General features: G+C 38.6%; 1 protein-coding gene and 1 long non-coding RNA gene across 13 annotated transcripts; both read left to right on the top strand.

Moving 5' to 3' along the window:
• The first annotated feature begins 919 nt into the window (after positions 1-919).
• On the top strand, positions 920-3,568 carry LOC107205431. The gene is made up of 2 exons (XR_001521947.2): positions 920-1,316; positions 2,192-3,568. It is a non-coding gene; the product is annotated as an uncharacterized LOC107205431 (long non-coding RNA).
• A 6,986-nt stretch (positions 3,569-10,554) lies between these two features.
• Positions 10,555-116,359, top strand: UNC79 (unc-79 homolog, NALCN channel complex subunit). Of its 12 annotated transcripts, none has more exons than XM_015631733.3 (52): positions 10,555-10,680; positions 15,905-16,025; positions 21,623-21,927; positions 25,307-25,477; positions 28,336-28,428; positions 29,711-29,766; positions 30,390-30,519; positions 32,041-32,105; positions 33,900-33,988; positions 35,163-35,203; positions 36,435-36,463; positions 37,512-37,741; positions 38,053-38,224; positions 40,396-40,626; positions 42,213-42,403; positions 43,239-43,362; positions 44,626-44,766; positions 46,059-46,283; positions 46,878-47,105; positions 48,468-48,609; positions 49,008-49,087; positions 49,172-49,320; positions 50,359-50,516; positions 50,851-51,032; positions 52,300-52,501; positions 54,118-54,297; positions 55,378-55,443; positions 59,324-59,610; positions 62,930-63,112; positions 63,836-63,998; positions 66,848-66,997; positions 68,333-69,553; positions 71,286-71,393; positions 75,653-75,769; positions 77,780-77,863; positions 79,264-79,366; positions 81,089-81,229; positions 85,138-85,176; positions 86,129-86,241; positions 86,326-86,411; positions 87,218-87,391; positions 89,051-89,119; positions 89,704-89,814; positions 95,215-95,319; positions 99,052-99,129; positions 101,577-101,666; positions 105,107-105,282; positions 106,891-107,077; positions 108,247-108,444; positions 110,647-110,724; positions 114,284-114,325; positions 114,936-116,359. In XM_015631733.3, the coding sequence occupies exons 1-52, from the start codon at positions 10,659-10,661 to the stop codon at positions 115,134-115,136; spliced, it is 8,127 nt and encodes a 2,708-aa protein (XP_015487219.2). In that variant the 5' UTR covers positions 10,555-10,658; the 3' UTR covers positions 115,137-116,359. The 12 variants fall into 12 exon arrangements, 11 of the variants coding, with proteins under 11 accessions (XP_015487219.2, XP_015487212.1, XP_015487215.1 ...); XM_015631726.3 differs by having other exon boundaries at positions 66,845-66,997; positions 114,936-115,136; XM_015631729.3 differs by having other exon boundaries at positions 21,782-21,927; positions 66,845-66,997; positions 114,936-115,136.
• Positions 116,360-131,213: the final 14,854 nt, after the last annotated feature.

Below are 131,213 nucleotides of genomic sequence, written 5' to 3' on the forward strand. Positions count from 1 at the left end.
ATAATAAAATATATTTTTTATATATAGGTAAATATATATATATACAGTATATATATTTAGTAGGGAATCTAATAAATCATCTGTTTACTGCAGTTGAGTAAAAATCTTCATGTCTGCATATAACAGACAATTCATGTGTCAAAAATGTCCATACTGGAAATGGCACAGTCCACAGCTGAGGGGAGGATTATTTACTTCCCTGCCTTTCCAGCTCTGAGTGCACAAGTAATACATTTTAAACAGATATGCACAGGCTGCCAGGTGTCAGATTGCTATGGCTGAAAGCTGACTAGCTATAAACCAGCCCTGGTTTGCAAGATGAGTTGTTTAATTAGCACGGTGCTGGGTCCGGGGAGCTCCTAAGCTTGGGCATAGTGCCACGGCACTGTAGCTCTCCAGTACTGCCTGCATAGGGGTACACATGTCCATCCCTGTGTCGGCCCAGCTACTCGTGTGCTTAAATAATCTCCTACCAGAAATGCTGATAACATTTTTCTGCCTTTGTTACCCTGTCACACATTTTGTTTTGATCCTGAATGCAGGCAGGTGATTTCACATTTCCCTGCTGTGGAAGGCTGCTTTCTCATCAGGAAGCCTCACAGCTCCTTTGTACAGGTGGATTAATGATGGTTTGGGTAGGGAGTGCAGGAAGGAATATTCTCTGTAGTGGGAGCAGGGAAGTATTTTATTCAAGGAACTGATCATTTATGGGTCAGTTTCTTGAATGGAAGTAGTAAGTGAACTGCAAACAGAGAGTGTGTAATTGGAGCGCAAGCAATTTGTGTAGAGAGACATATGCATATGGGAAAAGGACTTTTAACGTTCTTGTAGATGGGAGGACAGACAGCTTTCTCCATTTTACTCATAGCGTCAGCAGCAGAGACAAACTCCTCCCACTCCTGGGCTCAGCAACACAACCCAATGAGGCCGTGGAGGTGGCTACAACATCCCCAGGTGCTCCCCTCCCAGCCGCCAGGCACAAACACACGCTCCTGCTGCTGATGGGCCAGCGACGGCTGCTGGTGCTTCTTGCACCCAGCTTAAAAACGAGGGGACTTGGCTGTCAAACAGTCTCCATTGAAGAGAATTCAGCATTCTATAGGCTTTGAGCCATAGAAAATAACAAAGGACTGAGAAATTCCTGGCAGCAGTAGTCACTCGTTACTCAGGGTATCCCAGCTGTGCTCTCTCCTCACCGGGCTAAAACCATGGGCCCTGTAATGCATTGTGGATCCCGACTCTTCTGCTTCAGGTCTGCCAGCCGGGGCAGTCGCTGGATCCACAGCTCCCCACCTAAGGACAAGGTGGGACTGCTGGTGAGTTCTGTCTTTGAGCCTTCTTTTTTAATTTTTATTTTATTTTTTTTTAACCCCATCTGAGTCCATCTTCTTGGAAGAGCGGTCTCTTGCTGTTCTTTTTAATATAGAAAATATTTGCTTTCTTTATCCCAACTAGAAGCCAGCTCTCCCCAGGAACTCTCTCTACTCCTCAGAGAAGTTTGTCTCCTCCCACTTCCTAGAGGGGAAATCTGTGCCTGAGAGGAAGGGAATGCTGTCATAGCATCCTACAGAGACATGCCACAAAATCCATTTCTGTGGGGTACCTTTTATAATCTTTGATTATAGTCCCCAGAACAAGTATTCTATCATGTGATTATAGAAGACCAACTAAATTTATTTAACTAAATAATTTAACTAAAAATTAAGCAGAAACTCTCTGCCCTATTGTGTCAGCTCCCAGTGTTAGTAAATACCCAAAGTTCTTTCATTTGAATAGTGATAAGCTGTGCTGCTGTAACTATTAAGCAAATAATACTGTTTCTATAAAGATTTTATTTATAAAAAGCTCAATAAATAGGCACAAATGTACTGAATCAGTAGGAAAATAAGACATTTGCCTAATATCTTTTAATGTGCCTTTTACTGTTTTAAATGTGTCTTATATAAGCATGTTGGTGCATGGAATGGACTAAGATACTTTTTCTTTCCAACTGCATTAGATTGCTGGTGCTTTTAGTTCAAACATATAAAATAATCCTCTGTGGATTATTTTTCCTTTGGAATCTGTCACATCTCTGGAATTACAGCTGCAGAAGTTCAATAATACCACATAATTTACTTGGCAAGATACATATTAGTCTAGGAGTGTTTCAATTTGTTTAACTTTATTTAATCTTTTTTCTTTAATTTAGGAAACAATCATTGGATTCTCAGCATTTTCACTGGCACTTCTGGGACCAGCGGGATGGTTCCTGTGCCACCTTTCAAGCTATAAAAAGAAATAGAAAACATCCCTTAAAAATTAAGATCTAAAGGCTACAATTAATGGTAATACTCCAAATTTGGACTCTCTTGAAAATCCCTGTTCCCACACTGTCAGCCATCCCATGGACCAGGTCCCAGAAAGCTTTTACAGATACTGTAGACCTGCACCCAGATATACAATGGTGTAGTGATACAAAATAGTGGCAGGTCTGCTCTGCCACCCCCTGCTGCGTTGGGCCAGCCTGGATCTGTCATCAAGTGCTGCGAGAAGTGGAAGATTGATGAGGAGGACTGTAAACACACTCAAGTGACTTGCAGTTTGGCTGTTGAAAAACACATATATCATACTAATTGTTGTTTGACGTTGTGTTTTAGGCAAGTTGAACATCTGTGGCTAGGAAACATAGGCCTGTGGTAGACTTAGAGGCGCCCTATCAAACATGCTTGAGAATCTTGCCCTCCTGCGGGCAAGATTAAAGCACAGTGGTAAATTATACTTGTGTGAATCCCTGAAATGCAGGAAAAAACAGCAGGTTTGCTGATCCTCCACCATGGACCAAGCTTTGCAGTGCCTGTGTTCCCACTTGTGTGCTTTTCCTGTCTGCTTCTTTGGTGATCCCTGGTCGGTGAGATAAGAAAAATGAGTTTGCTCTTTGCCTTTCATCCATGGTTTTGTCATTGTTTGAGTCCTGTTTGCACCAGCTCATACAGGTACCATCAAAAGTTTAAAGTAAATAAAGAGGAAAAAATACAGAAAAAAAATTTATAGTCATCTCAGACTAAACCTCTGAGAATTTAGGAAAGTTTTCTTGAGAGTTTCTCTTAAATCTTTACATGTGTTCTTTTGGTGTGTTCCTCTTCCACCGGGATGTTTTTCTGCAGGTAATGATTGTCAGGTATTTCAATTTATTTTCAGTTTTTAGATTAAGATTTTTGACCTTTGAGAGATTCTCCAATGAGTGCTATTTGCAATTATTATGATAAATATTTTGAAGTATAGACTGAATTTGAGAAAAGTATGGTAAATAACACTTGTTATGCCATGTTACATGTGTAATAAAATGTCTTCTAATGATTTCATGTCTGTCTTGCAAGAAAATACAGAATGTGAACCTTTTGTGATGCTTGAGGATTAGTTGTGATGCTTAAGTATGAGCAGAATAGAATTTAAAATTCCATTAAGTAATTTGTGGTATCTAATATCAAAGCAGATCCTGAAAGTAGGGCTGTGAATGTGTGAAAGTGTATATTCTTGCTGTACTTCTAAAGTATGATTTTCCAATAAATTGTCTGAGTTCCTTTCAGCCTTGACTTCGTGACTGAAGTTTTCAGAGTGAGAATAGAGACATTCATCCTGAGTGTTTAAAGAAAGTCATACTGGTTTATTTTTTTCCAAGAAATGATAGCTTTTTCATGTAGTTGAACAGTCTGATGTGAAAGCCCAGTTGTGTATGTGGGAAGTTTCCCACAGATTTGAATGAGTGTTGGATATGTGCCTGCATTCCTGGTATCCAGAGAAAAATCAATGCCAGGAACTGAAAGGCACTTGGACAAGCAATCTGAAGCTTTGCTCCTGCACACTGTGAGTGCATCCTTTGGAATCATAAGGCTATTTTGAAGAATCTTTTGTAAAAATCATGCTTGAACATTTCAGTCTGTCTATATCTGCCTGTCCTGTATCTGATTTCATCATCCTTCTCTCACCTAGTAATGCTTACATGAATCAGTAAGATATTTCATTTCAGTTGTTGTACTTGTCCTCTTAAATTATGGCAATGAGTAATAAGATTGCCTGGTTCTAATACATGCTCAGGGGATGAGTAAAGCACTGAGAATTGTGTTGGATGAAATGAGGTAACAGATATATAGGGATGTTTATATTGAAGCAGTGATAATTTTTAGAAACTACTTACCTGAAGAGCTACTTAAAAATCAAGTGTTTTTCACAAATACTTTTTTTTTTTCAGATTTTCAGTCCACTTCAAGCATTTCTTCCTAAAAGTACTAATGATTACATTTTACAGGCATTTAAAAATGCTTCAGTCTTCATGTAACCCTCTTTACTGATTGCAAATGGATCTTTAGCCCTGAGACTGGAAGCTCTGGGGAATGGGGTGCATAGAAAACCAAGATGAAAAGGAGAGAAGCCAGGTAATTGCAGGCACTTTTATTGTTGTTAGTGTGATATGAATGAGCCTATACTCTTCATTAAGTGCAAGGGTGTTTATTTATTAGTCAAAATCAGCCACAGTTCAGCCAGAACTGGCTGATAAATGCAGCCAGTAGTGCCCAGGGCTCTAGCTCCAATAGCTGTTTTTTTCCTCAGGCTTCCTACGGCTCCCCAAGGTGTTTGGTGAAAATGGTTGGTGGGTTTTTTATTTCACAGCAATGACCTTACCTGCAGCCTGGCTGGTATCACCTGGACTCCCTGAGTGATGCTGTGTTCTTTGTTTGGGTATCAGTGGAGTCCCCTGCAAAGAAAGGCAAGAAATTTCCTCCTGTAATCCCACAGATGGGGAGCACAAAACATGAAATGCTTGCCCAGGATAAGGCAGCAGGGTAGCAGGAGGTGGAAACAGAGTTGGAGGATGGTTCCCTGCTATGTTTCTCATGGTATCTCTGCATCAATTTGCACTTCTTGCAGATGGGCCAAAGCTGGTTTTAAGCTGACTATAAGTAGTAGCACAGGTGACACATATAGTCCTAGGGGTAAGTGGCTGAAGCCTGTTCTTCCATAGCAACACAAGTAGCATCCATTCCAGGTGAGGCAGAAAATCTTTTATTGAACTAAACTTTGTAACATTTACATGCTTTGTGATTATGGATATGTGCTGCAGTGTACAATTAAGCTAAAATACTCATAGTTCTGAGTAAGTGAAAGTGTCTTTCAGCCACTCTGTTGTCTCTTCTTAAGAATGGATGCTCTGGATGAACTTACACTTAAATTTAGAGGCCCAGTAGTGTTCAGCTTATGGTCCATAAACACTCTGGGTCTGCAAAAAGTAGTTGGGGAGTATTATGCAATTATCAGTAGGCCTGAATTTGCAATAGATAGGATAATTCGTAAGGATCTGCAGATGAGAAAAATACATTCTCATGTAAAGTGCAGCAGCTTTCCTACAGGCGGCTTTAGGAGTGTCCCAGTTCCATCAATTTAGTTCATTTTCTGTTTCCACCAAGGTTCTGGTCTCTGATAGTCCACCCTTCATTTCATCTTAGGTTACTCCTAGACTCCTGTGTGGAGCAAACCAGCTTGGAGGAGGGACTAGACAGCTCACTGGCTCCTAGGGAGGTGGCCTCCAAATGCAGGAGCAAGGTCAGTCAGCTTTAGTTGTTACTGATTTGGGGTCCTCAGCAGCATTGAGTGCTGCATGCTTTCCTTTGTGGAAAGTCTCATGCCTTCCTTTGCTCTCTGTTTTTGCCCAGCTGAGACATTTTGCAAGTGTTCTTACTTGAGTGTAGAAATACTAAAGCAAAGTGAATATCTGTTTTTCTTGATTTCTCTGTTTATTTCTTTACCTTTGGGCCATGATGCTATGATAGGTTTAGGAAGGCAGTATTTTGACACTTGTCATTCTGATTCCTAAAGCATTACTACCACTACCTTGTGCTTTTATTTTAGCTGTGTAGATAGGTGATATAGTCAATTCTGCCCAAGTCTGATATTAAAGGTAAGAAAAAAACCCAGCTTTTTGTGGGGGAGATATAATTCAGCTGGGGTGGTGCTAATTTCCACTTGGCATGTTAGCTGCCACAAGAACTGTCCCTCTTAGAGCAGTATATCCAATCTCTGATTTTATAATGGTCGTAGTGCTTACCAAATTTGTGCTAATTCTTTATGCAGGTCATCATTTATTTCTCAAACTCCACTGCTATGGCAACAAATTAAGTATTTTGTTCACTTGGAGGCTAATGACATTACTCCAGAAGAGAAATTGAGGACATTTATCAGAGATTTTTACGGTGACAGATGCTGACAAATGTAATAATAAAGCAAACATCCGCAGACTTAGTTGATGTACATATCAGAATAAGAGGAAAATTACAGTTTTGTAAGTACAATCAAATAACCACTATATTTCTTAATGACATTTTGCTTTCCCAAAATCTTAATTATTCTAAATTGGGGAAAGAAAGAACAAATATCAACATCACAATCTGGCTATTCTGTTGGAAACACAGTACTAGCAACAAGACACAGAGCCCTTTACTGCTCCATCTCTCACTTTAAAGCAGCCCAAGCCAGTGATGGCTGAAATGAATTTGTCACATGCCAGATGGCATAACTGATATGGGTCAGTGGCTTCAGCCAAGCTTCTGGTCACATCATGATCACTTCTGCCATTACTGCCAACTTGTCTCTATTCCATTCTAATTCTCTACCCTGTCCAAATGTCTATCCTACCATACTCTACACCTTCCTTCTCAGAATAGTTACTTTCCTGCCCTCCCCCAGGAGTAAGGTCAGGTTGGTATTTTTTCTGTACATAGTTCTGTTTTGTAGTACCACTAAAGGAAGTTTTCCTTGCATTTTTAAATCTCATCACAGACTAAAATTGGATATCTTCACCTCAGAAGAAATTATTTCCCTGGACAAGACTATACAAGCTGCCAGTAATATTGTGCTACTTTTATGCAGACATCATTTTCTGTGAGCAAGAAGAAGTGCTTTCCCTGTTCACTGTCTCTTGGCTCATGCTGGTTGACCCAGGTGTCAGAACCCTTAAGAACTGCTCCAGAAATCATCCTGTGGCAACCAGGATACATGCTGCAACCTATCTGAGTTAAGCCTAACTTTCAGTTTAATCTCAAATAGATTTTTTTTTTCCCCTCAAGTGATTATATATTTTACAATCATTCATGAGGATTAATTCTTATATAGAGAAAAGATTTAGAGATAAATTTAATTTAATATGATATGACTATTGCTGTGAAATACACTCATCTGAGCCTGAGGGACTCCATCTGCTGTCAGGTTCAGACAGGGAAGAGGTTGGTCCCTATGGAGGAGCTGTTCAGGGGCTCCAGTTCCATACCAAGACCCTTTCATTAGTTTAGCCTTTTAAGTATCCAGAAAGCACCTCATGGGTCAAAAATTCCTGAGAGCCAGAGAAACTTGCCTCCTCCTACTTCACTCTGTGTTTGGCTTTTCTTATTGCTATTATGCTTGCCTCCCTCCATGCCACAGCCTTCAATTCAGATAGGTTTGTGGTGATTAAAGCAAAAAAATTGAGGCATTTCAAAATTGTCCCCACCTCTACTGCAGTTTTTAATATCCCTATCACAGAGCAGTTATTGATAATCTCCTGCCAAAAGAGGTGAGGAAGTTTAAAAAAATTGAGACACTGGCTTAAAAGAAATGAAATTGTAAGTTAGCTGGCTTTGTTTTGTGTTTTGATAAAATTTACAAAGCATTTAGGTCTTTGCCTCTCATTCAGGCATTGAAATCCTCATTTGTTTCAAGCACTGTTTATATTGCATTGGAGTCTTTGAATATGTCAAACAAGAGCTAGTTTTTATTTAAAATTCAAATAGAGACCCATGTAATTATATGATTGAGGAAGCTGAGCCTTTAAGGAGAACACCGTGAGAATGTTTTAAGAGTTGGTAACAATGAACATGTCTGGATACAGATGTGCAGATATATATATCCCTGAAAACTGATACATTGATTTATTTTTGTTCATGCATAAATTCACTTCAATTTATGAGCAGTTTGATAAATTTTCTGTACATGATTCAAAGTAGGAGGGCTTAGGATTTGTATTTTTCAAAACGGATTACCTTTCTGAAAGTAGATTTGCTAGAGAAATTGCTTAGAGAAGTTTGTGGGCTTGCAGATATTTGAAACCTGACTGGACATGGCCCTGAGTAATTTGCTCTGTCTGCCCTTGCTTTGAGCAGGGAAGTTAGAACAGACAAACTCCAGAGAGTCTTTCAAACCTCAAAGACTCCATGATTCTGTGAAATTTCCACTCATGAACTCAGAAAGTAGCATTTATTCTTTCATCAGTTGGTAAGTAAATTTTCCACTCCCCATTCATTTAATGTTAAAAATATGTTCTTTCAATAATGATTTGTGTTTTAACATGCTTGCAGCTTTTATGTATTCTCTTATCTCAATGTGTACAGAGGCAAAAACCATATGGGCATAAACCTTGGCTGCTTAAAACAGTTTCCAGTGGAGCACTGTATCCATTTTGTTAAGCGTATTCATGAAGATCTTGCTGAAAAATTATGACTTTGGCTCAGCCAAGAGACTTGAGAAATTAATTTTCAGAGAACCATGTTTCTATATTTGCTCCTTAATGACATTTGTTCACAATTTAAAGTGTGAGTCTCTATACTTGAATTAACAAACTAGGCAACTATTAAATTGTTTGAGTGAACAACAGATTACTTGTGTAGGATTTATTTAGGGCTTAGACATTGTTTAGACAATGCAGAAGGACTCATAAGCAATAACTTGTTTACCATGTACCTGAACTACATGCTGTACCATGTGGGACCTTGTTCAGTAAATGCAGGCATAGCTGCAATTTTCAGGCACTTAAACCAAAAAAAGAAATTTTACATGAGAAATGGAATTAATATTTTCCCAGTCTACTCCTGTTTTATCAACCTGAGTGTTTTTAATAAGCTCACCACTCTGGTATGTGAACACTTGGTATATTTTAAAGATACTTATGGAAGCTCAGTTCCCCTCAGTGCAGCGTTCCCTATTGTTCTGTAATGAGCAATAAAGCAGTTCAGATTGATTTGTTGCATCAACAGACAGAAATTCAAAGATGAAACCTGTCTTCAATATCTTATTTCAATGAAGTCTGAAAGCCATTTGTCTGTATTTTCATCACTTATGCTCTGTGTTGTGAGACATAGGGTTGGGAGAAGCAGGTTTGTAGCATCACATGATCTCTCTGGGAACTTCACTAAATAAAGCTTCTAATAAAAGAAAAAAATGTAGATATTTAATATTTGAATTTAAAAGGGAAACAGTGGTATAAGCTGGCTTTACTCTGTCTTTGGGGCTCACAAGCAGCAGGGAGTGTAGAAAGAACTATGGCCTCCAGTAAGAGCTGTGTTTTGTACCTAATTAAGTGGTGTTGAAGAAACATTGTCCCTGCACTATTTTTAGAAAATTGCTTTCAGAAAAAAAGCTCACCAGTTAAATGCCAGTGAACAGCATCTGCCTCTTCATTGTGGTTCATGGCACCGAACATATATTGTCCCCAAATCAAGGCAGCAGTAATTTGGAGACACTGCCTTGTATGATGAATAACAAAACATACCTATTTTCCTCCACCTCCACAGCGCAGTTCTCTTTGGCTGCCACAGGCCTACTTATATTACACAGGCAAGCATTTTGAGGAGAGTATGTTGCAATGGATTTTCTTTTGTGTGTAAACATTAAGACTCCCATGCTGTAGCTGATGAAGTACTGCTGCTTCCACATAACTTTTTCAGAGGTGCAAGGATCTGAAAAACTGGTAGGGAGAGTTTCAGAAAAGAAACTGATAGCTAATCGTTCATTTCTGAGACCGGGTAAGGTCAAGTCAGGACACCGGAGAAGCTGACAGGACCCACAGCAGTGAAATAATTTCTCTTGGAGCAAATGAGTTTTATTGTTATTACTGTACTCCTACCACAATCGGATAAAGGTCTTTTCATTCCACCTTCCTCCTGCGGCAGTCACCAGGGCTGGCATCTGGTGATGGAGAGGGACACAGCCGGGGCTGCGCACAGCCCCTGTGTCCTCGGGGAAGCCATGGCGGTCCCGAGGCGCTTGGTGCGCTATGGAAACAGGTGGGGAAGGTGGGGCCAGAGGCACCTGCCTGCCCGCCCGCCCGGGCTACACAGCTGGAGCCCAGGGGTCGAGGCGAGAAGTACGCAAGGGAACAAGGGTCCTTGTTCCGTGTCAAGGATCACACGGAGCCCACAGCACAGCTCCTGCCAGTGCCGCCACCGCTCTCCTCGCTCAGTGCGGCTCCCGCGGGGCCGGGCGAGGGCACCGCCAGCCCCTCCGCAGCCCCGGGGGCACCGCCGACGCTTATCAAGATCTTCCGGCTCGACAGCTTTCAGCTCGACGCTGTGACAAGTTTGGCGGGGCCACAGGACCGCCCCGGGGTCCCCTCCCCATCACATCCCATCGCATCCCAAGTCTCATGTCCCCCGTCCCACCTCCCACCCCGTCCCTCCCGAGGATGCTGTTTGCCGCGGCCGCCAGGCGCGCTGCCCCTTTAAGCGCGCTCCCGCCCGGTCCCGCCCGCCCGCCGTTCCCCGGCCCGCAGCCCTGCGGCACCGGCACCGGCAGCGGCACGGCCACCGGCACCGGCTGCTCCATCGCGCCCGGGGGCCGGCGTTCCGCGGCGCCCAGGGGCAGAGCGGGGCGGCAGCATGTCCACCAAGGCGGAGCAGTGTGAGTGGGGTCGGGCGGGCGCCGGGCCGGGGTCTGTCCGAGGGAAGGGGAGCGGGGCCGGGGATGCCGTCCCGCCGATGGCGGTGCCCCACCGCCGCCCGGCGCCCGGCGGGGCGGCGCTGCCCGGGCTCCCGGCGCGGTCTGCGGCGGCCGCGAGCGGGCGGTGCAGGGGGAGGGGGCTGCCGGCGTTCTGGCTCTTTCTGCCGGAGCCGCCGCCGGTGCCGGTGGCCGCAGTCCCCGGAGCCCCTGGCTGTCCGGGCGGCCCGCTCGGGGCGGCGGCGTGTTTGTGCAAAGGCAGCGCCGGGGAGCCGACGGGGGAAATGAGGGATCGGGGGTGAGAGTTAATATTGAGACTGCCGGCTTCGCCCCCCGCCCCACGGCGGGAGCGGTCCAGCCCTGCCCCGTGTGCCGGCGCTGCGCCCGGTTCCAGAGGATGCGGCCACCTGCGAGAGCAGAGGTGACGCACGCGTTGCCACCTTGCAGGTTGTCTTGCAGTGACATGGAGCGACAAGAGTCGTGCTGTCGTTCTTGCCCGGGCCGCTCACCTTTCGGGTGAATGTAGGCTGGGTGTTTGTGTCCTGCCGACAGGCCGCCTGCCACAGTGCCCGATCCCAGTAGGATTGCCCCAGGCGCTGGCATCCCCCTGCCAGCGTGCCTGGTCACTGGTGTTCTAACCACCATGTTGGCTAGATCTGATCAGAGCACCATTAGATGACATGGTGGTTGGGGTACCTGCATCTGGGCCGTGGAAGTGTTCCCCACTGTTGTTGCTCGTAACAACTGGTGTGTCTGCAAGAGCCCTGATGGGATGCTGAGAAGAAAATACTGGGGTAGTCGAGCTTCTCACCCAAGTCAAAGCTACTTTCTTGCCTGATACAGTGTCACAGTTACGAACAGGCAGACTGTGACCAGGAGGTTGGATTGATGTTTGGCTTGATGACGTGATGTGATTTGACACTTCACATGCTGAGACTTGCTCTCTTCTTCCTCCAGGTCACTGAGAAGGATCATTGTGTTTATATATGCGTATGCTGAATTGATCTAACAAAAATTACCTGTATTTTTTTCCTTTAGGGTTTACCGCTTGTTTACAGTGGTGGATGATTTTGCTTTAAAAACATTATGCAGATGTTAATTCATTGCTGTAAAGGTGCAGTTCTAGCCTCATAAATAGAGACACAATGTTCTGACTGCAGAAGCTCTGAACTGTGCAATGTTTGGATCTGTACTGTTCTGTTGTCGCTGCCTTCCCCACCTTCCACCTGAGTTCTGTAGTTGTTTCTTCTCTTGTGTGATACTTATACATTAATTACACTTCCTTCACACTGCCATGTGGAAGAAATTCTGCTACTTTTTGTCCCAGCACTGGCTATGGCATTTTCTTCCTTTTCTATTCTGCCTTCTCTGTTCCTCCATTCCTAATGTTTTTGGTCTGCTCTGTTTGAGCTTCTCTTTCATATTTTATCCTTGGCTGTTTTTTCTTTTCATCCCTTTGTACTTTTCAAGACACTGCATCTAGGCCTACCATACCCCTATTTCTCTCTATTTTAAGATTTACTTAGAGTCCAGATTTCAGATCTTTCTACCTTCTAATGTTCCTTTTCATTATACTCCAGGAAGAGTAGTTGGTTAATGGACATATCCTTTGTGTTCTAACCTGCTGAATATATTTTTTTACCAAGGCTATTTCCCTGCCTAGTTCTTATGGCATTACCAATTGTCTTTGTCTCTACATAACTTCAAGATTCCCTCACCAGCAATTTTTGAGTAATGGACTCTGACAAGGATGTGTTGGTGTGCATACATCACTACCAGTCAAACTTTCAAACCCCAGCTGTTGCTGTTGTTGCTTCTGCCCTCACTGAGTAACAGGCAAGAACCAGAATGTCTTGGGAAGGACTCAAGTTACAAGTCATAATGAATCTCAGTTTACCAAGAACATCAGTGAAACACTACGACTGAGGAATCACACTGATTGGAACAGAAGATGTGCTGGTCTAAGCATGAATCCCACAGCTCATGGGCAGGTTCTATGAACAACAGGTAAAATGGTGTCAGCCTGGGAAGTTGACTGGAGAAGCTTCTCTTTTTTGTGACAACACACATCTTGTATTGCATACCAGATATATCAACAGTGACTTTCACCATTTGACTCTTTGCAGCATGCCTGAGGTGTTCTGTTGTATTCAAAGAAAATGAATTATTTTTCACCTTAAAAAGCAGTATTTGGTGTTTAGTTGTGGTAAGTAATGTCTTGGGAATGCCTGGTGCCTGCTCTGTTCCCCTCCAGGGCAGTGGAGCAACCAAGGCCATCTTTGAGGACTCCTAATGGTTTCACTCTCAGTTCAGTCAATGCTTACATGGGGGTTGAGAAGTTTAGTGAGGTCTGTGTAGATGCTAGAGAGATACCTATCTGTTTTTTGTGGTGACCTTATGACAGTGGCCAAATACTTTCACAAGTATATCACTTTTTGAAATGTGTCTCTGGGTACTCAGAAACTCAGAAAATTTGGTCATTCACACACTTGCTGTAACTTGAAAGCAGGCAAAGTTTTTGTTCTGAGGCTTTCCTTCAGAAGTTTGTGTTCTGGGAGGCTGTGCTGAAATGGACAGAGTTTTGGGAAACAGAACTGAGAGGTGAGGCTGAAACCTATAGCCTAAAGCTAATGTTTATATTTGGGCTTTATAAATCAGTTTTCTCTTTTGATATTTGGCCTGATACAATTGCACAACAATACCAATTAATACAAATAAATGGATTTCCATATTTATTTTTTTAAAAAGTAGTTCAAGTGATTCTAGATACCCTATGCCCTTTATTGAAAGTTAGTAACTGGAGGGAGGCACACAGCTCTCTGAAATACATCTAGATCTGAATTCTGTAATAACCTTTGGTGTTTTGTTAGTCCATTTAATTTACAGATATCTGACAGCAAACCATGGCAGCCACAGTAATCTGTGCACCTTGCTGTGAATTGTTCTTAGTTGGGGACTGTCTTCTTTAGTCTGTGTCCCTTACAAAAACACTTGGTTTCACACTTTGTTTTTTGCCCGACCAGAGAAAGTAACATCACCAAATGCATTTATGAAGTCATTGCTTTCTTAATCTAGAAACTAAACTAGGTTAGTTTTTATGGCAGTTGAAAGAAGTGTCTCTGATGAGACAGCCTGCAAATCTGGGGCTAAAACTGAGATTAGCGGGCAGAAAGAATGAGGTGTGAGATAAGAACGGGAGGACAGTCTTGGACTGCTCAAGTCAGCCTCTGTAATGTGGAGTGAAACACATCCTGCCCAGATGTTCCTATGCCAGTGGTTTGAAGGCTGTACAGGAAGCCACTTCTGGCTGCTCTCATACAGGATAACCTCCTGCAAAGCACAGTTCATGTGCCACAGGCCTATGTGGTGGCCTGAAAGGCTCTGGTCTTGCTCCCGTCTATCCTGAGGTGATCTGAGGCAGTATGATGAAACTTCTGTTTTCAATTGTTTGAAGGGGAGGGAAAAGATCATGATTGGTTTTTAGTTACTCATTAATGTCACCTTAAAATAAATTTGTGAAGTAAGACTTATGCTTGCTGGTTTCACATAGACTCCAGTCCTTCAGTCACATGATGGGCTTTCTCCTTGTGATGAAGCCAGGTAATAGCATGAGGGAGACTTTTGTCTGTAGAAGCTTCACTTGCTGCAGGAATTGGGGAGTGCTGTCCTTACAGCAGGAAATGAGTTGAAGAATTCTCTTGGTTGGCTGCTGCAAGATTGGATTTTTTGCATTCCTGCATTCAAGAAAACAGTATTTTTCATTTGATGATTATTTGAGTGTTCCTTATTTTATGGATAATTGACTTGAAATTGTCAAACCTCATTTATTGTGTGGCTGACCACTCAGGGAATCATTTGTTTTCTGGATGTAAAAGTCCAGTGTTTACTGTTAACTATACTGGCAAAATGGCTCTCAGTATCTCGAGCTGAGCCTCCAACAGTATTTGCAGACGCTTTGCTTTTGCTGTCTGTCCATCAATCTTTTTCTGCCATATGGATACAATGCCACCCCTTTTTATTCAACTTGCCAGTAGCACAGAAAAACATCAGAAAATTCATGAACTGTCTCTCAGGTAGTTAGTACCTTTCTGTTCAGTGGAGGACTTAATGGTATTAATTCCTTAATAAATGCCATTTGACCATGAGAATAAAACAAAGTATTGCTTGTTTAGGGACCATGATTTATCTTCCACACTGATGGAGCCCTATGCGGGAGCAAAGTATATCTTGGTCTAGTGGAAGACTATTATAATCCATATGCTTAGGGGCTGAAAGAATTCAGAAGCATCTCCCCTTTTAACTGCCTGTTACAGTCTTGGTGCACTTTTAACATGATGAAGAGTTCCCAGGCAGCTGTGCTTTCCTGAGGCTGGGTCTGCAGTGCAGCACAGCTGAGCAGCCCTCTGCCCCAGCCAATGCACTCTCTCAGCAGAGCTGATTAATCTGAGTGGAGCAACAGGAGTTGTGTGTGTAGGTGTCTCTACATAAGACTGTCTTGTGCTGTATAGACAATGTAAGGCAAAGCAACTGGGGGGGGGGTAACTTCTTTTTTCCCAACACTGAACAAGGATTCCTATTAGAAAATAAACCCACTGTTACTTGTAATACAACCAAAATTGGCTTCAGTGAAGGTGTACACCTCCTACTGCTCTTTGAAATCCCCTTATCTGCTTTATCACACTTCCTAAGACAAATAAACAGCAGACACTTCACTCTTTTAATATCTTTTTGAATCTTTACTTCATTGCATAAAGTAAATGTATGGCCTGCAGTAAATCACATAAGGTCTCTCTGTCTTAGCTTATATCTCTGCTTTGGCTGTAGAAATACTTATCTGTCTCACATGAACCTCCTGTGATCCAATGACTCATTCATTATAAATGAATCTTGAGATGCTTGGAGACATGGAAGAAGTACAGAGTGGTAATAATATATATTTTTTAATTTGCTAGCACTAAGTTTGCCTAATACAGATGCAGAAATTCACTTCCATGTGTTCTCCCTGGCACTCTTTTACAATTTTTTCAGCCAGAACAGAAGGAACAGAGAGATTTTTCTGTTTGTTGAGTTTAACACTTAAATTAAAAAAAAAAAGAAAGAGAAATGGAAGAAACAGACATGACTCTGTCAAAGTCTGCAAAAAAACTAAATGAAAATTTTTGTGTTTGTTTTTTTGTCTTTTATGTAGTTGCTTCCAAAATCCGTTACCTTCAAGAGTACCACAACCGGGTTCTCCACAACATATACCCTGTGCCCTCTGGAACTGACATTGCAAATACTCTGAAATACTTTTCTCAGACATTATTGAGGTAAGTTTTGACTTATGCTCTTGAAGAAAAAAGAGCTAAAGAATTGGAGGGGATTTTGATTGGCTTTGAATTGGTTGCCAGATTTAATGGGTCAATGGTCAGCCAAAAAGAGTCAGAGCATAATTTAAGAAAAACATGGTATGAACGAATCTCTTCAGTGGCTGTTGCCCAATTTGCCCAGTTAAGCCCCCTTATTGAGTGGCTGATTCTAGAATAAACTTGGTTGATTATGCATTTGCTTGGCCCTTCTAGGACTTAGCTGAACGCACAAACATGCTGAACTTGTGAAGAGAGGAGCTGGTGACCTATAGATTTTTAGTTGTCTATAATCATGACCTTGTCAGTCTTGGTGCCTCAGAATCCCAGAGTGACGAGCCAGATGAGCCAGCAGAACTGGGTTCTTACTGTTGCATAGTTCAGCTGTTCTGGGTTCTGGTTCAGTCCCTGAGAACAACAGGAGTAGACATGGAGTTTGTATCCAGACAGATCTGGATTTGGATGGCAACAGCACATCAGGATTGTCCTGACCTGATGTTTTTGACTTAGTCTAATGTTTAGTAATAATGTATAGTGCTAAATACCACATGAATACATAACACATTATGAATAGGAAATAGTACTTCTTGTCTTCCTAAAAAAAAAAAAAAATCAGAAAAAAATGTGAGACTTTATTAGGAATAATGTACATTCCACAGTGCTGCCTAGTGGATTCATATTTCCAAATTGTTTTTAAAATGGCTTTTTACCATGAAGAGGGGATTTTTATCTGCTGGTTTTGTCTGCCACTAGTTTTCACATCTAGAAAAATGCAGTTCAAATTGCATTTCTATGCATAGCTTCCTGATTTTTACCTGGAAAGACTGTCCCTGCTGTCAGCAGGTAGTTTGGAAATCAAGTTATTTACTTTATTTGAGGAGGAAACATTAACAAAATACAATTTATCCATATGTTTGTAGATATACTCCTATGATATATACAAGTTGAGAAGCAAGAATTTAAACTTGAGAGAGTGAGAACAGTTCATTCTAACATTCAAAGAGCCTGGGATACATCAAAATTTTCTTGACCCTGTTTATAAGGAGAGATACATAGACAGAAATAATTTTAGTGGAACACCTGTTCAAAGCAAACTTGAAACCTCCTGTTTACTTTTGAAAATTTCAAGAACAGAAGTGTTTGTTTCCCTCCTCATTTAGACTGTTGAAGAAACTTAGAAACTTGTACGACTACAGCCTACAACCAGTAGGACTTTTTGTTTGGAGGTTAATAAATTCAATTTTGTCTCATTGTATTGAGCAGTGGGAAAATATGTTCAAAGTGTCACTAAAGATACTTCTGAAATGTTTCTCTGTTCCCACATCAGGCTGTTATGATGGACTATTTGTACAACACACACTTAAATTGCATTAAAGTAAGATTATTTATGACAAGACATTGCTTTTGTTTAAATACTGTGAGCTTTTAAGCTGTTCAAGCAAGAAAGTTGGACTTGATTCTGAACGTTTTCTCTTTTAGCTGTAACTACCAGCTGCTGTAATGAGATATTTTTCTTTTTGGTCAGAAGTTCACTGGGTCAGGATAGATTTAGAATGTGTTGCTTAAAGAAAGCATCTTTACACCACTCTGTGGTCTTCTTTCTAAACAGTATAGCTGACCTGTCCTGTTGATAAATTCTTCACAGTCCAGGAGCAGTGATGTTCCTGGGCTTACTGAAAAAGCTTTGCACTTAGAAGCTATGAGAGCAGATCAGAAATCAGGGCAGCAATTGCACAATCAAGCAACTCCATTTGTTTTATTTCATGTTCAGAACGGGACTGAACCAAAATCCTCTTGTTGATAATGCTGAACCCCATGGAGGCAGAAGTGGTGCTTATATCTGATACACAGATCTACACAAATGGCTTTGTCCTTCATGATCTGGGATCTGATAGGCCTCAGAACTAAAAGGGTATGAAAAATTAATGCTAGGACTTGGACCTAAATTTAAGCGGACTGAGTTCTGATACTCGGCAAGGTCAAATTCAAGTTCAAAACCCCTGTAACTGGGGAGTTTGAACTGTGGGTCCAAGGCTGAGTGCTATGGTTGAACCAGTGTAAGTTTATACACTAGCTGATACTAAGAAAGAAGATGGATAAAAAAGCAAAACAACACACCCTGTATTTAGTGTGGCAGATGGAAAGAAGGAAACTCCCACCCACTGTGTGCAGATCTCTGCAAGATTTACCCTAAAACTAAACAGACTGGTTAAGAACCTTTCTGAAGAGCGTGTTCAAAAATTTCTTTGAATATTTTGCATGCTGAGTCTCCTTTCTGCCTCCTACACTGAGACTCCATTGTACAAGGGTGAACATCAGTTATAGAAGTACATGGTGGAGAATAATCTTTCTAGCTTAACACAGAGCATATGCAATGAATTTGGGCTGTTAGGGACAAACAATTCTTGATGAACATGTGTAGTCATAGAAATAATGAAGGAACAGTCAGAGAAATTCCACATAATGATTGGGTTTTACAGAAGTAGATTTTACTGTTTATTACGCTTTTACCTTTCCATGTTATGGACACACTGACTGTGTTCTTTTCAGTGGGACGTGCCCACTGATTTGAATCACATTCATATGTGGTGTCATTTTGCTGGCTAAAGATGCACAAGAGATTAATTTGCTCCTTTGCTCTGTACGCAGCCTCCATAAATTACAAGCTCAGGGGTGGGGGGAACAGATGTGGAATGATTGAAAAAATAAATTCCTTATTTCTATAACAAACATCACATAAAATCACCATACACAATGCATAGCACATTGATTCATTTAGTTCTTCTTTAATTTTCTCTTTGGGAAAAGCATCTCTTTACATTACAGCATGAATTTGTTTCATGCCCTTCTCATTTTCAGTGATTTCTCCCTCATTTGAGGAATGATCTAAGGCTTAATAAACATCTTGCAGAAAAGCTTTTTCTTTCACATTTTCCTGAAGAAAATTCTCCATATGTATTTCTAAGTAAAATACTTTATGTGAGGCATAGTTGTAAATGCCTTGGTGGCTAATTAATGGTCAAGCTTGTTTTGCTGCCTTGGTGAGATGTAATTTCACTTGTAGGCATTTTAGGACACCTTTCCAAGAAGGCAGTAATTTTGGGATAGATTTGCAGCAAAGATATACACATCTTGAAACAAGCCTTGGTAGGTTTTCCCCTTGTTGCAGAGCAAGTTCAGTATGGAGTAAGTTCAGTGTGGAGTTATGATTTGCAGATACTCCAAATTCTCAATACTTTGTTTGAGTTGAACCAGAAGCAAATTGCAGTCATTGTATCTTGGTCTTAAGGGACTTCCTAGATTTTCAGTTTAGACTCCTCTGCTTATTGCCTTTAAAAAGTAAAAGTCAAGCAAAAGCCTGGACATGAAATTTTGCGGGTTTTTTATTTGTTTTTTAATAAATTTGGTGTGTTTTCAGCTGGAGTTTAGATCTACTCTTATTACTGTTAAACAAAAGGATGCCCTGATCAAGATACAATAGGTGTGCTTTGGCATCTAATCCAGAGATGGGCCTGTAGCTCAGTGTAAAAAGAAGGGATTAATATCCTTCTGGAAACAAGTGCAGTTGGAGTGATGTTTTGGCAAGTAAAAAGATGGGTAATTGGTATTATCTGTTGGTAGACAAGAAAAGAATATAGTGTAGTGCCTTCATATCTCTAAACATAAGCTGAAAAATATGGCAAATGAACATCAAACAAATTAAAAGGAATCAGCACTCTGATAATTTGTTTTTAAAGTCATACTAGATCTTAGGTGATCTTCTGATATAATTTTATAAACACTACTGTGACAGTGATCATGTTTTTATTTACTGGACATTGGGTAACAGAAAACAAAATAATCTGCCAAATATGTGAGGCACAATAAAAAAAAGAAAAAAAAAGTAGTTTTGTAAGACAGACTATGTCTGTCATCTCTGACTGCAAGGGTGATGTAATAGTAGTCAAGTAGCCATGTGATAGTAGCCACTTGGCAAAGAACTGTTTTTGTAAAAGTGTTTTATATATATGGCAAATGAATGACACCTTCTCTTATAAGCACCTTAGCAAGAGTTTGGGTTACTTGTGTAAATTGTTGAATTGACTTGGAGGTAAGATTTGCTGAGGTGATTATATGGTAGGGATTTCTGTACTGTTAAAAGAGAGGAGAGGTTTCCAGAAGTGCTCTCTGTTGATATAATTCTGCTTTACATGAGTCAGTGGAAATCTTATTGCTACTGACTTGTTTTTTATAAGTTTTAACACTGACTGTGGAAACAGAGTTAAACCAACAGCAACTGCTTTTGGAAATTCCAGTGACTGAGAGGTGCAAAAATGTGCTTTATAAAGGAAAAAAAAAAAAGCATTGTGTGTGGGTTAATATATTTAAAAGGTGTATTATATTTTATAGGCACATATGGAGATTATGAACTAACCCTATAATTGCTTGATAACTAAAATATAACCCTGCTTAAGTGACAATTTATTTCTATTTAAAATAGTTGGGTTTATTTTTAAAATAAATTAGATTACCATGTTTACAACCATGTTTGCAACATTTTTAAAACTACATAACAAGCTGGTTGGTTGACGTATAGCCTCTATTTTGATTCCCACTAAATTCTTTTTATTTTTTGAAATTATCTCTCCTTTAGTTTATAGTGGGTTTTGTTGAATAATAACGTAAGTAACAGCAGGAGTGTATGGTAACACACTGTCTGATCTGCAGTTACATAATTGGTCTTGCTTGCTTAGCCCTTAGATTTTTGAAGGTAACTATTTACCCAAGGAGTGTTTGTATTCATAAAGCAAAATGTTTCCTCCCTAAACATGGGCAAAATTAAAAACACACATAAACAACCATTATCATTAGCTCACAAACATATGCTAAAGACCATCTACTATATATTATTTTATGACTTTTCCAAATGTAGTTTAGTTAACATTTTAGAAATATTATATTATTTCTAAATCCATGTGCCTGTTTAAACTTCATTATCTCAAATGATACTGAGTGAGTGGTCATGAAACAGTATCATAAAATACATACAGACATTATTTTAATGCAATAAACATGTGATTTTTAAGGCTATCTTAACAAACACACATGTTTATTCTTTGCTAAAACATGTTTCTGCAAGTGCCACACCTATATTTTGCATGTTTTCAGTCAGTTGGCTCAAAAGATTATAGGGGGGAAAAAATCTCTTAAAATCCTCAGATTCTCAGAGCAAAATACCAGCCTGTTTTGACACAGCTAAACACTTTTAATTCTTAGAATGTTTCTTAACTGTGAAACATGGGTAGGGCACTGAAACATGCATTTTTATATTTTTGCTCCTTATGAACCAGATAACACATGAGATGCAATGAAATTTTCCTAGATGCCAATTTTTAATTCTCTTATCTCGAAGCATGGAAGTAAATGGTTGCTAGATTTTTAGACATGCTGGTTTCGTTAGTGATTGCATCTTATGTGGGATATATCTGGTCTTTTATTATTTGTTTTATAGTGTCATTTCAATGTAATGTGCTGTTCTTTGTGTCTTTGTTGTCTCTTTTTTTTCTTTGTCCCCCCAACAGCATTTTGTCCCGCACAGGGAAGAAGGAGAATCAAGATGCCTCCAATTTGACAGTGCCCATGACCATGTGTCTTTTTCCTGTGCCATTCCCACTCACCCCATCTCTAAGACCACAGGTCAGTTCCATCAACCCTACTGTTACTCGCTCCCTCCTTTACAGCGTCCTGCGAGATGCTCCATCTGAACGTGGCCAGCAAAGTCGTGATGCTCAGTTATCAGACTACCCATCTTTGGACTATCAAGGACTTTACGTGACACTGGTGACACTACTGGATCTAGTTCCCTTGCTACAACATGGGCAACATGGTAAGCAGGCCCTTGAATGATTCCAGTGCTGTGAATCCCATGAGTGATGCATATATCCAGTAGAAGAGATGGGCCTAAACTGACCTGGATCTGGATTTCAAATCTCCTGGGATGCATTTATATCCAAGTGTTCTGTTTGACTTTCTTAAATAAAGGATGCTTTTTTTGCTAAATGTGGATTTGGGTTTGAATTCTGATTGTCTGATTTTTAGTGATGTACTGGTGGTATGTAACTAAAATACAATGGTATAAAAAATTAGACAGATGGGTGTAAAAATACCCAGATTTTTAACTTGAATCTGCTGGGATAACTTCAGACTGTCTTTTTGGGGTGGATCTCTTAAAAATGCACAAAGAGCTTGCAAATGTGTATCTGGCCTATAACAAATACACAGATTGAGTGTTCTGGTGAGGGTCCATCTCTACATAGAATACAGTATGTATCTAATTGGAGAAAAAACCACGGTAATTGTGCTTTGAAATGGCTTTGAAATACTCCTGTGTAAAAAAGATAGCAGCATCTCTGTCTGACTTAGAGAAAAGCAGTATTGTCTTATGTTTTAAGTTAGCTGCAAGTGTTTTTTGTGGCTGTGTTGTGTTTGTATTATTTTCCTCAAGTTCTGCTCTGCATCTGTCTGGCTTGTTAATCTGTTAGCCTTTCCATACTGGGATTCAGTAGCCCAGTATTCTCCCTATGCATTAGCCAATATTAATTTCCACTGTGGTATCACAATGTATTCCTTGTATAGGTCAGTATAGGGAGATGGTTGTCTGTCTGATAACGCTGCTGAACTCGGGAGAAAAGTTGTTTCTGTGAAGTGCTGAATTCCCTTTGAGCTGGCAGTAGTATGTTTGTATCTAAGACTGCTGCACTAGGAGATGGTGTGATCTTGCAAAAAAAGCTGGGCCCATAGCAAGATATAGACTTGTTGACTTAACTTCATTCCTTAGAAATGGTGGAGTTAATTGTCAAAAATGTATTTTCCTAAATAGATATCATGGTGATAATTTACAATCAGTAGAGACCTGTAAAGGACAAATAGCATGGGGCAAACATGCATTTTTTTAATAGCAACACAGTGGCTCTCCTTGTGTGGTTAATCCCATTTTTGTTGCTGTGTCATTGTACATCCTCATAGGCAATCCTGGAACATGGTCCCCACTTGAGTAAGGAAAACACTCAAGGAGTAATTACCAGTGGCTTGGCAGCTGGAAGGGTGTACCAGTGGGAAATCTTACAGGAGTCTGTGCTGGGTCTAGTGTTACTAAATATTTTAATTTTTTTACTTAGGTGATAGAATTTGGATTTACAAGTGTTACAAGATGGTTGCTAGCATGTGCTTTATATGAAAGATATGCAGCTCAAGTAATTGTAGCAAGTTGCATTCTGTTTTGAGGAATCTCCAAAGGAGAAATGTAAAATACTATGCTTAAGAGAGAAATTAAAGGAAATAGAGGCAATACTAGCTTGGAAGCTGTACTGCAGAGAACTCTGTGTGTTAACAGTAGATCAGAGAAGTCACTAACAATAAATATTATTCTAGCACTGTGCAAACATTTTTTTTATGTATGGGGCACCCAAAGAATTATGTTCAATATTCTAACAGCCCTAGCAAAGCCTCAGCTGGAGTAAAATTTTCAGGTTTGTCCATCTAGCTTCAAGAAAAACATGTATTATTTGTCCAGAGTCCAGGAAAAAAACAAGAATTATATGAGGTCTAGAAAATGTGAACAATGAGAGAAAACCATAAAAAAAATTGGTTTATGTAGCTTAGAGAAAAATGGAAGGGAGATGTGATTATCATATGAAAATAAGTAAAGGTTGCTGTGAGGAGAAATAAAATAAACCAATCTATTTGTGGTTATAGTTGATCAGGGTAAGAAGTTATACACTTAAATAGCAGCAATGGATTTTTTTTAATCAAAAACTAATTATATGATAAAGATGATTAAGCATTGGGATGAATTGACAAGAGAGGAGTGAACTGTCTTGCAGGTTTTATGAACATTTTAGATAAGTATGTGCCAGGAATAATTTGGTTGACTCATGCCTGGGGCAAGGGGAGCTCGCTATTTTGTGTGGTTTTGAATGGTTTTGTGTGCGGAGAATTAAAATTTGCGATACAACTTGTTATTTATTTCTTCCTCAGCTTAGTAACTGATTAAAAGAAAGATTTTTTTTTTATCAGAACAATCCATGTTGCTTGGGTAAGTACAGCTGCTGTGCAAGGCAATCCTTGCACAACGAGCTTTGGCCTGATCAGGTTGTAAAAGACTGTGTTTAGCTGGTGAGTGTGTATTGCAAGAGAGAAGCACTCTGTGGCATTGAGGGTCTGGTTACTCTTGCACAGAAGGCTGGCCAGAACCACTGAAATGGAGTGCCAGTTTTAATTTTTGCTGTGTCCCAGGATGTTTAGAGCTACAGATCTCTCTGTGCTTTACAGAGACAGTTTTGAGTCACATCAGTTGTGCAGGTGAGACTGAAGGCCTGTGTGGCATACTTAAGGCTGTAATGCACTTAAGGAATAATTAACAAATGCAGGAGGAAGGCCTTCTGATGTCTTTGGATTATTGTACAGGTTCATACTCAGGATTCATTGAATGCTGCAATCTTCCTCAGAGGGTTATGGGCACCACTTTCTCATTTGGGAGAGAGTATAAAGATTATTCCACAGTGCCCAGATACACAATAAACTATGCTTTCCCTTTGGATCTTAAAATGTTGCACAGTTATTAAGTATCCTTTCCAAAGAGTTACAGTATGATTTATTTAGATAGGTATAGAAAATCTTGATAAATATTCCTATCCTCTTAAGCTCTGGCCACTTTTGGCCTCAATGGTTTCCCTGGAAATCAAGATCTGTAGTTTAATCACATGTGGTTTGAAAAATACAGTGACTCTTCCTGTAGTCAGTATATGTGAGGTACTTTGCAGAACTCTTGAGGGTAATTAAGATAAAATTCTTATATTAATATGACTGATAAAGGCTAGAATGCTTTTTGCAAAACCTGGCCTTCAATACAATGTGCATTTCAAATTCTGATTCTAGTAACATCTCTGCTTAAATTCAAGCCATTCTACATTAATCACTGTATGATTAAAATCAGCATTGATTTTAATTGATTATTTTATAGGCTGTAGCTTTCATATTCCCTCCCCCCAGACTCTTCGGAGTAGTGTTCCCTGTTTCCCTCTAGAAGGGACTTAAAAATTGAGGGTGAACTCACTTGTGTGCAGTGATTATCTTCCCAAACTACTTTGAGAGGAAAGCTGGAATTTAAATATAATTTATTTTTTAGTTTTGTAAACAAGAAAGGATATAGTCATAATTACATTTTCATTGTAATGATTCTGTATTTCTTTCATTTTATTCAACAGATCTTGGGCAATCAATTTTTTACACTACTACATGCTTACTTCCTTTTCTCAGTGATGATATTTTGAGTACTTTACCCTATACAATGATTTCAACATTAGCTACCTTTCCTCCATTTCTGCACAAGGATATCATAGAGTATCTCAGCACATCTTTTCTGCCTATGGCTATATGTAAGTAGAACTCATTCTAGCATTGTTTTCTTGGCATGTAATAGTATCACATTGTACAAGTCAAAATTTAGTCTGTCATGGAATTGTAATGGAACATCAATCTACTTACATAAAAGAATTTCATGTGACTATTTTTCAAAGGGAAATAGCTCTATAATTTTTGTTTATTTATTATGCTGTGTTTTTGTGTGAATTCTTCTTTCATTTAAAGTATGATGTTTATTTAAGAAATCACTGTTTTCAGACTCACAGAACTTTCAGTGCCAGCAGTGGGAGTTTTGCATAGAAAATCAATGGGCAAACTGCTCCTGAAATAATAGCTGCAATAGCAACATGCATATTTTTGCATCTGGACTATATCTGGATGTACAAATATGATTTTTCTCAATGTGACATTGTTGTGGTAAATTTCTGATTTTCTCCCTCTCTGTCTTCTTGGCACTTTCTCTCTAAGTTCTGCACTAAATAGCTGTGCTTGTGGTGCCTCCTGTCCCTAAGAATTAGGTCTGAATCTGATGGTCCCTGCTTTTTTTCCTCTTTTTACGTCCCCTCTGAGAAGGTGTCACATGATTACTTAACTTCATAGTCCTGCACAGTGTGGATCTTGAGGTGTGTTTTGAATGTTGTCTATGTACCTGACAAAAATCTTGATAGGACTTCAGCAGTAATGAGAAATATAACCATTTTCTGCAGAGAGAATTATTTGGGTCAGTATTAGGTCAGTTTTAACCAACAAGCCTTTTACTGTGTGTGACCAAATGCTGGAACAGTTTGCCAGAGCAGTTGCAGATTCTCCATCCTAGCAGATGCTCAAAACACAAATTGCCCTAGGTACCTGCTCTAGTTATCTTCCTTTGAGCAGAGGGATTGGCCCAGATGATCACCAGAGGTCCCTTTTAACATCAAACATTCTGTGATTTTGTGAGAATGTCTCCTCCTTACCTCTATATTCCTGATCTTTGTGGAAAAACATGATCAACTTTTGTAAGAGATCAAGAGTGATGTCATTTAAGCCTGCAGAAGATGCTGAAAGAAGCATAGTCCAGTGTTTTGAGATTAATATCTAATGCAAATTTATCACCTGTATTTTCTAATTTGACCAGTCATTGATCTTGGAAAAGTCCCCCAGCTCTCTTGGACCTTGGTTTTCCCATGTAAAGTATTAATTTTTGTTACATTGTAATGATGTTTTCTCTATTAACTTTGACACATCTAATGACAGTGTGCAAATCAAAATTGCTAAGATATATTTCATATGTATGTGCAATAGGTATTCTTTGGGTTAGGAGCAGAATGTTGCATTAAACAACTTCTTTTCCCACTGCTGTAACCTGTTAAAGAACAGCTGAGCGTGGTGACTTATCCTGTCTGTCCTCAGATCTGTAGAATTATACCTCAGAATAGCTGGTTGAGTCAAATCCTTGGTTTACTTAAATAGATGCTGTTCCCCAACTGCCCTTGACAGGGATTGCATCCTTGCATTTGCATTTGTCATGCTGGCTTTCTTCACTATCAGTTTTGGTGAGATCCCTGTATGAAACCAGTCTGGTGCTTTTCAAATTTACTAATCTAGTACTGTGTCCTACTTTTTTGCTGATGGCTGTGTTTAATTGCCCAGTTAGAGCTGCCAAGTATTTTTCAATTTAAATCCATAAAAATACACCTTTCTGTAATAATTTGGGGCATATATTTGTGTGGATAATATTCAAAAATAAATGAATGAAGTGCAGTGAAGAGAGCCAGAGTAATGTTGGGTCATGTGGAGAACAGGGAGAAATTCTCCATTTTCTCTTCCCTCCTTTGTTTCTATTTGAGTGTTCTTTTAATTAGTCTCCTTGTCTTTCTCTGCTGGGAATTATATGCTTCTTTGGAAGGCAAGTGCAGAACCTTTCCTTCCCTTAGCGTTTAGTTCTCATTCAAACCAAAAGGGAGGATGCAAGAGATTGTCTAAGCAGTTGGAGAGCCAGATGGGAGGGATGAAAACAGCTCACTGAGCTTGGAGCTGCAGTTCCGTGCTTCTATCCCAAATGCTTGGTATTTGGGTCCTGGCAGCCAGGCTTGGGCAAGTGCTGTGAGGGTGGAAAGATACTTGTGACATCTCTGTGTAGGAGCTTGCCTTCAAAGCCATGTTGCCATATAAAAGTTCTGCAGGGTTTTTCCAAATATATACCACTTAATAGTAGCCCACTTCATGGGAGACCGGGAGGAACTGCAGCCACTTTCTGTGTGAGGTAAAAGATACTCAGTGCTGCTGTTCATCATTTTCTCAGCACAGTTCACATAACAATGGGACTGATGTTTCTGGTATGTAGCTGTAACTTGAGCTCTTAGCAGATGCCCCCTGAGAAGAAATCTGTGCCATACCCCAGCAGCTATCACCAACCCCAACCCTTCCTGGGCACGCCTCAACAGCAGGCTTTCCATTTATCTTGGCTGCTTACCCTCCACTTCCTCATTACCCTTCCCACAATCCCAGGCCTGCATGCACTTGGCTGTACAAGTGATGTTGTTTTGACCGGTCTGTGGGTTCTGAAGGAGAGAACTTGAGAAGGCAACTGCTTGATGCAGTTTTAGGGATGAAGTCACGCTGATCTGGGAAATCAGGTGCGTGCTCTGTGGATCAATACCTAGCCATCTTTCTCTTCCATCAGAAAAGGTGTTTCACCCCCCAATACAGTGTTTCTAATTTTTTAGATTTTTTTTTTTTCATTTCTGTTTTTTTTGGTTTGTTTTGTTTTGTTTTCACGACATAGCACCTTAGGAATTTTATCTGCATGAGTTGGAATCAGTTACATGCTATTGTCACCTGATTTTCCTATTACAACAGAAAATTTATTTATTTTTTCCTCTCTTTTAAGTGGGATCTTCAAAACGAGAAGGTGTCCCAGCACATGTCAATCTGTCTGCATCATCAATGCTGATGATTGCAATGCAGTACACATCGAACCCAGGTATGTGTGAACATAGTATCATTCATTCTGAAACCATCAGTCAGGAAGTATTGTCAAATACAATCAGAAGAGTTTTCATTATGGGATAAAACTGTGTCATTATCCAGCACAGGATGAAAAATGATTTACTTTAGTCAAAACTGAGATTTCTGAACATCATGCTGGAAATAATCATTATGTAGATAAGAGATCTCTTTGTGATGAAGAAATGTGATTTGGCCCAGGATTGGAGACTCTGATCTACTCATGTTTGACATGAGAATATAGTGTTGATATATATAATTTGGTGTTGGAGAGAAATACCATTTACCTTGTCTACAGAAATTCATAGTAACTGTCTTATATTATGATTCAAATATCACTGGATTCACAGGTGGTACTATCCTAAAGAAGACAGGTAATGCTGGCTGCAGGCTTAATGGAAATATAATGAAGTTAAATACAATTATGAGTATCTAACAACAGTGATGCAGGCCCTGTTAAACCATTGGGACCACATAACCAAATCAAAACAATATTTAACCCCAGAGAGCTCTTACATTGCATGATTGTCAGCTGTCAACTATCTCCTGTCTTATGTGGATGGGTAGATGGTGTATGTGTGTTTGGAGGAACCCCACAGGGCCTTGTGTGAGGAGTGTCACATAATCCTAACACGCCTCACACGGGTAAATAAAACCAGAACACCATTTTTAAAAGCTGCTTGCAGAAGTCAGGTTTTTTCATGAAATGTTCTGTCTTTGTTTTTTGTGATTTCTGTGTTCAGACCATCAGAGAAAAATGTTGCCCTGTGGTTTTTGGGAAGTCAGACATGTAAAGTAGTTCACTTGGCTCTCATGTTTGTTTGATACAGAGTGGCTCCTATAGCCTTTGGTATATATGGGAATAATATATTGTTACATGTGACTTCTGTTGCTGCCTCAGAATGAATGACAAGATTCCCGTTTACATTGTGACAGAGGGACAAAGTTTTTGTGAATCAGCAGGTATTTTTCAACTACATGTGTTTGAAAATGATTTCCACTGCTGTGCAAAAAGCTGTACCCTCATAGTAGTCATCTTCCTGCATTTCTTGCCAGAAAGACGTTACTAATATTCCGTTTCTTATATTTTGTGATGACTTTCAGAGCATTGATTCTTTAGCAAGCCCTTTAAAAAAAAAATATTTGAATGAGGCATAGAGTTTTGGATGGACAAAGCAAAGCCAATCAGCTGATTACATCACTTCTGTAACCTGAGCTTCCATGTCCGTATTAAGTCTGTACTGTCTTTTCTCTCTCAGTGTATCACTGCCAATTGTTGGAATGCCTCATGAAATATAAGCAAGAAGTATGGAAAGTAAGTTTATGATCATATATACTTCGTGGAAGTGACTGTGCATGGGTAGTAATAAAAACCAGATGGCTTGAAAATTGAACTGACTGTATGCCAAGAAGTTGTAAATGATCTTTATATCTAATCCTCCCTCTGGATTATGGAGAGGAAGGTCCCTCTAATTTTTAGTTTACAGAGGCAGTTCCATGTGTTATAGAACAGAGCTCTGCTTCCCAAGTACTATGTGATTGTGGCTCCAATGAGTGGAAATTTTAATAATGAGCAGGATTCTCAGTTTATGTGAGACCGGACTTTAAAAAGAACTATTTGTGAGTATTGTTGTCTGAATCTGCTCTGAATCTAGTATTTATCTGTATCTCACCTCTTTGCTCCATGTCTTAGACAGAGAATTCATTTTGCTCTGTTAGTGCACTGTGGGGTGTGGGGTTGCTGTTGCATGCTCTGATCAAACTCAGAAGCATCAAAACTGGTCATCTAGCCTGTCTCTAAGAGCATACACAATGAAAGTTTCACAGGGCATGATATGTATTAATCCTGTGTGTTCAGCTATCTTTGAACAGAAGTACAGTAAGAATTGTGGTTTGTTACATTAAAAAAATAAACATTCTGTACCTGTTTTCCCTTAGGATTTACTATATGTCATAGCCTATGGACCATCTCAAGTTAAACCTCCAGCAGTACAAATGTTATTTCACTACTGGCCCAATTTAAAACCCCCTGGGGCAATCAGTGAGTACAGAGGACTGCAGTACACAGGTCAGTGCAGCTGGTTTTGTATAGGCCAAAATAAATAAATGATGAAAAGTCTTAAAGTCACATTTTTACGGTTCTTTGATGTATTTTGACTTTTTTTTTGTTTGATATATTGTACTTTCATAACAATATGCAGTATCTATTTATCTGCATTTTTAAACGCTGTTAGGAAAAATTAAAACTCAGATTGTGGCTTTTAAATATGTTGTCTTACTCACAATATTAACTAAACCTGAACAAGAGAAGAAATAAATATTGTGTTTGTAACAAACAGTATGTGAAACTGCTGCCTGGGCCTCCCAACAGTTCTGGTTTATGTTCCTTTCAATTATTGCTTTGGTTGCTTTTGTTGTGCCAGCTGCTAACACTGCTGCTGTTGCTAAGACTTCTTATCTGGCTGTTACTGTCAAAAAAGTCAAATGATGTCATGCACAGTTAGTATAATGGATAAATTCTCAAGGTTGATTATAGGATGAAAATGGGAGACAAAGTCAGGAATGCAGCTGGAGTAGGTGGATGGTACAAAGTCTGCCAGACTCCCCAGAGATACTGATGGAATAGTGCTGCCACAGGGAAGACTGTCCAGCAACAACTCCTGACCTGCTTTTCCTGCTTGTCTGTCTCAACTTGTTTCAAATAATCTCTGTCATATGGCATATGTTTTGTTCACTTTTAAAATTTCTGGACCAGAATGTGACATTTTAAATTATGAAAATGAAGGGAACAGACCTTAGAAGACCCCTAGACCAGTTCAAGTGCAGCCTGAATGTTCCTGGTAGAAGTTTGACTGATCTGTTTTAAAGCCTTCCATTGAAGAGTTGATAAGTTTTCTTGACTGCTTAGAAATAAAATAAATTCTTTATGTACTGCTCTGCATGCAAGCAGGTCTGTAAGCTAATCATGATAGTATTCTTTTTGAACTGTTACTAGCACTGGATAGACTGGGTTTTTTTCCTTATAAGTAAATTTTTTGCTAATATATCCCAGCATGGGATGAGTATTATCTGCAGTTGTATGGCATTTTGATCTGGGGGCTTCCCATAGAGCATCTGAGTGATGCCATTTGAGCATCCTTTTGTTGCTTACTTCTTGTCATTACACAGCTAAAGCTCCTTCTGTCACTGGACTAGTTTTCTTTTGTCATAGCCATGTTTTGATTTTGCCTGGGAATGTAACTGAATTTACTCAGCTATTCCTGCCATCTTGTCCTGAAGTGGAAGGATAGTTAATTATTTCAAGATGCTGGTGAGATCAAGAAGAGTCAGCAACAGGAATCTCTTTCTTTTTCCATTTTCTTACTGAATCTGCAGTTCATTTAATTGTTTTGTAATTAAGTCAGGAGGCCTGTATGTTTAAGTTTGTTTATTGTAATTATTAAGCTTCCTGAGGAATGTCTATTTGTAGCGTACTCATATTTGTATAGTACTTAGTACAAGAGGATCTTGTTCTCAATTGAGACCTCTAGGCACAAAGAAGATAAATATCTCTGCTCATTTATTAATCAGCCATGTTTTGGTTTTGCAGCCTGGAATCCTATTCATTGCCAGCACATTGAATGCCATAATGCCATTAACAAACCAGCTGTGAAGGTACTGCTGCTGCTTTAGGGGCCATAGCCAGCTGCCTGGGGTGGGGGAAGTTGTGCTTTGGCCCCAGCCATCTGCTGTGGTGGTGTGCAGGTGACCAAAAGCAGGCACTAAGGGAGCAGCAAAGCCTGTTGGGACCAAGGGGGCCACACCTTTCTGAATGTGTTCTTCAGCTGCCTAAAGCAAGATGAGGTTTTTCCTGCAACTTCTGCGGAAAGTCTTGAAATTAAACATGGTGATGTTGTAGAGCACTTTATAAAATTCTAAGCTGGCTCCTGGCTAATCCATGTAAATTTTTTCCTGAACACATGCATGTATATTAACATGTGCACAAATATTATTGCATACAGGAAACATTATTTCAGTTATGTAGGCATATGTTCACCTTGGTATCTTGGTTGAGCTCATACAGTGCTCCTGCTCTGGTTTTGATCCTTTGCTTGGAATGTGTCCTAAAGCAAATGGCAATAAAGCTTTACTTACTTTTTCTGCAGCCCTCTTTGAGGGAGGTAAATTTTATCTTTACTGTTTACATGCATAGTAAAAATGAAAAAGGTTTGACCAGGCTCACAGAACAATTTGATAGAGGCAGGAACACCAAACCAAGTCCAGAGCATACTACAGTCAGGTGTACTGATTAATTAATTTGTATCTAGTTAAATATATAGGTACAACAAATTTTCCTGGCATCAATTTGTATACTAATATAATTTCTTTAGTCAAACAGTTCTTCAGTGAGCCTTTTCCACAGGCTGTGATAGGACATGACAATGACACCTCAAGAGTCCTGCAAGGGACCACCTTCTGTGCACTCCAATCATTCTCAATGATTCCTCTCTCACAAGAAAAATGCTGGAAGGTGTTCCTTCATGTTGTGATTACTAGAATCTCACTAGATTCAGGCTAATAACAAAATAGAGCAAAATATTTAAAAATACAGTTCCAAGCTTTTCAGATTAAATACCTGAATGTTTTTGAGTAATCCGTTAGCCTAATTTTGACAGAACCAGTTTTGATCAGTTATCACTCAGAAAAATGCAGCCTGTTTTGTCCTGAATAAATGATTTTGTTAACAAAGATGTGAAAGATTCAAGGAGGTATTTGTCTTTATAAATAAAGTCTTGCACTCTAATGGAGTAAGAAACATTTTGATCAGAGTGGTTAAGATATGCATACTGCTTCTGAGTGTTTCCTTAGTAGTACAAAACATTTGAACAAATGTGTATGGAACTGGCTGTTAACTGTCACTGTTTTCTGTAATTGACTTATGTGAAAAGATAAAAGCTAATGCAAGACAAAGTCTGGACCTGTGTTGCCAAGGGAACTGTGAGTCTTTGTTCTGTCACTGCACTTGTGTGCTATACTTAAAAGCTGTGATGACTGAAAACTAGATTTTGCTGGAATAGGCATTTTTGAGAGAGAAGAATCTAGACCTTTCCATTACCTTGTCCTAAACAGTGGATCCTCTAAGTGTTATCTCTTTGGGGAAAAAAAAGTAGCAGTGTATAGTGAACATGTGATGTGAGTATATAAAAAAACATACGTGTCTTTCAGAAAGCAATAATATTGGCACTGAAATATGTCCTATTTTTTTACAGGCTCTCACATCCCTATCTTTGTTAGAAGTAGTTTGAGATCTTGTACACCACATGCTGAGTATTTTCTTTCAGAATACTATATGCTCTTAATACATATCAAAGCTGTGTTATATTTTATGTCCTAGCATTAACATGTTGAACTTTTTTAGCAAGCTTCAATGAACAGAGATGTTCATCCTTTTCCTTCTCCATGTTTCAGATGTGCATTGACCCATCCCTGTCTGTGGCTTTGGGTGATAAGCCACCTCCCCTATATCTTTGTGAAGAATGCAGCCAAAGAATTGCAGGGTAGGTAAACCAAGAGCTGGAAAATTATAAATATTTTCAGACTCCAGAGTTCAGAACCCCAGAGTTTAGCTTTTTTGAGCTATGATTAGCATATAATTCATATAGGTAAACCTGTTGAAATATATGGAGCAAGCTGCCACTAAATATGAATAAGGATTACAGATACTTACCCACATGATCAGCATTTGCACCTACCTTAAATAGAGATTTTAATTTGAGATCTCTGAAAGAACAGATACTGTGGGATGCATTGACTATGGTAAGGAAACCTCATTAATGAACCAGCTTGTGCTTATGAAACATTTTTTGTCCTCATCCATTAGTTGTCATTTAAAACAGAACGTTACAGTGAAAGTTCTTTTACAGAGCTTTCACTAATGTTTTGTAACATGTATTTCAGGGTAGTCTGTAAGATATACCATGAAGCAGCAGAGATCAAAGAAATCGATCCAGGATTGGCCAGTATTTGGAAGGAGTATACCCTGAGATAAAAGAGCCTCACTTTGTTTTCATTTTTGGTTGTCTTTTTTACCTTTAAATTACTACTTTGGTTTGCATTAGTATACAAAATCTACTAATACTTAAAGTCAGTGCCAGTCGTTACTTCAAATGAACAAGGTTACCGGTAGTTCAGAACCTAAAGGAGTGGTTTTTTCCTCAGTTTCAGACAACTTTAAATCACACTGGCTGTGGGAAAAGCAATTGCGTCTCATCTTAGGTTTTTAAGTCATCACTGAGTTAAAGCTGCAGGAAGAAGTAATTGAATTTGGTAGGATAGCTTCTAAGGACACTCCCAGAAAACAGTACTGGTACTTTGTTTTCTTTCCTACATTCATCTGTTATTCTTCACTATAATTTCTTAGCTGTCAGACTTTCAGAGCACACTCTCTTTTAATCTGATAAATTTAGATCTTGAAAGTAATTTTTGAAAGCCTTGAACATGGTGACCAACATCATCAAAGTAGTAATTTACAGTAAAACGGCACAACAAAGAGATGTAATATAAACCAGTCTGCAATTTATAAAACTACATTTGAAAAAAAGCAGCTTCAAAATAATGGCTTTCCTACCACATTGATTTGTCTAAATTTCCTCTGTGCAAAAATAAATCTGTGTATACATATGCATATATATATGTATAAAAAGAAAGCTAATTATATATATATTTTTACAGGGATCACAGTGAATGGTTGATTGATGTTCTTCTGCCACAAGGTAAGAGGTCTTTTAAGGGTAGCTACAAACTAATCATAACTGTACAAAGCTATGCTGATAATTTCTCTATACTGTATTACTTCAACTGCTGCATTCTGTTCAATAATGTTTTTTTAAAATTTATTTAATTTCAAAGTAGTTTGTACTTAATGCTGCTTAATGTCCTTAAAGTACTATGAAGAACAGCTAATCCTCTGTCTGAAGTACTGTGCAACTCTATATGTGTGAGGAAACAGAGACAACTGAACAGATTTTCAAGTCTTGAAGCAGTCACAATTGGAGCCAAGTTTTTAAAAAGTATTTGTGTCCCATAGTGCTGTCCAAAAAATGGGGCTAGTTCTTTCAGTAACCTGGGTCTGATTTGAAAGCTCTAAAAGCTGCCAGAAATCTGTAACACGAGACTGCAGAGGACATCACAAAAGGACATAAAATATTTTTCAATGGTCCAGTCATTGATCCAACCATTGTCCTTTGGCTAGTGTGAGAAAACCTGATATTTTGTTATCTACTAGAATGCAGACAAAGCATGTTGACAGACTAATTAACATATTGTCTAAAAACCCTTCCAGAATGAAGACACTGTCTCTCTTTGCTTTGCAAACTGAAAATTCTTAAGCAGTTGAGATTTTTTTTTCTGTCTGCTTTTAGTTAAAATGTTATTCAGATTAAGAATGCTTTATTTACTTAAGGGAAGCACTTCTTTTTAATCAGCCACTTAAACTTACTGAATCATATGTTGCCAGGGCAACAGATCAAATAGCTACTGCTTACAGGTTGAATCTGCAAACATTTCACTCTGAAATTATGGGCCACAGACATAGTGGCTGCTTCTACATTGTTCATCCATATTCAGTACTCTTTTATGCCAAGAGCTTTCATAATCAGTGTAGGCCCACCTGAGCCATGTCTCCTACAGCAAGCCACAGGTGTGTGTACAAGGTGCACTTTTACAGGTCTGTCTGTCAGGCAGAAGTGTAAGCAAAAGGTGGATGGGCTGCAGAGCACACCACCCTTAATGCACCAAGGCTGTTATTGCATTTCAAACAGAAATAGTCATAGGCTTAAGCGTACAGTGTCCTAACTTACACAGGCTTAGGGTTTTCAGTAGTATCTGGAAACACAAGTTTAGCCCAGAGATTTCCTCGCAGGATGTCCATTTTCCCGTGGCTACCGTAGTAAAGCAGAAAGATCATCACTTTGTGTTCATGTTTTGTATGCCTTCCCCTTACAGCTGAAATTTCTGCTATATGTCAGAAGAAGGTAAGATTCAGCCATTTGTGTGATGGGGCATGATTTGATGTTGTGTGTAATGTCATTCCATTACTGTGTAGTGCGTTCTTTGTACCATTCCAAAATTTCACAATTTATCCATGAATGCATTTATTGGTGGATGGAAACAATTCAGCAGCAGCAGGTTTCTTTTTGTTAAAATTGACAATGTTGATTTGAGTTGTAGGTTTTAGTTTAAGTGGAAATTAGTAAAGTAGTCCAATTATGCAGCTGAACTCTGTATTCTATAACTCTGCTTACGAAGAGGATAGAACAAGAGAAGAATTTTAAATCTGACTGTTTATATATCTTCTCATCTGCTTGAAGTCTTGGATTAATCCTAAATTGGGCAAAAATCATACTGTAAAATGTGTATTTTTAAAAATACATGGACTGAAAAGCTTCAGTGCTTGGCTCTAAAAAGATTGCTGACAAAAAGAATCTGCTTGCAGTACATACCAGCTGATGTGTTTTAATAGGACTTTAATAGCAAGGAATACAGTGTATAACATACTCTGGTTCTCGTGGTAAAGAAAGGTTTTCTGTTGGGCTGGATTACTAGGTGGCAGAAATTTCAGGTGCTTATTTCAAAGGCTTGCACAATTTGCTATGATAAGGCAGATCCTTACATAGCATTAAGTGTGGCACCATTTTTTGCACTCCTAAGGATCTACCTGTTGCTATCTGTAACTTAAAAAAGACCTTCTGAAGCATAAGCAGGTGTTAAGAGAACTACTATAAAATTTAGAGATTGCTCTGAGTTGGGAGGTTGAGGTTGATGACTTAAATGTCAGGTTGGTGTTTTAGAAGAGGAGCAACTCCGACATTTAAGTCCAGGCTCAGCATTTAGTCCTGAGCTTATCTTTCTGGAAGGTCAGTGATGTTTGGCATCAGGAGGTTGCACACAGCGTGCTTGCACAGAGTGATTTTGGAAATTGCCGACACTTGAGCCAGCTCCCTAGTGTGGACTCTCATCCCTGTTGTCGGTTGCACTGCCTGATACCTGTGGCCTGATAAACCAGAATTTTTTATTTTCCAGAACTGCAGCTCCCACGTCAGAAGAGCAGTGGTGACGTGTTTCTCTGCGGGCTGCTGCGGCCGCCACGGCAACAGGCCCGTGCGCTACTGCAAGAGGTGCCACTCCAACCACCACAGCAGCGAGGTGGGGGCGGCCGCAGAAACACACCTGTACCAGACCTCGCCTCCCCCCATCAACACCCGCGAGTGCGGGGCAGAGGAGCTCGTGTGCACCGTGGAAGCTGTGATCAGGTAATACGGCAGCTCGCGAGCCGGCCACGCGTGAAGCGGGATCGGGCTTTCATGGAAATATTGCCTGCGGATCTTGTGCAGGTGGATTTCAGTTTCATCAGGATGATTTGAGAGCAGACACTGAACTTCTGCTGCTGAATGGCTCAGGTGTGAGTGTCGGCCTGATGAGGAAGTCAGCCTGGGATCCTAGGATTTGATGTTTTGTTTCAGGAAAGTGGTGACATCATATGGCTTTATTTAGTTACTCTTGATTAGATACCTGTATCCACTGCAAGAGAGGTGCATTCACTGACCACAAACTTGTTTTATAGCTTGCTGAAGGAAGCAGAGTTTCATGCAGAGCAGAGGGAACATGAACTCAACAAAAGGAGACAGATGGGCCTCTCCTCTTCCCATCACTCCCTGGACAACACAGACTTTGATAATAAAGATGATGACAAGCATGACCAACGCCTCCTGAGCCAGTTTGGAATATGGTTCTTGGTAAGAAGTTCTTGCTTTTATCTCTCTTCTTCATTTGCCTCTACTTTCTGAGCTCAGTTTTACCTCTTTTTATTTTTTTCACCCTTCTTCTTGGCTTTAGTTGGAGACTTACTCTGATTTGTATGCAAAAATTTGTCCTGTGAAGCTGTCAGACTTGGAGATTTCATAACTAGTTTGGGTGGAGCTGCTGCCTGGCTCTGAGTCTGCTACAAAGTATATAAGAGAATTATTCACTCTCAGTGTTTTAATTGAATTCTTATATCAGCCTCTGTTCACAAGTGCCCCCTGGTGAGTGCCATTATTTTTACTTTAAAAGGCAGGCCCCTAAAAATTTCACCTTCCTGCTTTCAACATCACTTTCTGGAAAGCTGTACCCCCACAGTAGCTACCAGAGATCATTCCAAAACAGCAGGACTGCTGCTGGCTAGTTCCTCAGCAGGCCACACTGCAGCCTGATAGATCCTCAGAAACTGCATTCTGTAATTCTCCTTAAGGAGAATTCTCTTTCTTAGGCTCTCTATTCAGTCACCCAGTGAAAGGTGGGCAAATAGCCGAACCCCTCATCCATTATCTAAACAGAGACATGATTTCTGGATGGTAGGGTGGTAGGTTGTGGAATTCCATAGTGCTGAAAAAGCTGCTCTGCAGTTTCAAGGGACCACGTGAATAAACTTTATATTCTGACATCTTGTGGGTTTTGTTGTTAAATGTTGTTCTAGAATTAAAAACATCTATTACTTTATTTTTTTTTTACTGCACCACGTGCATCTATTCTGCATCAAATAATGTTTTATGAAGACTGAAGGTCTATTTCTAGAAGTAGAATTGAGGTGCAAACGGAACAGGTTATGTTTCTCTGTACATGCCTCATCCCTGACATTCAAAATGTACCTGTCTGTGGCAGGGAGGAAGAACTCAGTCTCCATTCTATTCTTGGAACATCTCTTGATCTCTCTCTGTAGTGGGTATTGACAGAGATGACCACACAGGTTGTGAGAAATCTTGGGTTGCTGTTTTCCTTTATAAAATGACTATCTTCCATGAAGAAACTGGATGGGGCCAAGAGTTCCTACTAAGAGGGCTGCTAATAGTGCCTTTGAGCTAATGCTCAACTGAGCCAAGCACAAGGAAGCAAACATCTTAACTCCAACCTGCAATAAGGTAGAAGACTGTACTTTGAATTGGCAGGAGGGTTAATAGGTGCCTCATCTCAAGAAAAATAACGGAGGAAAAACATTGGTTAAATGGATTCTGGTTTCTCTGGGAAGGAGAGCTGCCATGTGTTTCTCCAGATAGGATTTGAACATTTCTCTGTTGTTCACTTGCTGCGAGGCTCTGGTCACCAGTTTCAGGTTTCCAAGTGCTGAGAGTGCAGCTTTCACTAGGAATTGACAACCAATAGCTGATAGGTTAAAGGAGCTTCTCAATTCTCCTGTCATCCATTCTTTGCCTTCAGTGCAGCAGCCTGACTTGACCTCTGTCCCCAGAGCATACCAAGAGCTCAAACATCAGGTAATTAAGGGCTTAGCAGTGTGCTGGCCTGTGAACTGGGGTAGAAACTAAGTCTCAGGTTTGTGACAGCTTTACAGTGCAGGTATTATTTTAGAGAGTGTGGAGAAGGGGAGAAGAGTGTTAATCATTATGTGGGAATTTCTGAGGACTTAAAACTCATATTCATGCCCCAAATGAGGAAAAAAAAAATCAAGACTGGAATAGTTTTGTAAAGTAAAGATCACTTACTACATTAGGTGGGCATTTTCTTTCAGAATTTTTCCTGATCTTGATTTGACTTGTCTTTTTATCTGGTATATTTTATATATGTGTGTGTATGTATATAATTTATTTTACTAGGTATTACAGTACCTTCTGAAATTAAAAGTAATTTTAAAGTTCAAACCAAGAAATCTGTCAAAGCACTTTATATTGATTTTTTCCGTGTTGAAAGTAAACAAAAAAATGCAGTGCCTGGGTTTTTGTACCTTTTATTGTTATTTTCTGGTTATGAAATATTTTGTCAATTGTCTTGTACCAACCTCTACGTAAAACTGATCATCTCATTTGTCTCCTATGTAATCTGCATCCTCATAACTCTGAGAATATGCAAAATATAGTAGACAAGAAGTTCCCACCTTTAATTCTAGAAATGAAAGTTTGTGTTTCTTCTCTTCCAGGTGAGCCTTTGCACTCCTAGTGAGAATACACCCACAGAAAGTTTAGCAAGGCTGGTTAGCATGGTGTTCCAGTGGTTTCACTCTACAGCTTACATGATGGATGATGAAGTTGGTAGCCTGGTTGAAAAGCTGAAGCCCCAGTTTGTTACTAAGTGGTTGAAGACAGTTTGTGATGTCCGGTTTGATGTCATGGTTATGTGTCTCCTTCCTAAGCCAATGGAGTTTGCCAGGGTAAGGACGATTTATCTGAAGGCTCCCTTATTTGCTACAGAGATTAAGTCTTAAGTAAAATTACCTTTTCTTCCCCAGCTCTGACAAGACAAAGAAATCTCAGTGGTAGAGGGAGCAGTGGAGTTTGGGAATTTTTCCTCTTCATAGCACTTTTAGTTTTACTGTGTTAGAAAGTAGGCATTATTTACACTAATGTGAAGGCAGGTTGGAAGAATATTATAGGTATTGAAACATCCTGTACACTTCTGATAGCTGCACATTTGCATTATGCTGCTGAAGTGCCCAAACCTGTCTTTGCTAAAAGGATCAATTAAGATCCCAGTCTGACATGGTTTGCTTGTTGCTGATGGAGAGAGAGATTTACCTGGAAGGTTATTCAGGGTGCCTAAGTGCAGCCATTGATGCAACCTCTTCTGGAAAAAGTCATTCTTTCTGTCCATTAATTATGAGGCAGAACTCACCATTTAGTCATGTTTTTGTAAGACTCTCTTTTTCTGAGCCTCTCATGTAAAATGTCCAGAGGACATGTTGGGCTTCTTTCCTAAAATTAAGTGGCTAGACTCGAAGGGCTATAAAGACCTCGTGTGATGTATTACATCAGACATGAACATCATCCATGGGTTTTTCATGACTTAATGTATGGGATTTGCTGTACATGTGCAGACCAGCACAGATGTGTGTTTTACTCTGAACTGTTGCTGTAAGGTACACCTGGCTGTGGGAAGGTCAGAGGTCAGCTGAAGCAATTTGAGAGGTGGATGGATGCTTCGAGTGTTAGAAACTGAACAAAAGAGGCCATGGCTTTGAGGTTAAGGGGAAAAGGAGGGACTGAACCTCATACTGTAATTTCTTACAGATTTTTTAATTGGATCCAACCCCTCTTTTGAGTTTTGTTACCTCCTACTGCAATACGTAAGACTAGACCAAAAACTTGCCAGATTTGCAAGGCTTCACTGGAACATGAAGACAAATAGCCGTGAAATTGGCTGTGATGAATGAAGGAAAAATAGTTTGCTGGCCGAGATTACCAGTAATTGCTGCCAAAACAGCAGGCATCTCTAGGGCCATTAGTCAGGAACAGCAGATGTGAGCTGAGGTCAGTTAGAGTAATTAATCTCTGTATGCCAATTACTTATGTACTTAGAAGCATATTTTTTTGCTTCCAACACTTAGAACCTTTCTTCAAAAAAACCCTAAACAAGCACCCATGAAAGAACACCTTGTACAGACCCAAGTTTTTCAAAATAAAGACCCAGCACTGTAGCAAATTGCCCAGAGCAAAAAATTGATGCAAGTTTCACCAAGTAAATCTGTGCTTTTTTGAGAATTGTAAATAATAATAATACACTCAATCATGGCCTGGAAGTGAGCAAACTTCGTTTAAGTCTTGGACAATGCTTTTGTGTACTGTCAGACAAATGAAAGAGGAAAAACCAGTGCAACTCTATGGCTGAATTCTAAATTCCGCCTTGCAGGTATTAGTGATCACCTCCATAAATTTCCCAGCTGAGCAAATTTGTGATACTGAGCAAGTTACAGGGACTAGAAATCCTGTTCATCAGTATAATTTTTGGAAATACCCACAGGTTGGTGGATACTGGGACAAATCATGTAGTGCTGTAACCCAATTAAAAGAAGGGCTGAATCGAATCCTTTGCTTGATTCCATACAACGTGATAAACCAGTCAGTGTGGGAGTGTATCATGCCAGAATGGTTGGAAGCTATAAGGACGGAAGTGCCCGATAACCAACTGAAAGAGTTTCGGGAAGTGCTGAGGTATGTAGGCATGTGTTGGAATCATTCTGGTTTTGCATATGTTTTTTGAGGATTTTAGTATTGTAAGATGGTGACAGCTAATTAAAACACCTATGTGGGCAATAGAGAGCTGTGAATGAATGCTTTGGATTTTTTTTTTTTATATCTTATGTTTAGAATAAAGGATTTAAGCTTTGGGAAAGCTTTCTTTTATTGCTCCTGGTATCTTTGTATCAAGAGCCAGCTGCATGGATGCTTTTTTGGTGTGAGCAAGGCACATTTTTAGTGTGCTTCCTGCAGCATGTTGGAAGGACCATCTTTCTCCTCCTGTCCAGTTGATGTGAAATGGTGGGGATTAGTAGAAGTGGCATTGATGTATTTGTTTAGCTAATATCTTTCCCTATTGAGCAAAGGAAACACCAGAATAGGAATGGTGACGGGGTCATAATTTTATGTGTGATTTATGACTTTGATGGTAAAACTTCACATTACCTTTTAACTGATGACAGGGCTCTGAAACTGTAAGTTCATATTTGTAGATATTGGTGAAAATTTTTTTAGTGCAAGCATGGAATAATGGACTAGTGAGTTGAGAAATTTTCCAGTTTGCATTGGATGTTGGAAAAGGTATTGCTATCAAGTGAAACTGGACATATGTGATGTCAGTTCTTAAGGTGTATCACCAAATTCAGAGATGGCCTTGTGTAGTCAGGACAGGTGTTATCAGCAGCCTAGCTCAGCTCCCATGGAAGGTAAGGCTGCAAGTAAGATGAGCTTTCTGCCAGTTTTCTGTTCTATCTCACACAGTGTATGCCATGCTAACTCAGTGATGCTACATTTTTGTTTTATTTTTCAGCAAAATGTTTGACACTGAGCTTTGTCCTCTCCCTTTCTCCTTGGAGGAGATGTTTGGCTTTATTAGCTGCCGATTCACAGGGTATCCATCATCTGTGCAAGAGCAGGCGTTGCTCTGGCTGCATGTAAGTGTCCTTGCTTGACAAGACATACTGAAACAGCTGATAATTTTGAAAAACAATCTGCTTTTCCAAAGTGGATGCACCCCTTCTGCCCTTTGCTTAGCTCCAATATGAGGATGGTTTGTAGACAGATCCTGAGTGTTGCTAACCCATCACGAGCAATAACCTAGCTGACAAAGTGGAGGTCAGTCAAAGGTTGAACTCGGTAATCTTGGGGATCTTTTCTAACCTAAACAATTTTGTGATTCTTTAAAAATGGAAGCCAGGGAATTTCTTTAACCTTTGTCAGTTGAGTCTTTAGGGCCACTCAGTTGGCTGACTTTTTTGCAGCATTGCTTTTTCGTCTCCACAGAAATTGGTCTGTCTGTAGATTCCAAAATTAATTCCAGACTCCAGAAACAGCTGTAGTTGTTCCTGCATATGAAGAGCTGGATTAGACTAGCTCTGTACCCACCAAGCTTTCTGCTACTCTGGCCCTTTTTGTTCTATATTTGCCCATAAAGCTGGCATTCACCCAATGTTCATATTAAAAGCTACAGGGATAATCATGTCAGCTGAGGGCAATGAATTCAAAAAGGATATAAAATTTTCCACAGCACCTCAGAATAATACCTCTACTTTTCATTATTGCTTCTTTTCTGCTGAGGGTTATTTTAATTAAGCCTCTGCAAAGACCGATTTACCTGACTGTAATTTCAGTTTTCAGGTATACAGAGTTTTCAAATAGAGCATGACTTTTTTAGATTTTTCTTGAATTAATAAAACTTCATGACAAGTACAAATGAGCTTCTATTTATCTGAGTGATGATGGCATAATAGATTGTGAATGTTCTTTAAGTGATGTGCAATTAAGAATCCTGTCACTATGTTGACACCTGTAGGCTACTATTCTGACCAGATTCCTAGAATAAAAAAAGGAATTCAGTTTTAATGAATAATAAATAAATAATTATTCATTAAAGTATTGGTAATACTTCTGCTTTACAGAAATGTTTTTGTGGAATAACCTCACATCCCTGTGTGTTTGTGCATAAAACTGATCCTGAGGTGCACAACGTGGATGCCAACAGCTATTTTGAAAGTGCCTGTTTTATTCTGCCCTGATTCTAACAGAAATGTAAGCTTGCACGTCACCTCATTGAATCCCAAAATTCAATGCACAGAACTTGCTGAACTGAGGATTGTGTTACAAAAATGCATATAAAGTAGCTGGTGTTTGTGATCCAACTTGAAACTCATGCTTTCTTATTTATTGTATTTCCTCAGGTGTTGTCTGAACTTGACATTGTTGTTCCTCTTCAGTTACTAATCAGCATGTTTTCTGATGGAGTTAATTCTGTAAAAGAATTAGCAAATCAAAGAAAATCAAGAGTCAGTGAACTGGCAGGAAATCTTGCAGCTCGGAGGGTAACTTTTATTTATCTGGCTTATTTTTTTTTGCTTATAACAGTCTTTCTAATAGAGTCCTCATAAAAAATTAAAAATCAACTTTCAATATGTCAACATTTGATTGAAAACACTGTACATTTTGAAAATGAAAGAACATTGGAATGACTTCAGTTAATATCACTCTATCATATAAAAATGTAAAGGTTTTACAGGTAGGAATGTGGTATCTTTTCCAACCCTTTTTATTCTTTGCATCTTCTATTAATAACTGTTAGGAACAAATTGTTATGGACAGCTGGTCATCCAGAACAACTTTTGTATTCTGGTATGAATTTGGTGAGCCCAGGTATGTTTTAAAAGGATGAGAGAGCAGAATTTATTTCTGGTACCCTGCATATTTGTCTCAAATGCAAAAGATGCAGAATTTGATCTAAATTTGTCTTATGGTCTAGAAGAAAGGTCAAAGGCTTATGGTCTAGAAGAAAGCATGTACAAATCCGTAGGGACTACTCATATTGGTCTGATGTGACTTAACTTCAGGAATAAGGTTGCTTGAAAGACCTGATTCTTTAGATTTAAGGAACTGCAGCATCTAAGCAGTTGATGAATCCTTACATGTGTTCTGCTGGTCTTCTGATGTAGGTCTGCAGAGAGCACTGCCACACCTAGCCTTTGATTACTTCTAAACTAAGCAGAAGAAATTGGCAAATTTGCTCTCTGGTCTTTCAGACCATAGCTGGCCTGAAAACAGACCTCATGTGTCATCTAAGTGTGTCTCTCCCTGCAATGTCTAGAAGCTCTCAGGGTGTTTTAGATGACCTGCTGTGGTGTGGGAATAAATCAGTGCAGACATACATAGCTTATTGCCATTGTGTCTAGTTCATTTCCAGCTACCTGTACATCCTTAGTTAACATAGTTCTCTTGAGGTGGGCTCCTTTATTAACCTCCTGCTATAAAAGTCAGTGTCCATGCACTGTAGAGCAGATTGTTGTAACCTGATGGCTGCTTTACTGCCTGTACCAACTTTCAGTTTGGTTTTTGATGTTGAAATTTTCCTTAGTAGGAATAACATAATGAATGTCAACCACATAGCTTAAGAGAATACATCTGGTCAGAATATGGTTCCTGTCCTCCCATTGTATCTTGTTGTTCAATGGTGTTAAGGGACACCTGTATATTTTGCAAAAAAGCTACAGAAGGGAGTGGCAAGCCTGTCAGAGTTCTTGCTTTTTTTGGCATTTTCATATAGAATGAGATTGCTTAAATGTCTGACAGTCATTTGGACATGTTGATTTTTTTATGTTTTCAGGTAAGCGTTGCTTCTGACCCTGGGCGCAGAGTTCAGCACAACATGCTGAGTCCTTTCCCAAGCCCCTTCCAGAGCCCATTTCGGAGTCCAATACGTAGTAGTCCTTTTCACAGCCCTTTCAAGAATTTTGGACATCCTAGTGGGAAAGCAATTGATTTTGAGTGTGAAGATGAGGAAATGAATCTTAATTGCTTCATTCTGATGTTTGATCTAATCCTGAAGCAGGTACTTGCAGAAGAAATACATCCATGTGAAAGAACACCGAAGTTCTGTAGTCACTTTTTGCTCTTCTGTGTTGATTCTCTTTCTGCTAAGGGCCTGGCATGAAGTGTAAGGCATTTAAATCCCAGTACAGCTGTCATCTGTCTTTATCTCTGTAGAAATTATAGGTTCATGTTCAAAGAAGTTAGACACCTCCACATTCAGGTTAGATACTAACCTGACACTAGCGAAAGGAACTTTTCTTTGGAGTTTTGTTTATTTTTACAGCCTAGAGGCAGAGATTTGTTGATAAGCTTAGGTTAGATACATAATTTTTGGATATCTAAGTTTCTACATTGTGAATCCAAGGACAAGTGTTTTGTATGGCAGTCTCCAGGTAAAATTAATGGATTCTGTGCTAGAAATTGTTTATTTACTCTAGCTGTTTGAACTTGGGCCTCAACACCAGTAGGAACTTAAAAATCTGAGTTACAGTTTATCTCAGATTCTTTCCAGTATTGTAATATAAAACTAGCAGAAATTTAGGAAGAGGCAGACAGATGGGACTTCTGCCTTTTAAATGAATAATGAATCCTTACTATTTTCACTTTCTTTCAGATGGAACTCCAGGATGATGGTGTCACTTTGGGCTTAGAGAACAGCATCTCAAAAGATATAATATCCATCATAAACAATGTGTTTCAGGCACCCTGGGGTGGTTCTCACACCTGTCAGAAAGATGAAAAAGCAGTTGAATGTGGTCTGTGCCAGTCCAGCATTCTGTGTTACCAGCTGGGTTTTGAGCTGCTGGAACAGCTTGCTCCAAAGGAAGAAATCAGGCTTGTGGTAAGTAGAGCAGGAAAGGGTCTGCATTATTGGTGTGCTGAAACTCCTTCACTATTCTCATTTCATTGTGATCAAGGGAGCAAAGCTGCACTGACTTTTGTCATGAAGGATTCAGGAGGTTAAAGCAAAATGCCATTGTGCTGTAAGATTTCCTAAGTTTGAATGGATTCGAAGAACCCAGGAAAGATGGCAATATTCATCCACCATGAATTCTTCCCCCATGAACACTGAAGTGCTGTTTCACTTTGGAAATGCATCACTCCAGTCCTACTGTGTCTCAAATAAAATGTGAAGTGTTAGTCCTTACCTTTTGTTAAAAGCAAAGAGTGGATACTTCAAAATGATTAATGATTTTGAGTGAATCAGTCAAGTGAGCAAGCCTTAGCTGGAGCTTGACTGTTTGAAATGCTGAGCACTGTGGGAATTTATTTCAGGTTGAATATCAGACCCAGATACGTACTCTCCAGTCACGAGTCTTCATTAAAGTTCTCTGTAGCTTTGCAGAAGAATTGGAGCATTTCCTGTGGTGGTGGTGGCCTGATGAATTTATTTTAAGCTGGATGTCTTTATATGTAACTGCTCCCTCTGGTAGTTGAGAAGAAGGCATCATTCCATTTACTCTGGCGCTCATTTGCTGTGGCATGTTAGTAGCAGATTTTTATTAATCTATTTTTTTTCTTCAGTGGAGGGGTGCCTTTTTATGTGTCAAATTTTCAGAATTTCATTTGATGTATACGCTAGAAGTAGATATTTTGCACATGGTGTTCAATAACTTGTGCCTGAAAAATCATCTCATGCCCCTCCAGTACAGATTCTCATCTTAACTGAGAATTAGTGCACTCTTTTGGGTGCTGGGACACTTCCAGAATTCACCCTGAAATTTACAACATAAATGTCATAATGGGAACCTTTAATCCTGAGCTCCTTGTCACAGGCAGAAGTAGCTCCAGCCTGGGGTTTACAATTTTCACTGAGAAGGTGGTTGAGGTATGTCCTGCCCCATAGCTTGTAACTCCACAGTACTGCAGGAAACATCCTGCCCCTGTTTCTTACTCCTTCCAGGCAAGGATGACAAACTTGGTTAAGTATTGGCCCATTGATTGAATCTACCTCAGCTCCAATATGGATATACAGTTTCTGTTGAATCAGTGTCTGAAACACACTCTTTTTGTCAGTATGATTTTGCTGATGCAAAATATTAGATATGCAAGTAATTTGAGTGTACAAATGTACGTGGAACTAAACAAAGTCTGCCTCATTTGAGCTCAGTTTGTCACATTAAATGTAGCTTAGACAGCAGGATATGGCCTCATATATGTAGGTAACATCAAGAAATGTATTTAACTTATTATATTCTTAAAGGAGCCCACAGATAACCTCGAGGATAGTCTTCTGTATACTAGACCTGAGTTTATTATAGGAACTGAAGGAGAAGAGGAAGACAAATCAGCACCAAAGCACGGAGAAAACCCAGGAAATCACACAGAGACCACAGAAAATGCTGGTAGGTAGAGGCTGAAAAGGTTATTGCAGTAAGGCTTTAAAATAAATGCTTATGCTCATATACAAGTTTCTGAAGCAGTCTTTCAAGTCCAACAGTGCACAGTCACATTTTTTTAATCATGCATTTAATTCTTTCAGTGTATTAATTGAATAGCCTGTGAATAAGTTGATGGCAAGTGTGACTGTCTCCCAAAAGTGTTAAAAGAAGTCTTGGCTTTTTGAACATAGAAAGTAGCAAAAATATTAGAAGCTACATTCCATGCTATGCTAACTTTACTGACTGCAGGGTTAACGTGCCTAGAATTAATTTATCTCTTATCACCTTAACATTCTTTGGTTTCATTTTGAATTCATAGATACAGTAATTTTAATATTGTTGGTATCTTACATTTTTAACAGCAATAAAGAATGACACAGAAAGGAAGTTTTGTTATCAGCAACTTCCAGTTACCTTGAAGCTCATATACACTATATTGCAGGTAACACTGATTATTTGTTAGTTTAGTTTGTATTGTTGGTGAAGTGGTGTCATTTTGTTGAGAGAGGAACATCTGTTTACACAGGAAATGTCAAGGTTTGAAGAACCAGACATTCTTTTTAACATGCTGAATTGTCTGAAGATCCTGTGTCTTCATGGGGAATGCCTGTATATAGCAAGAAAAGATCATCCACAATTTCTTGCCTATATTCAAGATCACATGTTGATTGCAAGGTAGGTTTTTATTGCACATTTTGTCTTCATACTTTGTTGGTTCTCCAGGTATACATTTGCTATTAGTGTCAAAGAATTTGCAAGTTTACTAAGGAAAACTAACAAGAGTGGTAGAAAAGTGTGGAAAGATTAAGAAACCTGTATAGAAGTTATTGCACTGGCTAATTAAGATGTTAATTAAATCAAGGTAACCCTGCATTGTGCATTATGGCTACTCCATTGTGAATCACCTCTTTTGCAATGAGTCAGAGTCTCTCATATTCAGTAATACCATTACCTGAGACTGATGTATCTTCCTGTACTCTACAAAATAAAATGAAGGATGTTGTGGAGGCACGCACACAGTTTATAGGGCCTTAGCATTAAAGCTGAGAGAACAATAGTATTTTACCTCATTTTTATGAGAGACGGGAAGTTTGTTTACTTAGAGTGAATTGGATTGAAATCTGTGCATTTTAAGATTCTCTATAGAGAAGGGGACTTCTGCAGAAAACTAGCTGAGTAAACATCAGCATATGATCTTCTGAAATAGTGTTTGTCAGCACTTAACAGCTGCTCTGTATCAATTTCACCAAGCATCTCCCAAGACTTATGGTTTTAGTATCCTAGAGAATCTGTCCTGAATCTAAATACCAGCAGATTTTGAATGTCCAACTTCTTAGTTATTCATGGATGCACATGATCTGTGGTGCTAAGACAGTTCTTGTGTCTTCTGTGGTGTAGCTGGTCATGCTGAAACTCCTAATTTTTAGCACAGATTCTGTTCCGTGGCAGGTGCCCTGAATTAGGCAAACTCTTTCAAAATTAAATATTTCAAAGTGGGGAATATTTGAACCTGGATTTTCAAGAAAAAATGCTGTAGTTGAAGATTTGCAAGTAACTGTTTTCCTACAGTTTTTACTACAATCCACTCCATCGTATTCATGTAAATGCCCAGCATGGCTCAAAAAGAATTTCATGGAAAGTTCTTTACATTTAGAAGAAAGGATATTAAGGGAGTGTCTTTATAAGCAAGCTTGCTCTCTTTTGTCTTGCTAGCTTATGGGGAGTTGTGAAGTCTGAGTTCTCTCAGCTTTCTTCCCTGGCAGTCCCACTTCTTCTTCATGCACTTTCGCTTCCTCATGGAGCTGACATTTTCTGGACAATCATAAACAGCAATTTTAACAGTAAGGACTGGAAGATGAGATTTGAAGCAGGTAGGCCTGAGAAATGTACTCTTTTTTTCTCTTTGTTTCTTTTCTGAAGAAGTAGAGGTTTCTCTGCTGTAACTGAGGAGACATATAATAGATGATGATATTTTTTTCTGCTTTTGAGAGTTTTGAAGATATTTCGGTGCTAAACTATGGCACAACCATGTGCAGTAAAATAGAGGAGAAGATGAGACATTTTGGATAATAAAAATCAAAATTACAACTCTTTCTAGCTATTTTTCATTGTTACTTTCTCAGCTGTGCATATTTCTAGGAAATGTGTATTACTTAGTACATAAACCATTGCCTAAATGAGTATGTTGTTGTCTCGCTGCTGCAGTTGAGAAAGTGGCTGTGTTGTGCAGATTTTTGGATATCCACTCTGTGACAAAAAACCACCTACTGAAGTACTCTTTGGCTCATGCATTCTGCTGTTTCCTGACTGCTGTGGAAGATGTCAACCCAGCAGTGGCTACAAGAGCTGGACTGTTACTTGACACCATAAAGAGGCCAGCTTTACAGGTGGGTGCACTACATGGGGAAAAATACATTCCAGTGGGAAACTGGATTTTCACCTAGATTTCAGATGTGCAGCATCACAGTCACTGCTAATACCTCTTTAGGCAAGAGTTATTGGTCTTGGTGCTTACATATGCACAGAATAGCCAAGGGAAATGATACTGCCCTACCCCCAACTTTGAATCACAGAACCATATACATTGGAAAAATTAGTTTTTAAGATCAAGTCCAACCATAAATACTTTAATGACTGCAGTGGATTAGTATTCTGTTTGAACTGCTGTTGTAGAAAACTGTAAATGTTTCTTTGATTATTTGAAAATAATTTGATATTTTTCAATTAAAAAAATGCATTTCTAAGTATTAAGAGACCCTGCTGAGTTCACAGTGAGAAAATACATTTGAGCAAAACCAAACATGCTTTTGATCTTTTAAAGATTTACTTAGCCATGTAAAGGTGAGCCTGCCAATCACACGATTAAGCAGATATGTAAGCAAGAAAAGATAAAAAAAGATTAAAATATTTTAAAAAATAGATCTCATAGAACAATTCAGTGCTAGTTCCCTGGAGAATAGAATGAATATGTATTTTAAATAGTTCCAGGTTACTGCCTAAAAAAGCTCTTAATATTTGCTAGTTCAATTCAATTTTGTACTCTTTCAAAATAGTTTTGAGAACTTGATTTCAATGACACTGTTACTGTACTTGGGTTCAATGAGACCAGTACCCTGGACCTTCATATTCAATATTGGGGCTTTCTTCTCAAACTTAAATCTTGGCACTACAGAGAAGATTCTGGTGCAGATAATCTACAGAAGAATTTTGAGGCAAGGTGCCTCTAATACACTTCAAAATGTAATCTTTCTTCCCCGTTTAGCCTTGGTGATTCACTCTTGCAATTAATGTCTTGATTCAGTTACCTAAATGTAACATTTTTCTCAGCTGGAGAGTGTGAGCTAAGTACTTTGATATTGTTTACCAAATATGCAGTAGAATAGAACTTTGCCTGTACCTTTGTATTACTCAAAATCTTAGAAAATTCTACATTCAAAATATGATGTTTAGTTATCTCTTTACTTACCTTACTTTCCCTCTGATATCAGTAGCATTAGTTCTGATTTAGAGGACTTGGTAGGAAAAAGGAGCTAAACATTGATCCTGCACTAACTGACAGGAGAAGTTATGAGCTTTGACATCCCTTCAATTTAAAATATCCTTAAAAGATCTCATATCTCAATTATGTGTTGTTTTCTTTGTTTCCCTCTATAGGGTCTCTGCCTCTGCCTTGATTTCCAGTTTGACACAGTTGTCAAGGACAGGCCCACAATTCTTAGTAAGCTTTTGCTACTTCATTTTCTAAAAGCAGATATCCCAGCTTTGAGCTGGGAGTTCTTTGTGAATCGCTTTGAGACCCTGTCTTTGGAGGCACAGCTTCATCTGGACTGCAACAAAGAATTTCCTTTCCCAACAAGTAAGCAGAATTCAAATAAAACTGATCACTTTTTATTGGCTTCTGAAATTCTAGCTGCCTGCGAGAGTCTGAGAGAGTTGCAGGTCTCACGTGTATAAATTCTCTGAAATTGAGTAACCTTTCAAGCCAAAATAAAATAAATTGAAGTAAATGTTTTTTATTTCCTGAATACAGATTAGGCTGTATTCTGTTGCACGTTTGGGTGTCATGTTTAGCTCTCACTAGGATGTGATTGCCAGCCTTGGTTGAATTGGGATCTGGTTCTATGATCACCTGCAACCCACATTAACCCACTTGTTGCACTCTAGAAGTTCTGAAGTAGTGACATTTGCTATTCTCCAAGTCCCACATCATTCTCAGTGCTGTCCTGTGATGGTCTGTACAAAGTCAGCCCTGGGACTTGTTTAACCCACAAAAAAGCCCCAATGTATGGGGCACAGCATAAGAGATACATGGACTCCTAGAGCCAGTGCTCAGTTAACTATTTTTGCAGTGACACGTGTTTTAGAATGTTTGTTCCTACTTGGTTTCTTGACGAGAAACCAAATCTCCTTCATTTCACTAGAGAGGTACTAAAAATTAATTCATGCATCATTTTTTAGAATGCTGAATAGTTGAAAACTTCCTAACCCAAGTGGTGGCCTATGAGTCAGATCTATTTCCATCTGATTTTCCTGGAGGAGCTGGGAACAGCTGTTTGAACAGTGCATGTTCCCTCAGCAGCCTAATGCTTCCTTCTACGTTTGCATGGAGCCCAGTGCCTAAAAAAGTCTAGGTGCTATGACTGCTCCACTGGAGAGGGGTGGAACTGCAAAGGTATTTTCTTTTCTTCATATGTGAGTAGCTTGACCCAATGCTGGGAACTGCTACTGTGGCCTGAGGAGGGAGTCATGTCCTTAGTTTTTAACGCCTCTGGCTGGAAATACAGGGCAATATCTTTAAACAGGAATATTTTTGAGTGATTTAAAATAAGCAGAAGATAATTTTCAGATTTATTTTTAAGCTTTCTCTTTGGCATTTCAAGGAGATGGGTGATGCAAAGAATGGGCTCACTGACTTCAGTCACTCAGATGATTAAACTCAAAGGGTTCCAGTGCACTGTAGGAATGAGTATGGAAAAGTATTGGTGATCACATTAAGACATGCAGTGATACTGCTGATAACACCACTGTAACTCCATAATCAACACTCACAGGTGTTTTGAGTTCAGAATCAGGATGGTAGGTGCAGGCAGAACAGGAGGTTAGTAAGGGAAAACTAGAGGCCCTGGTTAGGTATGAGTGCACTAAATGTGATCCATACTTGTGAGATTTCTGCCCTTTTAAATAGGAGCACCTCATATTCTCTTAGCCTGAAATTCAGTTTTTGGTTTCAAGAATCTCTTTTTGGCCAAATAAGAGCATAAAATTTTTTAACACAGTTATGCCTTTTTGGGTTTTATGGTTTTCAGAATGAGAGCATGCAAATGAGTGCCTTGCAGATGGACCCCATGGGCCCATTTGAAACTTTCTTGGCTTGAGTGGGACCCGGGGCCCAGTTGCATTTGGCACTTGGCAGCAGTAGGAGCTCCCCATGCTGTGGAATGAATCCTAACTTGGTCCATTGCATTTGCAAAGCTATCACTGCTGTCCGGACAAATGTGGCCAACCTCAGTGATGCGGCAATGTGGAAGATCAAGAGGGCTCGTTTCGCACGTAACCGTCAGAAGAGCGTGCGCTCCCTGAGGGACAGTGTGAAGGGACCCGCCGAGTCCAAGAGAGCGCTCTCCCTTCCAGAAACCTTAACCACCAAAATTCGTTGAGTATCAATTTCTGTTTCTGTGACACACCTGTATCTTCTCCCCTGGGATCATATCCCGTTGATGGGTGCACACTGTAGTTGTCAATATTTATCCAATTGGGATGGCAAATTCAAGTGTCTGACTTCTTTAGGTATTACTCAGATAATGACAAGTTAGTGAGTTTAACAAAGAATGTGTCTAGATGTGTCTGTGTAAAATGCCAGAATAAAATGCTCCCAAACTAGTTTGTCTTTTCTCGATCTTAATTTTTATTTGTGGCTAATATGCAGTAGTTTTGTCTTAGATACAGATTTTACAGAAAAATTCCTCTATTACTAATATATTTATTAATTATAATTATTAATCAGTGCATGCAGCATATGCTAGACATCTTAAAAACAGCTGTTAATGTCTCAAATAAGTTTTTGAATATATTCAGAATTCTGTTGTTAGGGAAACAATGTCTATGCAACACATGCTTCCTGCTGGCTTCTACAGGAGGACCTAGGTGCTGGAAAACCATAGGATTGTATGAAGTGCCATGCAGATACCTTTCCAAGCAAAAATAAAGCTTGGTTGTTCTCATTCAGAGAACTTTGCAAACGCAGATTAGTCTTTATATTCATTGGATATAAACTGGACCTCTCATTGCTCTTACCCATATAATAGGAACTGATGAAACTTTCAAAGCTGTGCTAGTGAACTGTTAACTTAAAAGGTAATTTTCTTTTCAAAGCTATCTTTGTCTCTTCTGGACATTCCAACACTGCAATATATATTCTTTCCAACACATTCCTGCAGAATATTTTGGGATTCTTAGGTAATCCTTCATGACCAATTACTGATGCTGCACAGGTCAGCTGCCTGTGTGCTGACTCTTGTACCGACAAAATTAAATGATGGAGAAAATTAGGGTTATTGAACAAGTTGTACAAAATCTGTAGGGCACACAAGTGACGTGTTCCAAGCAGTTACAGTCACTGCCTGACAACAGTGCATGAGTAAATGAACATAAATGTGCTAGCACTGAATATATGTTAAGTGTAAGATGTCAGTGCTGCCTTACTAAACAGAGTTGCTCTTGTTTTTTTTAAAGCTGTGAGTTTGACCAGACATGAGCAGTCTGCACCAACACTTGGAGGAACACCAGAGCAAACACCAGGTAGGTGTTAAAAAGGAGGTGTGTTTTGATGGAACAGGAAGAGGAAGGCTCTAACTCTTGACTTGCTGAATCATGAGATAAACTTACACAAGATGGAAGTTGTCTAAATGGCAGAGTGAATCACATCTCAGCATGGTTCCAAAAAGTGTAAATTGAAGCTTTGCTTTCAGACTGTACTGAAAGCTGCCTTATAAGTAAGACTTTGGAGTTGAGAGATGGTTGTTCAGAGTCAGTCAGCTGCCAGCAGTGCCTCACCCTCCTGTGTTTGATTGCCCACAAGTAAATATTTTCTGGCCTGGCCCCATGGGTCACCTGTTTTGAGTTTGATTTTTGAGTCGGATCTTTGAGTCCTTCAAGTTTTAAAGACAGCAGATGGAATCTTTTTGCCTGTCAGTACTGTATATTACCTGTCTCCTCTGCAGGCTTATAGATATCTCAAGTCCCTTATTTTGTATTTACTGGTATTTTCTGAGGATGTCACCCTCCTGTCAGGCTTCTGTAGAATAGCAGCACAGCAGGATTCAAGTAATCTCTCAATAATGTGGCTACTGACAGTAGCCACATTATTGCTCTGAGTGCTGTGTAGATTGGTGACTTGGAAGTGAAAAGATGTCAGATTCAGATCTTTTCATGTTCTGTCTTCAGATTTGGAATACTTCCAACAGATGCAAATTCCTAATCAAAATATATCAACTTATTCAATGATTAGCTGAAAGGAAGATACTTGTCACTGTGAGAGCTGACTAAGCTGTGAAATGAAATAGGGGAGTTTCTGAATTTGCAGGATATAGCCCTGCTGTGCAAGCCCAGTGGGAGCTGGAAATCAACCAGTTCCTTACAGAACATATGTGTGGGTTGTCACAGGATCACAGAGGGAAAAAGCAACATAATGATGGAATAAGCAGGTATATCATTTGATGATTGTTCTTCATTTAATGGCACCAACCACCTGCTAAATACTGGGCTTAAAGGAATTTGTTGCAGAAGAAGTGTCAATCTCACAGTAGGCATTGTTACCCATTGTGGTTTTATTAGATGCATTTTGGTATTTCTACACTTTACTTTCCAGGCTTAGGTGTTTCATCACCTAAGGTTAAAACAAAGTTTCCACTAAAAATGTGTATATAAAATGCTTAATGTATCTAGTAACTACTAATCTCAAGAAAATTCTGACAATATGATTCAGAATATGACAGATGATTTGGGAACTAGAAGACTAATTACTGTCCCTTTTTTCTCCTGCCCAATATTTATGATTTCTTCCTAAAAGCTTAAATGTTTGTAAAAACATTTTTTTGAGGTTTGTTTCAAACTGCGTTGGGGTACTGAGGATATCTGATTCTGCTAAGGAACTGATTGGCTCCTAAACAGAGACCGTACATCTGTTGTAGAAAAACATGTATTTTATACATAGCCCTTGAATGAACCAATTTTCATGCTCATCTGTTCTTTCTAGATCTAAAACAGTCATCCTTGCACAGTCCAAATGAAAGCTGAATTCAGTGTGCATTCTGTATGGATTAAACACCAGGATCATGTATTTGTTCCTATGTTCTCTACTGTATCCTGGGCAGTCGTTGAGAGAGTTTCATTGATAGGGATCATAGCTGGGATGATGAAGCATGATTTGGTTCTGATCTAATGCTTTATGTTACATTGTGATATACCTTTAAGTAATTTGAAGGTAAAGGGGTCTGATATAAGGGGCACATGAATAAAGAAAGGAATCTGCAGGTAAGGCTAGATGGAATTCAGGCATGGAGGCTGTGTATTACCTGGCTATCTGTATGTTTGGTGATATGAGAAGGTTTTGATGAGGGTTGGGGATATGTGTGTGTATCTATGTACCTTGTATAGGCACATACAAATGCACATGAATTTTAAGGGATTAAAGTTACTTTAGCCACTGTAAAGACAGAGCTGTCTTGGTTTTGTATTCCTAGCTTGTATTTAAACAGCCTCATATAATAACAGGATACCCTGTATATTGTGTTGATGAAATGAACATTTAGTTCAGGTTTGATATAACCTAAGACTCATTCCAGACAGCAGAAATTTTTCAGATTCTGAAAATCTATTGATTAAACAGGATTGTACAGCTTTTGTAGATTTAAACAAGTAGTTCTTCATTGCTGTGTTTTTTGAGGTTCCTACATCAGAAATAAAAACACTATAACTGACATTCCATAGACTTGATCCATAGTAGAGCTATGACAAACAAATCAGAGTGAAGTTCTGTTCACTCTATCCTGCTGTATAGCTTTCCCTGAGGGTAATGTATGAGAAATGAGATCTTTAATGCATCAGAAGGTGTAATTATATTTCTGGAAAAGTAAAATATTGGGAAAAGTCCTGGGAAGTATCTGTTAGCTGGTGTTAGAGTTATGAAACACGTTCAAAATTGAACATTTTATCACTGAGCTTCTAAATTATATTGTTCAGCGAGTAAAAATAAAATGGTTTAATCTTTTTAGATTAATTACTCTTTCTATTTGGAGAACCAGCATTTATTTAGAGCCCAATGATCTTTTCATTCATTTCATCTTATCTCCTTCTTTACTTTACTGAAAATCTCACACAATATTATAGAGATGAAAATAAATAGGGCTGAATAATACAGTCAGATATAGTCCTTAGGAAAATCGTGTCTTTAATGATATAATTCCATAGAAAATTTTAACCTGGGTTTAATATTATATAAGAATATAAGATTATTTCTCAGTTTATGTCCATGAAGCTAAGATTACTTTCTGTGTACATTATTGAAGTACTTCTGGAAATGGTTTTTGCTTTATTTCTGATTCTAAGTATTACAGAATTCACTGTTTTCTATTTGTATCTGCAAATCTTGGTCCTGCAAAAGCTTTGGTAGAGAATTTCCATTTTGAAGGAAGGTTTTTAAGTAGAAAAATCCCAGTGAAAACTGTCTGGAACAAAAAAAATATGGTATAACATAAACTTCATTATTTCTTCTAACCCAAATACCAGTAAAGAAAAGTTATTCTTAATAGAAGTGGATCTGAAAATTCCTGCTCCCTCCATAGTTTCAATTTTCACCTGTCACAGAAATGACAAACATCTCCCATGCTTTGCAAAACAGCCAAACAAACCTTTGTTCACCCACCAGTATAAATGCAACATACTTTAAATTTTTTTTAAAAAAATTACAGACATTGCAGTTCTTCTTGTGAAGAACCTAAGACAGATGCAGTTGTACCAGCAAAGGAGTCCTTTGTCAGAATAGCACATCACATTGAGAATATGGGTAAATTATTAGAATATTAGAATATTAAAATAACACTATTTATTTACAAGTTATTTGTAGTAATACAAGTTATTTAAGAGAAATACAGGCTTGTACTAATAGGGGAAGTCTTCATTCTTTGTATAATCATTATTTGGTACAATTTTTAGCATTTCCTACCCTTGCCACTTTGTGCATTTTCCACTGGCAAAGACTGATGTCTGTTAATGTTTACTAAGGAAAGACTGACAACCATACCTGATGATAACTTGGTGGGATTTGATGGACGTGGAAGAATAATAATGTTCAATTTGGGGGAAATGAACTGGGATGGGCAATAAGGTGCTCCACTAAATATAGGAAAGCTGAGAAATGGAGTTGAGTGTACAGGGTATCAGAGTTTTTTTGTAGAAGAAACAGTAGGTGTTTCTGCACTGTTGGACCTGAGGCAACAGAGGAGCAATGTCCTCAGAAATGCATGCCTGTCTCCTGCAATTTCACTGTATGTATTTGGGCAGACATGGAGGAGTGAACTCTGGAAAAATAATCTGGTGTGTTCTGTACCCTTTTTCTAGGATTTACAGAGTTTACACAGTAATCTCCACTGTCTGATACCAATGTCTCTTGTGCCCATAGGACAACCTTCCCCAGAGAATGATAATACAATAAAAGACCTGCTGCCAGAGGATGCTGGGATTGACCATCAGACTGTCCACCAGCTCATTACAGTGCTCATGAAGTTCATGGCAAAGGATGAGAGCAGTGCAGAGTCAGACATCAGCAGTGCTAAAGCTTTCAACACAGTCAAGCGCCATCTGTACGTCCTGCTTGGCTACGATCAGCAGGAAGGGTGCTTCATGATTGCACCCCAAAAAATGCGTGTTTCGACCTGCTTTAATGCCTTTATTGCTGGAATAGCACAAGTAAGTGAAGCCACTTACTAGTTTTTACTGCTATTTATTATTGCCTGTTGTTGAAATAATGGTAGCACAGTCTTCTTTGTAGCAAAATAATAGCTGAATGAGGTAATCCTACTTAAAACTTAAACGCTTTTCCAGCTTGTGAAAGAGTCTAAAGTTGCTGCATCACTGGCAAAGAGACTATAGTTTTGTGTGCATGGAGGCATACAGATACTACCACTGTATGAAAAATTAGAGACTGCTTCTAACCTCTGCCTTCTACACTAGCTTTTAAATGCCTTACTTTCCTCATGAGCATTTCCTCCTTTCTTCTGGGATTCATACATTCGTGTTTTGCTTCCCTATGTGAATAGTCTGTGAACTCTTCAACATTCTTCACTTTGTAGGAGGCTCATTTTTCTTTCTGACAGTGGACCAGGACTTTCTGTTCTCCCTTTCCTAGGGAGTACTATTGCCATAATGAACGTTTGCCTATATTGCTATGATAAATGACCAATCACATCCTTGCCTTGTGCCTCCTTTCTCCATCTTGTAAAGAGGACCATAATTTTCTACCTCACAAGGCTCTTCTAAGGCTCAATTAATTCCCACTGATAGAGTAGTGGGCTGAAAAATGTTCTGTACTTGCAGTGGAGCATCATGATCGCTTCAACACTTTTTCCTTATCACAGTCTCTCATAAAGGATTACCTTAGAGGAAGAAGAGGGCTGTAATTTCAGATGTCTGCTGTAACCTTCAAACATGGCTCAAAGCTATCCTTGTCTCTTCTGGACCTGCAGTTCTTACTGATATTTTTAGGTTCATGCATTGGAGTCAGTGATTTTTCAAAGTTAAATGTGATGTTGATAGTTGGATAAACTGTCACAGCTGGGGAGATGTCAGGTATCTGTATTTCAGGAGGCAAAAGAGATGGTTTTAATGCAAACTGGGTAGCTGCAGATGCTTTGGGTTCCATTGTCCCAGAGCACTATGGCTCAGTGTTAATCATCTTTCATTTGTGCAGTTTTAAATTAAAGAGTGTAAAAGGAGATTGAGACCTGTTGCTCTTGTATTGAGAGTCTGGCAGTGGCAGTTCGGATCACAGGGCATCATCTTCCACGTTTGTGTTTCCAAGCATTTTGCGAGTTTGGAAGCCCAAACTTCAGTGATTATAATTGGACTGATTTTAAGAAGTACTCCTTACTGCAGCTGTAAATATCAGCCCTTGCCTTTCTCTTCCACCTTTAAAATGTCTCGTGTGAGCCAAATTCACCATTTGTGTTTAAAAACTTTATAACCGAATTCTGGTTCCTCTGATGTCAAAAGGAGAGTAGGCCAGGATTTTTCACTGTGCAGCAGACATCAACTTTAATTTGTATTTTTGGAAAATTCTTTTCTTAGCTGTAGGGCTGCCTTTTGATTGGAATCACCTTTGTTGCTAGAGAAATGCCATGTGCAACCCGAAGATGGATTTACAGAGTGAAAACTTAGTACTGAGCTCTGAAGACATCTATTTCAGTTGCTCTTCTTTCCCAAGCCATAAATACTTGCCGTCAGCTCCACAAAAGTTGGGATTAGGTTGTCTTGCTGGTTCTTTAATTTTTATTCCAATCTTGGTTCGAGTGGACAGTTAAATTTAAAAAAAAATATCAAATGTCTCAGTATTTTTCAGGGTAAACTCCGAGAGTTTAGGACTCCCGAAGGCCCGGGTTTCTCTGCAGTGGCCGTGCTTGCCCGCGCGGTGGCGCTGCTGCCGCAGCGCGTTGGCCTGGCGCGGGCTCCGCTCCGCCCCTCCCGCGGCCTTCATTCCCTTCTTCCTTCATTTCCTCATTCCCTCATTCCTTCATTTCTTTATTCCCTCATTCCCTCATGCCTTCTTTGCTCAGCGCCAGGCATGGTCACGTTACAGGATTAGGCAGCGCTCTGTCTGCTTTGTATGGATGAGCTGTTCCTGACCGTGCTGTGTAACTGTTGCTCCCTGAGGGAACACGGCATCACGGGCTGGGGCCGAATGTGGTGATTATAAATCATATATTTGATTGGCTCACCCTACATGGATAGACGTGCGATTCCTGTTTAACTCTACACATGCAACACAATTGTATTGAGTATTTGAGACAGCTGCACATCAAACTGGAGAATTTTACAGGGAAAATCTAGTCAGCTTGTTGACCACGAGTTTAGTGTTTGTAAATTAGTCTCATCTGCTTGTTCTGATTAAAAAAAAACAAACCCCAAACCAAAAGAAGTATAGACTGTTTAGATGTAGAGAGCTGCTGATAAAGTTCAGTAAGTCCACTGAAACTGCAGGGATGTGTTAGATTTCAGGGGTTGTGCTGGAGTTGCCTTGGCCTGCTGTTACGCCTTCCCGGGTGTAGGGCAGCGTCAGACATGAGGCCTTTGTGGAGCCTTGTCATGATCTACTTTAGCTGTTGATCTCAGCATGTGTGATTTTAGAAATAGCTCAGGCTGGAAGTCTGATAAAAAGGTTGTGAAAAATGGCATTGCAGTTTCAAGTGAAAGCACGGTTGTGCCAGGGTAATGGAATGTATGGCTTCACTGCACTTTTGAATCACTCCTAGGATTCAAACCACTGGCCCCAAATAGCATGATGTTCTTCAAAGGTCATGATAGAGGTAAGGCATGTGACTAACAGTAATCGCAGCAATCTGTCTGCAGCAACACCACCACTTAAGGTTGATGAGCAATTTATTTAGAGCAAGATATTTTTCATTTGCTTTACTCTTGGATCCTGTAGGATTTGTGTGCTTAAACTTCCTGCATAATATAGTAGACACCTTTGGTGGAGAGTGGGAACCTAGTGTCATTACCTGATTCCAGAACCTGGGGCTTAAAAAACTCTAATGCCTAATGTTGCAAGCCTATTGAGAACAAAAATGAAAACTGCCATTTTTGTTAAAATGTTAATACAATGTTAATACAAAGCCCCCAAACAACCAAACTACTCAACCTCCAAAATTCACAAGTGCATCCTGTCAAACATGGGGTGTACATGATATGGTTTTGTGTATTGAGGCATGATCAACTTGTACTATAATACAAGGCTATTTCGGCATAATATATTTTATGACTTGCCAGTGTATCTTAAAATTTAAACTGTGCTGGATGAAAGGCTTTCAGAACACATTTTCTTTGTTTCATTCTGCCTATCTGGCTAAAATGAGAAGGTGGCAAGCTGGCAGAAAGCTTTTAAATGGTAGTGAGATTTCCTTAAAACCACTGATTTCTTTTCCCTTACCTAATACCTCAACTGTAATCATTATTTTGTTTTTTAACGTCAGTGGATTTGGTTTTGGTGAGGTAACTCCTGTGTTCTTTTCAGGTGATGGACTATAACATTAACCTGGGAAAACACCTTCTTCCCTTGGTGGTGCAGGTGTTGAAATATTGCACTTGTCCTCAGCTAAGGCATTACTTTCAGCAGCCTCCTCGCTGCTCTCTCTGGTCCCTCAAACCTCACATTCGGCAGATGTGGTTAAAGGCTTTGCTTGTTATTCTCTATAAGGTGAGTGGTCTTAACAAGACACCGTCCACAGAAAAATTTTCAATTTGAAATTTGTTACAGGGAACACCTAAATGTATGGCAAGTGAATGGAGCTGTAAAAGACAATTTTCTTTCTTATACTTATTCGCTGTGTTTAATTTCAGTGTCTGAAATAGTTGGGATTTAGTTTGTGTTACTGACTTGCTCTGTGCTTCTGCAGTCTTTGTCTTTCAAGTGTTTACCTGAGGAAGGAAAATATGGATATTAGAATAGGAAAATGATGTGTGAAATTCCAGTGAGGAGTATTTTGAGTAACTTAGAATTAGTTTTAAAAAAGCAGTAATAACTTTAAAGGGGGGAGTGTGTCAGTTTAGCAGTTTGTATTCTTCAGATAAGTGATGCTTTTTAGGAAATGCTGTTAAAGTGTAAGGTATTTATGGAGCAAATTGAGCTGAAAATACTTTTGATGTGCTTAACAAATTTCTAGCAGGTCTGCAGGGTGTACAAGGAAGTGCAGACATTAATGTTACTAATATGGACTTATAATGTTTTATTAAAATGATTTTGTGTACAAAGATGACAACAGTCCTGCTTCTCATGATATATTTAGAAGTGTATAACCAAGGGAAGGCAAAGGGCATCCAGCTGACAATATCATTGTAATTTTTCTGATTTGCTGCCTAAATGCTTATCCAAGGAGAAAAGTTAGTTTTTAAGCTGAAGTTTTTCTCTTTTGCTGAACAGTACCCCTACAGAGACTGTGAAATCAGCAAGATTGTACTTCACCTAATCCACATCACAGTCAATACCCTCAACGCTCAGTATCACAGCTGCAAGCCTCATGCAACTGCTGGCCCTTTGTATAGTGACAACAGTAACATAAGCCGATACAGTGAAAAGGAGAAAGGTATTTTCAACACTCTAATTTGTATGAGAGTCATTGGTTTAATTCATTAAGTCTTGCAGATGTTGTAAAAATGGGTAAATATGGTCTGAACTTTAGAACATAATACTTGGAATTGAGTCTGAAGTGTTACTTACCTGACTGACAAGTATAGGCAAGTATGGTAAGAGATATTCTCAGCTGCTCTGTAGGTTGAGCATAACACAGTGGTCTCACATCCTTTATGGGAGTGTATCGTAGACTTAATGTTTCAGTCACCATGTCTGGATAGTCCTTGGCCTTTTCTATGGCAGTGCTAGCTGATCCTGCCAACACACAAAGTGTGCAACCAGCCTGACACCACATTCTGATTTTACTTTGTAATAAAGTGAAATAGTAGCACATATTGATGCTGAAAAGAGAAGGCTATGAATTCAGTCTATAGTTTGCTTTTCTCTTTAAAGGAGCAGAAGTTGACAAGGTTAATGCAAATGTATAGGTGGATGTCTAAAGGCAAAAGAAAGTTCAATACTTTGTGTTTGATTGTGAGCTCTGTATGTGCTTGCTAGGTGTTGCAGAAGTACTGTGATGGTGTGAACTGGTGTAAACTTGGGACTTCAGATGCCATGTTGTCACTGAGTGTAATTCCTTAGGTTTGTGAAGTTAGTACATAATAAGTGTTAATGATTAACAGGTTCTTTTGATATTCTGTAGCCTTCCTTCAGTTATTTTGCCTTTTAGCTGCTTATTTGTTGTTTACATCTTCCTTCTCAAATAGTCTTTGTAGTATGCAGCAAACTCTTCTGAAGAAAAATCTGAGAAATGCCCTCGTTTTCCTGTCAGTACCTTTTCCTCTTCTGTTGCTTGTTGCTTGGAAAAGATTTCCAGCAAAACAAGAGAACAGTATTTAGTTTACCTGAACACCCTATTACCCTGCTCTAGCAAATTAAAGCAATCTTAATGTAGATTTAAAGTACATATTGCATAACCTCACTCAGTTGGACATTTTGTATTGCTAGTGGAAGGCTAAGAGGGTTAAGACAACTGTGGCCTTACTGTGAATTTGTCTTTGTTTTGAGACAAGTTGACTTAATTCATAATGACTTACTTTTACAATGCATTTCTAAAATGCATTAATTTTCTGGATTGATTCTGAGAGGTTTTAAAGACAAACGGAGGTGCCCAAGTACCCAGCATGTCCAGTACTGGTTCCCTGGGTGGCCTTGTGTCGCATTTCAGCATTGTTCCTTATGTTTACAGTAAGGAGAATAATATTTACTTGCTTTCCAAAGCTGTTGTGAAGGACTTTGGGCTGCACAGAGGTAGACCATAAATGGGCAAATGTTACTCTGTAAATACTGTCTTAACCATAGGGCTTGTTTTCTTTCTTTGTGGAAGGGCTGCAGAAAAAGGAGGATGTAGAAAAGTTTTCTTTCACCTCCAAAAAGCAGCCAATGTATTTCCATAGGGACTTGGAAAGTTGAAGCCTTTCCCACCTTTTCTAAAGAGACTTTAGAAAATCAGTTTAATCAGTGGCCAGGTAGTGTCTATGTGTTGCTGTCATCATCAGAGGTGGTGTTTAGATAGTGAACAGATGAGGATTTGGTTGTCAGGCAGCAACAATTCTTATGCTAAAGATGGATTTCCCCACTACTGAACTTTTTTCCAAATTTTTGTGCCAAACTTTGTTGTGGGGATCATGAGTGTTTCGGGGACCAAGTGTACAGAGTGCTGTAGTATTGATGCTAAATATTGTGACAAGAAACATTTTTTGCTAAGGGGAAGAAGAGCTTGCACATAGGACATGACATTAAAAGTGATCTTCTAACTTATTAAAACCAGTTCCTGTAGAAATTCTTGCTATCAACTTTGATTAATTTTTCTGTATTCATCATTTCAATTATGTATCTTGGCCCTGATGCCTTTAGGGGGAAGTTTCATAGTTTGACATGTACTAGCAGCTTCCCAGCAATTTCAAAGCAAAAGATATTTATGTCTCATTTAAGTCTTCAGTTTTTGTCCATTCTAGCCCTTTGACTTACTTGCCCCTTCACTCCCAGACACCAAATGCGTTTCCTCTCCATATTTGCTTGCTAGAATAAACAAGGCAAACTTTGTTTTTCTTTTGAGTGCTCTGTTTTCCTTTTTGTTGTAGTAGTGTTTCTTATTTCCTTGGAGATGAATCACTGGACATAGAATTACAGAATGGTTCCACATGATAGATATGGAATTTTTTTTTTTTTTTTTATAACCATTTCATATAGATGATATGGCTTTTTTTTTACTGATAAATGGATTTGGGTCTTTCATTCTTTGCTATTTTCATCTGGATGATCTCAAATAAGGGCATAATGTTTTGCTATTACTACTTAGATCAATAATTTCATAATTCATACTCTTAGGTCTTATTCTATTACTATTACCATTATCAGATTCCCAAGATGATCCATTTCTTCCTTTTTCACTTTCTTATTTTGCTGGTTTATTACTTACCTTGCAGTTCTTTCACTAATTTCCATCTTCTTCAATTTACCATTTCTCACTGAGAACTACAGAGGTTCCTTACTCAAGTCAGTGTCCCGATCTAGTGTATTTCTTCCATCTAAAGAATCTGTATTATTATCAGTAAAGAAGATCAACTTAGAATGGTAAAAGCTTTGTTATGCTTTTGTTGCACTGGAACCCATTTTTCATTTGTCTCTGACCTTAACTCAAGATGTAACAAGAATGACAAACCTGGGATACAAATTTTCTTACAAACTTTGTTTTTTAATTCAAGTTTCATTGACACTAGCTGAGGTTTTGTTACATAGCTTTCCATTCAAGAAATTGCACTATCTTAAGAATAATAACATTTTTTCTTTTTCCAGCAGAGGAAGACAGTGTTTTTGATGAATCTGATATTCATGATACACCAACTGGACCTTGCAATAAAGAGTCTCAAACTTTCTTTGCAAGACTGAAAAGAATTGGTGGCAGCAAAATGGTGAAATATCAACCAGTTGAGATGAATGCTCAGAGAAGTATGAATTATTTTTTTGGTGTAAACTCATGCAGAAATACAATTTCCTACTCTTAGTTTCAAGCTACCAACTTTCTTTGTACAGTTTGTTGCACTGCCTAATTTTAATATAACTACTCTGACTCTGAAGAACACGCATTTCCAATTTCTTTCAGGAATCTCAAAGTAGGCACTTCAGAGTAAAAATACCTAAAATCAGCAGTTGTTTCTAGAAACATTAAACTCTTTTGAATTAAAAAACAATTAAGATGATTTTTTTGAATTTTCTTCAACCATCCAGCTGAAGACTTTTTACTTAAATTATTTTTCCCAGAAACTGATTTTGTTGATAAGGTGGGACTCTATACTAGGCAAATTTGTTGTTGCTGCTGCAAATATTATGGTTTTCCATTGGCAAAAACGGGGTTTTCAAAAAGTAGGAACTATTTTGATTTCAAATTTAGGTGTCTGGAATCAACAGCCTCAAAAAAGTTGAAGAGATTTTCACTACCATCCACCTGCCTGGTTTTTTTTCCCTTTTAGGTGTTTGCAGAGGGAGGGGAAGTGATTCTGACTAGAGCAAACACTTGAACTTCTATCACTGTTTTTTTCTGCACAGTGATTTGTATGTGGAGAATTTTGAAATATGGAGATACTAATGATTAGGAATATTCTGGTTTATGTGAAAATATGTAAATAATAATAATAATAATAACAACAACAATGGTGATAATCTTTGAAAATGTTCTCAGTGAGTGTGTTCACATAACAAAGAATCAGTGCAGTGGCAGTGCCAGAAGGTGCAGCTGTGCTCACTGCCATTCTCCCCAGGATGAGGAGGGAAGACTGAGTGTTGTGATAGGTGCTGGACCCTACTGGGTTCCAGGATCACCAGGAAAAATTCTCTGATCTCAGGTTTGTGCTGCAATATCCTCACTGCCAATACTACCCTTGCTTCTTGAATCAGAAGCATCCATTTTAAGCCTGTTCTGCTGCAGTAAATAACAGATGTTCTACATGCAGACATCCCAAGTATCTGTGGAAATTACATGCCTATGCCACCTCCTTTCAGTGCACAAGGTTAAACAGTCTATCTTCATCGTACATCTGTCCAGGATGAATAGACTTTGGGCAGCATTTAGGTAAACTCTACTATCCAAAATAGCAGGTTTTTGTTACTATTTATTGTAAAAATCCATGTAATTTGAGGTTAAATCTGAGGTTAAAATGTAGGCAATTTTGACTAATACTGGGCTTGTATTTAAAATGTCAGTCATGTTGAATTGTGATACAAAGATGAAGGTATCTGCTGAAAGTCTCCAACTGAGGTAGTATTAGCTTTTTCTGTTTTGATCAGGTGAAATAGAGCTGGCTGAATATAGAGAGACGGGGGCCTTACAAGACAGTATTCTCCGCTGTGTGAGAGAAGAAAGCATTCAGAAAAAAAAACTGCGCTCTCTAAAACAAAAATCTCTTGATATAGGGAACGCAGACTCCCTGTTGTTCTCATTAGACGAACATCGCAGGAAGTCCTGCATAGACCGGTGTGACTTAGAAAAGCCTCCTGTCCCTGCTGCTTACACCATGCACAGGCAGAGCGATTATGGACGGTCTCGGCAGAATTCTTCTACTAAAGCTGAAAATATAGACGCACAAGAAAGCCTTCCCCATACAGAGAGTTTCCAGGAAACAAAAAGACCTGTCATCCCAGAGGTTAGGCTAAATTGCATGGAAACCTATGAAGTGAAAGTGGACTCCCCAGTTAAAACTGCTGGTCCCAAGGAAGATTTAGATCTGATAGATTTGTCCTCTGATTCAACGTCGGGTCCTGAAAAATATTCAGTGCTCTCCACTTCAGACAGTGACTCTTTAGTCTTTGAACCACTTCCTCCCCTTAGAATAGTGGAGAGTGATGAAGAAGAAGAAACAGCAAACCCTTCGAATGACGAGGTCTCTGGCAAAACTGCTGTTTCATCTCCAATTCCTATCAATGTGTCTGCACTCAGCCTCAGCACAACTCCGCTGGTACAGTTCAGCATTGAAGATTGCTCCAAGGACTTTAGTTCTAAGGATACAAGCAACAGTGCTTCAGCAGGAATAGAGGAGGTAATTTCCACTTCTCCCAAAGATCAAAAGGAGTCTTCAGAGCTAGTTAAGCCAGAAGAATTTCAGGACGTGTCCTCTGGAAACTCACTAACGCTGAAACAGAAAAGAGACCTGCTGCAGAAATCATCTGCCCTTCCAGAAATGTCCCTTGATGATAACTCTGAGCTTGGTGTGGAGGAAATTAAACCCAGTGGAACAATTCCAAGCCCAAATGTAAAGACAGTCCTTATCAAAGTCCCCGAAGATTCTGAAAGGCAAACAGAAGGGGATAAACTTGATACCAATACAGAGTCTGACACCGAGCAAAACACAGAGCAGAAACAAGAAGGGGAGACTGAAGAGTCAGAATTTAAGATTCAGATTGTTCCTCGCCAGAGGAAGCAGAGGAAGATTGCTGTGAGTGCTATTCAGAGAGAATACCTGGACATTTCTTTTAACATCCTTGACAAGCTGGGAGAGCAGAAGGAGGCAGGTGAGCTTACTCACCTGATCAAAAGGCTTATTTTTATGTGAAGGTTTTAGTAGCAGATCTGTGTAAGGAGATGTATGTATATATGGTGAGATGTGGGTATTTATAGCATCTGAAGTGCTAGCTGAGTGCTTTCAGGTGCTTGTTTCTCACAAGGAATGTGCTAACCATTCAGGTACGATGAATGTGTGAAGGGCCCATTTGAAAAGGAAGTGGAATTCTGTTACAAAAACACTCATTCTGATATCCAAGTTAGGAAATGAAACTCCCTGTCCTCTTTATGCTGGGAGTCAGAAAAATGGTCATATTTCTGTGCCTTTTATCCTGCTAATCTAGTCCAGGATACACTGATTCTCTTTTGGTGTAGTGATTTTTGGCCCTTATTTCTTTTCCCAGCATAAGGCAGTGGAAAGCAGAATGAATCACAAAGTGCAAGGCTGAGCAGGCTGTAGACTTCAGAAGTGAGAGCATTTGGAATTAGCCACAGTTTGCATATAGACATAGACATAAACATATATTTTGTTTTTATACACTAAAACCTGTTTGTATCCTTCTTTGAACTGGGTGTCCACAAAATTTTCATGGTCTGTGTTTTTTAAAGATCTAAAATTCAAAGGTGGGTAATCCACTGTGTACCCTATTTTTTTTTTTAAATGCAAAGATTTTTCACTAAGTTTTTTCAGGTAGAGAGAAAGGGAGTTTTAGCTTTTCCTCAGATTCCAATTGGATCTATCAAACCGTTTGAAAATGCTGTTGCCTTTTTAATTTCTTGACTGTTTTTTTCTCCCTAGGATTTTTCAGTTATTAGAATTTTACCAGGTTTTTAAACATGTTAATGAAAAAGGACAGAATCTGTCAGGCCTCAGTTCTTTGTTGCCATTAAAGTGAGGGGGAATATTTATGCATTCCTGACTGTACTTTTTTACTTAATTACTTCAAAGGGAACCACAGTACAAATTCTTCTTAGGAAATTCCACTTTTACAAGGTGAAATTGTTCCATGTAATGCTAGTTACACTGTTCCCTTTATGTTTCAGGCCTGTCATCCCATTTATGGTTCTAATAAGCTGAAGAACTACTGGAGCTTTATAAAAATTAAAGAGAGCTGAGTGCTTTTGAACCTTTCATGTAGAGAAGCGTGGTCTTGAAAGAATTGTTCAATTAGACTCGTTGCTTTTTTTGACCATTAACAAGGGCCAGTTTTCATGCAGTGATGAACACTGTTACCCTCGAAACTGCTTGGAAGGGCCGTCCCAGTTCTGAAACACCACGTGGAACCTTTTTAATGTAGAGTTTTAAACTGTGAATCTTCAGGATCAAATACTAGATCAGCAGCCTCTTGAATAAAAACTGCTGATATGTTGGAGTTAAGGCTTTTAAAAGATGCTAAGCTGTCACTTAAACTAGTTTTACATCAGTGGTCTCTCTTATTTCCATGTTGGTGGTTCCAATAATCACTTGAGTGGAATCATCATCAAATTCTATGTGCATTTATTAATCGTGAGTTCTAAAGCCCATAGGCAGAATTCTCCTTTAAAAAGTGATTTTAAGAAATAGATCCCTGTGCCCCTATAAAAATTCTTATGACAAACACACTGAATCCTGTTAAAACTACTGGGAATGCCAGATGGTGAATGGATGACTGAAATTATGTGACAGGGCATCTGGGGAGAAGGAAGGAAAAAAACTTTGTTGATTTTAAATGTTGAGAATTTAAGCATGATTTTCACATGCAGATCCTGCTGCCAAAGGACTTTCAACACTGGAAATGCCAAGAGAGTCATCATCTGCACCAACCCTTGAAGCAGGTGTTCCAGAGACAAGTAGTCACTCTTCCATATCAAGTAAGTTTACCTCTGGTTTGAGGATTAAAATCAAAGTTACTGTATTTGTGCATCAGATATGCATCATGTATAGTAAATTCCTTCCTCTGAGTTCCCTTGATTCTTTGAAGTATAGCTGTTTTGGATATCATTAGAACTGTTGAATCTCTGATGGTCAGCAGCATTTTAATAGCTAGTAGCTAAAGATTTTCTCTTGGGACATGGCAAGTTTGACAAATGTGGTTTTCTTGAATTAAAGTAGGTAGCAGCTGAAAGCAGTAATTCCACTAAAGCTGAATGTTTATTTTCCTCTGTGAGAAAGCATTGTCAACTGTCAGTGCACAGAAGAAGATGAGAGTCCACAGGACTGTTACTATGGCCTTTGGTACATTTTTTGCTGTACCTTAGGGAAAAAATCTCTTGCAATTTTTATAAAATCCCTTGAATGCCACTTCCTCAGCTGCTTGCTGAAATGTGGTATCTCTTTATCTGGGACTCCCATAACCATTTCAGTTGAAAGTGGACTGTGTTGCGGAAAGCAGACATGACACATGGCTTAACAGAGCACATGATGATAAGAAGGTGGAGGTACCTTAGAACACTTAGCAAAAGTCAGAATGGTGTGTCCATCTAGGTACCACATCTGTAGGCCAGTGGGACAGAACTGTGGCTAGTGAAATAGGGAGGGGAAATAACTTACTTTGATACCAATGAACTGCTAGGTCAGCTTAACTGTCTTACTGAACTTCAATTTCAGATTGCTATAGCAATGTTAAATTTTACTTTCTGAAATTCATCATCTGCTAATTTTTTTGGAAAGAATGTCTGGCTTATTGAAGGAAGAATGTTATTTTAGACATGCTAATTGAGTACCTCCCCAGTTTTCCCACAAGCATCTCAGGTCATGTGCATCTTATAGAGTACATTTGTTGGCCACCTAATATACAGATGTCACTTATTAAAGCAGCTCAAGAGGTGCCAGTTAAGACCTATCTCTCTTGCTTTTAGCCTAGTGCTAGTGGCTCCTGTAAATTCCAACATATGAAGCTGGGAATGGTACCTATATGATGTTGAGCTTCCATTCCTATGTAAATATTTTTTTTCTCTTTCTGGAAACTTGCCTCAGTTTCCAACTGCAAAAAGCGATATTAGCTCTTCCATTGTGTCTCTTGTACATTTAGACTGAAATGTTTTTAATCTTCTACTATGTATCTTTAATGTGCTTTGCATAGTAGGCCCTGATCTGGCCTGTGAGCACAAGACACTTCTGTAACACTAATAGTTAATATTACTTGTTCAGCCAGTGCCTGGCCACATGAAGCAAACATCTTTGACTGCGACGGGAAGATTTTGCCTTTGGACTTCTCTTTTTGAGTAGAGAATTCTACACAAACAGAAGGATTGGCCAGATCAGTAGATAACAAATGAAAAGTGTTGCCAGCCACTGCATGAAGGTTATTGACCTTTTAATGTGCTTGTTAGGTTTCTTGTAGAAAACCTGATAGAGGAAAACTTCCTCCCTGTCATGGTCTAACCCCCGCCAGCACCCAAGCCCTGGACAGCAGGATAGGGGAGAGAACAGGAAGGATAAAACCTGGAAAACTCATGTGCTGAGAAAATTGACAGTTTTGTAGGGAAAGCAAAACCTGTGCATGCAAACAGAGCAAAACAAGGAATTAATTCACTGCCTCCCATGGGCAGGCAGGTGTTCAGCCATCTCCAGGAGAGCAGAGCCCCATCACAGGTAATGGTGACTTGGGAAGATGAAATCCATCACTCCAAGTGTGTCCCTCCTTTCCTCCTTCTTTCACCCACTTTATATACTGAGCATGATGCAATATGGTCTGGAATATCCCTTCAGTCAGTTTGGGTTACTTGTCCTGGCTGTCTCCTCCCAGCCTTCCATGCACCCCCAGTCTCCTCACCAGTGTGGCAGCATGGAAAGCAGAAAAGGCCTTGGCTCTGTGTTAGCCCTGCTCAGCAATAACAAAACCACCTCTTTAATATCAACCTTTTCTTCAGCACAAATCCAAAACACAGCCCTGTACCAGCCACTGTGTCGAAAAATACCCCAGCTGGAACCAGCACATCTTCCTTTGCCACTAGTCAGTCACAGGCATGAAAACTCACATGCTGGTCCACAGCAGTCATCCTGGATCCAACACTGTTCAAAGGTTGGCTTCTGATATTTTTTGGCTTTTAGATTTTTTTTTGTTAGCTCTCTGGTGGTTTGGATTTTGCTGTTTTTTGTTTTTTCCCCCTTTAACTTACCATTATTTGAAATCATTGCTGTCGTTGAGAAAGGTAGATAATCCTGGAAATCCAAACCTTCTCAACAGTAGCCTGATTATGTGATATATTCATGAAATTTTTTAAATTACAATCACAAAAAGCTGCTAAGAAATTTCAAAGGGATCCTCTTCTCTATTTTGACAGTCATCTGCACTCCAAGCAGTCTTGTCAGTTATAACATTAATTGCTGTTCTTTTATCAGGAAATTCTATGCTTGATAAAATGATAAAACATCTATTTAAAATCATTGCCCTGGAAACGATGGAAATTCTATTTTTCCCTTAATTTGCTGTGAAAGGAAGATGCAATATAACTTTTAAAAGTGAAACATAGAATGGTCTCTTGGTCTGGTTCAATTCTACAAGTTCAGTTATTCCAGGACTGCTTTGAAGAAATGCTGTACTTGGGCCAAAAATTGGAGTTTAAATGCACTTCAAAAGGATGTAACTGGAAAGGATGTAATGAGGAAAAACTAAAATACTTTTCATTTTCACTGAAGTTTTGGTTTTGGTTGTTATTGCTCAAGGCCTGTATTTGTTTTGTTTTGTTTTTGAGGGAGTACTCTGCTTACTCTGAATTTTAAACTGTCTGATAGAAAATTAGTAGAGCAAGTTTAGGAGAAGGCACTCAACCCTTCAGAGCTTTCTGAAGGTTGCAGTTTATCCCTTATCTTTTCTTCCTTATCATAGTTAGTAATGTGAAATGCTGTGTTTAATTTCACAGCTTAGATGGTTAGAGTTTGGAATTTTAGAGTGGAACTACCTAATAGTGTTCCTTTTAATGAAGCTGAATGTAGTTGTAAAGGAAAATGATCATTCAGAGAAGATTTTACTTTGTTGCCCTTGCTCTAAGGGCCTGTTGAGGGAAAGACTAAAGCTGTACTTAAGGCAGTATTTTAAAAGCTTTACTGGATACTTTTGTCAGCAGTTTCACAGACCTTGTTCAAGCAGGGCCTTAAAACTCTGTTTTCATACAGTGAACAACAATTTTAGTTTCAATGATGGAAGTATATTGCTCAGGCTCAATTGTCCAAGTGAATGCATTATGCTCGTTCAATTTGATTTTTTTTATGAATGGAGAAAAAAGTGAGAAAGTCAGGAGTAGTGTATGATCTTTCTTCCCCTGTTTAATTAGAGAAAGTGTGTAGAATCATTAAGTTGGAAATTAGCTTTAATATCCTTGAGTCCAACCTAACACTGTCTAGCACTGACACTAAGTCATGTTCCTAAGCATCACACTGATATAAACCAAAAGTCTTAAGTTTTAGGTCTCCCTTATGGTTTTACTTTGAGCATTACCCAGTGATACAAACCTCATAAATCAATCTTCTTAATGAAGTAAACTGTTGGATGAATAAAAATTGAATGTTTGTTGCTTGATAGCTCTCTGTAAGAAAACTGGCACTGAAGTTACAGAAGGGTCTCATCTTCAAAGGCTGCTGAGTTCCCACTTCAGAGAATGTGCAGGTGTTCTGCCTGAGGGATGGGTGTGTAGGAGGCAGGTTCGGGTTGTGCCACCCGTGAAGGATGCTGGTGATACATAGTGTCAGTGAATTTGTTTTCCTCGGTTCAGCATGGACACAGCAGTCCTCCATGCTTTGCTGGGAGGAGACTGAGCTTCCTTCCTTGGTACCTTGTATGTGAGATTCAAGTATACATTTATTGCCTCTCAGCATGGGAGTTTTGGGGTAGTATCTTAACGCTTCACAGATACCAAATCTTTTGATGAGCTTTCATAGTGTTTGGAGTTAAAGAGGCACTGACAGTTGACACAGTGAATCCAAGTCTCCTCTGACTGGTGGCACTGGGGCCAGAATTGTACCCTGTGTAGTTGTATGAAAGGTGCATATTGACTTGAGCAAGATCCTTAGAGCAAGCCATCATTGTCATTTCAGTATTTATATCATGTTAGCTTTTAAGATCAGGAAATGAGAGTAGTTCTAAATGTTGTCTGAGCTCCTGAAATCCTTTTGCATTTCTGACTTGCAGCTCAGTTCAGACAAATGAAAAGAGGCTCTTTGGGAGCTCTGACAATGAACCAGCTAATGAAGAGGCAGCTGGAACACCAGTCTAGTGCTCCCCACAATATCAGCACTTGGGATACTGGTGAGCTGCATTTATTGTTCTTTATTTCTATTTCCTAAACCAATTACTGTGTAACAATCAACTTAGAAAAAAAAAAAAAAAAAAGGGAGTTTTTCTATTCTACCATTGCAGACAAGTGATCAGTATCAAGTCTAAAGTGAATCATGATAGAGAGTACAAGATTATCACTTAGTAAGAGTTGGAATAGTTATATATTTGGGAGGTAGACCCTCTGGTACAGTGTTGTCCCTTTAATTGTGCATATTACTCAGATTATTTCCTGGTCTCATTGAAAGAAATGGAAGTATCACTGTTGAATTCATTAGGTATAAGATTTTGTCCCTGGTGCATGGAATTATTTATTTCTATGTGTGTTTACAATGGTGGTGGTACACCAAAGAGTTGTGCCTTATACCAGCCAGTTTTGCTTCTCTTTAAAGAAGTTTTTACCAACTCATGCTGAACACCTGAAGTTTCTGTTTACTCACTGCTTTTCTCCTTTAAAGATGAATGCAAAGCAATGAAAACTGAATTAAGCACATAATTTACTCACTACTCATTTTATTTGTCTTTTTTTTTTCTTCTGTAAAACACTTTCAGTTATACCAAATTCATAGCAGATGTCACTAAATAATAAATTAATTTTGGTTTATCAAAAATGCTAGGTATTTTAGTGCCCATTTTGATATTAGTGGCATTACAAAATTGTGCTTCTCAGGAATTTATCAGCAGATTCAGATGCATCTAGAGAAAGGAATGCTTAAAATATTATATGGAACTTAGCATGCTGAATGAATGTCCTTCCATCAGCCCTGGACAGCTGAGTTGAAATTTTTGGTTAATTTAGTCTCCAGCATCAAGTTCCATTGAACTATGTTGTGTAGCTGAAGGGTGGCTGAAGATAGGGTGCATAGTTCAGGATTATCTTTTCTATTCTAGTCTGCTAAATAGCATGCTCAGCATGAGACCCTTAAATCATAAAGATAAGAATTTGCCAGTGCTAACAATGGGGGTTTTGTCCTATGAGCAGGTAAGTTTATTTATTGAAGAGCCTTAGCTGGATCACCTAGTCTCTCAGGCAGGGTTTTAGAGATTTAAAAGTTACTGCCTTTGTTGTGCAAGGAATACTTAGCCTGTATTCAAAATGAACAGGTCAATACTCAGAACGCTTCAGCATCTCTGTCTAGTTAATCCTGTTCCAAATCTAGTAGCTTTCTTCACATCCATGACTTTTCCCTCCAAAATTCAATTCAGATAAAGGCCTTCAAGCATGGAGAGGAAAAATGAAATGTTTTTTTTCTGGAAACCTTTGTCCCACCACTACATTCAGAATAAAATTTTTATTTGGACAGTTTTTTGTTTTGTTTTTTTCAGACAAATACTCAGTGTGACTGTTTGTCATTTCAATGTCATACCACAATTTTAAGACTCATTATACTCATGTATACCAACTAGGAAGTAGTCTCATCCCACATAAATATATGATGTGTTTGGTCCACACATACTTTATTAATTTATTTTTTTATTACCTGGGTAGGTGTCATGTGTCTCTTCCATTCTTATTTCAAACCACTCTTTTCCCAAGCTTGCTGTCTGTAAAATAAAATCATTTTGTGCCTGGCTTCTGTCACTACAAACTATATCTTGTAGTGTTTTGGTATTTCTAGACACCTGTTTCTTTCTCTTTTTGTAGCTCATATATTCCGGATCTTGTAGAATCCTTATGCTAGCACTTCCTTTCCTGTTTAATGACTCTTGTCTAAAATGCCTTCTTTATTATTAGGTTATCTGTGTCCTTTTTCCTGTATGGACTTCTTTAATATTTCTTTCCCTTTCCTTTTTATGCTTAAAAAATTAACTATTTTCTTTGGTTTGTTTGGGCTGTTTGTTTGTTTTTTGTTTTGTTTGTTTTTTATCTCTAACTGTTTTATTTGTCTTTCTCTTAACTGTTTAAGACTTGTGATGCTGTTGACTGGTGACAGGTGCTGGATTTTTTGGTTCTGGAGACTGAAGTTCTTTCTCTATCCACAGAGCAGATACAGCATGGAAAGAGGCTGTGCAATGTCCCTGTTTGCCTAAATCCAGATTTGGAGGGACCACCACTGAGAATCAGAGGTTAGTTCAGTGTCTGTTTGACCTAGTCCTCTGCCAAGACTGTCAGGAAGATTCCATGGTTAATACAAAATGATTCTGAATTTTGTGTTCTATTCAGCTATTAAAGCCTTCAACTGTCCTGCAGAAAGTATGCAGAGAGTGACTGAATCTCATTTCTGTATAAACTCTCCTCCCTCCCAGCTGAAATACATCCAGAGTCCCTTACAGCCCTGCGATGGGACAGTGACCTACTTTCTTTGCCTAAATCACTTTTTTTCCCTACTGTTTACTGCACAAGAGAAGACATTTTTGAGTAGTTATGTCTTATTCCAACATTGTAGTATGCCTTATGACTGCTTTTAGCATTTGTGTGCTGCAATGGGACTTAGATCTAGAGAATATGACAGTAAAACTTCCAAAGTCATGGCAGAGAGATCTTTATGCATCTGAGAGGGGAAGAAAAACCTGGCTACAAAATCTATACCTATCCCTGCATTCTATATGTTCTACATTACTGGAGTATTCTAGCCTTCCTGAAGTGTCTGCTCATATCCAATAAAACCTTAGGGAGCAATTATAAAGTTCTGAACTAGGGATGTAAAATAAATGTTTCCCTCCATGCTTTGTAAAATGGTTGTTTAAAACCTACCTTATTCTCATTTAACTCCACTTATTTTGAGTTCAAAAATTTGGGAGCTTCTTAGCTTATTTTGCTCAAGAGATGATGTTAAATTTGCTTTTCCTGCAGTAACCAGGATTATGTCATAATAAATTCCATCTAAACCTTACATGGAGAAGCTTCCCCCTATTTCCATAGTTAAATATTACCAGAGCAGGCTAATGTTAACATTAAATCTGAATCTGCAGATTGAAGCAACCAGAAAGAAAATTGGCAATGGATTACTTAAACTGTAATTCAGGAAAGCAGAACTTGGAGAAGTCAAGAGTTTGGGTCTTCCATAATACATAACTTTTCCCAATAATATAAGCATTTATCAGAAATTAGGTGCACAAAAAGTGCCAAGGGTGAAGGGAGCCCCATATATTGGCACTATGGGAAGTTAATTCCCAGTATGTATGTGGGAATGCTGCAAATCTTCTGATGTCCAGTCTCATAGCAACTGTAGAATCATCTTCTTTACTTAATAGATACAATTGCACCCAATTTCCTGGAATTTTGGGTTTGTTATCTTTTTTCCCCAAGGATTTATCTATTTTTAATTGATACTTCTAGGTAATTGGAATAATCTGTCAGAAGCAAAGAATGTGCTTATATGTCTTTTTATAGACACAATTTATTTCTTATTTCTAGGCACAGTAAAGCCATTATGGCTATTCTTTAGAAGTCTGCTCATCAAGCATTTTGGATTTCTGTTTGATGATTCTTTCCTTTTTAAAATTATTTTCCTATTTGCCTTAAGGTGCTACAAAATCTAGTTTGCTATCAGCACCCAGTATAGTCAGTATGTTTGTACCTGCACCAGAAGAATTTGCTGATGACCAGCCCATTCTGATGACTGACAAGTAAGTGGATTTTTTTTTCTCCTTTAAAAGAACTAGTTGAACTTCAAATATGTCAAGTAAAGTATAGATATACTTGATGCAAATACAGATTCCATTCTATCATTTATCTCTATGCTAATTTTTTTTTTTACCCCAAGGGAAAGATTTTCTAAACACTGCTAGCAAGATGTGTTTTCAGTTCAGTAGGACCTGAAATGATGACTCATTGTGTGTGCACAGAGGGCAGGGGAAGCACTTTCCATCTTACTTTAAATCAAGGGTTCCTTGTGATCTGTCAGAAACCTCTTTTGTCTTAGGGGAAAAAAAAAAGTTCCATTTAAAAATTCCTTTGGGTTTCTGTTGAAATCAGTAGCTGTCGATGTGTCATCATGTGTCATCTACATAGCTTTTTTAATGCTGATTCTCACTGAATCCTCAAAGCTTTTGCAAATCTCTATTGTTTGGTTAAAATGCCTGTAAAGGGAATGTTAGACAGAAGTGTAGTCATTTAGAAGAGAAGTGAAGCAGTCAGCAGGGAGCCATGCATTGATTTGTTCAAAACTTGGGAAGAGAAACCGCAAGTTCCTGTGTGTGCTCAGTCCAGTAGACAGACAGACGTACAAGGATGATCACTGGAGAAAGACAGGGCCATTGTGCAGGCTGTGATTGCTAGTGGATCTTACAGTGTGACAAAGTGAAGCATCCCAAAGTTAATCTGGTCTGTGGCACTTCCCTTGGCCATTTCACCAAAGCTCAAGCACTACCTATTAACATACAGACCAGCTGAGCTTGACTTCCATGACTTCGTTGGCATATTTTTTTATGTTCAGTAAAAAAGGCAAGAAAGCTGCCTGTTCAATTCCATTAAGTTAAAATCTCACAATCTGTTGGAATCATTAGCAACTCATTGATCAAATTAAGCCAGCCTTCCTACTGGGTTGAAATAAGCCAATTTCCCACATTGGTTTGCCTTTTTCATAGGTTGTGAAAGCCTGTCTCATCTCTCCCAAATCTGACATCCCCTTTATAATTAGACATTCTGGAGCCCTTTCAGACCTTCATCAGTTGTCTTTGACCATTTCAGAAAGGATAAGTGACTCAGCAGCAAATCTGCCCTGGGAAAGGAGACTTTTCTGAAATCAAAGGTTCTGTGCCCCTGAGAGGTCTTTTCATTTATTTCTTAATAGCTGTAACTACTGTGGGAACCAATCAGATCATTGTTTTCTAATTGTATAATTTGTTATTCATAATTCATGAGTGACGGGAAGGGCAATGTGAAATTGTTCCATCTCTTAAAGATCATCTGTGAGTGTCATTGTTTGTATCTTTGGTGCCTGGGACTTAGCCCAAGCTGCACAAATTGGCTGTGCTCACTTTGCTGAGGGCCAGTTTTCACTGCTGCAGATTTCTCTTGGATAGGGCAAACCAATGCAGTTCAATACAGTGAGCGAGCTGGAGTACAGTTACCAATAAAGGACTCAAAACAAGGCCTGCCCTGTGGCCCTTTTTCATTTGTCACTTAAGAAACAGACAGTGTAGCTAGAAAGAAATTTTATTAATGTTTGAAAACTACGGACTGTTACTAATTATAGAAAGATCACAGTTACATTATCCTTCTAAATAAATGTGGAATAGAATCTACTAAATAAAAATACTTTTAGAAGACATAATTATACACAGATCTATGTATAGTAATGGTTTGTTTGAAATTTGTTAACATCAGGATTAAAAACTTCCTTGCAGGTGCCATGACTGTGGGGCTATTCTTGAAGAATATGATGAAGAAACACTAGGCCTGGCCATTGTTGTGCTCTCAACTTTCATTCACCTCAGTCCAGACTTGGCTGCTCCTCTGCTGTTGGACATCATGCAGTCTGTAGGAAGGTAAATTCAGGACTTTCCTCTCTCCAATGAGATGGAAAGGATTTTGTGCCTGGAATTGAGTTTACATAAACTTCAGTATACAAATGTGTATATTTTAAAACTCTTACGTGAATAACATCTGGTTCCGTCTTGTTACTCATCATTTTATAAATTTCTTATGTAACTTCTTCCACTGTCAGTTCAATTTTTGGCAGCTCCTTTGATGTTCTCCCCTTTTACCCTGCAAAGGGAAATTCCAGCTCAAGAATCTCCTCAGCTTGTCCCACTGTAAGCAGTGAGGTAAAGAATAAAATCAGATCTTCTACAGCACCCTTATTTATTTACAACCTGGTGCAGCAGTTGGTATGCTTCTTAATCTTGGTCCTTGAAAGAAAAGAAAATTCTACTGCTAGTTTTTATTCCTCTTCCTAGTTGCTCCTTAAACTGTTTTGGATTTTTTATCCTGCCTCCAAGTGATTTTTATACCCCATTTGTGAGAATTTATGCTCTTTTCTGCTTTCAAGACAGGACTTTTTAAAAAAGCCTTCTCTTTTCTAATAACCTCCCTTACCTTATTTTCTTCTGCTCTCTTGAAGTCTTTCTTAATAACTAGAGTACCTTGGTCCTGTGTTTCCAAAGTAATGCTCATAAACATCTCTGTTCTTCTTACAAAAATTGAATTCTCTTGGCTGCCCCTTGTTGCTGCTTTGACAGAATTTTTCACTTTTATGGAGTTCCTGCTTTAGGAGTTATGCAGAAATGTGGTTAGCTTTACTGAACTTTGCTCCTGGAGGGTTGTTGACTCCTAGGTATTATCATTCATTAGCATACCTGAAGCTCTTCAGGCTTTTCAACCATATTTGGTATGCTAGGTGAAAATTTGTATTGCCTTATAAGGGCTTCCAAACCAGGTGCTGTGTGAAATTGTCTCTGAGAAAGTCTTGAACATTTGCTGCCATTGTTTTTCTCTTTTTACTTTTACCCAGTGTGTAAGGGATAATTAAGGTGTACCACTACCATGGAATTATGTGTGGTTGTTGTCTTGGCCACTTCCACAATCTCTTGCCTCAGAGGTGGGATGGATGTGATGGGGTGTTCCAGAATAAATTTCTGAGCAGCACTAGACATGCAGAAATGTTACACAGCTCTCCTCCTACACGTTCTTTCTGGTGACTGAAGTTCAAAGTGCTCGACTTCTGCAGGGGCATGGCTCTCCACAGCCCTGCTTCTCCACTACCTCCCAATTCCATTTAAACACAGCAGCTCTTCAAGTCCCCCATTTCCATTAATTGCATGTCTGCAGTTCCCTGCTGTTGCTGCTAATTAACTCTGATGGAGGAAAAAAATTCTGATCTAGACGGATGCTGCCATAAATACCACAGTACTACAGCCACAGAGAGTAAATAATTTGGAAAATGAATTATCAAGGGATGAGGCATAAGTGGGCTACCTTTTTCTGTGTTTTGAGGGGAAAATGCTGCATCTTTAGAGTGAGATAGCTGATTGTTTTAGAGCAGCAGATGACAGTGCAACATGGAATATTCCTGGTAAATAAATGTCCTGCCTTGTTCCTGCTGGTTACAATTTCTGACAAATTCTAGGTCCAATAAGAGGCTCCCCAGAAAGGAATTACTTTGAAAATATGCAAAATAAGTTGTATATATAAGCAGAGAGGCATTCAGGTGCCTCATGTGTATATGTGTTGCTCTTTCATCAAGTAGTGCCATATACATCTCCAAATATTCATCTACCAGCAGAAGTGAAAATGAATTAGATTTTTTGCATTTTTATTCTTACAAATAGAGCTGCTACTTTCATGCATAGAAGAGGAAATAAGGAGTTAGGAAGTCCAAGGTCTTTCAGAATACCTAAAAAACACAGAAAAATTTTCAAAACTTATTTGGGTACCCACAGGCACAGATAGCCATCTCGTGGGATTTTCAGAAGGGAAAAAATTTCTGCGTTCAAATTATTGACAATTAAAGGTTGAAGTGTTTCTAAGACTCTGACATTCATTTAAGTTTATGCTCTGATTCCTGAATCAAGATTTTTCACTTGGTGATTCTTATTTAACTGTTTTTCAGTGAGATTTAGCTTTCCAAGCATTAAAGCTGTGTTTGAAAGTTATATTTAGACTTGAGATAGTGAGGAGCTGTGATAAGCTTTACTTCTGTTCTTAACGTGTACAGATTTGAACACATCCATTTTCTGTTCTGCTTTGTGTTCTGCAAAGTGGAGGTAATGATGAGAGTTCATGGAATTTGTGCAATAAAATATTTAGAGTAGTAATGATAAATATATACAGACTGTACATTTCAGAAAGTTTCAGATGTTCCCAAGTGTTTACTGCAGTTCATGTCAGGTCAAGTTTTTCCAAAGTTAGAAACCTAGTGCTTTGTTTGTTATAAAACCCATGCTTGCATTATCACATTCAAAAGGAGAGAAAAACATTAGACTGTTCAGAAAATTAGACATTTTTGAAAAAATATTTTACATTGTTGTGTTTCTGTACTTCAGCAGATTTTTGAAAATAGGTATCATGTCCATTGGGCGTGTAATTGGTCTCATTGCATTCTGCAGAAATCCTTGTGTGCTTTAGTGTAAGCTGATGCTAAAGTTATTCCAGGACAAAAACCTTGATTGTGGTAGCTTCAGACTTTTCTCACCCAGAATTAGCTTTACACACCAGAAATAATATGTTGCATTTCAGTGTGGATTCCTCTTAACATTACTGGAGTAAGGAACTCAAATGTGTTTTTCTAATTTATGCTAGAACAACTGAAGATAATGAAATCTTTAATCCCTTGCACCAACAAGTTTGAGATTATTGCATTGTTGGAAGTATGCTGTGTCCCCAGCTTGTCAAGAATAATTCATGAAAATCACCATCATTTTGGTTTATGCTGTTGCATTTGACTGAGGTGCCTTAGGGTCCTTTTTGGATTTTATTGTGTTGATTAGAAAGGAAACTCTCTTCAGAACAAGGATGAGCAACAGCTAAGTCCAGGATAAAAGGATCATGAATAAAAAAAAACCCATTGAAGATTAGATATAAAATAATGTAGCTCTATAAATTTTCCCTTAGACTTATCAACTTATATTATCTAAAATACTGATTTGCAGCACATTAAGGTAAATATTTTATGGTATTTTGTATATAAGGGATGCTTCTAGTGTCCTTTTTTGTATTGGCTTTGAGTGTACAGCTTTTTAGTGACTTTTGGTATTAAAGGTGTTTTGCTTTGATATTGTAAGCCCTGATTCTGTTCATTTATGTGTCCGGCATATTGAGGTGCATGATTTTACTTTAAGATTGTGTTCAGTATTTTCACCACCAAATGCCAATATTTGGCTTTAAAGTCTATATTTAAGTACTAAAGTAAGTGACCTGATTTTTGAAAATACAGTAGTTCTCATCTGACTTTGGAAGAGATAGGTAATTAGTGTTTTTGAAAATTAGACTAATTATTTAGGTGCTAATATCTGGAACTAGAAGCCTCAATTTCGGTGGCCAAGCATTGAATTTTTGCTTAGTTTGTGTTGCTATATTAATCAGAAACAATTCAGTCAGTAGGCAGCTTCTGGCAAACTTTTTTTGTCTAAAAAAAAAGATACCCCTGATGTGCTGTAGGGCAAAAAAAAATTACTTCATTATCTTTGTGCTACAAGAGGGAGGCAAGATTTATTTTTGGAGAAATTGAGCATTAGTGAGACTGCGAGACTGAGTGGAGTTTATGTTATGCAAACATGATTTTTCTGAATTTAGGTGCTGTGCTCTTCAGAAGATCTTTATGGTAGCATTTAAAATATTCTCTAAAGTTTATGTGCATTATTTATTTAAAATGGTATTTTATTGGGTTACTTAAAAATGAGACACACACATACAAAAAATCAAATGAGCTTCAATTTCTTTTTTATTTTTATTCCAGGTTGGCATCAAGTACCAGTTTTTCTAATCAAGCAGAAAGGTACTGTAGCAAAGGATACCTTGACAAAAGTGAAACAATCAATCTAAAGCATCATTTTTCCTGATCCTGAAATCAACTAAATTTAACTTTTATTTTTTATTTTTTTTTAATTTGTGAGTAAAAGGAAGATTATGCCTTTTCCACTTGTTTCAAATATCCTTTGTTTTCTGGAGATGAACAGGAGCCCATATTCATATGTGTTAAAGCTGGAAAAAATCAGATTCAGATGCTGTTTGGTCTTCACAATTTCAGTGCAGCTTTTTCTAACTGGTTCTCTATTCAGTATTTGTCTTGATAAACTATCTCCATATATTCAGTCAAGTGAATCATCCTTGGCCATGGAGAATCCCTGGTAGTGATGCCTCATTATGTAAATCAGATGCTGAATAGGATAAATTCATTTTGTGAAGCTGTAAAGCATATTAAGATGTGCAATTTATGAGTAAATAGATAATAATTAGGCTTTTAAAATTAAACGATTCATTTATGAATGATTAGGGAGTACTTCATCTTTTGAAAGAAACTGCAAGAGGCAAATGAATATTATAATATTTTTGTTTACCTGTTGTTCATATGTTTTGTGAAAAGCCAGAAAACTTAATCTGTATCACTGAAATACACAAGGTGAGAGCAAGATTATATTTTAAATTCAGATGACTCACAAATAAAACTATGGGGAGAATCAGGAAAAATAAAGCTATTTATTGAGACAAATACTTCAAGTATGTGTATGTAATTTTTTTATCTATTCATAGTTGAGCTCAAGTCATAAAATCAACATGCTGTTCTTTTTTTCAGGATCAGGATACTTCTGTTTTTGAGTGTCTCACTCATAACTGAACACTTCCATAATTAAAAAGAATAGCATCATCTTTATTTTCTCCATGTAGTCAGCTATGACAAGTGTTTAATCTGCAATGCAATTTTTTTCTTCTTCTCTTTTCATTTTCAGCATGATGATCCCTGGAAATGCTGCAGGTGTGGCCAAGCAGTTCCTCCGTTGTGTGTTCCATCAGCTGGCTCCAAATGGCATCTTCCCTCAGCTCTTCCAGAGCATTATTAAAGGTAATGTGCAATACCTGAGTGCATTTCTGACCCTCAGTTTCCTCTGTATGAACAGCCAGTGCAAAAATGTCATTCAAATTTCAGATGGAAGCTTTTTGCGGACCTTAGCCACGTCTCTGATGGACTTCAGTGAGCTGAGTTCCATTGCTGCTCTGAGCCAGCTGTTGGAGGTATGTTGACAATTGGCTATGTTAGTGATGCTCATTTTATTAGCATTATCAGGGTCATTTCTCCTCATTCAGGTTCAAACTTGCTTCATCAAAAACACTGTGAATTTTTATTTTGTCCTCCCTGGCTGTCCTCACCACTGGTAGTATGTCTCATTCCTTCCCCAAGCACTGTTTTTTGTTTTCAGGAACATTTCTACTCATACATCTCAGTTCTCCCTCTTCATTTTATCTGATGACAGTTTCTCTTAAGTATTCCAAAAATCTATTGCCTACCTTTGACTGACTATGCATCTGGCTTATTTCTACTGTACCATTTGTCTTCCTGCTAGAACTAGTCACTTGCAGGTATCCTGCTCTTCCAAGAACATGGCAATTGCCTCATACAAGATGTTGGCATCACTTCAAAACTCTCATGTCTATTCAGGCCTCACCCTAGGACACAAGCCACAAATCATACATGGCCAAGGGAGCATTAATGAATATATCTTCTTTAAAACTGTCCAAAGGAAAACATGAAAAATCTGGTGCTGAATATTTTGTGTTTTGCTTTTTCTACTGTCCTGTTAGTCTAAGCATGTGTTTGGATCCTGCTTATAACATTTTGGCTCAAAATCTTATGGTCAGTACTTTAGGAAGTACTAACTTTCACATACACAGCTCAAATTCCCAACACAACACTATCATTAACATAGCAGAAAAAGTATGCAGTATTTTGTCTCAACAAATTAACCTCAGAACTTCAAAATACAGTGTCAGGGACCATTTCTGCGTGTGTATGATTTCACAGGTCTCATTTCATTTCCCAGGGTTTAAACAACAAAAAAAATTTGCCAGCAGGGGGTGCGATGCTACGCTGTTTGGAAAACATTGCTACCTTCATGGAAGCCTTGCCGATGGATTCCCCCAGCAACCTCTGGACCACAATTAGTAATCAGTTTCAGACCTTCCTTACTAAACTCCCATGTGTTTTGCCTCTTAAGGTATGATGTGTGGATATCTGAAACAAGCTATATTGTCATTGGTCAGGATGTACTGAAGCTGTGCAAAAACTCTGGATAACCAATCAGAGTGGGTTGTTGTGAATGTTTCCTAAAGATTCAGCTAATGTTTCCAGAGGACTGGATTTATTGTATCTCTGATCCATCCCTTTAATTATGTGTTCTGTGGGTAACAACAACTCCGACCAGGGTACTTTTCTCTTCTTGGCATTTTTCCTATGCCTTTTCTATGCCTTGTGAGATTAGAATACTGCATAATATATAACTCTTAAGAGAGTCAGTATTTAGACAATGAAAATCTATCTGCTTTTCACTGGTAAACCTAAAAAAAACTCTTAAGAAGAGCAGCACTACCTAATTAATTTGCTAAAATACACAATAGTCAGACAGGCAGAGAGAACTGAGACTATTGGGACTTGGGCCTAGCCTGTTTGGCTGACCAAGTTGTAGTTCTGATTGTAATAGAATATTGTTGCAGAAACTGAATCCAGAAGCTGAATTCAGAAGAAACTGAATCTCTGATTTCTGAATGCTCAGAGGACATACAGCAGGATCTTATTCCTGGTGTGTATATTTCAGCAAACATAGTAAAAACTTCTGAGTCTTTCCAGTAAACTCCAGTAAATTAAATGGAATTCTGATACACTTACTCTATTTTCTGTGGTGGGAGTGAACTCAGTGGTAACTTCTTCTATAGAAAGCAGGGTTGTTCCATACGGGCTGAGGGATCCAAAATCTAAATCTCTGACTGATAACATTGTCTTTTAAATTGGTTGTCACCACCTGGCTACTTGAATGATACTAAATTCCTTGGCAATATTATGCAATAGTCAGATCTTGAAACATCTTTAGATGTTGGTAAATTGTGGCACTATGCTTCAGCACTTACTGAGCCAAACAGGCAATAACCATTCCCTCTGTGTACTAGCCACCCCAAACTCCTGCATCTTATGTAACTGAAATACATAAAAATAAATCAATTGGATCTTAGTATATAGTATATAGTATGCAGTTCCAACTGCATATCCATCATTCACGGAACTTTTTGGTGGAGTGTTTACTCTTATTTCCCTTCTATTCATGGGTGGTATTATTAGTGATACAAATGAAGCAATTTCTTGCTCCTGAATTTTCAATCTCCTGTTCTTTTCTTTAGGATCATAGGGGACACTTCAATATTTTAGATGTTTACAGCAGGGGTGAGCCAAGACAATGGATTGATCCTCAAAAGTCCATTCAGTGCTGTAACCCATGTGATTTACTTGAAATAAAGGTTACATCATAAGCAACAACTTAAGGAATCTGAAACAGCTGCTGCCAGGACATATTTCAATGTACAGGTCTTGATGTCTTGAGATACGAGGGAAAATATCATAGTCCAGGACAAGCACAGAAATACAAAATAAGGTAGATGGTGTACGTCCATGCTGTGGTATGTTACCACTGAAGGGGTATGACTGGGATATTATTGTGCACAAGAATAAGCCAGTTTAGAGAAAGTAATTAAAAATCAATCATCAGGGATAATTTTTCAGACTTCACTTGTAAGTTAGTCATAGTTGCTATCACTATAAGCAAGATATGTACACAGAAGGGTACTAACTTCTTTTCTTTTTCTTTTCTACCTTCAAATATGTTCAGTGTTCTTTAGACTCTAGTCTAAGGATCATGATTTGCTTGTTGAAGATCCCTACCACTAGTGCCACCAGGGTAAGTTCCAAGGAGACAAAATTCTATTGCCTCAGATTTAGGCAGCCTGTGCAATTGTATGAATGTGTTCATGTCCCCTGGCTAGGAAAGTATTATATGTAAGCATAAAATTGTGCAGTCCAATACTGTTTGGAGAATGATAAGAGCTTTGGAATCTAGGTTACAGTAAAGTGGGGGCAGAATTACATTCTTGTGTGGGTGTGAATGTATGTCTTCTTAAAGATTTGATGTTCTCTTTTTCCCTCCTCTGTTTTTTTCTTTAAAAAAAAAAAGTGTAATGAGCTTCTTTAGATGTTTTTCAGTACAATTCCACTGAAGTCAGTGAGGTTTTCCTGCATAAACAATACAGAATATTTTATAAACACTGTGTCACAAGTGAAACTATTTTCTAACTTTTTGTTTCTAATTTCTGACAGAAGCATGAAGGCATATGATACAGCTGTTTGACTAAAACAGTGTGAATCCCAGGCAGATAGCCTCTGAGCTAAAAATAATGCTGTTCCATTCAGGAGCCTCAGAGTTGGAATGCTTCTTTGCTTTTTTGGGCAACGAGTTATTGATTTCTGTAACACATGTCATTGCAGAGTCTTCTGGAACCTTTTTCAAAACTACTAAGTTTTGTAATTCAGAATGCTGTCTTCACTCTGGCTTACCTGGTGGAACTATGTGGTTTGTGCTACCGAGCCTTCACAAAGGTAACAACGACACTCTATTTTCCTTTAGACACAAGTGAAAAGCAGGACAAAGTCATGCTTCCCACAAGTAGTTTGGAAGTAAAGATGGAATCAGCATCAAGTTTCAGGCATGTCAACAGTTTTAAGGTAGTTTGGTTAATCAAGTAGTGATCATGGTTCAGTGCCTTTTAGTAATGCTGAGTTTTACATTCAAAGACACAGATGATGGGAACCTGCTGCAAATGTTGCTCAGAAGAGTGTTTTGATGTGATCTTGGGACATGGGCATTTTTTTCTTATGTTGAGAAGATACCTGGTATTCACACATCACATAAAAAGTCTGTACAGTCCTATCTTTCCTAGTGCACAAGTTCAGCCACATAACTTGTGAGTAAAAACTTAAATATTCCTGGTAGTGCCTTTAGAGAGCACAACTGTGAGAGGAGGCAGTAGACAACTACCTAAAATGGAAGAGTCCAAGTTAGGAGCTTTCCATCTTAGATTCTCTTCATTCTGTATTGGGTATTTTCCTTTGGCATGCATGGCTGTTGCTGTGTAAAAAGGAGTACAGTATATGTATATGTACACTTCCAGAAAGTTTTAAAGTTTCCTGAATGAAAGCTATGGTGTACAAATAACAGTTTTTACTCGGGTTTATTTTTGTAGCTATCAGTGAGAAGTTTAACAAACAAAAAAGCAGATGATCCTAAGGTAATATATACTCCATTAGGTAGATTGTCAAGGCAGTGAGCAAAAGTGTTGCCTTCTCCACTAAGCACACAGTTTTCCATCCTTGATACATTTGTCAGAACAGTAAATAATCCTCAGGAAACACTCAGTCATAAGTAGCTACATGATTTTTTGTTTTGATAATGTACAACTGGAACATGCATTGTTTGAGTCTTCTTAAGACTTCACTGTAGAAACAGTGAAGAAGAAATGATAGAAGCAATAACACTCTCACAGAGAAACTGCACCACAAGAAAATAAGAAACATTTTTACAAAATGTAATGGTTTGAAGCATTAAGTAGAAATTAGCAGTATGTTTAATGACAGCAAGCAAATTCTAGCTTTTTTTCTCATTTGAAAGAGAAGAGTTTATGCAATGGAATAATCCTGAATACTGAAGAGGTTGCCTAGCTTTTGAAATTATTTTGAGTTATATCCGTAGTTAAGGGTTTGGGCAAGGCAAAGTGAGTAAAATATTAACTTGAAGTCTAATAGTGATTTTTTTCATTGAAACAGAAAAGCCGCATTTAAAACTGAAGCAAAGATACCCCTATTGCATTTGTGGTCTTATCAGAGTGTTTCATATATCTGCTAAAGCAAATGGTGAACTACAGGAGATTTTTCACTTTCCTCAGGCTCTGCAGTTGCAGAAAAATGTAATTAATACCATGGTATTAGAAAACCCATACATGTTTCTTGCATGCTTCCTGGGTGATTGTTCTGTTAATATAGTGAGTACTTAATTGCACACAGGAAGCTTGGATTACAGTGCTTGGTAAAATCCTCTTGATTTAGTTTAATGCAAACTGATGACCCAGAAATGGAAGCATTAGTGAATGTTCTCCATTGTATAGCCACAAAATATTTAATTTAGTGGAACTCCACACTACATTATCTTTGTAATTTCTGAAAGGTTACCATAGTTTTGCTTTAGAAGTGTCAAATTAATGACTGCTATTAGAAAAAAAACCCACCAAATCAGTTATGATGTCTGTGTTTCTCTACAGTGGAAATCACTGTAGGTAAATAAGAGTGTTGTGGTAGAGGACCACATAGAAGTGAATTTTAGGAGGAATATATTTGTGAGCATTGAAACTATTCAAATGTAATTGCTTGATTTGCAACTTTAAGTGTGCTGACTAGAACAAAACACCAACTTTCTGCTTTCAGCTAAGCTGTGGAGGATTCTTGTCTTCTCAGAGAGTAAGCTACTTTGTAGAAATCAGTGTTGTACAACCACTCCAAATCTTTTTTTATTCCAACATTTTCCTAATAACCTGTGGCAGGAATATCTGAGTTTCTCTTGTCTTGGAGCCTGAAGTCTCACGTCAGTCTGATATTTTCTTGTCTGAGTTTCTGTTCCAGGTCAGCAATTTGTTTTTTGCAGTGCCTTTGGAACTCTCAGATGAGAGTACTATCTTTTCTGTGAATTGTAATCTTCTTATATTTAGTTTTCCTTTCAAGTGTCTTAAGGTCTTAAATGGACACTTTCTGGCTTTCTTATCTCTTACAGCTGCAGAAGCTTGAACCTAAATGTAGCCTTTTGCTAGTGTTCTGTTGTGCCTTACTAAGTAAATGCAGAATGCCACATGATTTTCCTATTGGATTTTTAAAATAATATTAAGAGGCAAATCTTCAGTATTTTTAATTACTGTAGTAGCAGCAGTGATAAAAGAAAGATTTTTGCTTTATACTGGCTTACTTAGAAGATAGCAATCTCCATTAAAGATCCAAATTTACTCTTATTACTAAGTTTTGACCCTGAGGTAGTGCTAGAATTTCACTAGTTTCTTGTTCTACATATTGACATGTGGTTAGTCACAATTTGAAGGTTGCAAAGCCATTTTCTATAGGAATGTATGGACATTTGAGAGAGTTTATTTGGCTGAACCATGGCTGAAGTAGTGTATTCTTGACACTTCTGGTACCAGATTTATACATGTGGCTCCCCTGGATGTTATTCTCAAGGAGCAATGAATTTGTGTCAGAATATAAAGTTTATACATATTTATCAGCAGGATGATAGGAATAAGTAGACTTGGATAGAAAGGATACTCTGGGCCATTGACTTATGTCATCACTCCTGATTTACAGTGCAGGAAGCAAGAGGTCAGATGTCAAAAAACCATTCTGCCTGATTTTGCTCAATCTCTCTTCATCACATGTGCTTAACAAACGTGAAAAGTTTAGACTGAGACAGGAGACTTCTTTGAGGAAGAGGCAGTTAGCTATTGTATTATCCCTAAAGCCAAGAAATTTGGATTCATTAAGCCTATGCTTCCTTTCCAGTGTTCTGACAAAGCAGTTTATTATGGCCCAGTTATATCCTGTATAGCATAGATTTTGGTATGTAAAATAGCTGAATGCTTTTGAAAGAATTATGTCTTCCTTCTTTTTCAGTATGTGTAGGCTATTGGATTTGAGTTAACTTCTGTCCACTCTTTGGGGGGATGTAATTGTCAACTGACTTGAGTGTGGCACTGTGTAGTGTCTGTGTCTCAAGTCTGGGTAGGCATATGATGGTGGGAAGGGACACTCTTCCTGAGGAATTGTAACAAGTTCAGGTAATGATAGCAAGAATGATCAAACAGTTGTAGTTTCACATACAGAGCAACTAAGTCAGAGCTCTTCATCCTGAAAGAGCAGCAACTGATGTGAATGTGAGAGCGGTCTGCAAGGTCACAAGTGGTCCAGACAGGGATGGATAATTTCATTCCTTTCCAGTGCAAAGAACGTACTAAGTTTATAGGAACTAGTCAAAGCAAGTAAAGGGAAGTGATTCTTCAACAGTGTGACTCTTTGCCAAGTACCCTTTGTGCTAAAGGTTGGCATGAGTCCCAGAGGTCAATGGACAGTTATATGGAAGAGAGAGTTTTGAATTATACAGAAACCACACAGAGCTCAGAAGTTCCCTGAGCTGAAAATAGATGGTGAAATTATACATGCTTGCCTTGTTCTTATTCTTCCTTTTTCTTCTGCTTATGGCCTTGTTGGAGATAACTTACTGAAGACATTTGTTCCCATCTGACCTCTCCTGGATATTCTTATATTGTATATTTTTTATCAGAGCACTACTCATGCATGTGGAATATGTGACTTTTGAAAATTTTTCCCTCAAGTAATGGTTTCATAATACATTTGATTCTAGAGTGTTAGTTTCCTGCAAGTTTAGCTGCCTAGACTGCAGCAATATAGTCAGACAAGGACAAGGACTGTAGTTCGGGACCCATTCTGTCATCTAAATGTGTTATCTGTCTGCACACTCTGTGTAATTGAAGAGGAAACTATGAGCTTGAAGTATGGTCTCTTGATTCACAGACTGGCATCACAACTTCCATGAAATACATACCATTCTGTTGTTTTGGCAGCTTCTCTCAAATCAAGGCCTGATATTTAAAATCTGTTTTCATTCAGAAATCTGTGGGTGCTGTGGAAGATGTGCACTGTTGCTGCAAGCTTTGTTTGACAGCATGCCACGCAGGTGGCGTGGGGACATCAGTACATCAGTTCTCTGAAGAGGAACACTGGTGACTGCTTGCTCTGCTGCAACAAAAACTCACTCTGATTTTCAGTGTCTCCTATGTGCAGCTGGAGGTGGCCTTCAAATTGTCTCTCACTAATTAGCCTCATAAAACTTCTCTGAGGAAGAGACGAATGATACCATTTTACAGATTTTATGGAGAAACTGGGGCCCTGACTCAGTAGAAATTCTCATGTTTAACTTAAGTGAGCAGGCAAGTGCATGGGATTTACAGGATGGAGGATACTAGGTTTTAGGTTTTAAGCAAACTTTGGATATGCTCTCATTTTTAGACAATGTATTTCATCTCTAATGGTTGTCTGAAATAGAGCACAGTGCTCCTTCTTATCAAAATTCTTGAGTTGCTGTGGTCAGTAGCAGGTTATAGATTTGTTTCATGTTTTTATCTTATCGTCTAAAGTTGGAGAATGTCAAAGTAAGATGTATAACAAGCCCATCTTATCTCTTGTACCTCCTTGCTGACTCAGCCCTACAACTCTATTCTTGGACTTCTGTGTTCTAATCTCCACTGGCTGATTTCCCCCTATGTTTTAAAGTGTTTCTGTTGTAGCAGCCGTAGCCAAGACGGTTTTTATGTGGAAGTGGAAAAGTACTGCCAGTCTAATGAGTGGAAATAGATGGTCTGAGCAGCTGTAGTGGAGGCACTCTTTTTTTAAAGGGGAATAACAGAAAAAGAGTATGGTGAAATGTAGACTGTTTTTGGCAGGGTCAGTGAAAGAATAATGCTAAATACTATACCAGTTTTGTTCTTCTGTGTAATTTCTTACTGCTTTCTTCTTTTTTTATGGGACTACTTAATGAAAGTTATGTTTGCATACTTAGGCTTTTTAACTATTTTATAAAATCTATCTGTATTTCATGTGTTTCAAATATTAAATCTTGGATATAATGTCTGATAAAACATTAAAGAAAAATCACCTTCATTGATGTCTGTTCAATTAAGTCTGTAGAATTATATAAATTATATAATGATGATTGTATATTGAAATTGATTATATAGTGATGTTGGCTTTTTTTTTTAAGACAGCAGAAACCAGTACATTCTTGTAACTTTGTTATTCTCAAACTTAGATAAAAAGTATCTTTATGGTTTACTAGTGGCTGTCAGTAAATTTCAGGACATTCATAATTCTGGGGTTTTTTTGTTCCAGGAAAGGGACAAATTCTACTTGACACGCTGTGTTATATTGGAGTTGCTGCAAGCACTCAAGTTAAAGTCACCCTTACCAGACATGAATCTGCTGCTGTTGGTGCAGGTACAGGAAATTCTGATGTAATTTTCATACTGACCCTGTCTTGGCCTAGGTTTGGGAGCTGGGCAGAGGCTGAAGATCTAAGTCCAACATGATTACAGAAAGTACCAGCAATGTCTGGGGAAGCAAGAACTTTTGAAATCCAAATCCAGTTGCATTTACATGCATTGGTGCATACATTTAGGCTCCTATATTAAAATTTAAGAAACTACATTTGGAATCCAAATTTCACATAATGATAATGACTTGTGCATCACTGCTTATGTATTGAAGATCACAGAATATATCTTGAGTGGGAGGAGACCCATAAGGGTTGAGTCCATTGAGTTTTATATCATGTCCTGTTGGGGCAGCTGCCCTTGTGCTGCCTTGTGTTCATTTCCTAGCCTCAAATCCTGTTTTGTGTGGGAAAGGCTGTTAGTTGATTGTGGGTCACAACTCAGTTTCTGGCAGTGAGCTTATCTCCAGTTCCTGAAGGCCATTTTCTTTTGACCTGTAGTTTTCCAGTAAAGAATATATTGACAATATTTCTGCTGCTTTCATTCTCTGGAGTCAAGCTAGTCAAACTACCATTGGAAAATATGAGGAAATAAGATACAGACTTGTGAAAACTCCTGCCTCCAAGAAGGCAAGTGTGGCAGTTTGGCATCACAAGCCTGTCCCATGAAAACAATTTGCTGAAATCCATCAAATGTAATCACAGGTAGTGAGCTCTCATTGTTTACAGTGAGATAATGATAAGTTAGGAATTTAAGTTTAGAAACTTAAAATTATAGGGGCCCAGCATAACAGGACTTCATAAGGTCCAGGTGAGGTGTTTATTACATAGATCCCTCATAATGCTCCCAGCATCACAGCTTCATTCACTCTTTCCCTTCCCACTATGGGTCAAATCTTCATGTAGCATACTATGGACCCATTTTCTTTTGAGTACTGGTACATTACTCATAGTAAGTAAGTAAGTGATTGCCAATTGACAGAAAAATAATACTAACAAATGAAATTATATAGCAGTTAGGATAACTCTGAAAACCATTATTATGCCATCAGTGTTAGGGGAAGAAGTTGGGAAGAAAAGAATAACACATGAGGTTTTTTTTCTTTTGATGGTTAAAGGTTGTTTTTTAAAATCCATTTAAGTTAAAAAACACAAGTCTGTCTTTTTTTTTTAATTGTTATTAAACCCAAACTTATTTTTTTCAGTCCCTGTCAATTAACAGCCACCAACCTCTTTCTGTCTTACAGCTGCAATGATGCACCTTGATACCATGTACATTAGTTTTTGTTGACTTGAACTGACTTCTCCTGTATTACAGAAAAAAGCAGTTATTCTGCATTACTCCTATTGTTCGGTCCTACCCCAAAGCATGACAATCCCCTTGTCTAGTCCATCCTGAATTTGTCATTTGTGAATGCAAGCAGGCCATGTCAATTTTGGCAGTGGAGTTTGACTGATTAATGCTTGTCCTTCATATTGAGTCAATTGCTTGAGAGACCCAGTTAGCAAAACTGTTTTTTCCAGTACCTTTATTTCATAAAGATAAAATGGTAATTGCCTGGGCTTTCATCCTAGCACTGTTCCCATATGCTGTATTCACTTTGGGATGTATTCTTACCTTACACAACAGCATCTAATGTGGATATAAATGTCTTTTATGATGTCTCTCTTTCAGAGGCTGATGAAGTGATTCATATTTCCTGCTATCCAAAACAGCCAGCTTCTGTTTTTATGCAGTCAGTGGTGAAGAATAGGGGTTGTATTCAGACCATCTGCCATAGATGCCTACTGGAGGCATGATGACTGCTTCTCCCATTGACTGTGCAAATTGGCAGCTCTCAGTAGTATGTGGTCTGAATCACTCAGCAGCCTCTGGAAGTGCAATACCATAGTAACCACTAAGCCCATCTTCAGCACCACTGTAATTTAAGAAATCTACCAGTAAAAATGCATATGTTTCTTATTTTTTAAATTTTCTCTGGTGCCACTAATAGAATGAAGGGAATGGTTCACCTCTTTACCACACAAAGCCACTACAATATTAATTCAAATTGTATGCTTTTGAATGAATAAAGCCACAGCAGAGTTAACCCAGCACCAAACAGAAATGGTTTTAATTTCCAGCAGTCATGGCTCCATGGACATGTTAGCCTATATGCAAGACTCTATATAGACAGTGCACACAGAATACAGATTCTGTCAAAATGTTCCAGATAACAAAAGAGCTAGGAGCACTTTAGTTTAATGATAGATCATTCGTGGGCTGACTAACAAAGGAGTTCCTAGAAAGATACATTGGACACCCACGTTTTCCCAGATTACATAGTGCCATCAGTGTCACTGGTGACAAGGCTAAGATGAGAGTTAACTTTATCCCACTTTACAAAGAGTGAGAATTTTTAACCAGATCACTCCAATCTTTGCATAGGTGTCCTGGATGATAAAGGTTACAAAAAGACTGTCTCCTTGATTTGTCCTAGCAAATGAAAACTATCATGTACATGCTGCTGTTCCATGGGTTTCCATAGGAACTGCTTCTTCCCACAGCATTTTGTTTCCCAGTACTTTTCTCTTGCTCACATTTCATCAGCATATATCTTCAGGATTTCCATTGACTTCAAATAATATATGATATGTATTATATATGTCTCTTTAGAATTTGCTTGTTCAGTCTCTAAGATTCAGTGTACCTGACCTTGTTGTAAAGCTTGTGCAAGTGTAAGATTGAATTCTAGGGCTGTAAAGAATATTTTGAAATACTTTAATGCAGAGCAGTCAGTCACTGAGAATGCTGCTGACATATATGCATTAGACAACTATAAAATATAGTAGTCAATATCTGTCTCAGTTCGTGAAAGTACCATGGTATCAATTAATTTTTAATAAGAGGGAAGATTAGGCTTAGACCTTAGTTGACAGTTATTTTCTATCTGCTCTTTCTTAGAAAGTTACATTGCATCACTATGGACAAAAAGTGTTCAAGTGCAGATATAATGTTAGGACAAGAAGTTGTAGGAACAAGTAAATCATTTGCAGGGTGTCCAATGCATTATTGAAGTTTATAATGATTAAATAACAGCATTAGCAAGTTTAATGTATGAATGATGTAGACATTGGAGATTTTAGGTCAAGGGATTTGGAAACAAAAAGAAATAAGAAAAAAGGTAACATAAAAGCATAAGAAAAGCAATGAGAGATTAACAGCATGACACTGACCATCTCTCAGAAACAGCTTGTTTATATAGTATTGTGCAGAGGTTATACCACACCCTACTAGTACATTGTCAACTTTAAAACTCTTCATATAATTCATCATTGTAGAACTTCAGTGAACATGTTATAATATCACAATGAAGAATATGGCATCCTGCCTTATCTTTCTCTAATGGTTCACTTTGTAATCAAAGAGGAACATTTGATAAATGGAAGAAATAGCAAATATATTTTTTTTCATAAATAAAGTCTGATTTGTTACACAATATTCTTCAAATTGCTTCTGCACAGCATATGTGTTAATTAAGCACATTTAAGTCAGATTTTTTTCAATAAAATTATCTCATTTATAATGGTGAGTTAAGTAGGTTGTTTATAAAGAAAGAGATCTCTAAAGGCAAATTACCATGAAGAAAAGCTAGAAGAGGTCTGAACTGATTTTAATGAAATAATGAATAAATTATTAGTGTCTTCAGGTTCCTCAAAAAATAATTAAAAATAACTTGTCTTTAATTTCTTCTTAGTTTGTTTGTGCAGATGCTGGAACAAAACTAGCTGAGTCAACAATCCTACATAAACAGATGATTGCCTCAATGCCTGGAGTAAGTACTGAACCAAACTCCACTTCTTAGTTCTGTTGTTCTGATTTTTAAAAAAATATGTCTTATTCAGCTTGCTTTGCTTCAGTTTAATGCTCTTTCCTTTACATTTCTCCTCTGATTTGCAAGGTGTATTACAGGCAGAGGTTGAGATGCTTCATCCTTTTTATTAATGGTGGAATAGTTCTGAATTTGATGTTTCTTCCCTTGCTTTCACTGATAACCTTTAGTCATGTAACTGACTTCAGTGGAGCCTGTGCTCAAAAAGACAAGTCAAAGATCTGCAGGTCTCAGTGGGCAATAGATCAGCTGAATGCATCAAAAAATGGTAGCAGGATGGAAAGCTACAAGTCATTGCCTCCATTCTCACAAAAGATTATCTGATTAAAGAAGGGAGATAATGGTGTTTTTCTAATAATGTCTAAGTCATTCATCTATATCCTGCTGTTGAGTGTAGCTAAATTACAAGCACCGCTAATTGCTTGAGCACTGAATATGCACCTGGTGAATATGGGAGGAAGGAGTACAATGGGAGATCTTGACCTGTTCCATGACATATGTAACTGAGTACCTAAGCAGATGGAAGAGGGTTAGCCAAGGTTTGCTTCACAAGCTGAGTGAGGAAAACTTGTTTCCCTATGTGTGTGTCAGCTTTAGGGATGACTTAATAGGATCTTTCCCATGTACCTTCTGAAGTGCGTGATTTTTCAAATGCCAATCTTTAATAATACCTTTCCTCCCATTAGGATATTTTAATTTATACTTGCTTTGAATAGATAGACTAACACTGGTGTTACAAGGTGATAGGAACATGATCATTTCAGAAGAAATCACAGAAAATTAGACTGCCTATTGCTTGCATAAAACAGAACAGGTGGTTGGAGAGAAGTCTTGTGCAACTGAGCATTTATTTTCAGAGACTGGAGTGTAGTCTCTTTCATAATTCTATTAGTCAATATTCTAGAGCCCAGGTCAAAGCCTTAGTGCACACAAACTGGGTGGAGGATATACTGACAGGGTTCCCAATGACCATATTTTACTGGTTTTTATTCTGTCACGGGAACTGACAGGAACAACATTTGAAAAGCCAGAAGGTGGCATAGTAAGGTAACAGACAAAAATGAGGAGTGCCCAGGTCAGTTTAAATATAGAATGCTAGTAGTTTTTGTCAAATTTTAGCCACTAAAACTCAGCTGTGGCTTAATAATATTTCATTTTTATACTCAGATAGGATAATCAGCTTGTATGCTTCGAAGTTCAGGTAATCAAAAAGAGGTCAAAGAACAGTAGTTTTCTTCTGTAGACTTAACTGCAGTGTTCTGCCCTGAGCCTATGACTTGGGATAAAGTAGATTTTGGTGACTTCAAAAAGATATCTAATTTAATAATTTTGAGGTCATTTAGCCTCAAAAGTTAAGCATTTCTTTTATTGGCCCCTAAGAATGAGGCATCCATAGTTCCTGTTGAATTCAGCTAGCATTATCTTCACCTTAGACTATTAACATATAAACAGAGGTTTATGTGATACCTAGTGGGTCGGTAGTATCACCTTCAGAAAGCTTCCCTGCAGGGTTCTCTGATCTATTCAAAGCCTTTATTTGATCTGACAGCTTTGTTCCATTGACTGCTTTATGCACCTCGGGCACATCTTGTGCTAGCTGAGGGCCAGAATCACACTTGTCACTGTTTTAGGAAAAGGATTATGAAAATTTGTAGTGCACAAATACAGCAAGCACCACATTGAGTACTTTTGTTTTCCCTTTGAGGTTGTTTTTGCTCTGGCACAGGTGGTTTCTCATTAAGCTTATACCTTTATGATCTAACTGGAGTACTGCATAGCTTAAGTGCCATTAAGATGGTATATTTTGAATGCTTTTTCTTCAGAAATATACAAGAAATATTAATTAGTTTTTGCAAAAAGGAAAAAGCATAATACATTTCAGTGATGTTCATTTTAGTGATGCTTACACATAAAATACCTGAAGTTATTTAAACTGTTTTTCCATTGTGATTAATATGAAATAAGGGCATCTGTGCCTGTGACTGAATTTTGTTTTCTTTGATTGTAACTGATGATTCCAATTGCAGAAATGCTCAACTGCTTGAAAAAAAGAGTTGTTAAATTCTCACTGAGTTTTTAAGACTTTGATTGTGGACCACTATAAATTTCAGGTTGACATGACAAGAACATTCTTGAAAGTTTCATCAGTTAATCTCTTATTGTTGTCATAGATAAGAGTATTTTATGATGCATGAAGAACTTACAGCAGCTGGACTATCTTCTTATATTATAATCAGATAAGAGGACATAATACAGTGAGAGGAAGAACATCAAAGAATACCTATTCCTAATTATTCCAACTAAAAAGTAAAATAAATAATTTGAGACAGACCAATTGTATTCTGGTGAAGCAAAACTGGGTACTTAAACTTATTTCTTTTATGTTTTAGTGTGGAACAGCAGCAATGGAATGCATGAGGCAGTATGTTGGGGAAGTGCTGGATTTCATTGCAGATATGCATACCTTAACCAAATTGAAGGTTGGTTCTGGCATACATTGATCTAAAGTGTATGAGTTTTTTTGACAAAAATATGTTTTCTGTAAGAAACCTGCCTGGGAGACACAGTAGGAAGTATTTGAGAATGACTGTCAGGTTTTTTTCTTTCTCTTTTAAAAAAATATTAGTACTGTTATAGATTAGAGACTTCTGTGGCATCAGTAAAAAGTAGCTTATGTGGTGTTGAAATGGAGGCTGATTCAAATATCATGAGCACACAATAAAAATGCAGGCATGATTTTTCTGAAATGTTGATGATAAGCAAATGTCATACCAAAGTCACTGTGAGAAGCAGTTGTGTTTAATGTAACCCAGGGAAGCTGTTATAAACTCCTTTCCTATACAACTAAGTACACTCTTGTGGAGGAATCCTGTGTCTCTTATAGACACAAATAGAGTCTTAAATTTATTGGAAGTTCAGAGGTAATTAAAATGCAGTAACTGATCTAAAAAAATGGGGTGTCCTTTTTCTAATGGATACTGTTGTTTTCATTGTCAGGTTATATTCTGTTGAGGTGGAGAAAAACCAAATAGGTCTTACTGCTATAGTCCAAACTGCATTTTGATTTCTTTATATTGATTGGATGACAAATTGTTAAGAGGAGTGACAGTAAAACACTTCTGTTAACATAAAATATTTTATTTAGGAATGCATTTCATAAAAAGATCCTCATAATCATTAGCTAACCAAAACCTAGAATTCCTGTTTCATGGAGGAAATTCACGTTCCCATTAAATTTCATACAGAATGGAAATTCTATAAGATGTTTTGAAAAATAAGTAGCCTAAGCAACATGGCTGCTCTAAAGTTTATTTATGAAGCAATGAGATGAGAAATTTTACCCTACTAGTTTCTCACACACTCACTTGGTCACTGTCCCTCTGGCCCCTCAACCCCACCTTGTGCCCCAGAGGGGACACCTTATTGCATGTTAATAATACTTACCACAAAGGAAGAAGAATCCTAGCTGAACTGAAACTTGTGTCTTGAAACTCACTGTGACTGTATTTTACTGGACAAAATATTCCTTTTCTTAAATTCTTACCCTGTTGGTCATGAATTCCTTTGAATTAAAAAAAAAAAGTAGTCTAAGGGAAGCAGCCTGTTATGCTGGAGTAGAAATTTACTTCAAAGCACAAAGTATTTTGTCTTTTGAGGTTGAATTGGATTGCCTTGCCTTCCCCCTCTGTCCTCTTAAGTTATTCACCCATTTCTGTAAAAGCTCAGAACTACTTTCAGAATACGTAGGCAGATTAATCATAAATGAGGCAAGAGATACATCTGGTTTGATAGTTCCACAGGAAAAAAAATGGGCTTACCTGAAACCAGGAATGGGGAAAATTGGTTTATAAATACTTGCAAGTACCCTCTCTCCTGTGAAAAATGTTTCTGTAGAAAACTTTCTGTCATTTGCCCAGCTCTGTTGAGCTGTAGTCTGATTTTTTACAGTGCTGAAGTCTGATGTTTGCTTTTTACCCTCAGGGGGACTATTTTTTTAAAAAAAAATAATTATATGGATATAGATAGTACCTGAACTAAAACTTTTACCCATTTTTTCACTTTCATGTTTTGAAATTGGAGAAGAAGCTTCCCAAATCAGTCATCTGTCCATTTAAAACTATGTCAGAAATTTCATGTTTTGATTTAGCCATGTAATACAGGAATCTCAGGACAAAATTAGCATTATAGGAGAGTAAAATATGACCACAATTTTATGTATTACAAAGAATAAGTTTTTCTGTTTTATAAAATTAAAAGGCAGTTTTTATTTAAGCAGATAAAACTTTTACTCAACATGTTTGAGAAAATATGTGTAAGCATTTCTATGTACAAATAGTCAGAACTTCAAACAAATTCACAACATCTAGATGCAAATTCTTGCGAGATCATTTAATGTATTTACTTATGTTGCTTGGGTTTTGTTAACAGAGGTGTTACTCTCTAAAACATGACTCCTATGATCATCTGGTTGTACAATTTCTTACAAGTGTGTATTATCAAAAGCATCTGGGGTTACAGCTAAAAAAGAATGCCATATGATTAATACGACCAATAACAATCCCAACAGCAGAAGGTGGTTTTCAAATTTGGAATTTTCTACTCTCTGTAGGAATTCAGAGAACAGACATAGTTAAAGTTGTTTATTTGTAACATTTATATCCAATGTCATCTTTTGCATATCCAAGAATAATTTATTTGAAGGAGGCTAATTATTTTCAGTCCTGTGTATTAAGAACTACTTCAGTATAAAAAAGGTATAAATGTTAATTCTCAAGATAATCGCATTTCAGTGTACTGTTTCTGTTCAGTTTATTATGGTTTCTTTTTCCCTTCGAGATAACATCTTAATTGGTAAAGCTTGGCAGGAGTTTATTTATGATGATGATGATGATAATAATAATAATGATTTTTTTTATTATTAACATTATTATTTATTTAGAAAATTCCACCATTTTTAAAGGTTCATAATGTATCTGCCTGTATAACTGTCTACCCTTTTTACCTGTCTGTGTAACAAAGTCATTAAATATTCATGCTGGTACATAGGGGCTTCTCTCTTGAAAGAGACTTTAAGTGTAATTTGAGAGTGTAAGTTTCTGGGGTCAGATACTTATCTGTTACAAAAATATTATTGGTTCACTGATTTTTATCCTGTTACAATAATTGAATAACTGATGACCTGATTTTCTTGTGCAAAGCATATGGCTCTCCTTTTAAGCAAGCAACTGCAGTCAGCACGTGTTCTGTTATAGTCTAGTACCAGAAGGTAATGCAAAGTTAGCTTAATAGAAATACAGAAGTATCTCAAGAAGCAGCAATGAAACATCCCTTAAAGCTGGCAAAGCAGGATAAATTATCTTTACAGGCATAAATATTTGAGTGTTTCTTCATGAGAGGTTTGTCCCTTTTTATTGCCAGAGCTTAAAGGCATCTGTAACTGAATAGTGCAATATAGCTGACTAGTGCAATATAGTCATATTGCCGGTGAATTAGTGAGAACTTCTTTCTGAACATGTAAATGCAATATTGCACATGGAAGGCATTTCCTGCCCAGATGTTGTCTTGTTAAATGGTTAGATTAATTTTTACCTAAACTCTATGGATGTGCAAGCATTAGTTTGAATTTATCAGCTGTTGAGTTTGCTGATAGAAAAGCTGCCTATACATTTTACCCAATTTATATTTTGTCTGGCCTCTTGGAATTGTGGCCCTCTGTGGAAAGATCTGCATCATGTAGGTGTTACTATTAGAGGGATTAGAGAATTTTTAAAAATCTATTTCTGAGCTTTGTTTTGTAGATACAGTTAGAGATCCTGAGAAGGAATTGAAGGGGAGTGAAACAGAATATGCTGTTTTTAGGAAGAACTTAGTTCAAGCAAAATACTCTTTATGGGTAGGAAATGAGATCTTTGCCTTGCAGAGTCACATGAAGACTTGTTCTCAACCACTGCATGAAGACACATTTGGTGGGCATCTGAAAGTTGGTTTAGCTCAGATTGCTGCTATGGAAATCACCCGGGGAAACCACAGGGACAACAAAGCTGTGATCCGGTATCTGCCTTGGCTTTACCATCCTCCTTCGGCAATGCAACAAGGGTGAGAAGCTTTTCCACAAAAAGGAATATAAAAATGAGTTAGAAATCTTTGCAAAATTACGTTCCTATTGCTGGATTCCATAGATAAGACCCACAGTAGGAAGTGGTGGCACTTTGAAACAGTTGCTGAGCAGCTCCCTGATCCTTGACTGAGGAGTTTGTCAATGTAATATATAAAGTACAGGCCAAGGGATAGTTGAGGTAACTCCAGGGGCTTGACTGGAGTAACACTGGAAATTAACTTTATTCTTGGTCTAGGTACAGACAGTGAAAAGCACACAGGCACTTGGTCAGTCCTAGAATTACGGAAAATATTCTCTGAATTATAGACAATACACCAGAAAATGGCCTTTGAAATTATGGAGTACAAATGAGTGAGAACTCTTAAGTGCAGGACTACTGATGTATGATAGACTACTAACTTCACCTGGCTGAAGTTAAATGAGAGAAATCCTGCTCAAGACATATTTTCTGTCCCTTTTCACTGTGAGAAATCCTGATGTACAGTATTTTATTTTCTAAAAAATGGGGACTACTGTCCCTTGTGTTACAGTGACAACAACTTGCTTTGAGTGTAGGCAATTGGACTGTGTTTCTATAAACCTGTATTCCTGTCCCATCTTTGCCCCAGACTACCTCTCCAGGATTCTGGGATTGTTTAGGATCCAGTCCTTTAGATACATCTGCTTGTGCATTTATGTGGAGCATTTGAAAATAATGGAGTGCTCATCTCCTTGCACTTGAGTTTCTTACATGTAGAAAAAAGGAACATATGTAATGAATTACTTTAAGATCCTATAGGGACTTGAGGAACAGCATTGTATCAGTTTTTATTAAAAAATAAAAATTAATGGAATGCCTCTTGGGCAATATGAGTCTTTGACAATGACATCAATTTGGAAACTAAAACCAGCAGGGAGAATGGCCTAGGAAATAGTGATTTATTGATGGGAAAACAATTATTTTTTTCCTGTACCTATGAATTCAAATGAGTATTTAGTCAGAGCTTGGAAGCAGCAAAGGGATGGACAAAATGTCACCAGTAAAGGGCTCTTCCTTTTAAGATTATATAAGCACACTGTTTTGCAATTAGACACTGCACTAGATGGTGAACAAATACTTAAGTGTCACGAAAAAGCATAGTCCCTGCCCTCAAAAATATAATCCAATTGTTCAAGAAGATTTCTGAACACAGAAATTAACTCCACTTTACCAGTGGAGAAGTGGAACACAATGGAGGTAAGGCAGCTGTGTGGTGTCCAAGAGAGCTGAAAGGAGCATTTCCACTTGGACAATCCTTCCCATATGATGATATCTGTGAAAAAAAAATTAAAAAAAATCACTCTATATGAAAGCAATGAATCTGTGAATGCTTTAATCTTTTATAGAGACTGTTTCTTATACCCACCAAATATGTTCTATTTGACTTGTATATGGTATGTCAAGACCACCAAGTTCTGTGTGGTTGGAAACTTCCCACAAGCTGTACCAGTGATATGGGTCTCCAGCACACTGAGACTGCATCTGTCAAATGTGTATAAGGAGACTCCATATTTTGGGGAAAGCCAGAAAACTTAGTATCATTGTAAAATCTGCTCTTTCTTGACAGGCCTAAGGAGTTCATAGAATGTGTCTCACACATTCGTTTGCTGTCCTGGCTACTTCTGGGGTCTCTGACACACAATGTTGTCTGTCCAAATTCTCCATCATCTTGCATGCCTATTCCACTGGATGCAGGTTCACAAATTGCTGACCACCTTATTGTTATTCTGATTGGGTTTCCAGAGCAATCAAAGGTAAGGGATTGGGTGTTTAAGTAGAGATGTGTTATGCATTTGCCTTACTGCAAACATTTATTTTTAGTAAGATAAAAGAAGGGGTAAAAGCTTAATAAAATCCAGAGCCTGGGGAAATAAATCTCTGTACAGTGTTTCTTACCTGCCTAGAAAACTGGTGAAATTAGTACACTTAAGTTTGAGGTTTGCTATTTCAAAGTGTCTGAACACAGGAATGAGAAAAGAAAAACTGAATTCCAAATTGAAGCTTTAGCAATGCCATCGCTGTAGCAAATCTCTCAGATAGTTATCTATTCATGTTGTATATTTGCATTATATAGCATGTAAATAATTTTATGATCAAAATAATTACGAACAGTGATGATTCAAGCACAACTTTTTTTCTTCAGGTGCTCAGGACAAGAAGAGGTATTACAGATTATAAGACAGTAGTTCAACACAACTATAGCAGCAGTCTTTGACACCAACCAGTGTTATTAGTGAGAGAAGCATAATGATCACACATTTATCTTATACATAAAATCCTCCTTTATTTCCCTCCACCCAGCCAAGACACTGGTGCTTCCCATTCATTTCTTTGGCCTTTTTTTGCTCTTTCAAATACCTCTTTCCAGTTGCCAAGCAACCATTGCAATGTTTGGTACTGCCACAGAGCAGGAATCCCTCTTGCACTTGCCAACTGAGAAAACATCTCTGCCCAGAAGCATCTTTCTTGTAATGAAGTAGTTAATGTCCAGCAGTCCTGGAGGCTCAGACACTGTGATATATAACAAGGATTAGCAAGGAGCCATGCCTGAGTACGCAAAATGAATTCTCTTTCCTTGACTGTTTCCTTGTGACTATGAGCAGTCCCAGCAAAGCAGAAATGGATAACTGAATAGAACAGAACAGATGTAAAATCATGTATTTTATCTGATAACTGTCCTTTCAGGTTCTGAAGTGGAGTCATATGTGCCAGAGCCTTCAGACCTTCCACAGATTGCAGTGGAGATTTTTTAAACATGGAAAAGATGTTACAAAGTGTACTTACTAGCTCCTAATGGGAGGGAAACATGGGAAAGTGAGGGGCAAAACTGCACAATGGGACACATGACAGGGGATGAAAGCCTCTGCACTGTATCCCAACACTTATTTAAATAAACATGTTCTTCTATTTTCTGTTTATATAGACATCTGTTCTGCACATGTGTTCCCTGTTCCATGCATTTATATTTGCTCAGCTCTGGACAGTGTATTGTGAACAAACAGCAGTAGCTCCGACAGTCCAGAATCAGAACGAATTTAGCTTTACAGCAATCCTCACAGCCCTGGAGTTCTGGAGCCGAGTGACACCGAGCATCCTGCAGCTAATGGCACATAACAAAGTGGTAAGTCAGGTGCTGCAGACAGATTTAGCACAGATTAGACTCAGAGGAGGCTTGGCTCTGTTTCAGTGGAATACAACAGACTATGAATAACATCATAAAGTGACTTTGATGCTTTTGAGAAATTAAAGGGATAGCTAATTAGTAGGGATTTAACCTCACAGTGGGCCTGAAACAGGATCTAGCCAGAATCTGCCTGAAACAGCTTCAGGAGCTTGAGTTGCTGCCTGTTGAGCTCCTTGCATCATGTCTCATTTTATACATATTCCTGCTCTTAACTGTGGTCTGTTGTTTGATCTCACTCTGTCTTACAGCAGAAATTAACTGATCTACGATAATTCTGTGAATATACATTTGATTATTTTTTACCATGTGATGGTGAAAAACTACACAACTGCTGACAGTTGGCCACTCATAATTCATGGGTTACTCATCAAAAATAAGCTACATAAATATCTCTTAAAACATTTTTGAATAAGGAATGACTGGAAGGAGGCATCTCTAGAGATGAGATTTAAAATTGTGTCCAGAAATCATCCCTACCATTTGCTTGGAAATAACCTTTAAATGTTTGTTTATCCTAAATACTCCCATTGCAGCAACTTTGTACAATAAGAACCCAGAGGGATTCCAGAAGCCCTCTCAGAGCTGCTCCTTTGCTTACCCTTGACTAATGATTCTCTGTACTTGCAGGCTTAGGGTTAAGAACTTGTTTCTGATGGGCAAGGTCTGTTGTTTTTCTACATCCCAGTTAGTCAGGACAGGTCAGAAGTTTTAACTGGGATGTTCACCAGTAGTTCTGGCTCTGGAGAGCCTGATGTTAGCTTTGAGTGGGAAACATCTTTATACATGGCCCATTCCTCTTAAGTTAGGTCTTAAGGTTTGGGTTTTTAAGGTTTGCTGCTACTAAGATTTTCATTCTTGATTTGTTTGGGTTGTCTTTTTTCTTTTTTAAATGTAGGCCTGCTATGTGTATGGAAATTGTTTTATATAATTCCCCTTTCCCCACGTGAAACATCTTCCATCCCGGGCAGGTATGGACCTTGCCCTATTAATTGTAATTGCATGGGCTGCTGTTGAATTTCTCAGCCAGTTACTATTTCCTGTGTCATGTCCAGATTAGGAAAGGACCATCTAAAGCTGTCTCTAGAAGATATTTAACCTCTGACACCTGGTGGGGTCTCTGTGGTTCACAAACCATTGCTGGGAATAGTAATTCAGGAAGCTCCTTTTGAAGGAACAGGAAGTGTGCATTTCCAACCAGCCACTTGTTCAGTCGGACACAAAAGCCTCTTGTCAAGCCCTAGGACAGGAATATGACTGGGAAGTCCCAAATTCCAATCCTTTTTCTGAAAGTATATCATTATGTAGCTTTAGAGCCACAGTTAGTAAGATCTCTGCCTGAGCTCTTACTCTGTGAAATGTAGATAATAATACTTTCCTGTCTCACAGGGGTGTTGTCAGGTTAGTTAGTTAGTGTTTGTGAAGCACTTTGAGGATGAAAAGCACAACATAAAAGCTAACTTTATTATTATCAAGGGAAATTTACATGTAGTTTAGACAGGCAGTATAAATAATCATTGCTGGCTTGGGTGTTTGTCTTGTACCTGTGAATTTACACAATATAAAACATAAAAAGCTGTCTACTACCAAGTAACTGATATTTGCATCTGTCATAAATTATGATACAAAATGGAAGAATTATGGACTAGCTGTCAGTTCAAAACAATAAGTTGTCTTTTGATGGGGGATAAAAAGATGGGTTTTGTGAGAATGTTAATGCTCAAAGATTCAATAAATAAAAATACCAATTTCTGACACACAGATTGATGAGAATTACATAGCGGAGACATAAAAAATGATTTATGATGTCTGAAAAGAACAAAGCCAAAGACAACTTGTTTTGATCTGTGGTAAGAATTAAAATATATCAAGGGTTGAAATTCTTAACAGATAGATGATACCACATTGGGGTTAAACTAAATAAAGAAAAACATCCCTGTCGTGGTTTTAAACCCCATGACAATCCCATATGTGCTCATGTAATTAATCTAGTGTGTCAGTGGTTAATAAATCCACACCTTGTGGTTCAGTATAGCTGCCTAGCAAATTCAGGAAGATCCTTCTTACAGACTGTTGGCTTATCTTAGGACATTGTTATGCTGGATATAAATTTGGGTTTACACTTGATTTTTCTTTTCCAAGATGGTGGAAATGGTGTGCCTGCATGTGATCAGTTTAATGGAGGCTTTACAAGAATGCAATTCTACTATCTTTGTAAAGGTAGGCATACTATACCATGAGTATTTATTAAATGATATTGCCTGATTATTCTGATTTCTAAATATATTGTCCTCTGCTTCACCTCCCATTCAAAAAAAGGAAAGTGGAAGAAACTGAAGTTGAATGTTAATGCTGCAAGATACCCTAGCAGAGCATACTAAAAAATAAAATCTGTGGTAAGAAGACCAGACCACAATCTCAAATTTAAGTTCTCATTTTTTTTTTAAGTGAACATCTAATCTACTTCCTCTTTCCATTGCCACTAATGTCAGTAATGATCTTAATCCTCTAATAGACACAAATAATGTCACTGACTTTGAGAACCTCTAGCTATTGCCTGAATTTTCAGCCATTCCGTATCTTTTAATCATAGGTTTTTTGCAGATGTCCTCTGTGTTTTGAGCCTCACATCCTTTTAGGTGGATAACAAAAACGTTTTGCCACAGTGGTTTTCTTGTATGTGTATGAGTTGTTTCTTTGCAAATCCATAGTTTTCCATGGGTTATCACAGTGTTTGCAGAAGGGTTGAGGTAATCTCAGAAGCATAAATCAATTTTACTATCCTTTTTTATGTTTTCCTAGTGCAAGAGAGTTTCCATGTAAGTAGCTGAGGTTAATACAGCTCTTCTGTTGCCATAAAGGAAATTTCTGACTAGTGTTTTACTCCAGTCTTTTATGATCAAGCAAGAATTGAAAATAAAGTATCTAAAATTGAAGGTCTTTATGTCAACTGACACAAAAGCATTCACACTCCTTGTGAAAATACAAATTTGTAATGGCTTGATTCAGTACAGAAATTCTGTCACTAAGGGATGTTAAAGTGATTATGGCTATGTCTGAAAGACATATGGGCTTCTCTTTGAGCCAGTCCGAGATGTTCAGAATTTGACAAAGATGAAGAGTGGCTTTAAAGCTGTGAAAAGAGAGGCCTTTAGGGCTAAATCCCTGTCACAAATCAAATTAATGCTTTCAAGGGGTTATGTTTGAGAGTATATATCAATATAATGCTAAGTCAGGTTAAAAGGACATTGTTGTTACTATAAAATCAAGCTTATAAAACAGTAGAACTCTGAGTTAAGGTGCTAAGCTTTCATGTTCAGTGTATGGGAGATGGAAGAGAAGAATTTGGGTGACCAAATCCCATTTACTCAGCCCTAAAGTGAAATTCTGCATGAACAATATACATGCATAGAACTACTATAGGATTCATAGTTCCAGATTACTTTTTTTTTCCTAAACTGATTATGTATTTTTGATGATGAAAATATTTATTGTAGATCTGAAAAATAAGTGCCATTATTTAGGGACTTACTGTATGTTTGAAGTCCTTCAAAGATGCAGCAGTGCAAGGCTTATTCACACAGGAACCAGTGAGTGGCTTCTCTAATTAAAAAAATCAAATTTGAGATGGTCTTTTCTCCAGTGACTGTGAAATGAAGTGAAAGTGTTCAACTTTTCTCCTGCTTTTCTATGTCAAAGGAGCTGGGAAAGTGGTCCTACCAGGTTAGGCATTGGTGTTGGAGACCAGTACCTTGCTGGTCACATCTTTGACCATCAAATGTATCTGAGGAACTTGGGAGTCTACAGTAAATACAGGAACAACTCAAGGCCTTTTTCAGACACCTAAGGATTTTAAGCAGCTCCAGCAGCTGCTGTGTAGCTTTTTAGAGAGCTGGGCAGGCAGCAGATTTGGAGAGCCAGAACAGCACTGTGACCACCCTGTTCTACAGCCTGGTTTCTCTTAAAAAAAATTAAACTGGAATCAATATAGTTAAGTAGTAAATATAAACTCAAAAAATTTGATAGTGTCTGACAGCACTCTGTTCTTCCAGCTGTTCTTTCTAACTAGTGTTTTGTATTCTTCCTTTGTGAAGAAAAGGCTGGCTGAAGATTAGTTAACAAAACTCAAGTGCTTCCATAAAAATGTCTTGTATGACTTATCTATCTGGCAGCTGTAGCACTAGAGGGTTTGCTTGCTTGTGCCTGCAGCAGAATGTTTCATTTCCCTAAATATGTTCAGACTCTACAAGATGGAATTGGTGCTGGAAGACAAAGATCTGTATCTGACCTTAGACTTGTCCAGAAGAGATATTGATAAAAGCTAGTTTCCATGAGTACCATTTACAGTCAGTATTTTTGGACATGATTCATCTTGATCTATTTTAGATACTTGCTTTGGGACAAGATGAACTGGATGTGAAGTGCTTGATTCTCTCAGCTGACTGTAAAAGTCGTCCAGTGAATTGGTTCAGATGCAGAGGGGTACCCTAAGTTTTCCACTTGGATTCCCTTCTTGCCTGATGTATTTCTGACACCAGTCCTGCCACCACTGGCTAATTCCATAGGAACTCCATCAGTGCCAGACAAAATTGTCAGTGATGCTTTGTTGATGGCAGTAGGGTGTGGAATGTTAGAGCTGTTCCCTCCTCACCAAAAACACCCACTGGGATTGAGGTCACTACATCTTATTAAGCACTTCATTAGTGTGAGTGGGAGCCCATGGAAGGATGTACAGAGCTCAGGTCTGCTGCATCTGGCTGTGTTCCAGCTGCTTTGGCATTCATCTGTCTGTAAATGCTGAGCTTGGAATATGCTTCTTCATGTGGTAGACTAAGTAATGAGTCCTGACAGAATTGCATAGGACTCTCCAGCAAAAGAGCACTGAAATTCAAACAATTATCATTCTTTGCACAAGGGAAACAGCACTTTATCTAATGTTGTCAGTAGTGATTAGGTATAACTTGCAGCTCCCAGCAGCATAATTGGCAAATTGCAAATTCTAATGCCATTTGGAGGAACATTTTATAACAGTAACTTCAGTGGTTAAATTAATATTGAAAAACATGAATACTTTTGCTAGAAATTCCACTCTGGCTTTCATAACGTTGTCATGTTACACTTCCTCAGAAGTGAAAAAAGGTAAAAAAAAAGAAAAAAATAAGTAAAAAAAAGAAGAGCAGGAATCTGAAGTATCTATCACTGCAATGCAATCACAGCTGAAAAATTTGCAGCTCCCCCCACCTTGTCATTCTGGATAGCTTTTACCTGTGCTCCCCAGCCTACAGAATATCTCATACTCTGCAGTGAAGCACTGATGTGACTAGTGGCTTAAAAATGTTGGTTACCTTTTAAATATATGACATTATTAAGAACTACTGCTGTATGTTTTTTTTCATTTCTTAATGTATACTTCGTCATGCAAAATGTTTACTCTGTTTCCAGTACTGCTCACCTGCACATACAGAAACACCCTTAAAAGGAAAGTAAGAAGTGACTTCCTGTAGTAAGTTTAATTCTATATTTTCATCATTGCCTTAAACAGGATATCAGTAATTGCTACTACTGGTGATTGATCAAGCTACAGACAAAGGCAACTGGCTTCTTTACATCTGGGAGTTATCTTCTCCAAGTACTTAAAATAACCACATTTTCAGATTTGTGGTTCAGACCATGCCAATTCAAATGGCTAAATGCATTAGATGTATCTTTCTCTGTCTCACAGTAACTGTAGCATGTTTATAGTCACTTGTATAATAACAAAATGCACCTCTTCTTGCAGCTTATACCAATGTGGTTGCCAATGATACAGTCAAACCTAAAGGTAAGTTGTTCCTAGTACCTTATCCTTTTATTGTTATTATTATACATTTCTGTAAATTCTGGAAATAAGATGCAATCTCCAAATTCTCTGAAAATGGATAATTGTAGTATATGCAGTTGAGATGAAGCTCTGAAATGTGAGTATAGATAGAGCATTATTTACTGAGATACTTGCCCTCTAGTCGGTACTGCTCCCCTTTTCCCTTCTGGAACACTTTCCTCTACCAAGGTTCTGTGTTGTGGTCTTTTTATTTACTGAGATCAGTTGTTCCCTGAGCTGTGGTTTTCTTAATGCCAACAGCTTGAGATTTCCCTGACAAATTAGAATTGTGATTCATGGCTCAGGAGACAGATTTGGTTCTAAAGAAGATATTGTGGACCTATTTGCTTGGGTAAAACTGTGCCATCTGGCCCTCTTTGTAAGGGAGAGCAAGGTGGGTGTGTAGTTTGTGAGTCAAGAGATTTTTGGTGAAGAGAAGAAAAGTTTTGGAGCTGGTCGCAGAATGGAGTTTTGTCTGTAAGCACATTTGCCTTCCACAGGAACCTTCCCATTTCTATATTAATGTATGTATTTAATCTAAGAAACTGAATGTTTTGCATCATTTCAACAGCATTTATCTGCTGGACTTCAGCTGCGCCTCCAAGCCATCCAGAGCAATGTCAACCATCGCAGCCTGAGGATGCTACAGGGGTCAGGACAAATGAACAATAGCTCATCTGTGCTCCGCAAGTGGCTACAGTGTACACAGTTTAAAATGGCTCAAGTAGAAATTCAGTCATCAGAAGCTGCATCTCAGTTTTATCCTTTATGATTAATGTAATTTGTTCCAAAATACTTGGTTTTTTTTAGCCTAGCAATAACAGGATTAGAGCTGTAAAAGACCTTTTGTATAAATCCGTATACAGAGTATATACTGTATCTACACTTTCTAGTCTAGGACAGATTGTGAAAAAGCTAATAATGAGTGAAGCTAAGAGCCTGCTCCTGCCAGTTTATAATTGCAGTTACTCAGGATCAACAGGTTCTAAGTCTGCGTTCATGAACATGGATTGGACTCAAATCTATCATATTGTACATACCTCTCTAATCATTGAAATAACTTGTTCTTAAATGTTCCTTTACATTATTTTTGAAGCTAAAATAAAAATCACTTTTCTTTAACTTCTATTTTTTTTAAAAATAGAATTGTGGGTATTCACAAACATGGAAGTGCTATGTTGCTATTTTTTGACAATTACAAAAGAAAATAGGGTTTTTAGGAACCTTTATATAAGTTTTTAGGGGGGATGTCTTTTTTTTTTTTTTTAGATTCACAGCTGGCAATGCAATAAAATCTGTCACTATAAAATCGTGATGTTCTAATGAGGCTTTTTGTCTTCATCTTCTGGGAAAACAGCAGCTTGTAAGGAGAGTTGTTATGAAGTGCACTTAGAAATTAGGTTGTTAAACTGTGCCAATTAATTTGTGGTTTTTTTCAGTACAGTTTCCAAAACTGCCAGGTCTGATTTATTAATTTTTGAAATATTGCTTTTACTTCATTGATTCTCTGCTGCTCTTCTTTGTAGGTTTCATAGAAGCCTCTTTAATTTTGTGACTACTGTATTGTATTCTTCTGTCGATACTTGTATACAGTGCAATTAAAAAGATATCCCAAATCTATTCTTATTGAGGTCTACAGAATTTATGTTGCAAACTTCAAGAGGAGCATGATTGGACTTGAACTTTTGCATAATGATATTTACAAATCCCAGTATTTGCATACTGTTGCATACATGATGTTTAATAACAGATACATTTTAATACCATTAGGAGACTCAGCCAAAGCCCATTGGAATCTAAGGAGAATCAATTAACTCAGTGGATTTTACATAAAATCTTGAAAGCATAATGATTTACCACCTCTTGTAATAAATACTTAAATCTGTGCAATCCCAGTTGTATTTTCATTATTTATTCTGTAATGCACTGATTAGAAAAATAACAAACATTAGGTTGTATATTGGAATGGTACTAAATTCATAGTCTTTATTTCCACTCTCAGAATCTGCCTGAGTACATTTTGGGTTTTGTGAAGGGTCAGTCTTCCCTCACTGCATTTACTAAAATAAGAATGGAAGTGTTTGCAGATATGCCATTGAAGTACCATTATGCTTTACCAAAACAACAAAAAATAAAACCAACCAATGAAACAAAATAAAAACAAGTGCTGGCTTGCTTGAAATTTGTCCCTCTGTGTGTTTTCAGTAGAGAGAAATTGATTTGGCTAATTGAAAACTGAAAGCAACCTAAAATTATCTACATAGAGGCTGGGGATGAAAAAACAATAGGGATAAAAGGGAATGAGAGAGACCCTCCCACTGAGTCAAGATTCAGAGTGGATCCCCTTGCCAAAGTGAGCCCCAGACATGATCAACAGTTTTTGGGCCTAAAGGTTTTAACAGCACTTATTCGATAGCCTAATTTAAACAATTTAACAAAGTATTCTATAAACACACCAACTCACTTAGAAGCCTATCTTGCTTACACACCTAGCATACTTAAGAGTCCAAGAGAGAATATTCACAGTACACTTAGTACAGCACACTCACACTCCCATGCACACACACCTAGAGAGTAGGTACAAAGTCCCTGTGAAAAATTCCCCTCCAGGTCAGTGAAGTACTCACATCGGGTGCCTTTGCATCTTCTCAACAGGTGATGGTGAAAGTGAGCTTCCAGGAGTGGGAGTAGCAGCCCAGGCTCCGTCAGCAGCACCTGCTCAGAGTGAGGTGGCCCATGAGCCTTTCTGAGATCATAGCATGGCCTGAGGAGGAGCAGCGAGGGGGATGCACCAGCACACCATGCTCTTAAGCTTGGAGTAGGTTTTTCTCAAATATTAACTGTCTTTCTTGCATCCTTCTTTCATCCAGGATCTTATCTCTTGGGACTCTTAGCTCTCTTATCTCATGTTTATTCCCCATACTGTGTGCATTAATATACAGGTACTTCAGAGGGGTGCCCAGCATGATTTCCTGAAGGGATTTTGGGATTTTCTCCATAATGATTCCCTGTAGGCACTTCCTTGCTCATCTGCACAATGCTGGTGGTAGAGCTGTGTTTGTTGATTTCGGGATCCGTTCCTTTCACCCCCCATCACTCCCTCGTGGGGGTGCAAGGAAAGTGTAGGCAGTTGGAACTTTGACTTCGGGCAAAAAAGAGCTGTGGTCTGTGTTTTCAGTGGGACTCGCTCCTTCCATCCCTCAACTGTGTCATCTTCAATCTTGTGCCTGCAACACAAAGCAAAGGTGATACCTTTGCCAAGTGACCACATTAATAGGGGGCCCACGTGTAGGGGCTGGGGCCACTCTACTGAAATGGAAGTGGTGTTGGGCCCCTGAAAGTGGGACTTGTAGGAAAGAGATTTTTGTATTACGATATGCTGTGATCTGGTGAATCTGAAAGATAGCTGAAAGGCAAGGAGAGGGAGGGAATTGGAGGCCCTCAGGTGTGAGGTGGGTGAGCTCAGATCACCCAGTGCATTGAGATCACATCAGATGCAGTGGGAATTGCGGGAACCTAAAGGATGAAGAGAGTTTATTTGCAGGAGAGGAGCAGAGCCTGAGAAAGCTTGCTGTTAAAACTCACTTCTGGAAAGGAGAATCTGTGATCAGGCATCTCAGTTGGATAATGCATGGAAGCAGCATGGTAAAAGCTCTTCCCCTGCCTAGCAAAATCTGCTTCAAAGCATCTATGTTCAGACTGGCAAAACACAAAAAAGAATGCAAATACAGTGGTGGGGAGTTGTTAAAATTAAACACAAGCCAAAGACAGACTGGCTGAATCCAGGTCTTTAAACAGTTTAACACTGTGGGAATTGAGATTTGGTTTCTGCTCTGGGTTTGGAGATAAGAGTTGGTCACAGAAGCTACTCCCATGTTTCAACATAGGATTTAATATTTATTTGTCACTGATTATAAATAACATGGTTCTTATGGAGCTGGTGCGCCTAGGCAAATCAGGACTGCGAGTTATTAAGAAGCTGCTTTAGCAGAGAGGATATAGCCTGGAAGATGGTATGACCAATTATCAGGGGTGTTTGACTAATAACAACAAATAACATGGGTCTTGACCAGATATGTGTGGTTTAAGACTTCAGGAAAATCTTTGAAGTGCACTCTAGGGATCTTCAGAGGTACAGAAATCTGCATTAGTAGTTTTTTAAAGCACCGTAAAATATATCTTTACCGTGCCTGAGGTCAATATACAACTCAAATGAGTCACTCACATTATCTCTCTGAAATAGCCCAGAGCAACAATTCTTTATATTCTGTAGGAAGATTAGGAAGTAAATAACATTTGGTGTTCCCTGAAAATGCTACCAAACAGCAGCAGCGAATCTTTCTGCTCCACAGCATGGCTGTGTCTCTGGGTGATTGTCAGCTGGAGCAGAATCCATCCTCCGTGGGATCATAGAGAGCTGCCATTTAGGAACAGTGTTTAGTCTTCTGTTGGAATAAGCTGCTTAAATCAATGCTTGTTACTAGGCCTGACCTAGTAAAAGAATTAATTTAGCGTGTGCTGAACTGTGAAATTCCCAACAAGAAGGGGCACTTTGGATGAAGCGATGGTTAAACCCCCACTACGGCTGGGTTACGTAACCCGTGTCCTGAGCACGAGGTTAATGTCTGCATGGCATCTCGAGGGGCTTTCCTCTCCTCTGGAGAAAACCACAGCCTGAGCTACATGCAGGTCACACAAACAAAGGCTTTTACAGCACATCAGTTGCCACCTACACACATGCCTTATCTTATACGTAATGGTTCTGCAACATGTCATTAGAGCTGTGGCAGTTCAAAGGCCCTAAAAGCACAGTTGGTTTTCTGGCTTTGTTTTCCATGCTATGACAGCAGTCAATGTGCTCTAGGACTGACAAACGTTCTGAGACAGAAGATGTCTCTGAACTCTGTCCTGAAAAGCCTCCTTTCAGGCTAGATGAAGATTACCAGAGCCCAGGACTGTTTGTCTTTGCTAGTGTGTCCTGGAAAAGAGCTCTGCAGCCAAGAATCTTGTGCTATTTCCCCAGCTGCATGCAGCTCCAGGAGAGTTCTAGCCACAGTTTTCCTTGTTGCCTCTTAATGTGACTCTTGGACAAATCTGAAGTCAATTTTTTTCAACAGGATCTGAATCTTGATTGCACAAGAGCTGCTTAGTCGATGTGGGTCTTCAGCTGACCATTCTTCCTGAAGTCAGGAAGAGGCAACAGTGCTACAATTTGTTGGACTTGATGCAAATTTGAAAAGGGCTCTCCATTTGTCACTTCGTTTCTGACTCTGAATTATTCTATCTATCACTTCTGCCTCTCCCTGCTGAGCACAATTTCAGCTGCAGTCTGAGCATCAAGGGGCAGCGGTGTGAATAGCCATCAAAAGGGAAGATGTCCTGATGCTCCTCAGCTGCAAAGTGATCAGGAAGAGAACCTGAATTCACCCTTGGCATTGGCCTTCCCAGGGTTTGCTGATGGTGACTCAGTGGCCACCACTGGGAATGCCTCAGGTCAAAGAGCAGAAGGCCACATGACAGAGTCCTGGCCTGCCTGGTGACCCACAGTGCCTTAGTCCTGCAGCTGTGAACTGGGGGGTTCCAGCTATCACTGTGTGTGGTTTGTGAATTGTAAATGTGTACAAGGAGCAGGAGATTGTGAAGAGCTGGCAGAGCTTGGGAAGAGTGGTTCATTTCTCATCCATACTTACAGAGCGTTAACATGGAAAAGTGGAACCCATGACTCAGTCACTGGAAGTCTACATTGTGAATTATTTTACAGTATTTTTCTGGATTTGATAGATACCAGAGAGCTTTCAGCCAGCTGGTGAGCAGCCTTCAGTGCACTGCCCCAGGTAACCTGCTCTGACACTCCATTTAACCAGCTCCCCATCAAACCTGACAAGCCATGACTGTGTTGGATAGATACCATGTAATGCAAGGTCAGTTTTCTCAAGGTATAATTCAGCAGCTGGACAACATAACAGTTATGGCTGTTCTGCAACTTTAAATCCTTTCAGAAACGCACAGTAGCATGCCTGTGAAATTTGACACACAGAATAAAAATTTTATAGGTAATAGATATTTTAGACAGTTTAGCTTTCTGGCAGCTCCACTACTTTTGGATGGAGTCAAACTGATTGGAGTGAAGTACTTTACAAAAGGTTTGCTACACCTGTGAATCTTCGCCGTGCAGGAAAGTGTCAGTAACACAGAATATAAAGGACCATCACTAAAATAAATAAATTATTTATTAAAACTGTTACCTAATTTGCTCTTCTAAAGAAATCCTGTGTACAGGGTGTTGATTTGTGATATCCAAAGTAAAGACAAAGTGCAGTTGTACCTCTCTACAGCTACAATAGAGGCACAATGTGTTCCTAATAGGGGTCACACCCCTATGTATAGCTTAGAAGGAGCAAGGACTGATATGGTGAAGTGACCACAGCAATATGTGTCTCAAGTGCTTGTGGTGCACAGGGAGGTGTTACATTAAACTGCTAAACTGGTGCAGCCACGATTTGATCTTCCTCCAGATACATTTATTCAACACCAGATGTTGCCATCACTGTGCAGCCAAGCCAACAATGGAAGTTTTCTTCTGAGTCACGTGTATGTGTGGCGCATTTGTTCCCCCGTTCTTGCCTCTTGGTGTACTCTGACACACATAGCTCAGAGCTCAGCATTTTCCTAAATCATCTTAGTGCTCCAGGAACTGCAGCTTGACTTTTTCTCAGGATATCCTATTAACTGTACCTGACTAAAGCATTTTCCAAGCCTTTCAATAATAAAATCACGCTACTGGCATTTCCTTCCCTGTGATCACCACCATGAAGGCACTGATCTTGTTCAAATATCAGATGTTTCTAAGAGTGTGCCACTGAATAACAGTAACCCAGACATGTTTCCAAGCTTTCCTAGGAAGAATGTTAGAGGACCAAGTTATTTTACCAACTAATTTTCCTAGGCCAGCCTTTAAATTTAAAATAGTTTATTTTCTTTTCCTTGCACCAGACCCTCTATCAGTCCCAACATGTATGCCTGGATCCAAGTCAGAATTTTCTCAGCCCATCTCTAATGATTATTTAAGATCCATTAAGGGTTGTCAGGGTAATAAGGGCTGTACAAGCCAGGAAGAAGATGTGCTTCCTACTGATTATATGAAATTCAACCTATGCATCCCCAGCATTTACAGAGAAAAATTTCCACATAGAGACTGCCTTCTTTGGAACCTTTTCTGCAGTAATATTTATCTGTTTCATTATAACTACTTTTGTATTTTTTAACATTTCTGTCAAAATTAATTGCAGCTGATTCACCTAATGTGTACTAATTTGCAAATTAATTCTATTAACCGAATTAGGCTTAACTGATCTGTGTTGTCCAATTATTCATCTGACTCACCCATCCACAGACAGGAGGAGTAGCCTCAATGAGTTATTGTTCTGTTCCTTTTGAATCACAAACCAGCTGCTAGTTTTCCCCAGCTGTGAGGCTGAGATCAAACATTAGGGCTGCTGAAGATGCTTCACTCCAAATGAGAGGATTAGATGCAGGGAATTTAATGCTGCCTCAAGTGTGACAAGGCAGTGCAGAATGACATGGCTTGGAAACCACAGCAGCATTTTTCAAGGCTCTGTTTGGTCCCAGCTTGAGAGTGTTTTCCTGTGTACTGTGACATCTGTCCTGGGCTTCACAGTGAGTGTTACAGTGCTACTCAGAACATGTAAAGGAGAGCAGGACAAACAACCAGGCCCCCTTATGGAGGCTTATATGATGGAGCAGCCTCAAGTATGACATAATGATACTCCCTCAATTCAAAACAATTCAAAACAAGACAGGGTTTGGTGAGATTTTGGTCTCCCTTATCTCTTCTTGAATGCATAGAGCATGCCCTGTAGGGACCTGAAGACTTAAGGAGGAGAAGGAGGAGCTGTTCCTGCCCTGTTCCAGGTGTGGGTAGGAAAGATCACACTAAGATGCTTTGGGATGTGTAGGTCGACTCGTGCCAGTCTGAGGTTTCTCTAACCAGCTTTTCCAGCAGAGAAACCTGGATCTTAAATTTTAGCCAGAAGTTAGTTTTCAGGTAAGTGATAGCATCTTGGGATATTTAAAATGCAGCTCTAGTAAAAGGTAGTTCCAGAGCTTAGGAAATGGACCTTTGATGTTGGGACCTTTACATCCCTTGCAACTAGTTTTACTCTTTGCCATGGGACAGCTATTTTGGCAGTTACCTTGAGCAGAGGGAAACAGCAGGCACCTCAAATACATCTGTGTAGTTTGAGTTGAGGTTAGAGCTAAATTTAAGAGGCTAAGAGGCTTTTTTCTTTATTCCAGTGCAAAAGGAACAGCTGATCTGAGTCACATACAATGTGAAGGATCCTGCCATCATCAAATGAAAACCCTAAATATGATTTATCTTAGTTTCTCTAAGCCAACAGCATCTTACCTGAGCTGTCACATGCTTCTGAAGTGGATCAAAATCTTATATGCCCTCCTAAATCGACCCTTAGTAATCTCAGTAAAATATTAATTTTCAATGCTACTGTCATATGAAAAGCTGAAAGTACCAGTGAAGTGTATTGATTTTTAAAAGTGAAAATTTAGTCTTAAGGGAGTCTGGCTAGCTCAGAGGGTTGTGTAATGCACTGATGAACCTGACAGCCATTGCTGTCTCCAGAAGAGAACGGTGGCTCATGGCTGTAGAATGTTGCTCACTTTTGGCACACTCTCAGGGAGTACAAGCCTTGACCTGTTAAAGTTTTCTGGGCATTCATCTCAAAGGGACCAGGCACTTGAAAATCATTACGATTTTGGGCTAAATGCTTAAATCTTTCGTTTGTTATAGACGGTGTTCTGTTGCTGAAAATCTGTCCTTAAGATCCTTAATAGGGATTGATAAGAACTGCATAAAGGAAAATATATTTTCATCATTGAGAGGATTGATTTACAATTTTTGAGATAGAAAATGTATTTTGAATTCAATGATTGCTTCTCTTCCTTACTATGTTTAAGCAGCATAGACACAGCTCAGAAAAACTGCAGGAGTGATCCCTGAAGTGTCTTTGAAAATACCATCTTTTTCTGCTCTGAATACTGCAGAAGCTTCTCAGAACAACTTTTTAATTAAAGCAACAAAATGTTCTACTCACCACAGAACTGAAGTGGCCTCCTCTTTGCCTTCTAAATAGGAATTATGATTTCAGCTCCTTCATCACCACTTCTACTAAGCAAGAATCAAAAGCAATCAAGTCTGAAGGACCATAGGAATCTCAGATTAATACAATCAGCCTGACAGTAGGGAGACTTCTTCTTTTTTTGGTATAAAAATAGCAAATAATAATGCAAAGTAGGTATTTTTTATTTTATTTTACTTTTTTTATTGCCACTTGCTTCACACCATTAAATGCTTTGGAAGAAAGATGCAGTAACTGCAGCTATTATGGTTAAACTTTAAATGAATGTACTTGTCAGAATATAAATGAAATCCTGTATCACTTTGCTCATTTTGTTTTGTTTTCCCCATCCTAAATGAAATTACAGAGAATTAAATTTTTGAAGCATGACCGTTGCACAGAGAATTATTCAGCTAAGAGCTGGCCACCTGCAAGAGGTCCTCTTCTCCCTCCCCTTAAGCTTGTTATTTATTGTCTCTGTTACTAATTAGGTTTCCTGGCTTAAACTTAGTTTGCAGATGATGGATTTTAAAGATTACTGTAAGGGACAGGACATCAAGGTCAATATTTGAAATTGGCAGAGAAGTAACCTTCAGAGGGCTCATGCTCTGTGATAGCCCAGGACAGAGAGAGACTGTGTGCTGAGTGGACAGTCTTGTTAGTGGCTTTTGTTGTTTTTTTGAAGTTTTTGAGGGGTTTTCTGGGGGTTTTTGGTGGTTTTTTTCCTCCCTTAAATCACAGCATGCAGCAAATAGCACTTCTGGTAGTGACACCATAGTTCTGAAAGTTAAAAGCCTTACTCATTAAAAGCAGCACCTGGTATGTGAAGGGCTTCCCTAGGCATCTGGGAAATGCTTCCAGGGTGGAAAAACAATATATTTTCTTGCAATCTAAGGGTAAACTGACAAGGAGCACAAGGGAGAGGGAAGGACTATAAGCATTTTAGATAAACATTGACTGCTTTATTGCTGACTGAGAATTTAGAAAGGAGCTGAACGGAGAAGAGTCATAATTGGATCCATGGCTAATTCTGCATCACTGAAGTGCAGTAGCAGCTAATCTTTCATATGTGTAAAATGGAAAATTCCACTTCAGTCCAGTTCTGGTGGTAGAACTACTTTAAGTAGCTATTTTCTTCTCCATTAGACCTAATGACTTCACTCCAGTCTCTTGCAATGTCAGGCACTGCTTGGAGCAAATAGGGCGATTGCAGTCTGGTCCTCCACTGGTTTCATGGTTCAGGGCACCCTCTCAGGAGCAGAGTTTGACCATTTGGCCTATGGGGGCTAGGAATCATAAGAGGAATATTCTCCAAGAGTGAGCCCAGGCTGAAAGAGCAACAATTATTTTAGACTACTTGTACTTTGGTGAAGTCTCTGTTTCCGAGAGATCTGAGCTGTTTGTTCAAACAGACTGGACAGTTTTCTTCCCTGACTGATGTGGGAGTGCAAAAATTTTTATTCTTTGACTTCTACTTTACTTTTTCTTTTGACTTGGCAAGCTAAGGGGCTCTAACTTCTGATCAGTCCAGAACTGCTCAGGCAGCTGGACTAGATGATCAGTGTAGGTCCTCCAACAGAAGTAATGTGTTTTATTGTATTGGATTCTATTCTATTTTATTCTACTCTATTCTAGATCCAGGGTGCCATGTCCAGGGCTGGGAACCTGTAATAATTGTTGCTGGAGGCTCTTTTTTCAGCATCAGCTGCCATCACAAAGATACACAAACTCTTGGCTAGATTTTCAAAGGCTTCTGTAAGACTTCTTCCTATGAAATGCAGGTGGTGGGGCTATAGCCTTAAGAATTTTTCCAAATAAATCTAATAAGTTGTAATAGTTATGAGTCATTAATATACAAAGTTATAGCCAGGATGACAATCTGAAACAGCCTTGGAATCACCATTCAGCTGGTTTACAGAATATTCCAGTAACTCATGCAGTACTGATGGAGCAACCCAGGCATTTCAGGGGGTTTTTAGCTCCATACTTGCTTGTGATATCTTGGTATTTATCTATGCAAAGTCTCTATTTTTCACACTGAGATTAAATGGAGGGAATCACACATTTCAATCACTCTTACATTAGTAATAATTCAGCTCTCCCCAGCAGGTTGATTAGGTACCCTGGATAAGACAGCTGTAGGATCTGCTGTGACAGGAGAGAGTGACTGCTTAAACACTGCTGTCCATGGAGATGGCTCCTTTGGGAGAATGTCGGCAGTGGGTGAGATGGAAAGGATGTGTTTGAGAGCTCAGGAGCTAATGATGGGACATGCTTCTTGCTACAAGAGAAAGCAGAGGAGTTGGAGTAATTGTTGCTGTTTTTATTCCAAGCCACTGCTCTTTATTGGATTAGCCAAGCTAAAATCCCCTCCAAATTAATGCTCAGGAACAAAACATTTGCAATAAAAGAAATAATATTTATGTAATTAAATTTCTTTGTCCTCAAATTATCTGCTCTCCTTTGCTGTCACAGAGAGTCATATTTTAAAATTTGTGTACTTTGATACTATATTCAATTCCAGCATATACAGCTTTAAGTTGTCACTGAAGTACTGAAACAACCATTTTATGCTTTTGTGAGGCAGACTAAATAAGGGACTTGAATAGATCTACTCTGTAATATACAAATAGGGTGAAAAAATTGTTTTATCTGTGGCATTCATTGAGATACAGTGATTACATTGCAGCCAAATGACCTTCATGGGAATGCCCTGGGATAGGACATGGAAAAGAGACTTCATCTGACTTCATCTTCTTGGTCCCAGACTAGCGCCAGTCTTAGACAAAGCATCTGTATCTCCATTCCTTTGTCATCCCACAAGGGAGGTAAGACTGACCTCCCTCAGAGCAATTTTATGAAAATGAGGTTTTTATTTGTAAAGCCCTCTGAGAACTGTCAAAGGACCTTGCCCACCCCCTTGTCTCTGTGTAAAGATCTGTGCACAAAAGATGGTTCAAAAGGAATTTGAAGGGCCCGAGAGGTGGAGATCTGAGGTAGCTATGGGGTCTCAATGGGTCAGTGGAGGAAATTCCATGTGAACCAGTAAGCAAAACAAATAAAGCCAAACCAAACATTTGTTTGGCAGTTTTTAGTAGATTTCAATACTTCTAGAGAGGGTATTACCCACTCAATAAACCAATAAACTTTTTTAAGATATGATACCTGACTTTGAGGGCTTATCAAATTAAATGTAAAAGCAGATTATCTCACATATCACATGGGGCAGAAGGAATTTAATTTATTGAACCTTTAGAGATTGCATCACATTTTGGAATTTAGAACTGAACTTATAGTCCAGATTGAATCTGATTGTACTTCATGCCAAAAAGACTGATTATAACCTAAGAAGGGCAATCTGATATGTTTTCATAACAATATTTTGTTAGCGTTAATAGGCAGCCAAATGCCAAACAGAAGATTAATTGAAGCGAGTCAGGGAAGAGCTGAAGTTTGGCTGAGAAGTCCTTAATGAGCAAAATACAAATTGTGCATCACTGTCAGTGACCCATAAACATTTCTGGGATGAAATATTTCTTCCTGTTATGAAGAAAAGAGATGTCCTTAAATTTAAACTAAGGGGAAAACTGGGAAAGAAAGGTCTTAGCAATAAAAAGGCAGAAGGAGGAAGCATGACAGGCTGTGGGAATAGTTTACATTTTCTCTAGAGAGATGGTTTTTAGTTCTCAGAACATCTGATGCCTTCAGTGTTTTGTGTTACTGAAGTTCTGGATCCTGAGCTACCAGTGGTCATTCATGACATGGTACATGTCTGATCCCTTCAGGGTAATTTGTATGCCTGAAGTACCTCGTTGGTGTATGTAGGACACCTGCCTGTGATGCAGGAGGGGAGCATTAAGTTGCTGTTCTGCACAAGGGAGTGGTTGCCCATCTTCCTTCTCATGGGTGGTGTGTGCAGTCCCTCTTGTGGGGCAGGGTTTGCTGATTGGGAAAACACTCCTAAAAATCCAAACTACTTCACATCTTCAAAGGTTTGAAATGCAGTTACCAACCACCTCAAAAGACCAAGAAGATTGAACTTTTCAAATATCAGACCAAAATCCAGTGCTATTGTTCAGTAGTCATCAGCAGTGCTAACAGCTTTGGGTTGGGCAATGGAGTGGGTTCAAAGCAGAAGGGATGGCAGAATCCAGCCCATAAAGGCAATCCAGTCTGCATTTTTTCTCCAAATATGTAAGAAAATTGTGGGTTTTTTTGGGGAAAAAGTATTGCTGCTTACAAAAGTGGATGTTTTAATTTCCTTGCTTTTGATGAAGTATTTTAGTTAAAGGTTAAAGCTTATATAAAATTCTGACCCTGCAGAAAATATTTTCTCCTCAGATCCAATTTCTACTCAGTTTTCCTCAGCAGAACAACTTCAGGCTTTGCATGGCAGAGGAGTAGCAGCTGTTAAGCTTCAGTGGCAGTAAGCGATTAGCTTAGCGAAGATGTCACTGGGTATCTTACTTGCAGGCATGTGTGTAGAGTCACAATTCAGAGACAATCAGTTAAAGTCCAACACAGGCAACTCCTTCATCAATGAAAAAACACACTCAGAAAATTAAATTGCTAAAAGTCAGGCTTGGTCATTTATCTTCTATAGAGTATGATGGAGTAGGAAAAGCAATAGAAAACAAGCTCTCTGTCCTCTGAAGGCCTGCTCCCTGCTCTGTGCTACATTTCCTGCTAAGTGCCCTCTGTGCCAGCTCTTGCAGGGGTGTGAGTCTGGAACAATTTAATTACCCAGAAACAGGGGTGGAGATCCTGTGCACTTCACCTAGGGGAAGCTCTGCGCTGGATGCAAGCACTTTCCTCTCCTGATCCTGACAGAGAGGCCAAAGGGACCTTAGATAATGTACCCACTTCTTCTGCCATGACTAGAAGAATTTCCAAGCTTTTAATCTCAGAAACTTCTGGAGGAGAGGAAAGGGGCAGAAATGAATAGACAGAAAAGCTTCTTGAGGTGTGGCATGGTCTCGGGGCTGGAGGTGGTGGCAGCCCCTGCAGCCTGCCTGCTCCTCAGCTTCCCCCCCTTTCTGGGCTGAGGTGCTCAGTGTGGGCTGGCCTGGTGTGCCTGCTGGGAGTGTGGTGTGGAGCAGCCAGCCTGCAGGACAGCTGCTGGTTTCCTTAGTGTCACATGAAGTCAGTGTCCACTGGCCTTGGTGGCAACTGTATGGGCTGGAGAAGAGGGATGATGGATGTGTTCTTCAAATAAATGAACATTTATAAAAAATACAGATGCATGGATTAGTTATTGCATGGGAATGGAGTCAGGGCACATAAGGCCCTCCTGCAAATGTGTACCTACTTGTACTCTGGCATGAAAATGGGGGTGTTACCTTCAGTGATTATTCACTCAGTGCCAGCTAAGGTACCTCTCTACACTGCTGCACTCAGAGCACAGACATGACTTCACTCTGACTTAATGCTTTTCAACACACAGGGCCCCTGGGAGCCCATGGAATACTTTTAAGAAGCTGTGAAAGCAGATGAAAACAAACAAGCTTGCATATACATGCAGCAATCCTTGTGTTTAGTGGTTCTAGAGGAGGCTTTCTGCAAACAGGACTGACTGGCTACCACCTCCTTTGGGTTGTCTGTTGAGTGTCTGCTGGGGGTCCAGCTTTGTTTGTTGTGTCCAGGTCTTATGAGAAGATCATGGTAGAATGGGGATTTACACAGCAGTAAATGTCTCCCTGCTTTTTTAAAAAAAAATTAAAATTTCAAAAGGAAAGTTCTTTTGGATTGAAACTAATTGTTAAGGGAGGGATAAAGGGAGTTGTTTACAAAGTGTGGGTCATTGGTTCACAAGAGAAGAGAAAATAGAATTTATGTAATAGGTCACATAGGTCACACTGTTCAAACTTCAGATTGTGGCTGTTTAGAGGAAAATTTTATCAGCCATCTGTTTGCAGAAGGGTATCCAGATATTGGGGTTTGTTTGGATAAGAAATAATGAGAAATCTTCTTGCATGAAGAATTAAAGATCCTAAATGAAGAAACAATGTCAGGTCAGAACATCAGCTGCTCAACTAATTAGCTTAATGGATTTGGCTCTCTCTAGAGAAGAAGTGGTTCTGCATCATTTTTCCTTGTGGTTTTTTGCTTGTTTGTCTTACTGTTGTTTGGTTCTTTTTAATTCCACATTTAAGCAGTGTTGATTTCAGTCTGGTTTTTCTGATTCTGTGTTGTCTCAATACCTCAAAACTTCTGTAGAACATTTTCATGTACAACAAAAAACCAAGCCCTGCTGACATTAGACCACAAGACACAATTTTAGTTTTATGCCCATTTGGGCAGTGAAGGCCTAAGAGGCTTTTCCAATTTTACTGGATGTAGTCACACTTTGACCTTTCTTTGCTATGAAACTTATAAATACACCAAAATTTGTTTTCACATCTTCAGGGTAGATAATTTTCTGATTGAGATGCTTCTCTGAGGCATGTTCTTTTTTGTTTTATGAACTTTCTCCCCCAGATAGAAAGAAACATAGAAACCTTCCTGTCCTAACTGGTTTGGACAAGCAAATCAGGAAGGCATGAAGATGTTTAGAGTGGTTACAAGAAAATGCCAGCATATATGTTCTCCTTGTCTTTAGGAAAGTTAGGAAAAGATACACAGCCTTTGAACTGTGTCATCCATTGAAAAAGAAATATATTTCTTCCAAATGGAAAAAATGCCAAGGGAAAAAGCAGCAAGAAGAGGCAGTAATTTGCACCACAGACAGTGACTGAATAAGGCAAATAGTCAGGTGCTGTCAGAAGAGCAAAACAGGAATCAAGCAATGAAACACAGCAAAGCAGATCAGAAAAGGAGGGCAGTACATCTAGTGCTGCAGTGTGGAGATCCCCTATTTACAGAATATTAATCAGGCAGTGATGGATTTTTAAGGAAAGACTGGGTACTGTGGATAAAGGAGCATTACTAAAGTAATGCAGATAAACTGGCGCCCTGGAACCTGTCTGGAGAAGTGTTCTGTGTTCGCCTAAATAATGGAGATAAGGTAATGAAAAGCTCTGGGATGCTGGAACCATCCTTGGGCTGCAGGCAGAGGGCACAGGGCTGTGCAGGGGCAACCACAGCCACATGGGCAGGGAGAGGGAATAGGGCAGATACCGGCTCAGAACAGGACCACTTTTTTTTCCCTGACAGTTTGGTGAAAGGAGAAAATTGTTTCTTTGCTTTCAATAAAACTGAAGATCCTTAACTCCAGTGGGAGGTGACCTCTTATAAGGTGAAGATCTCAGCTCATTTCTATGAATGGAGCAGATTTATGGCACTTGCTCTATTTTGAATGAAGTAGCACAATTCTATGGGAGGGAGAGACTGAAGCATGAAATATTAGTGGAGAAAGACTGTGTACCATTTCTGTTCTTTGCTGACAATCAGAAATGGATAAGTTACCCATAAAATACTTCTTTCTTTTATTACCTTAGGGCTTTTGTTGTGAAGGAAAAAATTGCTATAAACCATGGTAATATGCATACATGGAGTATATACCTATCTATAAATCATGTAAAGTGAAAAAGAAAGTTACTCATGATAACAGAATCAGCCAATAGAAAATCAAAATATTGAACAAAAGAGGAAAGGGAAATGAAAAGAGAACAAAATTTTTAAGTGTGGTTTCAGTTCTGTTGCCTCAATCATTTGAACTTAGTGACTGAAAATGGAATCAGACAGGTGAATTTTTA

This window comes from Parus major, chromosome 5, assembly GCF_001522545.3.
Source record: "Parus major isolate Abel chromosome 5, Parus_major1.1, whole genome shotgun sequence".
Classification (NCBI taxonomy): Eukaryota; Metazoa; Chordata; class Aves; order Passeriformes; family Paridae; genus Parus; species Parus major.

Coding starts and splice junctions, on each gene's coding strand:
- UNC79 (XM_015631724.3), top strand. CDS start 15,820: ATGGAAGAAACAGACATGACTCTGTCAAAGTCTGCAAAAAAACTAAAT. Junction 51,033..52,299: donor TAAAGAGGCCAGCTTTACAG/GTGGGTGCACTA, acceptor TTCCCTCTATAG/GGTCTCTGCCTCTGCCTTGA. Junction 52,502..54,117: donor AGAATTTCCTTTCCCAACAA/GTAAGCAGAATT, acceptor GCATTTGCAAAG/CTATCACTGCTGTCCGGACA.